Source organism: Gopherus flavomarginatus, chromosome 2 (assembly GCF_025201925.1).
Source record: "Gopherus flavomarginatus isolate rGopFla2 chromosome 2, rGopFla2.mat.asm, whole genome shotgun sequence".
NCBI lineage: Eukaryota > Metazoa > Chordata > Testudines > Testudinidae > Gopherus > Gopherus flavomarginatus.
Genome location: NC_066618.1, coordinates 81,320,030 through 81,444,517, shown reverse-complemented (window position 1 = coordinate 81,444,517; position 124,488 = coordinate 81,320,030). Strand labels below are relative to the sequence as shown.

The 124,488-nt window shown below is 41.8% G+C and overlaps 1 protein-coding gene across 1 annotated transcript; it reads left to right on the top strand.

Annotated features, from left to right (window-relative positions):
- Nucleotides 1-30,311: 30,311 nt before the first annotated feature.
- Nucleotides 30,312-98,145, top strand: MRPL3 (mitochondrial ribosomal protein L3). Its single transcript, XM_050938501.1, has 10 exons — nucleotides 30,312-30,534; nucleotides 40,520-40,698; nucleotides 41,791-41,882; nucleotides 42,162-42,260; nucleotides 46,725-46,824; nucleotides 49,001-49,061; nucleotides 73,346-73,454; nucleotides 75,800-75,877; nucleotides 77,838-77,915; nucleotides 97,544-98,145. The coding sequence occupies exons 1-10, from the start codon at nucleotides 30,437-30,439 to the stop codon at nucleotides 97,691-97,693; spliced, it is 1,044 nt and encodes a 347-aa protein (XP_050794458.1). The 5' UTR covers nucleotides 30,312-30,436; the 3' UTR covers nucleotides 97,694-98,145.
- Nucleotides 98,146-124,488: the final 26,343 nt, after the last annotated feature.

Genomic DNA, 124,488 nt, shown 5'->3' with positions numbered 1-124,488 from the left:
GTGGCTGCAACTAGACTGCTATTTTTAGGTGCTAGCTCAAGCAGAGCTAGCATATGTATGTCTACCCACACTGGAAATTACACCGCCCAGCTGTTGTGTAGACATATCTTAAAGCTTCTGGTTCTGGATGTAGTTGGAGACAGGATACTGGACTAGATGGACTGCTGGTCTGATCCAGTCTAGCAGTTCCTATGATCCTATCTATTGGTATTGTACCTATTTTTTGTTCAACACAGTCAATGTTCATATTCATACATTTTAAAGCTAGAAGGAACCATTATGATCACCTAACTCACCTACTGCACATTTACCATAGCCACCTTGGTATTCCATGTCACAAATGACATAATATAGTGCTGTTTTGCATATCTCAACCTCCACAGGTGTTTGGGAGCTCCAGGTTCAGTTAGTAATGCTTGGTGGGTGGGGCATTGCTCATGATTTCACAGCTTATGGGGTGGTGAGCCTGGGTTGGGGGAATGGGAGGTAGGGGTCACAACTCTCCTCCCTTTCTTCATGTACAGATGGGAAGGGGAATCGTGACCCTTTCTTTTGTGGTAACTTGAGGTCCCAGGATGGAAAGAGGTGGGAACCACTGATCTACACATTTACATGTTTACTCTTTTGGATTTTTCCTGAAGAGACCTATTTTTCAATTGTTAGAAGTGAGTAAGAAAGATGAAGTGCAGTGAATGTCTGAGACAGCTAGAGCCATTGTTGCAGTCCTCTTCTGTGCTGTGCACATTGGTTTGTGCAGTGGAGACAGAAATCAAATAGCATCTCCTTTCTTTATAAGATACTGTCCACCTCAGTGCTCAAGGCTCCAGATTTCAGCTAGCCATTCCTTTTTTCTCATACAAACACAGTGAACCTTGTCTTGAGGGATCAGCAAAAAATGGATTTCCTAGTAAACATATTCTGGCTGAACCAAACTGTAGTGGAGATTTTGTGGTTACCCTGAAGTGGTTACTTACATTAGGTCAGGAGGTCACTTACTGGAGGTGTTTGTGACGGGTTCCCCCCAGGATACCACCTGGAACTGGGGTACTACTGAGCCCTATGACCCAACTGCCTGGGCTCCATCTCTCACTGTGCTGCTGTGACAAGCTGCAGACCTGCTCCCGGTTCTACACTTCCACCAGCATTCGCACAGGTAGGGACACACCCAGCTGCAATTACATGCAGGCTTTCTGATTAGAGGCTGCATGAACCAACAGTAGAAAGTCTAAAGCCAAGGTAACTGTCAGGTCCCCAGGCATGCACTCCCTCTGAAGCATAAACCCAAAATTATAGCATCTTGCGCTGCACAGGGAACTGTACAGCATAAACTCCGAGTTTGCCACCCCCACACACACTCAGTGTGGAGAGGAATATGCAACAGCCTTTGCCCCTTGAGCTATGATTTCACATGCACTTCACTCCAACTCACTAGTTGAGATAAAGCAAAAACAAGTTTATTAACTACAAAAGATAGATTTTAAGTGATTGCAAGTGACAGCAAACAGATCAAAGCAGATTACCTAATAAACAAACTGCAAACTAAGTCTAAGATACTAGAAATATATGATATGATATGAATTAGCGAATTCTCACCCTGGCTGATGATACAAGCAGGCTGCAAATTCTTAAGGGACAAGCTGCACTTGCTTTACAGCTTGGAATCCCCAGGTCTTTCAAACACAGGCTAGAAATCCCTTTAGTCTGGGTCCAGCACTTACACCTGTTCAGTCTTTTTTTCTCAGGTGTTTCCAGGAGTCTTCTTGCATAGGGAATGAAGAACAACAGATGATGTCACTCCCTGCCTTATATACCTTTAGCATATGGTGGGAACTCTTTGTCCCAAACTTAGTTTGTGAAAAAACACTGACATCCCAAGATGGAGTGCAGTATCATGTGACCTAGTCACAAGTCCTTGTAGAGTCATAGCAGCCATTACTTACAGACTGTCTGGAGTGTTCTCAGGAAGGCTCACCAGGTGGTAGATAAGCTTTTCTTAAGGCCTTTTGTTTTCTTTAATGGGTTAATACCCTGAATAGTCCCTTCCCAACCAGCTATCTAGACTAGTGGGCGTCACCTGGGTATAAGTACATTTGAAATACAGATACATACTCAATATTCATAACGTCAGATACAAAAATGATACATGCATACAAATAGGATAACCATATTCAGCAAATCGTAACTTTTCCAATGACACCATCTTGTACAACATGCATCATTATTATACTCTAAGCATATCATAATAATAGCACTATGAAGAATACGTGCTGCAGTGTCACAGTGTTATGTTTAGTTTCCACAGTACATCTCTACCCCAATATAACGCTGTCTTCGGGAGCCAAAAAATCTTACCGCATTACAGGTGAAACCGCATTATATCAAACTTGTTTTGATCCACCGGAGCACTCAGACCCTGGAGCACTGCTTTACTGCGTTATATCCGAATTCGTATTATATCGGGTCGCATTCTATCGGGGTAGAGGTATATGATTACCTGAATACCAGCTTTGAGATATTAGCTGTTGAAACAGATACCATATACTGTAGTGTATAAATTGTCTATCAATTTCACATATATTGGAGACTGTATATGAAAGTTTCATGAGAAAAATCACAGAACCTGCGGAGCTTTCTATTGGTTGAACAGAATAAAATTTTGAGTTCTGAAAAATACATAGCCATCACCAGTAATTGAATGAAAAAGAGTTTGCAGTTCAGGTTTCAAAGAGCAAACTCTTCTGCCTCAGTGTATAGCAAAGGCTTCCTATGTTACATGTAAGTACTTGAAAAAGCACATGGACACTGTTGAAAAATCAGCTAGAAATCCCCATCAGTTCATTGACCTACAGGGATTCCAATATGTAAAATGATCACATAACCAAATATAAGTAATATATGAGCTGATGTGACACAGTGTGCTGAAAGCATAATTAGCCATATGGCAAAAGAGTTTTAATTTGGCTTTGAGGAATAATGTATTACTCAAAAAGGCCCAGTTCAACGGATACTAAAGGCTTTGTGATGAGTAATATCGTTAAATGTACAAATACAGCTCACAAATTAGTATTTCTCACATTTCCTTTAATTCAATTAGAGTTTCAGGGTGACCATTCTGTCTTAAGGTTGGACAGGTCAGAATTCTCTGTAGATTCTTTGAGCAAGCTCTGACAAGTCTCATCCACAGGCCTTAATTCATAAATGTATCATTTTAATGTCTGATGGGTCCTCTATCAGGGACTGTATCCTGTCTTTGTGGGGCAATCGGTGATCTAAAATCTCTTCTTTTTCTGTCTACTCTGATCCCGAGTCCCTAGTTTCTGTCTCAAAATTCTGTCCATTGGTCTGTTCAGAATATTCAAAGATATTTATAATCACAATTGGTTTAATACACACATTAAAATCCACAATTCATAAATCAGGTCATGGGCTAAATTCTCCCAGTTACATGAACGAAACCTCATATTCTAGGGGAAAAGCCATAGTAATACTGTCAATTATTATTACTTTAAGACTGTACTAATTATCTATCATCACAATGTTGTGCCGTGGTAAGCAGCATAATGTAATGTACTTTTAGAAAAAAAGGTTCTACAGGTTCCAAATGGAAACAGTGAAGAAATCATTTTTAAAACCCTTGTGTCATGGTATAATTCCCCACTCTGAACTTTAACGTCCAAAAGATGGGGTACCAGCATGAATTCCTCTAAGCTCAATTACCAGCTTAGTACTTGTAGCGCTGCCACCAACCAGGAATTCCAGTATACTCTGGTCCCCCCAAAACCTTGCCCGGGGACCCCCAAGACCCAGTCCCTCTGGATCTTAACACAAGGAAAGTAAACCCTTTCCCTCACCGTTGCCTCCCCCAGGCTTCCCCTCCCTGGGTTACCCTGGAAGATCACTGTGATTCAAACTCCTTGAATCTTAAAACAGAGAGGAAAATCCACCTTCCCCCCTCCTTCTCTCTCCCCTTCCCAGACTGTCCCTGAGAGAGAAAGTAATCCTAACACAGAGAGAAAATTAACCTTTCTCTCCCCCTTCCCTCCTTTCTCCCCACCAATTCCCTGGTGGATCCAGATCCAGTTCCCTGGGGTCTCACCAGAATGAAAAAACAATCAGGTTCTTAAACAAGAAAAGCTTTTGATTAAAGAAAGAAAAAACAGTAAAAATTATCTTTGTAAACTTAAGATGGAATATGTTACAGGGTCTTTCAGCTATAGACACTGGGAATACCCTCCCAGCCTAAGTATACAAGTACAAATTAAAATCCTTTCAGCAAAATGCAAATTTGAACTCCTTCCAGCTAAATACACATTTGAACTCCTTCCAGCCAAATACACATTTGCAAATAAAGAAAACAACCATAAGGCTAACTCGCTTTATCTACCTAGTACTCACTATTCTGGACATATAAGAGCCTGTATCAGGGAGATTGGAGAGAAACCTGGTTGCACGTCTGGTCCCTCTGAGCCCCCAGAGTGAACAACAACCAAAAACTAACAGCACACACAAAAACTTCCCTCCCTCAAGATTTGAAAGTATTCTGTCCCCTGATTGGTCCTCTGGTCAGGTGACAATCTGGCTCACTGATCTTGTTAATCCTTTACAGGCAAAAGAGATATGAAGTACTTCTGTTCCATTAACTCTTAACTATCTGTTTATGACACCTTGGAAAACATGTTCTTGATTTTTCTTTCCATAGATCAAAAGTTCTCTTGATAATGCAATTGGAGAAGCAAATTGAAAGTGATGACATTATTAGTTAGCCAACTTTCAGTCATAACATAATGGCGAAAAACTTACTGCACCAAATTTTGCTCTCAGTTATACATGTGACTCCCTTGGGGATGACAGAAGAGATGTAAAGGTCTGCATGCATCTGTGTGGTGGACTACTGCAAATGTGCAGAACCCCATTGACTTCAGTGGGCCTGCCCATGCAGACCCATTTATAGAATTGGGTCTTAAACAGAATAGAATTTGACCCACTGAATCTCCCCCCTCATATTATAGCTAAAGGGTTGCTAGTTAATAAAGCTGCCTCTTTGAGTGTATCTCTTCAATTGCACTAACACTGTAAACTTTTATTCTAGAGGGAAAGAAACTAGCTAGTTATCAAAGTTGAGCTTTATTATTTTCCATTTGGAATCTGTAGCACATGCTATCTTAAATAAATTACATCATGGTCCTTACCAGAGCTGAGCAAGTACTAGAAAAAAATAGTTTTTAGGAACATTAGTTGAAATAAAATTGAATATTTACAACCACTTTGCTTTTCACAAACATGTACAGACATGATTTTTTCCCCTTTGCAAGAACATTCATGAAAACAGAACATCCATGACTACTTTTGCTAATGTGTTCACATGAATGTTAGTGTCACAAGTGACTTACTCAATCCCTCCCCTTGTTTATGAAAGTTTCAGTGACCCAATCAAAGAGCAAAAACAATACCCACATGACCAAGGTGACCAGTTACTCGGTGTAAATAGTAAATTGTAGTTAGAGTGTATCCAAAGCAATAGTCACAGTAAGTGGTTCATGAGAGACAAGCTGAATTCTGGTTGCATAAAATATTTGTTGAATAACTTTAACTAGAAAACCACATTTGTAAAAATTAGAGTCTGTTTGCAGATAATTTGCAAACAGTGTAAAGGGCTGTATTAAGTGACTATCTGCTTAGTACTCCTTGTTATGCCATAAGATGTGGGGTGGAAGATAATTAAGATAATCATTAGCTCCATATTATCAAAGTTGAGTGCCTCCTGTGGGGGAAGGGTAGAAATACAATAATGAAGGAAGTCAAAGTCCTGCTGCGTGTGAGGATTAATGCACTGGCATTTCTGACTCCTTTTCTGAATGCTGCTAGAGAGAGAGGCCTGCCCTGCAACTTGCCACCGTTTGGGCCTGCAGCAGCAGCCAGCCAAACACTGACTTTGCACAAGTGCTCGTGGGTGCACGCAACCCCCCGCTCCCCCGGACTGACTCCTTGCCCTCTGCAACAGGCCTCCTAGCTTTGCCTCTTGTTGCCTGCCCCATTTGCCCCTTGTAGCCTTCTGTCCCCCTCCCCCCGCAGCTAACTGTAGATGTGGATAGCAACTTTCTGGGCCTGGATGTCCAGGGGTCTGGGAGTAAATGAGTACCAGCCTCTTCAAGTTTGGGGGAGTTTGGGATCTGGGATTTTGGTTCAGCCTACAACAGAGAGAGAGAGAGTTCAGATCACTTTATCACATACTAGCATGCTGGGATGGGTATGAAAGCCACCAACTGGAGCTAAATTCTATTCTATGTGGTAATTTTACTACCTTATAAATCCTGCCATTTTCAGCCTTCATTCTTTCTAGCCTTGTTGCCGGCACAGAGTGCCCGAGGGTGGCAACGGTTGGGTCCGTTGCCCAGTGTGCTTCGCAACCAATAGAACACACCAGAGTGGAGAAGTAACTAAACTTTATTTGAGCTCAAATAAGACGCCTGGAGCAACACAGGACTCAGATCAAGTGCGTGAAACAAACAGCTTACCTAACTATTTATACTGGAACCAAAACTGATACACATTATAACATGATCTGTCACTCACACTGTTCCCACCCAAGGCTAAGTCTGCCTAGTAACAGTTCAGTTTCCCACCCAAAGGTTAAATCTACCCAGCAACTGAGGGAGTAGAAGTAGCCCCTCCCAACAAGGGCAACCTGAGGTCAAACATGGAGGAGTAAAACTCAAAATGGAGGAGCTAGTACACTATGGCTCAGAACAAGAGGACTTCATCGGCTCTCATGGCCTTCCATTCTCCTGAATTACCTGGGTTATGACAAGTGTGTCCCCAACAATCCCTCCTTTGAGAATACTCAAAAAGCTACTGCTTGAGTCTTCTCATAATATGATGACAGCACTTGGTTTAAATCTGGGTCTGGGGAATGCTGAGGGTGGCCAGCCATCAGCATAAGTGTGACAGAGGTTGTAGAACAAACCTTACCCCATAATAACCTTACAACAGGTAAGTAACAATAGAACAAGTAAACATAACACTACCCCTATTACCAAAAAGCGAATTAATTTTGAACCTATCTCACCAAGGTTAGGTAACCAACTAAAGAGAGTCGAAAAGGGAAGGCACCTGTTCCTGAGTTTTCCACTGGTTAAGGGCTTGTTTAGAGACATATGTACAACATTTATTACAACTGAGAACACATACCCTACCTTGAGAGGCTAGGATATAGTTTAGGGTATATTTAATTTGCAGAGCCCTGAGCCAAAGCTGGTAGAGCTAAGAGCTGTGGCTCCTTTTAATGACAAAGGTTTTATTGGCACATTTAGTAAGGAACACCAAGAGCCTACAGTAGAGTTGCGTTACCTGTTTTGCCCTATAGAAATGGAGGTGGATTATACTCAGTCTATTTTCCTTGCCAATGGACTCTGAGGTGGCTTGCAGATACTTGCACTGCCTGGGCTTGACCTGGTGGGAATTGGGCCATGACACAAAGAGAAGGTACAAGGAATATTAAATAGTAATTTCCATGCCATCTGTGGGGCAGCTACTTACAAACAAATTTACCACAGATACGAAAGAAATTGTCAATTGCCACCATTCCATTACCTTCTTTCTAACTCATGAGAGAATTGTTAGCAGAGACGTACATAAGCCCTTTTCTGTATTCTGACCTAAGGTATTAAAGACAGTGGGGGGATACATAGAACTGGCAGGTGCTCTCATTAGCAAACCAGATGTAATTGGCTGTTGCTTGTTGTTGAAGGTAGGTAAAACCAGAAGGACACCGGGAGGTATTACCTATAGCATAACAAGACTTGTATTCCCTTAATAGCAAATCATCATTGGCAATGATTAGACCAGTTTCAGAGAACTGCTTTTCAGGGCAGCTTTGCTGTATGATAGGGGATTTGAGAGCATATCCAGCAGTTGAGGAGATTAAATTTGCTGGCAAAAGCAATCTCTAAGACCTTATACGTATTAATCATTAAATCAGGAGGATTGGAACCTCAACCAGCATACAGTTGGGCCTTAATTAGGGAAACCATAACTAGGAGCATGAAAAGTTCTCTACCAAAAGAAAATGTTAACAAAGCATACTGAGACTCATAATGTTTCCCTGAGGTGAGGAGTAAGGAACAAAACACTGTACACCCAGGGTCCAAAACCACAATAAACAGAGACTTATATAACCCAACACACTTAAGATAAGTTACCTGTTCCTCTTTTAAACCTCAAAGTCTTTTAAACAGTAACTTCAGTCCAAAGTTCTTGTCGTCTGGGTTTCCAATAGGCTGGACAGTCCATTGACCTGATAATGGAGGTCTCCTTACTGCCTTAAGTTGGGAGTGGTGTATCCAGTTCTTATGTTCCTTGGCCTTGGCTGCTGTGTGGGATACCGGCAGGACTGTTTGCGATCCCTTCCATCGTTCCTGCAGGGGTTCGTCCTTCCAGGTGCAAACGAGGACCGAGTCACCTGGCTGCAAGGAGTGGACAGGGGAATCCAGCGGAAGAGACTGCAAGTCTTTAATGTACCTGTGAAAAGAAAAGAGAAAAGAGAACAGCAGACAACGAGCACATATACTGAGACAACAAATTATTTCCAATATCTATTCCCTTGCCAGTACCAGAGTTCCATTCATAAGCCATGGTAGTCCCGACAAAATTTCAAAAGGCCTGAACCCTAACCTACCCTGGGGAAGAGCACAAAAACAGAGTAGGGAGAGTGGCAATACCTAGGGCCATCCTGTACTTTAGACTTTGACAGAGGAGTTCTCTTTTCTTTACTGGGTGGTGTCTTGGAGAGTAGTATGCATTTCATCTGTTCAGCTGGTGGATTCCTGGCCTGTGTGTCACGAATGCTGGTGTATGTTGTTAGTTTCTTGGACTGTTCAGGACTCATTCCAGAATTTTGACCATAGTTACTCTTAAAGAATCGTTTCTTCCATAGCTTCACTTTCTTCTCCTTTTTAGTCTCTGGCCGTATTCTTAGTTGCATTTCTGGAATGAACTGACCTTTTGACAACCTCTCTTTCCAGCTCTGGGCAGCTGAAGTGAAGAACTCATTATTGAGTGCTGAGGTACTCATCCGCATCAAACCGTCTGCCCCGACTTGCCTATCCACCTCGGGGAGCAGCAGTAGCAGCTGCTGCTGATAGGCTGTGGGTAGGACAAAGAACGCATGCTTGTTGATCAGCGCCAGCAGATCTGTGTTCAGTAAGATGGAGTCAGGTGTTTCCACATCAATTTCAGTGCGTTTTGCCCTCTTTAGCTGCCTTGCATGGAGTCTGTCAGATCTCTGGAATGATTTCTTCCTCAAATCTGGTGGGGAGTTATCAACCTTAACAGAAGGATAGGAGCTGAAGGTAGAGTTCTGAGGACTGGCTGGTTGTCCATCTGACTGCCTTTCTTCTCGAGCAGGCTTCGCAAGTGTGGAGTTACTGGCTGCCTTCACAGTCTTCAATAGGCGATGTGGTTTTGAGGACACAGGCATACTTGTTCTGCGTTGCTGCCCCCGTTACTACTGCTTTGGGGCCCGCTTGAGAGTCTTCTTGCTGTGTTTCTGGGAAGTAAATATAGTTGTACTCCAGGCGGTAAACATCGTGACGTGATGACATCAGAACAAATGGTTACCACTAGTTGCTCCTTCCTTTTGAGGGAACCCTACTATAAAAATGATTGTCCTAAATAGTTAGCAATGTGCTAAAAGCAAAGGTCATCTCTTCTGAGCCAGGAACTATAAGTTTAGAAAGATTGCTGACAGGGTTTGGAGAGCCTGAATTCTAAACTGCAAGAGGTCCTGTTGAGAAACTGCTGTGTGCCCGCTGTGTAACTTCTAGAGAAGCAGCAGCAGCAGAACCAGGTCCATGGTTACCAAGAGCTTTCACTGGCTGTTGAAGAACCAGAGGTGATGGTGCTGCAGGGGGAAGTGGGCTGGGATTTACTTGGATCACCCCAGCATATCCTGCCCTCCTTTGTCCGTTCTTCTGTGCTAGCAGAATGGGGTGTTTCAGGCCTGCAGCCCTCCTTTGGCCGTTCACAACAGTGCTGCTGCCAACGATGTACCACTTACAGCTTGTCTTCAGAAGAGGTTAATTCTTTAAGTCTTTCAAATTTTTTTTCTCAAATCCTTGCTTCTTCCTGCTTCCTTTTTCAGGGCATCCTGCTTAGAGGAGTATTTTCCAGCTCTTTATATGTTTTTGAGGCTTGTTGAATCTCTGTTTCTAGCCTGAAGCATTGCTTGAGGTCTGATCACGAATTTCAGTGTGTCTTTGTCATAACATTTCTTCCCAGATCTGGACCTTAGCGTCCAAAATATGGGTGTTAGCATGAAAAACTCCAAGCTTAGTTACCAGCTTGGACCTGGTAATTGCTGCAACCAGCCAGGAATTATACAGTGCCTAGCTCACTGTGGTCTCCCCAAAACCTTCCCTGGGGGACCCCAAGACTCAGATTCCTTGAGTCTCACAACAAAGGGGAATAAACCATTTCCCTTCCCCCTCCTCCCCTCCAGGTGTTCCCTCCCTGGGTTCCTGGAGAGATATACAGAAGCAAGCTCCGTGAATCTAAACAAAGGGATTCCACCCTCCCTGCTTCAAGTCCTTGAAACACAAGCCCTCTCCCCCCTCACCCAGAGGGTATGCAAAGTCAGGCTTAGTAAATCTAACACAAAGAGATTTTTCCCCCTGACTTCTTCCTCCCACCAATCCCCTGGTGAGCTGCAAACTCAATTCCCTGGAGTCCCCACTAAAGAAAAACTCCAACAGGTCTTAAAAAGAAAGCTTTATATAAAAAGAAAGAAAAAGGACATAAAATGATCTCTGTATTAAGGTGACAATATACAGAGTCAATTGCTTAAAGGAAAAAAAATGAATAAACAGCCTTATCCAAAAAGAATACAATTTAACACATTCCAGCAACTACACACATGTAAATACAAAAGAAAACAATATAAACCTATTGTCTTACTATCCTTGTACTTACAATCTAGAAACAGAAGATTAGAAAGCCAGGAGATAGAAAAATCACTCTCAGAGCCGAGAAAAGAACAGACCAAGAACAAAGGACTCACACCCAAAACTTCCCTCCACCCAGATTTGAAAAAGTCTTGTTTCCTGATTGGTCCTCTGGTCAGGTGTTTCAGGTTACTGTTGTTACCCGTTTACAGGTAAAAGAACATTAACCCTTAGCTATCTGTTTATGACAGTCTTCATTGATATTTCCAGTTTCTTCTTTTCCCTCTGTATTCTAGCAAAATGGTGGCTGGGCTAAGGGAAGGACAGGTCTGCAGAGTATCTTCGGGTTCTCCAGGAGTTTGGCTTAAGGGCAAGAAGTTAGGTCCACAGCAGCTTAACCCTCCTTTTGTCCTCTCTCTTAAAGGAAATCTTTTGAATGGAGTGCAGACCGAAATCATGAAGTCAACAGTATATATGGGTTTAGGACAAGAGAGTTCAGAGTCTTAACCCATTCGTTACCCTTCCATAGGTACAAGATGAGAGTATTCCAAGCTGACGGACATTTCCCTGATACTGTTTGAAGCGTTATTATCCAGGAGTAAAATGCAGGGTGGCACTTTACACTGTACAGTATATTTACAGAGCACTTTCCATTTCTTTCTTAAACAACATCACATTCTTTGTCCTTCTTACAACATACAATATACCTTTATGCCTACTTCCAAAACTGTCTTTCTTATTTTCACACAAAGCAAACAACTTTCCTTTTCCATTCTCTATCACTACTCTTTGCTCTTCACTCAAGCCTTCTGCAACATGCTTAAAACCTTCAGCTCTTATTCACACAGTTCTCCTTTTAGTAGTTTAGGACATACACAAGCAATTTGACTTGCTGCATTGCTTTAGAATTTACTACAAAATCCATCTGTGAATTTGTCCACCTGCACTTTCACTTGGGGTTCCAGAGGTGGAATAGTCTGCTTCCCAATCCTCTACTTTCATCATAGAGATGGGCCTCCCGTTGGGACACTCGTTTTTCCAGTGTCCCTCCTTTTGGCATAAGGCACACCGATCTCGGCCTAGACGCCTTTCTCGTGGGCCAGGACGATTTCGCCCACGGTTTTCCATTCCCCGGCCTCGGCCACAGCTCTGCAGTAGGCTCTCTCTGCCCACTTGCACTGTAGCAAACATCATTTCCACCTGCCTCTTTTTCTTCTCTTTCTCCCTGAGGGCATAAGTATAATCCCAGTGGTCCTTGGGGTTCCATTGGAGATCTGCTAAGGGGACCGCTCCTACGGGGTCTGGAACATTAGCTGGGTTCCCTTCATAGCTCCGCTGTGCCTCCTCCCTTGCCTTGGGAATAACTTGATTCCGCTCAATCTCAGAGATTAAAGTTTTTAAGAGGACCTGACAATTATGAGTCAGGTGTTTAAGATTTGCTAGGCATTCTAAGCTTACAGGATCAGACTGTATTTGGGTAGACACTTGCCTGGTGGTAGCTTGCTGTGCTTCAATTTCTGGCCTAGCAATCGCGGATTCAGTAACAAGGGGAGATAGGCCCGTATCCAAGATGGCTGACCCGTTCTGAATATCCAAGATGGCCACCCTATCCTGACTACGCAACCCCTCACAAGATGGCTGACTATGTGTTACCTCACTAGGTGGCGGAGCTGTGGCTGAACAAGATGGCTGCATGGTGGTGGCTAAAGGGGACACCTGTTCTGACATTACAGCTCTTAGGGGATTTTCAGTCACTACAGAAGCACTGACTGGTGCTCCAGTCACAACCAAATTACAAGTAGACAACAAATCAGACCTACTTCTTAACGACATAAACAATACATACATACATACACTCTTCCCATTTACCAGCACGCTGACAAAACAACAGCAATTGCAGGATCGTGTTGTAATTAAGGGATCCTCCGGGTGGCCACCTCTCCTGTTCCTCGAGTTGATACTGAGCCCAGTCAACTGTACAGAATCTTTTTAATTTATCTTTCGTGATCACATTTGACTTAAAGATCTTCCACCACCTAAGAATGCATTCTAGCGGCGTACGTTGTTCCTGCCACCCCCTGCCATGCCCTTGACCCATTATATGACGCTGTATCATCTAATGGGAATTACAACGACTGGGCATCCCCTGCCTTGGGCAACCACTCCAGATAGCCTAGGACACCAGAAGGTAAATAAGCCAGGAATAAAGCAGACTGGTCTTACCTTGTCCAAGGGGGACCAGACCAAGACCGTTGTACAACCCCGCGATCTGGAAGGACCGGTTCTCTACTGACGTCTACCTTCCATAGGGGAACCGATCTACCCTAACTCCCTCTTACTTCTCCACTATACGATCGCGTTGCACCGTTGTGTCCTCTGCGGTCGGCCTGATGCGTCTCTGCCGAGGCCCCCGGTAAACTCACCGGTGCCGGCTGGGTGTCGGCCGCGACCGCCGTCCGTCGGCCGTCAGAGGAGTCCGGGCAAGGCACAATTTTGCCTCGAGCCCCAGGTTGGGCACCAAAAACTGTTGCCGGCACAGAGTGCCCGAGGGTGGCAATGGTTGGGTCCGTTGCCCAGTGTGCTTCACAACCAATAGAACACACCAGGGTGGAGAAGTAACTAAACTTTATTTGAGCTCAAATAAGATGCCTGGAGCCACACAGGACTCAGATCAAGCGCACGAAACAAACAGCTTACCTAACTATTTATACTGGAACCAAAACTGATACACATTATAACATGATCTGTCACTCACACTGTTCCCACCCAAGGCTAAGTCTGCCTAGTAACAGTTCAGTTTCCCGCCCAAAGGTTAAATCTACCCAGCAACTGAGGGAGTAGAAGTAGCCCCTCCCAACAAGGGCAACCTGAGGTCAAACATGGAGGAGTAAAACTCAAAATGGAGGAGCTAGTACACTATGGCTCAGAACAAGAGGACTTCATCGGCTCCCATGGCCTTCTATTCTCCCGAATTACCTGGGTTATGCCAAGTGCGTCCCCAACAGCCTCAACTGCTTTGCTGCCCTCCTCCACTGCAGCCATGGAACAGCAGTCAAACACAGTGATGTTCTTTGAAGTGGCAGGAGCTTGACAGCAATTTACCCATAGTTGGGGCAAACAGTGGAGGCAAGTGTTGACCCTTTCCCCTGGCATGTTGAACAGGAATGACTGTAGTGTTATATACTTTATGTATATTTGATGTCTTGTTTTTAGGTAGTAATTTCACAAAACAAAGCAAAAATAATGCCATCACCCTGGCATCTCTATCCCAGTTTAAAACTACCAGGGATAGGCAAACTCTCCTTATATCACTGAATGTGATAAACAGTCACTAAGTATGAGGCATAATTGTAGCCATGTTGGTCTCCGGATGTTAGACAGACAGAGTGAGTGAGGTAATACCTTTTATTGGACCAACAGATGTTGGCCTCCATGTACAGAAGGCCAAATTCGCTCCTATTTCAGTCAGTTTGCACCACTCAAATGGCTGAGCTCTGCTCCTAACTGGCCAGCTAACAGTTCCCTTGGTGTGGGGGAGCTCTCAGCCGGTATAAAGCTGGCAGAAGTGGGGCCTATGCCAATTGCCTCCTGCACCTGACTCTGATGTAAAGATTGCATCAGATATTACCTCAGCACCTTGTCTCATTAAGCAGCTCTACAGGTGCATTGCTGCCTATGCAGGAAGATTGGATTTGGAACCTCCTAATCATACTCGTCTGCCCACCAACCCACCAAACTCAGCCACCATCTGCTTGCTTCTGTCTACAGGCTCTTTCTTTGCAAAGGTGTCCCCTGTTTCTATTGAGTTTTATGTGGTGGGCACCTCTAGTTCCCAAATGCATTCTTTGCACTTACTAAAGTAAGGCTTCAGAAGGGAGTGACCTTACTGTGTTCTGTGTTCATAAGGAGCAAGTCCTTATGCTTTTAAGTGGCTTGAAGAGAAGATTCAGCCCCATATTACATACAGATAATTAAATTTGTTCACACATTTGGGCCTGGAAGGAGTTCTAAAGTCAGTTGAAAGGTTCCTAGGATAAGAAAACAGTTGCTTCCATTCACAGTGTTTATTCTCTCCCTTTCCATAGGGGGTGAAATTTGTCACAGCACGAATGGCCTATATGAGGCCCTCTACACCACCAAAGCCCTTCTAAATCCTTAACTCACGGTTTAAATAATCCAGAGGACTTTATGTGAACCATCACCACCGGGGTGGAGTTGCACCCAAGGAGGCTTACTGTAGTTGTGTAGCAGTCTAACCACCTCATTACTTGACTTTAATATGAATTGCTCTTCTGCTGCTTCACTCAGAATCCCTCTTCCCTGCCCACTCTTGTCATCCTGATTTTGTAGAATAGTTTTGAAGGTCCCAAAACCAAATCAATCAACACAACATGACTTCTCTCCTATAAAGGTGCAGAATGAGTCTTCATTTCCTCAGTCCTTAGGTTCTGGAAAATATACATGTCAATGTATTTGAATGGAAACTAATTTCATTAAGTAACATTGTTTGTGTGCCCCCCCCCGCTGCCTCCCCCCCCAAAAAAAAAGTTTAATCATTTCGCTGCTTTGCAGGAAGCCTTCAATTCTGTTCTCATCGAGCATGGACTACACTTCTGACTGGTTACATAGCACCCAATTCATAATCTGATTACACTCTGAGGAGCTGCAGTCATCCAGCCAAAAAGAGATTATGTGTCTTTAGCTTTATAAAAATCTGCAAAAAAGATCTGATGTTGCATCAGCATGTTGGTTGCAAATCAAAAAAAAAAGGGGGGGGAGGGAGTGGGAAACTTTAGTTCTATGGTCAAAAAACCCCCAAAGGAACAGCTCCTGCAAGCACATACTTATGTGACTTATACTAAGATCGGGGTTGTTATTCCCACTTACATAAGCATGCATCACATTTTACAAACCCATGCAATTACACCCCTGATGTCAGAGGAATCGCTTCAGATTCACAGTAACATAAATGAGAGGAAGGATGGTCCCATAGTTAGCGTATTAGCTGGGGTTAGGGTCCCTGCTCCATCACAGGCTTCTAGCCTGACTTTGGGAAAGTCATTTAATCTATCCTCAGCTCCCCATCTGTAAAATGGGGATAACAACACTTTCCTACCTCACAGAGGCATTGGGCAGATAACTACATTAAAGATTGTGATGGCTATTGTAATATATTGGATTTTGGTAATATCCCTTTAAATAATTTGAGAGCCCTCTAGTGGGCTTCCCTGTCTTCTGTGCAGAAAACCTTCTATTGCACCAGAATCCTGCAAGAGCTTCTGTAGTGTATCGATGTAACTAAGGCCTGGTCTACACTACAAGTTTAAATCGAATTTAGCAGCGTTAAACCAATTTAACCCTGCACCCGTCCACACAACGAGACCCTTTATATTGATATAAAGGGCTCTTTAAACCGGTTTCTGTACTCCTCCCTGACGAGAGGAGTAGCGCTGAAATCGGTATTACCATGTTGGATTAGGGTTAGTGTGGCTGCAAATCGATGGTATTGGCCTCTGGGTGGTATCCCACAGTGCACCATTGTGACCGCTCTGGAAAGCAATCTGAACTCAGATGCACTGGCCAGAAAGACAGGAAAAGCCCCGCGAACTTTTGAATTTCATTTCTTGTTTGCCCAGCGTGGAGCTCTGATCAGCATGGGTGGCGATGCAGTCCCAAATCCAAAAAGAGCTCCAGCATGGACTGTACAGGAGATACTGGATCTGATCGCTGTATGGGGAGACAAATCTGTTCTATCAGAGCTCTGTTACAGAAGATGAAATGCCAAAGCATTTGAAAAAAATCTCCAGGCTATGATACAGAGTCCACAGCACAGTGCTGTGTGACAAGCGTAACGAAAAGCCAAACAATCAAATGGATGCTCATGGAGGGAGGGAGGGGGTACCGAGGACTCCAGCTATCCCACAGTCCCCACAGTCTTTGAAAAGTATTTGCATTCTTGGCTGAGCTCCCAATGCCTGTAGGGTCAAACACATTGTCCGGGGTGGTTCAGGGTATATCTTGTCAATTTACACCCCCCCCCCCGTGAAAGAAAAGGGAAAAAAATCATTTCTTGACTTTTTTATATGTCACCGTATGTCTACTGCATGCTGCTGGTAGACGCGGTGCTGCGGCACTGAACAGCAGCATCCTCTCCCCTCCCTTCCCCAGTGGCAGATGGTACAGTGCAGAAGGACTGGTAGCCGTCCTCGTCATCATCCTGTGAGTGGTCCTGGCTGGCCTCAGGTGAGGTCGGCTGGGGGCGCCGGGGTAAAAATAGGAATGACTCCCGGTCATTCCCGGCATATGGTACAGAACGGCTGGTAACCGTCTTCATCATGGCACCTGGGGGCTGAGCTCCATCAGCCCCCAACCCCCTTTCATGTCTAAAGAAAAGATTATGTACTGCCTGGACTATCATAGCAGCGAGATGCTGGGCTCCTCTCCCCCACACTATTTAATGTCCTGCCTGGACTATCATAGCAGCTGGAGGCTGCCTCCCCCTCATTTTATCTCACTAAAAAGTCAGTGTTTCTTATTCCTGCATTCTTTATTACTTCATCACACAAATGGGGGGACACTGCAATGGTAGCCCAGGAGGGTTGGGGGAGGAGGGAAGCAATGGGTGGGGTTGTTGCAGGGGCACCCCCTAGAATGGCATGCAGCTCATCATTTCTGCGGGATCTGACATGGAGTGGCTGTGCTCTCTGGTACACTGGTTCTCTAGTACACTTGCCCCATATTCTAGGCAGGACTGACTCTATTTTTAGATATAACATAAAGGAGGGAACGACCCAGTGAGTCATTCCCATTTTTGTCTTTGCGCCCCGGGCCAACCTCAGCGAAGGCCAACCAAGAGCACCCATGACAGCAGCAGACAGTACAGAATGACTGATAACCGTCATCTCATCACCAATTTACAATGGCATGGCAGACGGTACAGAACGACTGATATAACCATATCTGCTATCTTGCAAAGGCAAATGAATGCCAGTATACCAGAGAGCACAGCTGCTCCATGTCAGCTATGGGGCTCTGTCAGCGGCATCCAGTATACATATGGTGACAGTGACAAAAGGAAAAATGGGCTCCATGGTTGCCATGCTATGGCATCCGCCAGGGCAATCCAGGGAAAAAGGGCACGAAATGATTGTCTGCTGTTGCTTTCACGGAGGAAGGAATGAGTGACGACATTTACCCAGAATCACCTGCGACACTGTTTTTGCACCATCATGCATTGAGATCTCAACCCAGAATTCCAATGGGCGGAGGAAACTGCGGGAACTATGGGATAGCTACAGGATAGCTACCCACACTGCAATGCTCCAGAAATCGACGCTAGCCTCGGTACATGGACGCACACCACTGAATTAATGTGCTTAGTGTGGCCGCGTGCACTCAACTTTATACAATCTGTTTTACAAAACCAGTTTATGTAAAATCGGAATAATCCCATAGTGTAGACATACCATGTTGTTGGTTGGAAGCCATCTGTGTCTGTGTGGTTTCCTCTTATTCTTAATGTTGCATAGAGAGTAAAGCCACAACAACTTTAGAAATACCTAAGACGGATAATAATTGAATTTGATACACTAATATCAATAGGACTGTGAACATTAGAAAAGACTGCTAAAATGACAGAAGGGTTGGGCCCATTAGCATTGTGCTCCAGTATTTATAAGCCAACAGGAAAAAGGAAAAAAGAGATGATTAAATGCTATACATTACAGAAACAGAACAAAACAAGGTTAGCGCAAAACATTGCTATCACAAGATAATCTTCATGGTGTTGAAAGCTGTATGTTAGGGTACGTTAGTGCAGCTCACCTTCAAAACTCAACTGTTGTTTCCAACTCACCGCCCCTTTGGCACAGCCTGTCACTCCTGTGCTTCACCAACAGCCATTATCCAGACACACAGGATGTTTTAAAATTATAAAGCAAGGCAACTCAATGAAAGAAACTCGTTGGTTATGGAAAAAGAAGAAAATATGCTTTCCCCAATTCATTTCTCCTGTGCCCTTGTTGTCTCAGTCCTCATCTTCCCTGTTCACCCCTCCATCTCATGATCTCTTACATGTGTATTTTAGGCACTGACCCTGCAAAGCCTACGGACATGTCAAACAGAAGCTTTCACCAGTTTAGTGCAACCCGTGTAAACAGATCAGTTTAAAACTAGTTAAATCAGTTTAGATTGTCGCTGTGAATCTGATTGGAAAATAAATTTACAGGACCAAGCAAAACTGAGATTATCTAGGTTTATGTCAATTTAAGAGTGGCCCAGGGCTGAAAGTGAGCCGGTACGGGCTGGTACTCCATACCAGTAAAACCAGCACTGGCCCACACCCAGCAGCACTTTAATGTCCCTGCCCCTTTTGCCTCCTGTGTCGGGGGCCCTGCCGGTTGGGTACATATTGGCAGGGCTGCCAACTGGGGAGAGGGAGGGGAAGGGGCAGAAACGTTAACGTGCTGCCGCAGCAGTGCTTTAAAGACAGTCCATTGCTGCCTCTTCCCCATTGGTGGGGTTGCCAATGGGGTTGGGGCCACAGCAACATTAAAGCGCTGCTGCTGCAAAAGACTCTGCAGTGCTTTAACGTCCCTGCCCCTTTTGCCCCCCCCCGGGGGCAAAGGGAGCAGCTGCCCTGGAGCCAGCGATTTAAAAGGGCCCGGGGCTCTGGACACCGCTGCCACTAGCACAGCAGCGGCATCTGGAGCTCTGGGCCCTTAAATCAACACGGGAGCCTCGGGTGGTGTGGGCCAAGGGCTGGCTGGGGGATGCTGACCCCCAGCCCTGCCCCTTATGCCTGAGGCCTTGCCTCTTCCGGGGGCCAGAGCCACCCCCCGTACCAGTAAGTGTCCTCAGTTACTTTCACCCCTGGAGTGGCCACACACAAAATTGCAGCAATTTAATTAAATTGGTTAAAAAATACACCTTTAAACTGGTGCAACTCTTGGTGTACAGACCAGGTCTTAGGTACATCCTTCACTTATGCATTTGTGTGCTCTCATTCAAAGCAATGGGACGAACCATATGCATCAAGTGAAGCACATGCCTAAATCTTTGTAGGATTGGTGCCTTCAGTTTTATGCTCCTTGGGTAGTGCTTGCATGGTGGTTCTTTGGCTGGCTGAAATCTTCGCTTTGGTGTGCAAAATTTATACTTAACAGTGTGTCTTTGCTAGCTCAGCTTTCTTAGTATATAGTGACCTGGAAAATACAGTTTAAAAACTATAATGTCCTAAAATTATACATACTTTTAACAAGTAACCTGTTTCTCCATATACATGAATATTATAGGTGAGCCTCTTAAACCTGTTATCCCTGAAAGCAGAAAGCCCCTGTCCATCAAAATGGAAAAAGAGAATGAATGCACAGCTCAAGCGGAGCAGAAACAGGAACATAAAGACTGCCAATCAATTATGTTGATAGGTTATTTCATTTTTGTTTCAATAAAACATATTAGAAAACAAAAGAGGATGCATAGGTTCAAATTCTGTCCTCTTCTCTTATGCTTAGCTTCCACTGAAATCTTATGGAGAAGTAACCATGCTAACACCACCTCTTATGATTAAGGAGACAAGGCAGGTGAGGTAATAGCTTTTTTTGGACCAACTTCTGGCTACAACAACACTGCAAACCACTTATAATCAAGCATTCAATTCTGACAATACACAAAACCCTGATGTCAACGGCAAAGCTCCCCATTGACTTCACTGGGGCCAGGATTTCACCCTTGTGGGAAGAGGGATATTCTAAAACACTCCACACTGCTCTAATGCTCTCCTATTGAGCTCAGTGCAAACATCATCATTGACTTCAAATTGGAGCAGAGACAGGTTCATACTGAACACATCTGGAAATCTCACTCTTAATTCCAGGCATGAGGTCCCTGATTTGAATAGTGCCATTGTAGTTGGGACTAACCCCAACAGGTAGCACTACTCATGGTAATAGCTGCAGGCTTGGACTCTAAATCCTCCTGCTGTACTGAAGTGTTATCTGCCACTGTGAATAGTGAGGAGAATATTGCTGAAATCAATGAAAGCCTCTGCCATGCAAATGAGACCAGGATTTTGCCCATATGCTGTATTTAAGTGTTAATTACTTGTTTTCAATATTTTTCTGCTTTCTACTGCTAAATTAGCAGAATTTGCTGTGTTTATTTGTTTCCCTGTTATATATATCGCAGCATGCTACATATGTGTCTTTCTGTATTACTGCTTATTGTAACTACACTGTGATTTATATTCTACTGCTCTTATCTCCCATTTTGCCTTTGAAAACAATAAAAAAATCTTTTATTCTTTTTTATTAGCCTCATGAGGGCTGGGAAAAATATTGTGAAACAATCGCTGCAAAGATTTTAGCCTGCCTTTAATAATGAATTCGCTTCTGCCAATTCTCACCCCTTTGGAATTTGTTGTCGGTGAACATTTAAGCAATCAGGTCTTTGACCATCAGTACACCCTAGGCAGCCATAGCAAGTTCAGCTGCCCTGCCCTGCTGGAACCCCCCAGGGGGCAGAATGTAAAACTGCAGGCACTGCCTGCCCGTCCACTCAGGGGTAAGGGGGGGTTGGATATCTCTGGGAACAGCAGCAACTACTAATGCTGCAGGTAAATTGAGCCTTTCCAATTTACTTCCTCCCAGATATAGGAGCTCAGTGCCACATTGCACTTCTGTTATGTACTCGATCAAAGCTCTGCAGCCAGGGTGCATTTCCCTCATTTTTTTTAGCTAGGTATATTTATTAATTGATTTTAACACAGTTATAATCATACACAGAAGGGGAAAATAAATAGTTCAAAACAAGAGATACTATTTCTGCAGCTAATAACATTTCCAACACGAGAGAAATACTAATCATTCTACATACATTCCATGTTACACATAAACTCCTACTGCCCCTGTCCAGCTGTACGAGATAAAGAAGAGATTGGTCCAAGACGCAGTGTTCAGCTCTGGAGCTGAATTCATCCAAAATTCAGAGGTGTTTAGGATTTCGGTTTGGCCCCTTATACATTCAACTGTGAGGTTCATCTCCAAACTACCAAAGAGATCATAGATGTTCAGCTGAGATGTAAGCAGGCCCTTTTCCCAATCTGCTTTAAAAATCCAGTTCACAACTAAGTAATGCCAAAGTCCACCCCTTCCCTGGGTTTTGGCTTTGTTAACCAATAAATCAACAATAAAATAACAACACAGGCTATGTCTACGCTATGGACCTCACAGTGGCACAGCTTTACAGTTACAGCTGTGTCACTGTAAGATCTCCCATGTAGCCGCTCTATGCCGGCAGGAGAGAGCTCTCCCATTGGCATAATTAAACCACCCCCAATGAGCAGCATTAGCTATGTTGGCAGGAGGGCCTCTCCTGTGGACATAGTGCTGTCCACACCAGCACTTTTGTCGATGAACCTTATGTCAGTCAGGGTTGGTTTCTTTCCACATCCCTGACTGACAACATTTTACCAACAAAAGTGCTAGTGTAGACATACCTTAGCTAAAATTTTCCGCTTTGTTTAGTTGCTCCTGGGGTTTCTCCTTTAGAATTACCCAGCCCCATACCTCTAGGAGCAAGAAGGTGTTTAGATGACATGCCCATTTAGTCATTGGTCTCTCTAGTGAAGCTGTCGTTGAGGGAGCCAGTTACCATCAATTGCAGTCATGCTTTCTGTGTAACAGACACTCGTCTATGGAGATCTGGACCAGCAACTCATTTCACAAGAGGAATGTTCCATGAAAGCATACTAAATAGTCAGGCCTGAGATCAGCTCTACAGAAACGTTTGGAAGAATTTGGGCCCTTAGTCCCATGCAACACACTGATGGCAGTGTGAGTTACACGTAGGAAGCAAGAGCTCAATACGCCCCTTAAAACTAGTAATTATTCATTTGCCATTAATTAGTGATCTTGTTGTATTGTTATTGTTATTCTGGCAAGAAGGATAATGCTAATCATATTTCTCCTACCATACTAATACTTCTATTGACCCATATTTAGAATATTGAGCTAATCATCTAAGAGTATCTGAGGCCAGTGTTTTTGATCAAGCAAAATCCCCTGGAAGAGTGATTTAAGTTTTAATTCCTATATTTCTTCCCTTACATTTAACATGTACAATATATATGCCCACATATTTAATAACCTCACTAGATCTCATTCCATATAGTCCTTTTTATCTTTCTTTTTAATTCATCTAGCTTCAGAACCTCTCTTTGTAACCTAAGTTTGTCTTCAGGCCTGAAACATCTCCAGATTAACTAACTGCTTCCAGAGCTTTTGGTAGGACACACATAGATTCTGACTAGCACAGTAATATGTCATCTGAAAAAAAAAGTGAGACATAATTTCAATATTTCCCATCTGACTGTCATGCATTAAAGTACTTTTCCTGAAGGATGAAGCCAATGTTTAGAATAGAAGAACACGAAGGTATTAAGAAAGAGGATCTTGACTGGCCTCTCTGGTCACTTCAGAAGGCTGAGATACATCGTTTTACTAAATATGATAAGATAAAATTAAGATGAAATCTTATCCCTTTACAGGCCAGAGATGCAAAAAGGGTGGAAGAGCAGAGTAGAGCAACACTACCCATGTTTCTGTGTTATCTCTTAGTTCAGGTTAGGATGGCTCAGGTTAGACCAGGGATGGAGTGGGTGTGTGTGTGTGTGAAGGGAGATATACTATTAGGTGCACTATTCTCTGAGAAGCAGCAGCATACATCTGTGATTGCTTTGTACTGCTGAATACACCATGCATGCTAGCCCACTCTGGGGCTTCCCTTCAGTCACTAACCCATCCTCGGGGCAATGATGTGCCGCAGGGCATGGTAGCAGGGTTCCTTGTTGTACTCCTTTAATATTAGAACCCAGTTGTTTAACCCATATCATGTGTGGCAGAGACCCTTTGTGAGTGAACTGTCCCCATCTGCACGAAAGTGGGGATACAACCATCTTCATGGCACCATCCATCTTCTAGCCTCAGAACTGGAATCTCCGTGGTGGAGGAGGGCTCTCTTTGTGGTTGTGGATCCATACAAGGGGACATGGAGAGGAGGATGGAACTGGGGAATGCACATCATCCTCTCCAACAATCCCATGGGGAATATCCCTCCTCCCCCAACAAAGAATTTGGAGTAAACTCATCAAGGAGAACTTCAACACATTTTCCTACCATAACCTGTGGGAGGGGCCAACCTTAGGTGAGAATCTTGCCCTTTTGGGGTTTATTGTGGGGGGAAAGTGGCATCCTACACACCTCAACCCAGGGCAGAATTTGGCCTTAGCCTACAACAGTACAGTTCATACTCTTTGGGGAAAATTCATATATTAAAAAAAAATCCGCAAGTTCTTGCACCTGCCTTGCTAATAAACTTTTTGATTATGAACAAATCCACTGTGTTTCTCACCTTCTATGCTGCTGATTGTTAATTATCTGAATTTCATTCAGCTTGGAGAGCAAAACTAGACTAATCAGGTCACATATTTCTATTCAGTTTTACTTTTACTATGTGCACGAACACAGACTGCTCCCCCCTAGCTGAGACAATGGGTCCCTGAAAAATTTAGGGCTGGTATAACTGATTCCCACATGTCCTTTCCTGCAGCCTGCTTGACCAAGGCCTTTCAAGGGCCAAGAAAAACCCTATTTAGCTACTCCCACTTGCCACTTTTGGCCACACAGACTTTTGAAAATGCTGGCTATGTGACTGGCAAAGGTAATTACACAGTAAATCAGAATCAGAACCACGATTGAAACCAAGACTGCAAAACACATGTCTAATCCACTAGAGCAGAGTGCTTCCCAAGTGACTCGTGTGAGGAGGCATGTGATAGGGTGTTCACTCCACACAGGATTAGAAGGGTTTAAGTTTGCCAGGTAGGCCAATTAACTGCCCGGGCTGCACCTGGAAGAGTAGCCAGGGAGAAGGGAGTTGATTAAGTAGGCTCAGTGGGGCAGGAATAGGTGGGGCCTATAAAACCAGGAGCTGAGAACAGATTAGGCTGCTGGAAAAGGCTATAGGGTGGCAGGTAGCAGTCACTCCACGGGAAGAAGGAGTTGGTACCCCCAGAGAAGGGGTGGGGAAGCAGGAAGAGTAAGAAGCAGTCCAGGGAAGAGGCAATCGGGGCTAAGAGCCCAGAACTGCTGAGCTGAGGGTCCCTGGACTGGAAACCAGAGTAGAGGGTGGGCCCAGGTTCCCCTAGTAGCCACTGGGGAAGTGGCATCATCAGGGCAGCACAGGAGAAGACTGCCTGGGACTGTTTGCCAAGCAAGCCTTTGGGGTACCCCCGGAAGGGGGAATCATGGCTGGTGACCCAGGCAGAGGGCCAAGTCATGAAGAGGATGCTGTGGTTCCTAGAGTGAGGTGGGTCCACAGGCTGAGAAGACAATGGGAGAGGCACCACCTGAAGAGGGCGCACCAACTGGCAGAGCTAATCCCTAGGAAGTCCAGCAGGAGGCGCCACTGTGACAAATGACTAGTTTTAGTAGTTTTGCAGTTTGAACTCCTCTCCTGTGTGTAGCCTAGTGAGAAATGGAAAAGCAATACATTAAGTTTCCATAGCTGTTGTTGATGGACAGTGAGGGAAATTGTGGCTATGTGTCTGATGGCCACGAGGTAGGTCTGGTCAGTGAGTATTGTGCTCTCTCATTGGTTCTATGCAGATTAACAAACATGGAGGCCTTCTGCCCAGAGATCAGTCATGATGATCTCTTTACAAAATATATTTTATCACCAATGATTAAAGGTAAATAAACATCGTAGGCATAGGTGGCAAATTATATGGGCTTGTGGTGCCCTGCTCCACCAATATTTAGGAATGTGGGCCCAGCTCCACCAATGTTTAGGCTTACTGTGCTTTGAGGGGCCCTGTGCTTCAGGGGGATGTGGGGTCCAGGGCGGCCTGGTGGGTTAGCTGAGGACCTGGATATGGCAGCAGCAAGCGACCTGGCCCCAGCCCACCCCGCTCCACCAGCTCCTGCTGTCAGTCGGGGGAGGAGGTGGAAGCTGGAAAGAGGAGGGGGAGCTTGGGGGAAGGAGTAGAATGGGAGCAGGCTAGGGCCAGGTCGCTCACTGCTGCTGGTCCCAGGCTGCCTGCTAACCCCCCAGGCCACCTTGGACCCCATGTGCTCCTGAAGTGCAGGGCCTCCCCAAAGCGCGGGGCCCGGGGCGGTTGTCCTGGTCCATCCTCTGGATGGGATGGCTGTGGGTCCAAGGTGTCTTGGGGAGTTAGTTTCTTCATGAGGTTGATGGATTTCCACTCCATACGGCTAAATGCAGTGCCTTGCATGGTGTCAAGTATCAGAGGGGTAGCCGTGTTAGTCTGGATCTGTAAAAGCAGCAAAGAATCCTGTGGCACCTTATAGACTAACAGATGTTTTGGAGCATGAGCTTTTGTGGGTGAATACCCACTTCCTCAGATGCATGTAGTGGAAATTTCCAGGGGCAGGTATATATATGCAGGCAAGCTAGAGATAATGAGATAGTTCAATCAGGGAGGATTAGGCCCTGTTCTAGCAGTTGAGGTGTGAAAACCAAGGGAGAAACTGGTTTTGTAATTGGCTAGCCATTCACAGTCTTTGTTTAATCCTGAGCTGATGGTGTCAAATTTGCAGATGAACTGAAGCTCAGCAGTTTCTCTTTGAAGTCTGGTCCTGAAGTTTTTTTGCTGCAGGATGGCCACCTTAAGGTCTGCTATAGCGTGGCCAGGGAGGTTGAAGTGTTCTCCTACAGGTTTTTGTATATTGCCATTCCTAATATCTGATTTGTGTCCGTTTATTCTTTTCCGTAGCGACTGTCCAGTTTGGCCGATGTACATAGCAGAGTGGCATTGCTGGCATATGATGGCGTATATTACATTGATGGATGTGCAGGTGAATGAACTGGTGATGGCGTGGCTGATCTGGTTAGGTCCTGTGATGGTGTCGCTGGTTTAGATATGTGGGCAGAGCTGGCATCGAGGTTTTTTGCATGGATTGGTTCCTGAGCTAGAGTTACTATGGTGCCGTGTGCAGTTACTGGTGAGAATATGTTTCAGGTTAGCAGGTTGCCTGTGGGCGAGGACTGGCCTGCCACCCAAGGCCTGTGAAAGTGTGGGATCATTGTCCAGGATGGGTTGTAGATCCCTGATGATGCGTTGGAGAGGTTTTAGCTGGGGACTGTATGTGATGGCCAGTGGAGTCCTGTTTTCACACCTCAACTGCTAGAACATGGCCTCATCCTCCCTGATTGAACTACCTCATTATCTCTAGCTTGCCTGCATATATATACCTGCCCCTGGAAATTTCCACTACATGCATCTGACGAAGTGGGTATTCACCCACGAAAGCTCATGCTCCAAAATGTCTGTTAGTCTATAAGGTGCCACAGGATTCTTTGCTGCTTTTACAGATCCAGACTAACACGGCTACCCCTCTGATACCTTTCTGAAATGTAAATGCATAATTCTCTCTCTTTATGTATATTGTTAAAGAATTTGGTTTATGTAACTGTATTTTAACCACAATTTAACTACAAAATTCCTAGTTTGGTGAAGTATCAGTAAAATGATGGTTCTCAGTAACATTACATGAGCACTATTAATGGAATCAAGATACTTTAAACAGCAATGGGTCCATTGTGGAAATTCATTTTAACCCCTACATTCCGATCTCTTAAATACTTATAAGTACTAAAGGCTCCAATCCTTCAGTCAGATCCACCAGGCATCCATGTGGTTCTGACTGAAAGATTAAGACTTAATCTATTACAAGTCAATGTGTGAGTTGCCCGAGATTTTAAATCCATTCCATTTAATCACAATTGAGAGATGTGCACAAACTCTTTTCCTCTCCCTCCCCATCCATCTCAATGAAATTGGAACAATCTGAACTGCAGGGAAAGTTAGATCCTCACCCAAACTACACACTAGGCCCCTATCTTGTAGGATGAGGGGAGGAAATCTTTGATTTTGAAGATCCCAACTTTTGGGGAAGTTAGATTTGAACTTTGTGCCTCAGCTTCATGTAACTGTGGAATGTACATCTCTTCAGCTGTGCTAATACCAGCCTAACTATAGACCGTAAACAAATACTCTTTGAGGAATACAGGGTAATGTGGTAGATACTCTTCTGTCCTCCTCAGTAATGCAGTTCTCAAATGGAAATAAAGATAAGAGGAAAACTGCTGAAGTATCCAACTGTCTGAGCCCCGTAAGCCCCACACAGCGATCCAGACTTCTAAGGTCCATTCAAGCAATGTCTTTTAGAAAACAATCTACATTTTTACCATGTACAAATGTATCTAAATGAACTGAAAGCCAATACATTTAAAACTGATGAAAGTAATTTGACACAGAATATAATTAATCTATGAAACTCACAAGATATCATTGATTCCAGATGCTTAGCAGGACTCAGGGAAGTATTAGCCCTCTATGTGGTTAGGACATCCACAGTTATATTAGCTAGATGTAATATAAAGAGAGGCTATAAACCATCATGCTCACATCTTAAATTAAACACTAATTGCCTGAAATTAGGAAGAAATGTTCTCATATGAAGAAGTTATTCCATAATTGTCCATTATGGTGATTCCTGCGCTTTCCCTGGGAAGCATCTGATCCGGAACCTTGTCTGAGTCAGAATTTTGGATGAGATGGACGACAGCTTGGACTTATCAATATGTTTGTATCTCTATTTATAAAGCAGGCACGAAGATAGGACTAGTCAAGTTGACCAATGGTAGTGTTTGGAGTTTTGCATATAAGAGAGTATAATTTGAAATGCCTTAGCAATATATCCTTGTGTGAACATGCCCACAAAAAAGAGGAGAAAAGAAAAATGTTTAATTATTATCAATTGGGACCATTAGAACAATGAGGTTCCAAACACTCCACATAACTGATGAGTGTGTGTTTTCCACTTCAGCCACATCCCACTTCACCTTTTAGATCTACAGATGACCAGCGCTATATGTGAGCTTGGTATAATTATTATCTGTGTCTCTAGATTTATTATTCTAAATAGGATTTGGTATTTTGGAAACATTGTAGCATGGGGCTTCAATTTGAGTGTGTGTTCAAGCATCTGAGATCTGTGTAAGACTCTCTTCTCTGCCCTGTGGCAAGAGCTCTTGTTAACAATAAACCAGCTTGATCCACACCGTGTGTGTTAAATTGTTCCAGTTGGAATCCAGATTTGTTTGCTCTCCTTCCAAACCAGTCCTCAACTTATGAGGATGACTTCCCATCCCGCTATTGCCAGGACCATCCTAATGGAAACTGACTGGGCTGTGAAATCGCTCAAAACCTGCCTTCATCATGATGACAGCATGGTGGAGAAAAGCCTGGTTGTAACAAGGTGGAGTTCTGCACCTGTAGCCCATCCTAGCTGAAAAGCTGCCCAGAGGCAGCTGGGTCTGGGGTGAGCCCGGCACTATGGCACTTACTGCCCTGGGGAGCCTCCTAGACTCATGCAAAGACAAAGCCCAACCCCAGCAAGATGAGCTACACTTTGGGCAGACATGGACATACTGTCTGTGTTGTCTGAGGAGAGGTGAAACCAAGATGCTGAGCAAAGAGCTTGGGGCCCAGCCAGGGGTGAAAGTAAGTTAGGCTGCTTACTGGTACGGGCTGGGGGGGGGGCCTCTGGCCCCTGGTAGGGCTGGGGCCTCAGGCAGAAAGGGAGGACTGGGGTGGGGGGTCAGCATCCCCCAACCAACCCTTTCAGGCTGCCTGGCCTGCACTGTCTGGGGCTCCTGTGTTGATTTAAAAGGTGTGGCAGCAGCATCCAGAGCCCTGGGGCTTCTTAAATCACCGGCCCCAGGGCAACTGCTCCCTTTGCCCCCCCCGCCCCCGCCCATCGGAGGCTGGGGGAGGGCAATGGGGCAGGGACACTAAAGCGCTGTAGGGCCCTTTGCCCTTTAACAATGCTGCGACCTCTGCTGACCAGGGGGCGCAGGAACGTTAAAGCGCTGCTGCGGCAAAAGACTGTCCTTAAAGTTCTGCTGCGGCACTGCTTAATGTCCCTGCCCCTTTTGCCTCCCTGTCGGTACAGACCCCATTAAAGCAGCACTGCAATGGGGGCTGGGTATGTGCCAGGTTCTGACTGGCTCACTTTCACTCAGCAATGAACTGTAACCCCCCCCGTGTCCTAGCCAACCTGCTGCCCCTGCAGTGACCAACTCCCACCACCAGGGGAAGCTCTCTGATTCTCCCCCTCTTTCCTGCTGCAGGGACCTTGCAGCTGCTCCCTCCACTCCCCGTTTCTCTATGGCTCTCCCAGAACCCCCCGCTCCGCAGCTGCTCACGCGCTAATGGAACAAGGAGAGGTTCGGTCTCGCCTGCGTCGGCGGGGGGCGGAGACTGGGGCTTGGCAAGGCCCCGCTGCCCCCACGCGGTGCCCTTCGGAATTCTTCCCCTGTAGGGTGTTCGCGGCCGGTGTCCGGAACTTTGTTCGCGGGCGGGCGGGCGGAAGGATTTTCCACACGGACCAGACCAGGCTGTGCCGGGAGCAGGAGTTATGCTGGGCTGGGGGCGGCTGCTGTGCCGGCCGGGGCTGCGCCTGCTGGCGGGAGGTCCGGGAGGCCCAGTGGAGGCGGCGGCCGCTACCGGGAACAGGTGGGTGCCGAGCTGTGGGGAGGGGACGCGACAGAGCCCCGTGGCCTGGGGGGTGTCAGTGCGGCCGCGCGCTGACTGCGGGGCGAGGGATCTGTTACCTGGTTCAGTGCGCACGTGACTGGCGCGTGAAAAGACCCGCCCCCAGCCTGAGCCGGGTGGGGTCACCTGGGCTCGGATACTTCCATTCCGTGCGACCAGACTGCCGCGTTCCCCGGAGGCTGTGGGGATGCGCTTCGCCAGGGCAGGGGGTGTTGGCAGCGCCCTGGGTCTTGGCCCCATCGTCTCTGGATTCCGTTTGTGACTTCCTCGGCTTCTTGAAAGCTCTTCCTCTCAGGGCTGGCCCACAACTTTTTGGCGGGGAGCTGAAATGGCACCCCCCCCCCCAATGTCACCTCGCTTGGGCCAAAAGTTTGAAAGGTCTCAATTCTGCCTTCTTCCTGGCCTACTCCTCTCATGGTACTGCTCTGCTACCTACCCCAATAAAGGAGAACTAACAACTTAACCCTTAACTTTCGAATGCCTGAACAGCAAATGTGTCTTTTCTTGTCTGCATAGTAAGCACTGACATTTTTATCTTTTTTAATAATCAAAGTGGTGATTTCAGTGCCTTCTTGGCTGCAAAGATTTAAACTGCTTTATGCTGAAGGTCCACAGTCTGGGCCAACTCATTCTCTATTGTAGGCCTGCACAACATGCGGCCTGGGGGCCACATCCGGCCCACGTGGGCTCACTGTGCAGCCTGCGGGGGGTGAGTAGGCAAGTGGCAGGTGAGGGAGGGGGACTGAAGAGGTGGGTGGGCAGTGGCGGGGTGAGCTGGGGGAAGTGGGGGGCTGAGGAGGCGAGCAAGGGGTCAGTGGCTGACCTGTTCTACTGATCTGGTCTGGCTTGCATCCGCTCTCCAAGGGTTGCAGCTGTCTGGAGGTGCTGCCTTCCACACCTTCCTCAGTCACACCTCATTCATTCAACAGGGCAATTGATTACAAAGTTGGGAGAAGATCTTATTCTACTTCTAGCAAAAAGATATTTTTCTTTTACCTTAATTATACTACCTTAGGGGCCCACTATAACATATTACCAAGGTTCAGTGTTTCGATGGGGCAGCACTGGGGAAGAAGGGTTTGTTTCCACGGGGCAGGCTTTCAGGGGGACTGGAGGGCGCTGGGGGGTGGTGTTGTATTTGATGGGGGGCTTGGTGGCGCTGGGGTGGGCGTCGGCAGGGCCGGGGGGAGGTTCGGCCCTCAGCTGTTTTTGTGGAGTAATATGGCTCTCACCACTTTACGAGTTGTGCAAGCCTGGACTCTACTGAGATGACTGCAAGGCTGACCAGCCTCTCCTATGTCATTGTGAAGCATAGATGTGTTATAACTTCAGCTTGGAGAAGCTGTGTTCTCCCCTGGCATCCGTTACAGGAAGCGTTAGAAGTATGTGCAGAGCAACAAAAGCATTTGGAAAGAGGGTGGTCATCATATTTGTGCGCATGTATTCCAGAACAGCCTTTGGAGTTGATTCTGCTAAAATGTATCTTGAAAGGGCTTTCAGTTCATCACCTAAATCACTTGCATCAATATTGCACATGTCATCATGTGTCAGCACTGTCTCTAGTGCCCTGCATTGCTGGTGTAGGTCTTCTTCAGGTATAGTGAGGAGTTTGGAAATATCATACAACATCCCAAATGTACTGATGTGTTCCTTGAGCTGCGTAAAACATTCTTCGACTGACTGTATTGCACAATCTAGCATCTAGTTAAAGAATTCAACTTGGAATTGTTGTTTGAGGTCTCTTATGAGATTATCCCGTGCCTCATAATCAAAATGTCTTCTTCGGCGACTCTTGTATTCTTGAATGTGTGAGAAAATAGTTCAGTGTGAAGTTCCTCTGCCAACTCCTGTGCACTCTTCAGAACTTTTTGAAATCCCTCATGTTACCGGTAAGACTGTAGGTATGCCTTTGCTTTGTTTAGTTGTTCCATTGCTCCAGAGATATCAAGGTCAACATCTTGGAGTCTCTTGCTTGCAACATTTATTTCAAACAGTATGTCATGCCACAACACTAAGCCACATGCAAATTTGAAGTGTTATATGTTTCTGGTGATTCCATGTCCCTCTGCCACTATTCTCCCATGAACAGTTCCTGTCATAGCATTATCCTCCATAATGGCAACTATGGCATCATCTATCTTCCCAATTTAGTGTTTGATAGGCTTTATCGCCTCCACTTGACTTTCCCATCATGTGGCACTCGGTGCTTTCAGTGTCAGAGAGGATATTCCCAGCTGTTGCTTCAAAATTTGCCATTGATGACTTGATGCAGAGAAAAATACATAGATGCTTTGAATTACATTAAAAAATTCAGCAGCTTCACTAGAAGCTGATGCTGCATCACTGACCACCAAGTTCAATGAATGAGAACTGCATGGGACAAATAAAGCTCAAGGATTTAACTCTCGGATCAGTGTCTGCGCTCCGCTGTTCTTTCCTCTCATGTTGGCACCATTATTGTAGCCCTGACCTCTTATGTCAGCTATCGCAATTCCCGTCTCTTCCAACTTTTTAAGAAGCACGTTTGTCATACCAGCTCCTGTTGTATCATCAGTGTCAATAAATTCTAGAAAATGCTCTCTGACAGTCACCATTGCAGGGACATTTTCACTAGGTTCTGTTGTTACAAAATGTACAATTAAAGTTATTTGTTCCATATGGCTGATGCAGTCCAGAATAATAGAATAGTCCAGAATATTTTGCTAACTTCAGGTCTGCCACAGTCTTCTGTTTGACTTTTGTTGCCAGTAACTGTATGATCTCATTTTGAACTGTTTTTCCAAGCTAGTGGTGTGTGTACATTTCTTGGGTGGTGACTCCTCTTAGATGCTCCTGGACTACAGCATCAAATTCATCCATCAGTGCCACAATTTTAAGGAAGTTTCCATTGTTTGGCACATACAGCTGATCTGAAGTGCCATGCAGTGCTAGGTTTTGGGTAGCTGGCATTCTCACAATGGCAATGAGCCTTTTCAGAGCACTTTGCCAGTAAAGAGACTGATGCAATATTTTCTTGATGCTTATCATCTATGGTGGCCTTTAACCTTAGTCTCATCTCAAGCTCTTTCCACCTATGGAATGTTCTCTGGTGATTTGCTGCCTTCTCATGGCATGCCAGATTTCTAGCCAGATTTTTCCAGTCCTTTGTTCCTGTAGAACCCAGTATGGCCGGAACATTAGACTGGAAGAGTTTGCAACAAAAACAGTATGCAGCATTCTGGGTTTTTGAGTACATAAGCCATGGCCTTACATTTTGTCACCGTTGGGGATTTCAAGCCAGTAACGTGTTAATGAAAATAGACATTTCCATCCATCTTTGAGGAACATGAAATTTTTCACTTGCTTTGGCCTATGCAGTACAAGGAAGTCCCTCAGGCTGCTGCTCAAGTGGGTCCACAGTCCTGGGTCTTCTAGACTTAAGGAACTAAACTCAGCAGCAGCTGTTTCTTGCGCCTCCACCACACTCCTCTCTGATCTACACTTTTCTTCAGGAATGTGCATGGTTACATCCATTTGAGATGGAGATATGGATGCTGCAGTAGCTGCCAGGTCACCTGCACTCTGACTAACTGGAAGATCAGTCATCTCCTCACCACTCACATCCTCACTGGGGCTGCAAGGCTCACCTGAGAACATTTGTATCTCAGGACAGCTCCTTCCTGCTTAGATAGAAAAGCTTCCTTTGCTTGCTTTCTTCTGAATGCTGCCCCAGAAGGACATTTTCTTCTTTCACTCATAACTGCTGTTCTGTACCAGCTATAATGGCTCTCAACACTCTGTTGGAGGGGACAAATAAGCAGGTTGGTAGCAGGGCCTGAGTGCGGGAAGATATCAGTGTCTTAAGGGCCTAACTGGCTCCTACTACTTCAGTTTGACTGCCTGTTCTCCTGTTCACGGAAGCAGCAGGAAACAGGAAGCTCCCTGAGAAGCTAGTGTTAATCAGTCCAGTCTAGGTGCAAGAGAGGTATATAAGAGGCTCCTCCTTTCTCTCCCTGCAGCTACTGCTGCTTTCTGTCATTCCCTCTCACCTTTTCTCCTGCCTGCCTTGTTATGTCTCTTCTGCCCTCCTTCCTCCAGCACAGCACTCCACCATCTCTGTGCATCTAGAGCAGAGCAAATACATATGCATCAGCAGCAGACACAATTTTCTACGCTCTAGGTCTTAGTGGTGTCCCCCCACAGTCTGGCACCTGAGGTGGCTCCCTCAGTTCACCTCATGGTAAGGCCAGCCCTGCTTCCTCTGCTGCAACCTTCTGTCTCTGTTGTGACTAGGGACCACAGTTGCCAACTTGTGTGTGGTAAATAAGCATCCCGATTTTCACAGTAAGCCAAAAATCAACCTAATTCCATTTCAAAACAAGGCCAAAACAAGCCAATCCCTAAGAACCCCAACACTCAATGTGACTTGATCCCCCCGGCGTGCAGTCTGGGACTGTGGTGGGCCTGCTGTGTACCCTGACACTCTCCCCTGCTTACGCCCTCCCACTCCCCTTGCGCCTGCTTGCCAGGAGCTGATCAAAACCAAGAAGCTAGAAGCCAAACAAACAACAAGCCAAAAACTAGCCAACAAGCAACTCCCAAGCCAATTAAGCCAAAAACAAGCCCAATTTTTGTTTGTATTTTGTTGTTGCAGGTTTGGCATATCTGCTCGTTAGGTCTTTGTACTACTCCCCACCCCCTGTGTGGCTGGGCTTCCTACAAGCTACCACAGTACCAATAGCGAGGAATGGTGTGTGTCCACACACCCCATGGTTAATGCTTGGTCAGAACACATGGCAGATGGTTGGCTTGACTGTAACTGGTTGGACACAATTCTGTTTTGTAGCACGGATGGTATCTTCTAACCACGTCAGTGGAAATGAGTTGTCACAGTCCTTTCTTAAGTCCTCCAGAATGTGTTCCCTCCCGTGCTACTGGGGCCACTCTGGGTATGTCTACACTGCAGTAAAATACTTGTGCTTGGCCCTTGTCAGCTGACTTGGACTCAGGCTGCAGAACTATAAAATTACAAAGTAGGTGTTTGGGTCAGGGTGCATTAGATTTAAATCAAATCAGGAAGACTCGATTTAATCATGGATTTCTACATAAAAGTGCATTCTTGTTGGTTGTTATAACCTCAGTACATGTTCTTCGCAACTCAGAGATAGATGTAGGTTTCATTTTTAGAAGGTACATACTACGTTTTTAAACAGTGATTTATTTTGAAAACTTTTCAGATGAGTTTTACAGCTATATCAGAAAATGAATGATTGTTTGGTTATTTCATTTACCAAAGGTAATTGAAGCAGATTTTATGAAGTCATTTGGAGGTGAACTATCTCCAATTCAACAGGTTAATCATTAATATTTGGAGGATTTTCTTGCCATGCTGTATTAGGAGGAGAACATCACAAGACAGATGTTTAAATTGTTTTATTTAACTAAAACAGCAACTTTATGTGTTCTGTTTTTTTTCTAAAACAGCAAACATAACATTTTAACAAAACAGCATATACATTTTTGAATTTAGTTAAACATTCAAGTTTTTTAAAATCAGGTTTGTTTTTTTTTTTAACTAAAATAATTACATGAAATATTTACAAAAACAAAACAAAAATTAAATGGACTAGGTCAGCCAGGTCAACATGAGAAACTTAAAATATTGACTTGTGCAGCTAACTCAGTTGTCTTCACCTTCATTTTCCTGTTTGCTCATAATCTGGAAAAGAAAATCAAGCTTTCCAACTTTTTCAGGTCCCAAACAATTTCTCAATTTGGAATGAATTAGTTCAAAGGAAGAAAATATTCTTTCGACACCTACAGAAGAAGCTACTGCTGTTAAAAGTGAGATTATCACTTCAAGAGTCTCTGAATCCAAGTGCTTAAATGACTTCCACCACTGGTGTTACTTTCTTTAAAACAACATCAGCAAACGTATATTTCTTGAATGGTTCACCCTTAACTCTGAAGTTTATCATAGTTGGCATTATGGAGGGGTGATTGCTGGATGTCCATGTGATAGCTAAGTCCTCTTCTTCAGCAGTTAAGGTTTGACCCTGGGACTAAGTATTAAGAATACTTGCAAGAAAATGAGCTGGAGATTATGCTTGTCCCATTCATTTTTTAATGCTTGTAATTTAACTCTTTCATTGCATATTTCTCTTTTTAAGATCTCACTCAATTCCTTCCAAATTTCAGCAGCATCAGCAATAAAACAGCTGTTTCCCTGCATTTTGTTCAAGGCTACAGAAATAGGCTTCAGGGTATTCAACATGTGCTCAACATTTCTCTTAAGCCCTATGTTGAGAACTTTGGCTGTGACAGTGCCATCTGTTTTTTCACGATTTTGTTCACAACTGTCAGTTAGGTCAGTTCTTGATATAGTGCTCAAAACAGTCCACTACTGAGTTCCATCGCACGTCTTGTGGGAGAGTTAGCTTGGTTCCTCCTGCTTTTTTCAGAGTAGCTGCTGCAAAGTGGTTGTTAGGGAAGTATTTTGCAATTTCAACAACATTAGCCTTTATTTCTGGAACACTGAAATCTTTGGTTAGGAGGTGCATCAAATGAGCACTGCGACCGTATGTTATTAGCTTGGGACTCTCTTCTAAATAATTTCTTCTCATCTTGAATACATTTGCAGCATTGTCTGTGACCAAGCTGCATACTAGACATTTGAATTTTTTTCAGTTTATCCCTTTTACTGTTACTTCTTGTAAGTAATCTGCTGTGTGTGCATTTTCTGATGTATCAATTGTTTCTGTAAGAAGACATTCCCTTCTGTTTTCACACAAGCACATACAACAGGATCATTATGGACATTGCTCCACCCATCAAGACTCAGGTTAACAATTTTACCCTCTAGACCGAGGTGGCCAACCTGAGCCTAAGAAGGAGCCAGAATTTACCAATGTACATTGCCAAAGAGCCACAGTAATATATCAGCAGCCCCCTATCAGGTCCCCGGTCCCAGCTCCTCCTACCTCTGGCAGTCCTGCTGCCCAGTGCCTCCCCCTCCCTCCCCGCACCTCCCGATCAGCTGTTTTGTGGCATGCAGGAGGCTTGGGGAGCAAGGGCATGGCAGGCGAGGATATGGGAAGGGGTGGAGTGGGGGCATGGCCTGTGGCAGAGTCGGGCTGAGCAATAAGCATCTCCCAGCACCTTGGAAAGTTGGCACCGGTATCTCCAGCCCTGGGGTCAGTGCCTAAACAAGGAGCCGCATATTAACTTGTGAAGAGCCACATGTGGCTCTGGAGCCACAGGTTGGCCACCCTACTCTAGACCTTTTCGCACACTGCTCAATTTCTCTTTCATACACTTTATCCAGCAATTTGCCTGCGACATCTGCTCTGTTGGGTGGACTGTATTCTGGTCTTAATGACTGAACCATGTTAATGAAGTGTGGGTTCTCAATCATATGGAAAGGAGAGTTTGTTGCGTAAACCGGGCAGTTTTTTCATCAATTACTGCTTTTTGTAATTGGCTGGTTCTTACCACAAACTTATCTCTGGTCGTTTTTGGATGATGGAGATTATTTTTTTCTTTGCCACAAGTAATATACTGTGGCTATGTGACATACATGATGTGACTGAAACGCTGTCATTGGCGGATAACTCTGAAACTATAGAAAATGATGATGATCTTAAAGGTGGATAGACCAGAATCCTATATGTTGAGGGTGGATTCTCCTAAACAAAATAAGTCAATGCAGTTATTTAAATATTATTACCATGCTGCTCATTTAGTATTACTCATTGCATTCACTGACACTCAGTGACATTACTTTAAAGGTGAAATTGTAAAAGAAAGATCTGCCTATTTCAGCTATTTATTTTTTATCACAGCTGCATCTAAAATGATAGTACCATAGAGTAACAACTACATTTTTTTGCTCAAACATGAGAATTCAAGAATAGTCCAGAAGAAAGACAAGCAGTCCTTAAGAAAGAAGTATGAAATAAAAAAGTCTGAACATGCAAGATCTTCAGGTTGGTAAACATGTTGCTTTCATCATCTTCAACGCAGCTTCCTCCTGAGAAGGAACACTTCTCATGATGTTGTTTCATTCGGGCAACCAGGCCCTGCATTTCTCTGTTGACTCTACACTGTAATTTTATAGCCTGAGTTAGCTGACTCTGGCCTACTGTGGGTGTTTTATGGCTGTGCAGACGTACTCTTTGTGTGCATTCTCTAAACAGGCTCTCCCATGCTGAGGTAGTATGAGATAATTGCCCTGATTTTCATACTGCAATAACACATAGGAAACAGTCTTCTCAGTTACCATCCACTCAAGGACATCACTGATTTTTAAGAATATCCCTGTTTTGTTTGTAATATGAGGAAGTACTGATGGAGCAACACTCGAATTCCACAGGAGGGCTAAGGAATGCATCAGTTTGGCTTTAAAATAGGATATCAGACCAAGGATATGACGTATCAGTGCTTGGTTTATTTTTGCAGTGCAACTAGAGGAGTATGAGACATAGTTGCTCTTATTGCTGTCTTTATGCCCATGATTATCTGTCTGCATGGCCTCCTCCACCATTGTATGTCATCCAGACATCGCTGTTCCATGAAAATCAGATTCTACTATCAGGGCTTTGGAGCTGTGCTCCAGCTCCAGGCAAAAACCTGCAGCTCCACTGCTCCGGAGCTGCTCCAGGCTCTGCTCCAAAGCCCTATCTACAATTTCATTATTTTTCCCAGCGTTTGGCCTTTATAGGGACCTGAATGAAAGCAAACAGGCTGTGACTTAATGTTGCTAAGATGGAAGCAATGCTTGACATGGGGAAGACTATAAAGAAGTGGGCTGAAGCATTGTCTGGACTAAATATTAAGGGTTTGGGCTTCGTTCTGCATAAACAATTCAGTCTGCAGGTCCATCTGGAGCCATCGCTAATTCTGGATTTTCAAGAAGCCACAATGGTCTATAGTGCCACTTATGCGTGGCTAATCAAGAGGCTATGGTTTCATCCTCACTAGGAAAAATGTATGTTTTTACCATGTTAGCTAGCACATGATAAAATCCTAGTGAACAGAACATAAGGCACTTCTAGTTTTCACATGTTTTGCCAGGTTGTGAGGTAAACACCAGAGGGATGCCTTGATAACATGTTAAAATTAGAACTGCCATGTCTTCACTAGGTTTTTTCCTCGTGCTTGTTACCATGTGTTAGCTAACTCGTGGTAAGGACACACCTTTTTCTTAGTGAAGGTAAAGCTTATGATTGCTTCTCTCTAATACATACTTTGCAATAGTTTTTTAGACTTTGGTTGCCTCCATCTTGGACTGTGGTAATGTCCTCTACATCAGGGCAACCTCTAAGTCTTTGGTACAAAGCACAGTTGCCTGCTTCCTGAGTCTGTGGTATCTTCTATGAGCACGTTGTGATTGTGACTCAGTCTCTGTTCTGAGCTCCTGTTTGCTTCTGGGTGCAAGTAAGGTAAAGTTGATGTCCTTCAGAGCCCCAAATGGTGTGGTACCTGGTTACCCTTGCTTTATTCTCTGTCAAGGCAGTTGAGAGGGGCTGTTATGCTGGTTGAGAGTTCCTGGGGTTAAGAACCTCTCTTGAGGCTGGTAATGAAATCCAGCAGTGGCTTTCTCAGCCTGAAATTTTCCATTTTGGAATTTAATTCTCTTTAGTTATTCACTAGTGCCTGAGATTAGTGAGCTCTAGGGCGGAGAATAAAATACCGATTTATTATTTTAGCATGTGGTTGATTGCTCCTATTGATTCTATTTTTGACTTTTATTTGTGTTTAGTAAATTAAATACAAGATTATCTGAAGGATGAGATCAGGGTGGGACAGTTTGAGCGCCATCACTTGAGCATGATTTGTTGATGATGATGTTTAATTCTTTTGTAATCTTTGTGATGAGATGCGTTAGTAAAAGGCATTATATACATTAATAAGCAACCCCAACCCTCCCCTCCTTTATTTTTATTTTTGTTTTTGTTTTGCTTGGTAGGGGACCCTGGTGCTTTATAGTCAGGCATATTAATAGCGCCACCTGGTGGGATGAACATCTTTCTGAAGAGAACACCCAGTTCCTTAAGCAGTTAACAGCCGAAGAATACAGAGCTCAAACAGCCAGTAAACTGTGTCCACTGAAAGATGAGCCCTGGCCACTGCACTCATGGGAACCAGGTTAGTATATGAACAGATGCAGCTCTGGCTGTAGTCACTTTCTTTATCTCTGCAAGGACCAAAGCACTTCTTTAGTCTTCAAGTTCCTCTCTTATTCCTGAGGATCTTCTCTTTCAGCTTCAACACATTTATCGTCACTTTCCAGCCACAGCCCCCTCAAAACCTGTCTTGCTTCCATACCCTTGGATTATGATTCTCATGAACACATCAGAGGATACCACATAATTAGCTGCTGGTGACTGATGTGAATGACTTCATTCCAAAGTCAGGGACTATGGCTCGGTAGCATTCTTGATCCACAAGGGACTACAGACTCTCCCAGTCACTGCATGGAAGAGGTAGCATACTAGGTAGCATAGCTTGTGTGTTTAAAGTCCCACAGAGTCCACCGGAACCTTCTGACACACAGTCTTAAATGAACGCATTTTCTAGATTTATTTTTTTTTGATGGTTAGTTAATTAGCTTATTGTTGCAGCAATGGTGCTGACCAAGACTTTAGTGGTGCCTCTGGTAAAACCTAGCTTCTGGCATTGCAGATGACAGCTTCATACACTTAGAATGGCTTCTAAGTGACTGATACAATATGTAAATATTATATAACATATTTAGAGATGCTCTTTTTCCCCCACACATTTAAAATATTTATTTCTTAAATATTCCTCTTATGGGTTCTATGTTCCAAGCTAAAGACCTAAGCATCTGAACCCTTAAAGGGGTAGATTGGTTATACAGTGGCTGAGGATAAAATAAAAACTTAAATATTTAGAGAGGGGGGGAAACCAAGTGAAATAGTCATCTGGTTTGCCAAAAATGGAAGTCATGTTTTGTATTTTTCAGAAGTGACTTCTCAACAAGAAATTATATATTGTAATTAATACTGAGCCCATGTAATGCTCTGCACAAACATAAGTAGTACATTAAAGAACCCTGCTATTCCCAACTTGCCCACAAAGTTCAAAACTTGTTCTCTCCTCCCTCAATCCCTCCCATGGGAGGAAAAAGATCTTGTAGCATACCCTGATGAACAACAGACTCTGATTCTGTCAGATATTTAGTCTAAAATTAAGGGCATGGTTTGTTTTGATCTAAAGGTTCCTGCAGAGTTGGCCTTGTTGCAATAAAGTTGGGAATGGTTCCGTTATGGACCAAGAATGGTGAAAGACATGCTGTCACATTACTTCAGGTAAGAGAGATACTGATTTTACTTTTAGGATTTACATAAGAATATTGGCTTTTCCACATGTCTATTCTAGTTGGCTTTCTGGTCAACAGTTAATTGAAAGATGCTTCATTATAAATGATTAAAATGTTCTCTTTGAACTTTGTGTCTTCTATTAGACAAATGAAATCGAGTCGACACTGTGACTTTGCTCACATTGTTTAATATCTATTATTAATTTAAATTAGAATATGAACAGATGTGTCTGTTTGAGACCCTGTTTACTGTGATTTATTTTTTAAGGTGAAAGACTGCCATGTTTTAAAGTACACACCAAAGGAGGAGTGTAATGGAAAAACAGCTACCCTAATTGTTGGAGGGAAAAATTCATCTCCTTTTTATGTAAGTGTACTACTTCCTTTTTTGGTTAGAATTGTTATTTCTATAAGGATCACTAATTATAAATGCTTTTAGACAAAACAGTAATATATTAAAAGGTGTTTAGTCAAAGTTGAGTCGGCAGCCATACATGTTTCAGAGGCTCATCTTTGTCTGTCACTCACCCTTACATGCTCATGTATCATTGGGTGGTGTGGGTGGGGGTGGGGGAGAGACATGAGTACGAGGAAGGCTCCATTCTCACTTCCCTCCCTTCGACCCAACCTTTCCAAAAATCTGGGAAGTGAGGACAACTCCATTAGCATTTTTTCCGCTCTTGGAAATGGTAGAAAGCTGTATTTTTGAAAGCTTCTTTGAAGCATGGTTTTCTATTGGTAATGGAGGGAACTGCAGGAAATGAGAACATGTAGTAGCAGTGGATGGGGGAGCAGGTACTTAGCTCTACAAACTTGCATTGGACCTATTTTGGGATCTTGGCCCACAAATTTAAAAACCACTGGAATAGGGGAATTACTGTGGGCCTCTTTCGATTCTGATAATCCTTTGGATAATCTCATTATATAATTGGTGGATGTATCCTGATTTATTCATTTCTGCTTTAATTTTACCATTGTTTTATTTGCTCATTTGCATATAGTATTCCTGAACAAAGAATTAAACTTTAAACTTAAAAATATGCACAGTTGTGAACATGGCTTATTGATGATGGCGTCACAAACCTCTAATTTGGTTAACAGCTCTAGATGTCTGATGCAAAAGTCCAAGTCAGTCTTCAATGGTTGAAGCAATTTAGCAGTTTTGTCAATCCCAGGGGGAAAGATTGAATCCTGATGAGAAACCTAGTCTTCCTTCAAAAGAGCACATTTTTTTGTGATTCATTGTTTATAAAACAGTATCACACTTCTCTTTGCATTGTTCTTGCGATCATCTCTGTTTGACCCAACAGATACAAAAAGACAGTACATGAGTTATTTGGAGATCTGTTTGTTTGTTTTTTTTCTTGAGGGCTTGTACCTCAGTTTTTCTAGTAGAGGGTCTACCCAAAATCTTAGTTTTATTTAATGCTTGCATGTGCAGATCTCACCAATGTTCACTTTGGTTTCCACATGTCTTGTCTCTCTGGTGCATGTCCACTACTAAAGGAACATTTTTCACTTAGTGGTCCTGGCTGTGTTAGATCAAGACTGACAAAAATCATATGCATCTAGTCATTTTGAAACTGGTGGTGCACCAGGGAAACACAACTAAGGAGGAATGCATGTGTGATAGTCCTGACTGGTCAACAGTGTCTTCTTGCTTGGCTCAGTAACAAAATGCATGGAAAATATAGGATTCATGCAATCACATGTCCAATTTAAACTGCTCTTATTGTTATCTGTATAGCTTTCTTTGATGCACAATGATCTAAAAAGTGGTTTTCAAACTTTTGTACTTGTGACTCCTTTCACACAGCAAGCCTCCGAGTATGACCCCTGTTATAAATTAAAAACACTTTTTAATATACACGTCTACCTCGATATAATGTGACCCGATATAACACGAATTTGGATATAACATGGTAAAGCAGTGCGCCGGGGGAGCGGGGCTGTGCACTCCGATGGATCAAAACAAGTTCGATATAATGCGGTTTCACCTATAATGCGGTAAGATTTTTTGGCTCCTGAGGACAGCGTTATATCGAGGTAGAGGTGTATTTAACACCATTATAAATGCTGGAGGCAAAGCAGGGTTTGGGGTGGAGGCTGACAGCTCGCGACTCCTCCCCCCCAATAATAAACTTGTGACCTCCTGAGGGATTCCGACCCCCAGTTTGAGAACCCCTGATCTAAAATATCAGATTGTTGACTATTGTTTATTAAATTATCTATGTTCCTTCATAGGAAATTGTTGCTTTTTTCTAGATAATTCTATTAATTAGGTTATTTTATTTTTATTTTTTTAATGGATATGGTTGAATAAGTTTATGTAGATCTGGACCTTGCCTGGTAATTTCTGAGGTTGAATCTTGGGTACATTTGTTCCATAAAATTACATAGCTTAAAAGAATTTGACACAGGTTATTTTATTTCTGTACAGTTTACACTTGTTCTGGACTCTGCAAATATAATAATACCTTTTTCTGGTTTACATTGAAACTTGAAGCTCCATCCTCTTTTTATATTTATTGCTTCATTGTTTTCTTCCAAATGTGAGTTCGAAAAGCTAAACTGGAAAACTAGTCCTGTGTTGTGTCAGCATAATTAACTTCTTTCATTAGTTGCCCAGAGAAACATCTGTCCTCTCCAGATTTTGATTGTGACTCACTTTAGTGAATTGTCAGATGAATCCCTTAGTAATTTCACTAACAATGAAAGTTTAATGTATTTCTTTTAAATGTCAAATTATTTTAAAAAATAAATAAATACATTTTTAGGAATATGGGTTCTTTTTAGCTTGACAAATGCCATTGTGTTCCAAATGGATAAACTTTCTAAATTATTTTTTTAATGAACAGTTAGTTGGTCTCCTTTCCAAAATGCATGATACTGTGACTGTTTTATCAATAACTTTTAAAAAACAAACTCACTCTGGTTTTGAGGTCTATTAATCCTTTTGAAGATGTAGTCTGATTGGCAACGGTTCGTACTATATTACTCAGTATGCTTTCAATAGACCTTTTAAAATGGTATTTGCTTGAGAACATATTCAATATCAGTGTTTCCATTTAAAAATCTTTTTTCCCCCCTTTTTGCAAGGAGGCTAAGTGATGTTTTGTGTACATAAAAATACCTACCTTTGTCTTCATCCATTAGAGCACTTGATGAAATTTTGTTTCATTTGCTGAAGTCTGGCAATAGAAAGCTATCTATAGTCAGATGTTTTGGTGAAAAAATGGAAAAAAGCTTTCTTATCCCTTGATGACTTCAGTATGTGGTTGGTTTTTTTTTGTTTTGTTTTTTCCAGTCATTCTAATCCTCCTCACAAGCCCATTTTGAATACATACTGTTAAGCATTCAGTTTTTGGTAAACTAAATTAATGTAATTTTACTTTCCAATCTAAATCAAGACTTGCTTAAAAATATCTGATAAAGGAGATACCTATTTTATTTTTCAATTCTGCAAAGACTGTAGTACAGTCTACATGTAATCAGTCATCAGACCAATAATACAATCAACTTTGGAAAATATATAAATAGATTAATCATGATTTTTAAAAATATTTGGTTTAAAATGTTTTACTATATGAATGCAAGACAGCAAATCATTTTTAAAAAACAGTGAACTGCGGAACTCTATATCAGCATTCCTACTTGAGTGGAGGAGGAACGTTTTCATAAAGATGTTTTGTTTTGGTGGTCTCTAATGAATTAGAAATCAAAGGAATTTTATAAATTGGTTTCTAACCAAGCTCTTTGCTGTTCTTATAAAATGTATTTACATATAGTTATTAATAAAATCATGGGCAATATGCAGATTTTTCAAATGATGCTAAATAGCTTTCAGAGATGTCCAGATCAATTTGTTTGAAAGTTCAGAGAAGTGTTTTTATTGGGAAAAGGATAATTTCAGAGAACTTTTAAAAAGTGACCTCCTCACAGATGGGATTATCCAAGTGTGACACTGCTGTCAGTTGTTTAAATTGCTTTCTAGAAGGTTTCCCTTGAAGAAAAATATCAGCTGAGCCACTGTATACAATTTCAGTTTTCATACACTTGGTTTCCATTTGGTTGGTACTCTTTCAGTGCTGTAATGTTTCTAAATGGCAGCTGCTGATATGTCTGATAAAATAAGGTCTCATTTGTAACCAAAGATTATTTGTCATTGAAATGAATTATTTATATTTAGAATAAAAATAAATACATAAAAACTTTGTTCTTGGGGTCTTCTGCTATTGTGCTATGTGAAGCCCCATTTGCTTCAGTGGAGCTATAGGCTTTTATAAAATTAAGTACTTCAAGAAGTTTCTGCAAGATCAGGGCTTTAGACTATGTCACTGCCCTGAAGGGTTTACAGTCTATAAAACTACATACACCTTGTAGCACTGTAAAAAGGTATCATTAGTACAAATGTGCATTTATAATGACATCTGAAATAAAGATTACACTTTAAATTATGGTTAGTGAAAATGTATTATAAATACAAATTTAAAAAGCAGTAATAAATATTTGTGTGCATGAAAAAAGTGATGACTGGCTTCTCCCTCCTAGCTCTGGAAGTTTTTGCAGATCCCTTGGTGTTAGTGACACAGTCTAAATGTGCAGTGATCATACGATGAGATTTGATAGGTCAAATGGGAGCCAACAATGGAAAATAGGAAGTTCATGAAGAAATTACGCTACAGTAGTTTATTATAAAGTTGAGTCTTTCTTTAAAGTAAAAATTCAATGTGGCATTTGTTTTTTAAGTAGTGTTAACAGTTGTAAACATTTTTCTGAGATTCACTGAATTTACAATTTAATTTCACTTGTTTTTATGGGTTTCTTTCAGAAACCAGAGTCAGCATTGGAAGTTTTCAGGGAAGCAGGAGTACCACCAAAGCAGAAAACTACAATATTTAAGGTGTCAGATAATGCTATAATTAAGCCAGGTAATCTTTTTGAGCTGGGATACATTACATGTATGACTTACTCTTGGTTTAGACTTAATAAACAAGACATTAAGGTAGGTGACCAGATGTCCCGATTTTATAGGGACAGTCCCAATATTTGGGGCTTTTTCTTATATATGCTCCTATTGCACCCCGTCCCAATTTTTCACACTTGCTATCTGGTCAGCTTACATTAAGATGGGATTGATATTTAGGTATGAAAGTGAATTTAAATAAATATTTTTTCCCCTGTATCACTGAGGCCAAATCAAATTTTTGAAAAGGAGGAAAATAGAAAATGGCCTTTGTTTTCTGTGGGTGGAGAAAGAAATTGTCGTCTTTTGCCTTTTCTTCTTTTTGTAGCAAATCAGTTCCATCCCTTGGAAAAGTTGTTTAATGCAAACTGACTAAAATGCAAATGGATGTTAGATATGAATGTGACTACATTTCCCAGAAGGACTTTGGCACTTTTATAAGGACACCATAAATGATGTTTTGCAAGAGGCTGGAAAAGTTACTGTTTAAGAGGTTTCAGTCTTCTCTGTGCTTCCCTGTTGAGACGAATTAGGTGCCTCTTGAAATGCCATTGTTTCAGACTATCTGAGGCAGAAAGGATTCAGCAAAATGGAGCATTGGTTTCCATTGAGAATTTTGTCTTTTAACCAGAAGATTTGGACGTTTAACCTTCATAAAAATTGTTTTATAAATTTTTCAGGATATATTAGTATGTTAATTTGGGTTGTTTATATTACATGCTTTTGCCAATATAATTTTGCTTCAAGCATTTTATTAATTTCTTAATCATTAGTTTTATTAAAACAGGGTCCTAATGGTCTATTTAAAATATTATAACTTCTTTGGTAGTCAATCGAGAGAGTCTACAAACACATCTTAGACTTTATTGCGGCTACCCAGTAGTAGTATCCAGTATGGCATAACGAGAAAGTGCGGTCTGATAATTGAAGCAAAGGCTAAAAGTTGGGAGCATTTAAAGTTCTAAATATGTACTACAAATATTACTGCATCAACCTCCATCTTTCCTCTCTTATCTCAATTGTTTACTGTGGGCTGTCTGTCTCTTTTTCTTGGGGCTAGTACACTTATACACACTTCATTATTTATTTATACTAAATGTCCATATTTTTCTGCTTAGTGATTTAGTAGAGGTTCACATCATCACTATCTGCATTAACTGACAGATCTGACATTGATAGAGTGGAATGATTTAAATTACTTGATTTTTGTTTTTAAATTGATTTACGTCAAGTTGAGGATTTGTAAAACTAATCTGAGAATTTGGTATTGCAAATTTAGATTAAAATTTATAAAGAACTAAATTATCAAAGCTTTTTTTTTAAAATGCCACTATTAGGGTATGTTGTTTTTGAATTTTACAGGACTGCTATGAGCAAAAAAACAAAATATTGAATGCTCTGATGCTGCAAGCAGTTAAGCAGATAAGTAATTTTACTTGCATGAATAGTCCCATTTGCTTTAATAGGACTACTCATGAATTTGATTTTAAGCACATGCATTGTGTCTGCAGAACAAGGGGCTAAAATTATACTTTTGTTAAACTTTTTTCTTAATGTCATATAATCTTTGTCACATCAAAATAAATTGCTTCATTGTTAACACTGAAAATTATTTAGTTGTATAATACATTAAGAGAGTTATTTAGAACTTTTTTGTATACATACAGCCTAAAATTTTCAAAAATAAGAGCAAAAAATCAGGCTCAAAAGGGATCTGAAAATGTAACTGCTATAAACCTAGCACAGGGTATTTGCATGTCCATTTTGTGTTTGAGCTTATTTTATTTTCTCAATAAAGATGTTAAGGACCCTTGATTTGCCTTTTTCAGCATAGATGAGCATCTTAAGTGTGAAACTTTTTAGTTGTAAAAATCTCTCAGTAAAATCTGAAATTGTATTAATAATTGGGAGACTGAAGAAACAAGTACAAAACAACCAATTTAGTAATTTAAGACTATAAAATGGGATGAAAATAAAGAAGTAATTATACATACATTTTAAAAAAATCAATTTTTTTAAAGAATCAGGATTTAAATAAAAATTTCCTTTTTAAAATTATTTTTAACAACTGTGGATGCTAACAGGATAATGGTTCACATTTCAGCACTTAATTGAATGGTATATTTTCCCTCCCTTTTAAGGTACACCTCTGTATGCAGCTCACTTCCGTCCAGGGCAGTTTGTGGATGTCACTGCCAAAACGTAGGTTCCTAACTTTTTTTTAATATATTATATTTACCTTTCAGATCTTTTTCATTTATTTTCCTTTTCTCTTTTGTCCTAATATTAATTTTTGGCAAAGGTAGATTGAAAAAAACACATAAATTGTAGAATAATCTGGGGTTGTGTGGGGGGATGCATTCGTTAATATGGTACAGTGTAATGTGTGTGTCTCTCTGTTAGTATTAAAGATGGTTGGCATTCCAGTGTAAGCTTCTGTCTCGAGTTTGCATCAGGGATAGTTGTGGGTATGAGTTAGGCTGGATTTAAATTGTTTGCAGTGTTTCACAACGCTTGTCACATGCCTTTGTAGAATTTCTAATTCTTACGGTCAACAGCAGTATAAAGTGAGGCCAGAGGATGTTGTTATATGACTAAAGGCTGCTGTTGTCTTCTGAGGAGTAATTTGATAAGGAAAAAGATGTGAATGAAAGTTTATGAATGGGAAACACACTTTAGGTAGGAAATTGTTCTCGGTGAAACCGCGTTATATCGAACTTGCCTTGCCTTCCTGGAGCATTGCTTTACCATATTATATCCGAATTTGTGTGATATCAGGTCACGTTATATTGGGTAGAGGTGTACCAATGTAAATCTTTTATATAGGCTTGTCTACACTATCGTGTGGGGTTGATCTAAGATACGCAGCTTCAGCTATGTGAATAGTGTAGCTGAAGTCAACGTACTTAGATCTATTTACCACACTGTCTTCACTGTGGTAAATTGACAGCTGACGCTCTCCCGTCGACTCCGCTTGTGATTCTGGTGGAGTACTGGAGTCGATGGGGGACCGCTGGATTGATCCCTGCCAACCAATCTGTCAGATAGTGTAGACAAGCCCTACGAGATGACACCATATCTTGTGTCCTGGTTCAGTTGCAGACGTTCTTAATATTCTCCTCCATAGCAATTGTAGGTTAGTAAAATTTGGCATGAATTGTTCTATAGAACCTAAGAGTCCCAAATCCAGGATTTCCAAAAAATATTAAAAGGAACCTTGTACAGAAAAAAACAAACTAAGCTAAATTTACTGTTCTTTACTTCACCTATTTTTTGTTTCAGATAATTACAATCTGTTAGATTTCCCCCTCCCCACCGCCCCCCCCTCAAGTTTCTCACAAACTTCTTGCCAGGCTTCTCTGTATTTAAAAAAAAACCCAAAACTCCAGTATTAAATAACTTCTTTTTGGCAGCGAAGCATTCGTGAGAAACTTCAAGGAGTTGGTGAAGTAAAAAAAAGTGGTGAAAAATGGGATTATAATGGCCATTTTCTAGTTACTGAAATAAACAGGTGAATTGCATTGTTAATCAGAATTGTTTTTTACTGATTTCACCATTCTTAAATAAATTTTATTATTAAGTGTTTTTATTAAATAAATGTAGATGTTGTTTTGTCATACCTAAACATGAAGGAGGGCTATTTTAGTTGGAACAAATGACTATTTTTAATGCTTATTTTTGTTGATTTAGCATTTTTCTTCCATATCGCCATGCTGCTAGAGTGTGTGCCAAAGCATACCATTCAGCACAGGTGCTCTGATATTACCATATTATACGAGGGGCAGGTGGAGTGCTATTTAGGAAGATATTTTATTTGTACTACATTTATTTCCTAGGAATCTCAATTATAGAACGGGAGCCTGTTGTGGTAGGCACTATACAGATATGTAACAAAGACAATAGTTTCTGCCTGAGAGTGCTCACAATTGACGTGACCGATGGGATATAACAATTGGATGAAACAGACACACTGACTGGTGGGCTAGAAGGATGTTTAGGCACATTCCTAGCCAATGTCAGACCTGAATAATTTGTAGCATCAGGGCAGAGAGGTAGGTTTTTGTAGAGGATAACGTGGAGATTTACTGTAATTGATGGGGAGCTTTTCCTGTGCATGTGAAACAGATGAGAGAAAATTCAGAGGTACTGGAGAAAGAAGCCCATAAGCAGGCAATCAAGGCTGCCATCACTAGCAGAGTGAAGATAGTGTTCAGTAACTTAATATATCTGATACAGAGGACGGGGATGAAGAGTCAGGGGCCTCTAATGCAAAGACAAAGAACTTGTGATTTGATTTGGTGAAGGAGGGAGAGCCAGTGGAGGGATACAAAGAGAGAGAGTTAATGTGGTCAGAATGGCAGGTCAGGAAATGACCCCAGCAGCAGCATTTTGAATAGACATGCGGTGTGTGGGAGCAACAGGGCTGCCAGATACCTACAGTATGTGGTTTGTTACCATTTTTTTCCACATCCCACCCTTTCTTCTCTGCTAACAAGCATCGCTATACCTTCCCTTGTAGGGTGGGAGGAATGGTTTCTTCTCACACCACTGTGAATACTAGTTTATGGCTCAAATGGTAGAGGATGCATCCTGCCACCAAAAATCAGTTTTATCCTTTCTGAGACCTGCATAATATCCATTGGTCTAGACAATTGGAATCCCAAATCTCCTTATTTCAATAAAGTGCATTTGTGTCATGATGTACTACCAAGCAGGCCCTCTCTCTACTCTTGTTTCCCCTTTTGTGAACTGGAAATCCCTAACTGCTTCCATAAGAGTGTTGAGAGATTTAATTGGCTAATATTTTGTTCAGTGCTTTGAAAATACAAAGCATTATGGGGCGCCTACATAGGGAAATGGACTGGAATAGCTGTAGCGGAATAAGCTGTAGCTATATTAGAATAACTCCCTGTGTAGAGTTATTCTACTCTGAAATAAGTAACTTCATTTGGGAATAATGCCCGCATGGGGAATTATTCTTGCGTAGCTATACCAGAATATCTTATTCCATTATAGCTATGCCAGTCAGTTTCCCTGTGTAAACACGTCTTTTTTTATTTTTCTTTGTTAGGGAAAAAAACCCAGAAAAGTGTAATGTTCTGGGATGGACCGTGTATATGTGGGGGTAGATACCAGCTTTGGAAACGAAGGTCTTGTATATGTTTTTTAAGAAAAGTTCAATACCTTAGACAATATATGAAGAAAAATCTCTTAGAATGTCCAGTCTTTCAGACCACAGTAGGTGAGGTATCAATCAGAATCAATTTTTTGGTAGAAATAGGAAAGTAAATCCTTGCTTCTGTTATGTTTGTGGGACGTGGCAGCATATTAAAATCAACTTTCTATCTGTCTTGGAAGACTAGTCTTATTAACAAAATGCAGTGCTTTGCTTTGCAAACAAACTATCATTAGTACATTAATTGAACATAGGCGATGATTGTTTTTAGAGCACTTCAAAAAAAAAAAAGCCCCTGAGTGCTTTGCTTTTTTTTTTTTATAAATTAAAAATAATTTCTCAGAAGCTAAAGGGCCATCCTAAATGTCTAGATAGGAAGGTTCCTGGGGCAAGAACTATGTTTGTACATTTTCAGGTACAACAAAGGTGCTATCTAATTGCCATATATACTCGATCATAAGCCGGTTCGTTTATAAGCCGACCCCTCTCCCTCCACCCCTCCCCCATGCATAAGTAAAAATATAACCCGTTCATAAGCCAACCCTATAATTCAGGGGTCAGCTCCTGGGCCATCAGGATAAGCCACTGGTGGTCCAAGATGGTTTGTTTACCTTAAATGTCCGCAGGCATGGAGGTAAACAAAGTGTTCCGGCATGCCAGCTGCTTACCCTGACGGGCTGGGACAGCAACTGGTGGGGAAATTTTTTGCGAGGGAGAAGCTGGGAGTCAGGGGAGTAACCCCTGACCCCACCCCACATGACCCCACCCCTAGCCTGGGACCCCCACACTCTTCCCAGCCCATCCTTTCTTATCTGGGGAGGGCCAGGGAAGGATATCTCTGACCTGGCTGGAGCTGCTCTGGCAGGCTGGGCAGCGTGGCCGCAGCTTGCTCTGGTGGGCCAGGCCGGATGGTGCAGCCGCAGCATGTTCCAGCGGGCTGGGCCGGGTGGCACAGCCACATCATGCTCCGGGGGGTGGGGCCGAGCGGCATGGCTGCAGCCTGCCAGCCCCGGCTGCAGCTGCTTTGGAGGCTGGGGGGAGAGCAGCCTGGCCAGAAGCAGAGAGACGCTGGCCTCGCCTCTTCCCTTCTGCTACTACTGGATGTGCTGCCTCTCCTTGCTCCCTCTGTTTGGGGGAGGGGCTGTGCCCCACCTCTCCCTCTCTATACCCATTTATAAGCCGACTCCCGTCTCTGGTGCTTTCTTATTTCACTAAAAATAATTGGCTTATGAACGAGTATATACGGTAATGTGTTTTATGAAATAGATGTCAGCAGTATTTTTTGAAAAATCAAGATATAGGAAAAGTTTCCTTGTGGAGGCGTGAGCGAGTTAAAGATCATATATAATTTACCAATATATCTTGCTAGAGGCTATTTAGAATTATTTGGAAACTAAATATAGAACTGGTTTCCTGGCCTCTTTCAGTCTGTGTGGCTGATCCACCCCATCTTTTGAGTTACGAGTTGTAATCTAGAATATTTTTTCCCTTCAGTTATTTGCTAGATAATTTTTAAAACTAGATATCTAAATTAATTACTCCTAATGCTGCTTTTGGCAGTCTGTTCCATATAATCTATCTAGAATATTTTTTCCCTTCAGTTATTTGCTAGATAATTTTTAAAACTAGATATCTAAATTAATTACTCCTAATGCTGCTTTTGGCAGTCTGTTCCATATAATCTATCTATGCAGCTCTTAATATAGAAATTACTCTCAAATTCTTAACTGTCGTCATTAACCTTAGGGTTTCTTATCACGTTTTGCTCTCAATGTGAGTCTGTAATCTTTCCACTGCTCCTCTGTATCTGGTGTGTTATAAATTTCTTCATGTACCTCTTTCTACCTCTGCTTTTTTGTGTGTGTTTTGCTAATGTACATTGGCCTCTTTTCTGTAATTCTATGTTTAGCATTAGATTGCCTCATGACCCCTTGGCAAACATTAAATTATCTTTGAATACATTCAGTTTCCCCTTTGCGCTCTTTACTTGCTTCCATTCAGTTTTATCCAACGTTGCTTCCAAAACACTTATGTTCCTATCTTTTTTGTTTCATTCTAAGCTTTTTTTAATGGGTGCAGCTGCCTGAACAGCCATTCATAAGTGCAGTGCTCAGTGAGCGATGGTATAAAAATATCCCAGAAACCTTTGAGCTGTTGGAGGCAAGGAGATTCCTTGAAAAATGCCCACAGTGTTTAGGGCTCCCACTAGCTGTTTAGACAGAATGCATTGAGCTATATAGTAGTAGGTAGCTTTAACTAATAGAAAACTTTAGTTTGCTTAACTAGGTCAGACGTCTGTCAGAACCCAATTACATCAAACCATGGTTCTTTGGGATTTATAACTGTGAAATGGCTAGGCCCACTTCCAATTTTGTGTGGATTAGCCTTAACAATACAACACCACCTGTTAGTGAGCAGAGGCCACTGTCTGTCATGTTGACCAATATTTTCTTGTTGTTTATTTATACTTCCTCATTGAACTGTATCCATCTGTTATAGACTCATAGACTTTAAGATCAGAAGGGACCATTATGATCATCTAGTTTGACCTCCTTCACAACGCAGGCCACAGAATCTCACCCAGTTATCTCTTGTCTTATACTCAGTGTAAACCCTTTTTGCTCTGTGTTTGTACAGCATCTAGCATAATGCGGTCTTGGGCTCCTAGACACTACAGTAATACAAATAATGATAATACTGATCATCGATCGCTGTGAACATTGAAAGAGGTTTGGAGATGCTGGTTACTAATGAGTTGTAATGCTTCCTGGCCCATGCTTTCAGCCTGAGATAGTCCATGGGTTGTGATTGGAAATGCTGCCTGGGAATACAGAAAGTTCTGCTTTATGTAGTTGTCATTAAAAATATGCCTGCAACGAAGGGTTTGGAACAGCAGTGATTCTCTCCTGACTGTGGAAGACCTATTGATTTAAACTCGCTTTCTTGTTCTCTGTCTCCCACAAAATGCTGCTATACACTTCTATAGAAAATACTACTCTTTCAGCATGTAGGTCATAGGGTGTCACTGCTTCGGTTCACTGATATGACAGATTTTTCAAGAACACAAGTATCTGTGTAATGCAGAGGTGGGCAAACTACAGTCCATGGGCCACATCCGGCCCATGTGACCATCCTGCCCAGCCCTTGAGCTCCCGGCCAGGAAGGCTAGCCCCTGGCCCCTCCCCCGCAGACATGCCACCACCTGGGCAGTGCTCTGGGCTGGGGGCTGTGTGCTCCTGCTGAGCAAAGTAGCAGTGTCTCTAGCTTTGGCCTGGCGATGCGGCTGCAAGACATGCTGTCATAAACAGATAGCTAAGGGTTAATGTCTCTTCCACCTGAAGCACCTGACCAGAGGACCAATCAGGAAACCGGATTTTTTCAACTCTGGGTGGAGGGAATTTAGTGTCTGAGTCTTTTGTCTGTCTGCCTGCTTTCTCTGAGCTTTGGAGAAGTAGTTTCTACTTTCTAGTCTTCTGTTTCTAAGTGTAAGGACAAAGAGATCAGATAGTAAGTTATATGGTTTCTTTTCTTTGGTATTTGCATGAATATAAGTGCTGGAGTGCTTTGATTTGTATTCTTTTTGAATAAGGCTGTTTATTCAATATTCTTTTAAGCAATTGACCCTGTATTGTATCATCTTAATACAGAGAGCCCATTTGTATGTATTTTTCTTTCTTTTTATATAAAGCTTTCTTTTAAGACCGGTTGGAGTTTCTCTTTACTTCAGGGAAATTGAGTCTGTACTCACCAGGGAATTGGTGGGAGGAAGAAATCGGGGAGATCTGTGTGTTGGATTTGCTAGCCTGATTTTGCATTCCCTCTGGGGGAATAGGAAAGTACTTTTTGTTTCCAGGACTGGAAACAGAGAGGGGGAGTCACTCTGTGTAGTTTCACAGAGCTTGTGTCTGTGTATTTCTCCAGGAGCACCTGGAGGGGGGAAGGGAAAAAGGATTATTTCCCTTGGTTGTGAGACTCAAGGGATTTGGGTCTTGGGGTCCCCAGGGAAGGTTTTTTCAGAGGGACCAGAGTGCCCCAAAACACTCTAATTTTTTGGGTGGTGGCAGCAAGTACCAGGTCCAAGCTGGTAACTAAGCTTGGAGGTTTTCATGCTAACCCCCATATTTTGGACGCTAAGGTCCAAATCTGGGACTAAGGTTATGATATGGTGTAGCAGTGGTGGGATATAGACAGAATCCAGAAGCCAGTAGGAATATTATATTTTTCTTTTCTCTGCTAAGGGCTTTTTAGCAGAGAGAGAAACAGTTGGTTTTAAAAGGGAACCAGAGAGAATTTTTTTTTCTGCTCTCTCTGGCAGTTTGTGGCTTGCATGTTAAGCAAGAAGCCATTACCAGACTGTTAAGGGTCTTTTGTCATGCAATAGCCCTCCCATTAGGAGGCAAGTTCCAGCACTATATGCATGCAAATAAAGTGGTTTTTCAGGTTTACTTAACATTGAAGATTAGCTAAAGGCACTGTTGCTAGGCAGACTTCAGGAGGCAACAGAACCTGCAGTTCAGAAGATAAACACGGGAGGGCACCCCAACACAAGAAAACAGGAACCATGACTTCTAAGGCAAAAATTGAGGCCGAAGAACAAATCAAAGAAGCTGAACACAGGCGAGAGATGGAAAAACACAAACAGGAACTGGAAATAAAACAAAAAGAGATGGAGATGAAAGAAAAGGAAGAAAGCATGAAACTGGCAGCCTTCCAAAGAGAACAGGCAGCCCAAGAGGCAGCACACAAAAGAAAACTAGAAGAAGAAGAGGTGGCCTACCGAAGGAAACAAGCAGAAGAAGAGTTGGCCCACCGCAGAGAAATGGAAAAGCACCAAAAAGAAATGGAAAAGCACCAAAAAGAAATGGAAAAGCACCAAAAAGAAATGGAAAAAACAACAAAAAGAGAATGAAGAGAAGGAAAAACAGAGAAAACATGAACTGGAGTTGGCAAAAGCTGGGCTGCATGTGCCAGCCAACCCTAACAACCCGGCGCCCATTATTGCTCCACAGCACAGGAAATTTCCCACCTACAAGGCAGGTGATGACACCGAGGCCTTCTTGGAAAATTTTGAAAGAGCCTGTCTTGGGTACAGCATTCCCGAAGACCAGTACATGGTAGAATTGAGGTCACAGCTCAGTGGACCTTTAGCAGAGGTGGCAGCTGAAATGCCTAAGCAGCAAATGAATGACTATAAACTTTTTCAAACCAAGGCCAGATACAGAATGGGGATAACCCCAGATCATGCCCGTCGGCGTTTCAGAACCCAAAAGTGGAAACCAGAGGTGTCATTTCCCAAACACGCCTACTACATTGCAAAAAACTATGAGGCCTGGATAACAGGAAACAACATTCAAACCTTGGAGGAACTGCGCCTCCTCATACAAATGGAGCAGTTCTTGGATGGTGTTCCTGAAGACATCACACGGTACATACAAGATGGAAATCCCAAAGATATCGCTGAGGCGGGGGAAATTGGAGCCAAATGGATGGAACTGGCAGAAAGCAAGAAAGCTACTGTCAAGGGGAACGATTACCCCACGGGGCACACAGACCATAAACCCTACAACCGAGGACAGCCAAAGACCCCACATACCACCCAAGTAAAGCCACAGATACCCTACCCTTCAACCTCACCAGTCTCCAGTAACTCACCTCGGCCCAGTGACCCATCAGATGGAAGATGCTTTAAGTGTAATGAACTGGGACATATCAAGGCCAACTGTCCCAAGAACACCATGCGAGTGCAATTCATTACACCACCATCACACCAAAGATCCCCAGGCCCGGATGCCTCTCAAATACCCTTGGAGCGAAGGGAAAATTTGAGAGTGGGCAGAAAGAAGGTTACTGCGTGGAGAGACATGGGGGCACAAGTGTCAGCTATCCACCAATCCTTCGTTGACCCCAAATTCATCAACCCAAAGGCCAAAGTTACAATTTACCCCTTCATGTCACAAGCTGTAGACTTGCCTACAGCTCAACTGCCTGTCCAGTACAAAGGCTGGTCAGGAATGTGGACTTTTGCAGTCTATGACAATTATCCTATCCCCATGCTACTGGGGGAAGACTTGGCCAACCAGGTGAGGCGGGCCAAGAGAGTGGGAATGGTTGCACGTAGCCAAACCAGGCAAGCTTCCAGACCCATTCCTGTTCCTGAGCCGTCCACAGAGGCCCCGTCTGTGTTACCAGAGACCCAAGCAGAGGTAGTGGACCCGGATTCCATGCCTACCACTGAAGCAGCCACAGTATCTCCAGTCCCAGGCCCGGAACTGGAACAGCAACCAGCACCAGCAAGTGCAACCACATCTTCAAACTCAACGCCAGAGGGCGCCAGCGAGCCAGAACTGGCAGAAGCCAAAGACAGCCATACCCAAAAGGCTCATCCGGAGCCTGAAATACCCTCAGGTGCACCAGCGGAGAGCGGTTCACCAGCAACGGAAACAACCCCATCACCTACATCGCTTCCAGAGGGACCAAGCCCAAGTCCACAGTCTGAGGAAGAACTGGTGACCCCAGCCTCAAGGGAACAGTTCCAGACTGAGCAGGAAGCAGATGACAGCCTTCAGAAAGCTTGGGCGGCGGCACGGAGCACCCCACCGCCTCTCAGCTCTTCTAATCGATCCCGGTTTGTTATAGACCAAGGACTTGTATACAAGGAAATTCTTTCTGGTGGACACCGGGAAGAATGGCAGCCGCAAAAACAGTTGGTGGTTCCAACTAAGTACCGGGGGAAGCTCTTAAGCTTAGCCCATGATCATCCCAGTGGCCATGCTGGGGTGAACAGAACCAAGGACCGGTTGGGGAAGTCCTTCCACTGGGAGGGGATGGGCAAGGACGTTGCCAAGTATGTCCGGTCTTGTGAGGTATGCCAAAGAGTCGGAAAGCCTCAAGACCAGGTCAAGGCCCCTCTCCAACCACTCCCCATAATTGAGGTCCCATTTCAGCGAGTAGCTGTGGATATTCTGGGCCCTTTCCCAAAAAAGACGCCCAGAGGAAAGCAGTACGTACTGACTTTAGTGGACTTTGCTACCCGATGGCCGGAAGCAGTAGCTCTAGGCAACACCCGGGCTAACACTGTGTGCCTGGCCTTAACAGACATCTTTGCCAGGGTAGGTTGGCCCTCCGACATCCTTACAGATTCAGGGTCTAATTTCCTGGCAGGGACCATGGAAAAACTGTGGGAAACTCATGGGGTGAATCACTTGGTTGCCACTCCGTACCACCATCAAACCAATGGCCTGGTGGAAAGGTTCAATGGAACTTTGGGGGCCATGATACGAAAATTCATCAACGAATTCTCCAATAATTGGGACCTAGTGTTGCAGCAGTTGCTGTTTGCCTACAGGGCTGTACCACATCCCAGTTTAGGGTTTTCACCATTTGAACTTGTGTATGGTCACGAGGTTAAGGGGCCATTACAGTTGGTGAAGCAGCAATGGGAGGGGTTTACGCCTTCTCCAGGAACTAACATTCTGGACTTTGTAAGCAACCTACAAAACACCCTCCGACACTCTTTAGCCCTTGCTAGAGAGAACCTAAAGGATGCTCAAGAAGAGCAAAAGGCCTGGTATGACAGACATGCCAGAGAACGTTCCTTCAAGGTAGGAGACCAGGTTATGGTCTTGAAGGCGCAACAGGCCCATAAGATGGAAGCATCATGGGAAGGGCCATTCACGGTCCAAGAGCGCCTGGGAGCTGTAAACTACCTCATAGCATTTCCCAATTCCTCACTAAAGCCTAAAGTGTACCATGTTAATTCTCTCAAGCCTTTCTATTCCAGAGACTTACAGGTTTGTCAGTTTACAATCCAGGGAGATGATGCTGAGTGGCCTGACGGTGTCTACTACGACGGGAAAAAAGACGGTGGCGTGGAAGAGGTGAACCTCTCAACCACCCTGGAACGTCTGCAGCGGCAACAAATCAAGGAGCTGTGCACTAGCTTCGCCCCATTGTTCTCAGCCACCCCAGGACGGACTGAACGGGCATACCACTCCATTGATACAGGTAATGCTCACTCAATCAGAACCCCACCCTACCGGGTGTCTCCTCATGCCCAAGCTGCTATAGAACGGGAGATCCAGAACATGCTACAGATGGGTATAATCCGCCCATCTACCAGTGCATGGGCATCTCCAGTGGTTCTGGTACCCAAACCAGATGGGGAAATACGCTTTTGCGTGGACTACCGCAAGCTAAATGCGGTAACTCGTCCGGACAACTATCCAATGCCACGCACCGATGAGCTATTGGAAAAGTTGGGACGTGCCCAGTTCATCTCTACAATAGACTTAACCAAGGGGTACTGGCAAGTACCGCTAGAGGAACCTGCCAAGGAGAGGTCAGCATTCGTCACCCATGCGGGGGTGTATGAATTCAATGTCCTTCCTTTCGGCCTTCGAAATGCACCCGCCACCTTCCAGAGGCTGGTAGATGGTCTACTAGCTGGACTGGGAGAATTTGCAGTTGCCTACCTCGATGATGTGGCCATTTTTTCAGACTCCTGGCCCGAACACCTACTACACCTGGAAAAGGTCTTTAAGCGCATCAGGCAGGCAGGACTAACTGTTAAGGCCAAAAAGTGTCAAATAGGCCAAAACAGAGTGACTTACCTGGGGCACCAGGTGGGTCGAGGAACCATAAACCCCCTACAGGCCAAGGTGGATGCTATCCAAAAGTGGCCTGTCCCACGGTCCAAGAAGCAGGTCCAATCCTTCTTAGGCTTGGCCGGATACTACAGGCGATTTGTACCACACTACAGCCAAATCGCTGCCCCACTGACCGACCTGACCAAAAAGACCCAGCCAAATGCAGTTAAGTGGACTGATGAGTGTCAAAAGGCCTTTACCCAACTTAAGGCAACGCTCATGTCTGACCCTGTGCTCAGGGCCCCGGATTTTGACAAGCCATTCCTAGTAACCACAGATGCATCTGAGCGTGGTATAGGAGCAGTGCTCATGCAGGAAGCAACAGATCACAACTTCCATCCTGTCGTGTTTCTCAGCAAGAAACTGTCTGAGAGGGAAAGTCACTGGTCAGTCAGTGAAAAGGAATGCTATGCCATTGTGTACGCCCTGGAAAAGCTACGCCCATATGTTTGGGGGCGGCGGTTCCAACTACAAACTGACCATGCTGCACTAAAGTGGCTTCATACTGCCAAGGGGAACAACAAGAAACTTCTTCGTTGGAGTTTAGCTCTCCAAGATTTTGATTTTGAAATTCAACACATCACAGGAGCTTCTAACAAAGTTGCTGATGCACTCTCCCGAGAGAGTTTCCCAGAATTCAGTAGTTAAAAAGTGTTCTTAAAATGTAGAAGTCTGTTAGTTATATACTTAGTGGTATATGTAAAGGTGCATGTGTTGTATTAATCTGTTTATTTTCAAGTTCTTAAGGTTATGATACATGCTGCTCTGAGTGGCATGGTAAGGGGGCCAGGGCTGGGTGGGTTGGATAAGGATCAGAGGATACCGGGGGGCAGTCAGGGAGCAGGGGGAGGTTGGATGGGGTAGAGGTTCTGCAGGGGAGATCGGGACAGGGAACAAGGAACAGGGGGGGTTGGATAGGTGTGGGGTCCCAGGGGGCCTGTCCAGGGGGCGGGGGTGTGGATAGGGGTCAGGAACAGGGAACGGGAGTTGGATAGGCGTGGGGTGATGAGGGGCCTGTCCAGGGGGTGGGGGTTAGGATAGGGGTCAGGGGACAGGGAACAAGGGGGGTTGGATAGGCATGGGGCCCTGGGGGGTCTGCATACGGGTTGTGGGGGTGGGGGGGTGGATAGGGGTTGTGACGGGGAACGAGAGGGGTTGGATAGACGTGGGGTCCTGGTGTACAGTTAGGGGTGGTTAGGGGACAAGAGGCAGGGGGAGTTGGATGGATTGGAGGTTCTGACGGGGGCAGTCCAGGGGCAGGAAGTGGGAGAGGGCTGTTTGGGGAGGTACAGCCTTCCCTACCTGTCCCTTTATACAGTTTTGCAACCCCAATGTGGCCCTTGGGCCAAAACGTTTGCCTGTCCCTGGTGTAAGGGGATGGAATGGCATACTTTCCTTCTCAGTAACATAATGAATGGGGTTGCTGAGTCTACTCTGCTTTTTGGGGAACCAACGTTGACTGTTGAACTATGTAGTTTACTATTATTCCTGTGACTGGGATGGACGTCTGTTCTCTCATGCTCAGCTCCCACCTTCCACATGCACTCTGTATATATTCTTCCATCCCCTTTGTTCTTTATTATGACTTCTTTTCTACACAGTATTTTTCGCTCTTCTTTTATAACTTAAGAAAACCCATAGGTTTTAGATCCTCAGTCCTTCTCGGAGGTTGTTCCTACATTGCCAAAGTTCAAAGAGGAACAAAAGGTAATTTCATACATTTTGAGTATTTTGATAGTTTATGTGAATTGAAAGTGATGAAAAATGACAGTGGTAGTTGTCCTTGGCTATTTTTTCAGCATTTGACTCTCATCCAACTAATGCCATTATAAACCTGAAGCCAATAATTCCTTAGAATTCACTAGCTTTGCCAATAAGTGGTTCATGTAAACTTGTTTTTAAAAACATATTTTTATGTTCACAGAGCTTCATGCACAACACTTTAAAGGGCTCTAGAGTCTTAAATCCAATATTAAAGAAATATTTCCTAAGTATAGTGCAGTTGTGGCAGATACAATGGTATTTTATAGCTGGTGGAAAGCCATTAGCATTCTTACCATAATGCATTCTTCCAGATTACAGCAAAATACGCCATAATTGAAGTACCAAAATTCAAGGTCTCTGAATTAAATGTGTAACCATAGTGCTGCTACTATGTATAATGTTATAGATTTCTTTTAGAGAAAATGGGTTCCTTTCACCTAGATGTTTAAAGAACATTGTGGAATATAATTCTTTAAATTTAATCTCACAAACAGAATGAGTTGTATGCAGTATTACAGTGAATCTAATATACTATCATCGTTGACAAAGTTAAACTAAAAAATAAGCTCTTGTGGGAAGATATTGAAAATTCAGTATGTTAAAATTCCTAGTTTAGTGCACTCTGAGGTTTAACAGTTCTTGATAAACCTTATTTTTCTTTTCCTAAAAAGCTCTTTGTTTTGGAGTTACCCTGAAAAGCATTTATTGCAAGGATGCAATCTTACTTTCCATCTTAGTCAAGAAGAAAAATAATAAAAAGCAATCAAAAAGCTTTGCACTTGGCTCTGCACTATTTCACGGAGATCTGATCCATGAAGTAATATATAGTCTGAACTCATTTGTAACTTTCAAAACTGCTGGAAATGCTCTTAGAAGTTTGCTAGTTACTTCAGTGAATAGAGAATTGTTTTCCTTCAAAAACCTAATTCCAAATTCATCAGGTATATGAGATGAAGTGGTTACATGTTTTAAAAATTAGTTTTACAGAGGTTGGTTTTTAAAGAAAAACAAATTTGCCATTATTCATTTTTTCTCTTAACTTTGACAGCAGAAAGAGTTGTTGCTTTTTGGAGGAAACAGCCAAAAAAGTGAATCTTACATTTCATTAGCTTCTTGCATTTCATTTTAGATAGGGTTAAATGACCAAGACATGTAACATTTAGACATACTTTGCTTCAGAAGGCAAGAAAAACAGAATAACTTGTGATTGTGGGTTTTGTTTTTGTTTTTTTGCTTTCTAATGTTTTGTTTTTCAAAGAATGCTTTTTTGATTTTTAAATCTGATTTAACACTAGACGTTTATATTGCTAAATGAAAGCAGAGGTAGTCCTAATAAAGGCACATTACCATAGAAGGGCATTTTGGCGATGAAAATAGGAGTTGAAGTTGATAGGTGATCTTCCTGTAGTGACACTTTTTGTTACATGTCTTGCTAGTGTGGTAGAGTCAGATGATCGGGTGCTTTTGTATGTGAGTGTTTTCCCTTTTCTTTGTTTGTCTTGGTTGTTTAATGTAGTAAAATGCTCTGTTTTACAAAATCAGTGATTATTGTCAATTGGTAGTCGCTTGCATTTTTTAATGTGATCATATCTGTGTTTAATCCAGCATAAAGTTTATGATATAGTTTAAAAATTCTTTTTCATAATAGACTTCAGTGGAACTGGGAACCAGAATTCAGTAGCACTTATGAAAGTGCCTTGGAAAGAGAACACACGCACTTAGGTGGGGGAAAAACATAACTTCGGTTTTGAGCATCACATTTCAGTTTTGAACCTCTTTTTATGTGCAAGAAAAGTGTAAAGGTTTTATTTAATAACTTCTATGTCCGCCGTAACCTGCAGAATGTTTCTGGCCTGAAGCATGATATTGTTTAATCCCAACATTCTTTGATGCAGACAGTCCAGGAAAGGTGCTCTCTTGTTACCATTTGGACACATGCTGTGCTGTATTATACTTTTCTGCTACTTCCATTTAATGAATATTTGGAAAGGCATGACCATTACACACCAGGGGTTTTGGCACTTACAAAACAAAAACCAGCATTCTTGTATTTTTGAAATAGTTGGTAGCAAAATAAGAGTCTAAACTCACCGGTATATCTTAACACCATGTTTCAGTTTTCTTAAGGTAAGTGTTATTCAAGCCTAAAAATGCATTGTGCATTTCTAAAATATTTTGACTAAACAACTGAGATTTTGTTTCGTTACAACATTAAAATAATGTTTTATCCCCAAAATGACACAGTAAGCATTATTTCAGATCTGTTAGTATGACATATTTGCCACAAGCTAAGTGGTAGTTTTAAATAGGATTCTTTATTTTAAATAAGTCATCTCATTACATACTGACATTTTGTGTAAATTAAAACTGAAAAATGAGGTATTACTTAGTATTATATGGTTGACTTGAACTCCTGCTTTCCCTCAGGTAAGACCAGGAGAACTGTCTTACATACACTCTATTTTAAATTCTACTTACCATTATTTTCATTTCATTTAACCTCCACATTAGTCCTTGTTTTGAACCCCAATGAATGCTGCTTTCTGTCTAGGACTATTTTATGGGATTTGGGTAAGCATGTTTTCAAATAGTAGCTTTTGGTGTTGAAAGGTTATGTTGAAGAAAATAACATGTTGTAGTCAATTCATTCCGCAGAAAAGGAGTGAAGTGATGTATATTGGATTTTATAAAAGGAATGTTCTCTAGCAATTCCAGTTATACTAGAACTGTATGAAATGATAGCGAATACCACGTTCTTCAGAATGGGACTCACTTAATGCTTATATTTTGTGATGGTGATGGGAAATATTTTAGGAAATTATTTATATCCTAGGCATTTTGTCTTTAACATATCAGAATCTCTGTAAAATATTTGGCTATTTTTCACAATAGTTAGTTTACTTTCATATATGTATTTTCTGAATATATCATGTCAGATATGATACATTTAACCTGATTCGTTCAAAGTGGGGTGGATATACTAATTTTGCGTAGCTTATTTATTTATGAAAGTGCAAATTAAAGGCCCAATCTGGCAAACCCTTCCTCAAAATTAAAGGGATTATATCCATGAGTACAAGCTTGCTTTGAGTTTGTATTAAACTACAATTGTATTCAGTTTAAAATTGTGTGCAATGTTTGGAGAGTTTAGGTCTTGTTCAATAGATACAGCAATGGGAAGTCAGGATATAAGACCTTGCAGGAGTTCTTTGAGTCAACCATAAATCAAGTGGTAACTCCAATTACCAATAAAGTAAAATCGTAAAAAAAGGGCAAGTTTGGCCATTACCTTGTTATGTATACCTTAAGAACAGGGTGAGAACGTCAACTGATCACATTCTAGAAGAAAGAGATTTACTGCAGTGTGGTACAGCTCTAATGCTTAAATATTTCAATCATCTGATTCATCTTGCGCACTCTAAGTTCAATTTCAAAATGTGTGTTGAAGAATGGCACATGAAATGGAGCACCTTTTGAGGAAGTGGTAACCCAGCTAATAAACTCACATTGCTCTGGGGATGTATTCCTGTTTCATTAACTGTTATAAAATGTTTCTTTAGGTTTAACCTCAACAGTAATATATATGTGTTCATATATGTTGTTACTAACTGTACAAATTCACTTATGAGGATGGACCATTTCAAAACTAATGTATTTGAAATTAAGACCTTGTCCATTAAATATGTTTTAAAAAGTCAGCAAGTTTGCTGTAAAAACTGATTGTCATTTGATAAATTTCAAAACATTTTAGAGACAGGGAGGCTTAAATTGTATAGAATTCAACTCTGGCATTCAGTAATATTTTGTGTAGGAGTATGACCTAGTAAATTTTATTAAGTTCTTTGCCTTATATTTGACATAAATCATTAGTTGCACTGTATTGTTGAGGATCACATACTCATTCAGATTGGTAATGCACACACATATGTGATTTTGTTCAAAATAAAACTCTAGGTCGGAGCGGGCAAACTTTTTGGCTTGATGGCTGCATGGGGTTTCATAAATTGTATGGAGGGCTGGTTAGGGGAGGAGGTGGTGGCCCAGCCCCCACCTCCTATCTGCCCCCCCCTCCCCTCAGGGCTCCAGCCCCATCCACACACCCCTGCTCCCTGTCCCCTGACTGCCCCCTGGGACTCCTGCCCCCATTCAACCCCAACCACCACCCCGAACTCCCCTGCCCTCTCTCCAACCCCCCCTGCTCCCTGCCCCCTTACTGTGCTGACTGGAGCACTGGTGGCTGGCGGCGCTACAGCCATGCCACCCGGCTGGAGCCAGGCCACGCTGCCGCCACCACAGCACAGAGGACTGGGTCAGGCCAGGGTCTGCAGCTGCACTGCCCCAAGAGCTCACAGTCCTGCCGCCCAGAGCATGGCGCGGGCTGTGGAGCGAGTGAGCTGAGGCTGCAAGGGAGGGGCCGGAGGCGAGCCTCCCAGGCCAGGAGCTTGGGGGCCAGGCATCATGGTCCTATGGGCTGGATGTGTCCTGCGGGCCATAGTTTGCCCACCCCTGCTCTAGGTGTAGGACCCTTCCATTCCCTAGAATATAGTATGTGTAAAACCGGGTAACTAATCTACTTAAAAGTATCAGTAAGAATGTCTCTTAAAAGCCTACTAATTTTCTAATCGCTGTAGTATTTTTTTTTCTTTTCCTTGAGTTACTAGCATGGGACCTGATCTTGAGATACTGAGTACCCTCAGCTCCCATTACTTTCAAATCACTGTGCACCTTGTAAGGTCAGGCCATAGGTTAAAATCCTTCTTAAGTGGCAAAAATAAATATAGAGTTTCATGAAAAACCAATTTTGTGCATAGCAGAGAAGCACACAGTTTCGTATAGACTGCAGTCTCTGTTCAAGAAGGGCTGAGATTAGAATAGTCTCATGTTGCTAGAAAGGATCAAGGTGTATTGGCCTCACAAGCATGGATGTACCTATACAGGTCCTTTGTACTAAGTTTGACTTAAACCAATTGTAATAGTCCCTTAGCTTAAATAATACTAAATCTAAATTGTTCTGTATTTTTAAAACGGAAATGGACAGTTAAACCTGTAATACCAACTTAGCATAAGAAAATGAATGTGACTGGGGAAAAAAATTATTCGTTGCTCTGTGTAATGTTCTTTTTCTGCCGTGTAAATTGACAGAATAAATTAGTGTACATTATAAGTGCTTAAACTTACTTCAAGACGAAAGGCAACTTTTTCTTCTGTATAAAAATTATTACAGGCAATTTGCAAATCAAAATATTATGTCCGGAAAGGCTATAGGGCAAGTTGCTCTTGTAAAGCAATTCAAAGGTCTCCATTCCATTCTTCACAGTGAAAAAATATTTGATGGAAGAGCCATGCATGGTAGACTTCAAAGCACTAAACACATACATTGCCTCCATAGTGAAACTAGAAGAATATCCTATACATTAGCCAGTGTAAAAGAAGGATTTTTCAGACCTCCATGAATAAAGAATATTTTCATATTCCAGTTCAATACACTGGAAATTTAAGATTAATCAGAACACTATTCTTTAGTTTGTCCATATTTCCTGTAAATTCATTAAGGACCCGTCCTGCAAAATTTGAGCATTTGTTCAAAATAATATATATGCAGAGGGAAACAATTGGATTACAACTGAGAGCAGAAGGTAGGGGAGTCCGATATGCTACTGCATTGCATAAATTATTAAAGGTGGGAAATGTTATCCCATGTACAAGCAGCACTTGCTGAAAGCAAGTCTTCTAGTACATACTGGAGTAAACGATTATTCCTGGAGTGCTGCCCCTTAAATATATACTTGGTGAAATTGCTTTTTGATTTTTATTTTTTGAAAGTACAATTTACAGCAGAGTAGATAGTTCGTGTCTAAATGATTGGCTTTCTGGATGAAATATTTGAGGTGATTGTTCAGTTTCATGACACATGGGATTATGCTGCTTGATTAAAGTTGACAGGACCATTTTCTTTGATACTGGTTTCTTCAGATGTTGAATTTTGGTTTTTATTAATGCATTTCTGCTGCTGAAGAATTGTCTCCTAATCTCTCTGTGTGGTCACTGTTCATTTACCATGACTCCAAGTTGCTTTGGGGTTTGGATATTTACTAGGTCCATCTTCCTGCTAGAGATGCCAGAAGTGGCCTACTTAAACACTGCCAATACTAGATAATGAATAGAATTTCTACAGAACATACATGTGAGTCAAGTATTCCCACTTCTGTTTTTTTTTAAGTTACAAATTCACAGATATTCTTCTGACATTGCTACAGACCAAAGATAAACTGAGAGATTCAAGCTAATAAAAATATATATTGAAGTTAGCTTTGCTTGCAGCAGTAAATTAAGATGTAAACTTGCTGTGGTAAACTTTTAAAAATTCTCCAGTATATGATATATGATGTAAGCTTTGTGATTTTCAAGACATTTTCCATGTTTGTGACTAGTTTTATGATTTGTGAAATTATTATACAAATTAATTTGACATCAGTGTGCATCGCTAAACCATTCAATTTGTTTCCAGTGCTCAAATGCCAGCACTTCTATAACACGGCAGTGAACTGAAAGAATATTCTGGATATTGACATGCAGATGAGTAAATCAAGATTCAAATGTTCATCAAACTGAACCACAGTCTCCAGTTGATTGTTGGATTCAAGTGCTTCAGACAGGGCAATCCAAAGGGGAAAAATACAGATGATATTTTAAACTATGAATGTTTGCAGTAATAAGTAGTTTTCTCACTGTCATAAACAGATAGTTACGGGTTAATGTCTCTTTTACCTGTAAAGGGTTAACAAACAGGGAACCAAACACATGACCAGGGGACCAATCAGGAGACAAGATACTTTCAAATCTTGGTGGAGGGAAGCCTTTGTTTGTGTTTTTTGGGTTTTGCTTTGTTCTCTCTGGTCTCTGAGAGTGACCACATGTACCTACAGGCTCTCTAATCTTCTATTCCAATTTTGTAAGTATAAAGGTAGAAAGGCAATATAGTCTTTTTATTTGTTTCCTTTATTTGCAAATGTGTATTTGGCTGGAAGTATTTTAAATTGTATTTCTATTGGAGGAGGCTATTTCTCCAATTTCTTAAGCTGACAGACCCTGTAACTTTTTACCATCTAAATTGCAGAGATAGACCTTTTACTTTTTTTCTTTCTTTTTATTAAAAGTTTTGCTTTTAAGACCTGTCTGATTTTTTTCCTCTTGTTGAGGCTCAAGGGAATTGAGTCTGTACTTAACAGGGAAGGAGAAGGGAGGGGAAGGGTGGAATCCCTTTGTTTTAGATTTACGGAGCGTGAATCTCTCTCTCTCTCCTCCCCCCCACCCCTCCAGGAGACCTAATTTCTCTGTGTTGTGATTCAAGGGGTTTGAATCACAGTAATCTTCCAGGGTAACCCAGGGAGGGGAAGGCTGACAAAGGCAACGGTGAGGAAAGGGGTTTACTTTCCTTGTGTTAAGATCCAGGGAGTCTGGGTCTTGAGGGTCCCCAGGGAAGGTTTTGGGGGGACCAGAGTGTATCAGGCACTCGAATTCCTGATTGGTAGCAGGTAATTAAGCTTAGGGGAATTCATGCTAGTACCCCAACTTCTGGACTCTAAGGTTCAGATTAGGGAAAGATACTATGACACTCACTAGTTTTAATGCTATGATATTTTTATAAGCAAGAAAGTAAGCAGAAGTTCCCCACATCCAAACCATGTGTATAAAAAATACTCATACAAATACAAGACCTGAAAGTTTTTTATCTACATGTTTTCTCTTGGAAGCCTCTGGACAATTGAACTGGTAAGATTATAACTTCACAGGTAACAAATGAGAAAATTGAGCAAACAAGTTGGGAAAGGGAATTTTAATCACTGTTAAATTTTCTTGTCTATATTTTATTATTCACTTTTTTAGGATAGATGTAAATCTTTTACATTAGAAACCATTACAGCAAGAAATGCTCCTTTTTTAGTGTACTGCACAGTGCTGGGCATACAATTGGCTCTAAACAAATAATCCACTCCTGGAAAAAGGTTGCGAGAAAGGATCTCTTTGTGGAAGCTTCAACACTCTGCGTGTTAAACTAAATGATAAGCGGGCTCTTCGGTTCTCTTGTGGTCTTAATCTTCCAGCAAAAACTGGGAGAGTAAGACTTGATTGTCCGGATATTTGTAAAATAAAAAAAATGCTGGAAATATATTAACCCAATGCCTCCATCGCCACATGTACGCAACACTTTCAGGCTTCTTTATACAGCAGAAAGGGCAAGGGAAAATATAGGTTTGTCAAGCTACCTTTTAACTGAGAGCTGCTTGATTTAGAACATTTATTTAAATTAAACTTAGCCATCTTTGAATTTCATTGTCATTTTGTAGCACGGTGTTTGTAGCGGTACCAAAAATGTAATATGTTTATTATAAAGCAAAATCTATGAAATGTGTATAATAATCTATTTCTGATTTGCAAACATTGCTCCCCATATATTTTATAAAATTACAGCAAATTCAGATTGGATGGCTGTTCCTATGTGTGCAGCAACTTAATCTGAACTTTCAGACAAGTTGACAAGTGTAGGTCTGGCATGTAAGCCCTTTGTCTTAATATATGTCACTCTTAGTGCTATATATGAATGTCTTAAAATAACACCAATTTTTACCAATAAATAGTTGTGTGTATAAACTGATCGTGTATCATACAGGTGGCTTATACATCAAATCATTTAACAGGTGACTCAGCCTCATGTTATCTGACAAGATTCATTTCTTCTTTTAACTAAAACTGAATTATAGGCTTTTGGTTTTGTTCTTAAAGTGGGTTCTGGTTTTTTAAATACAGGTTGAACCTCTCTAGTCTGGCACCCTCAGGACCTGACTGGTGCCGAACCAGAGAATTTGCCGAACCATGGGAGGTCAATGAAGAGTGCCAGTGGGTTTCCATAGGTGTGGGAAGTAGAGGTCCAGGGGGTGCTGCAGCACCCTCAGGCTTTGCGCCCTGCATGGTCCCCCTGTGCGGGAGCCCTATTGCCGCCTGCGGTTCTGGCTGCCAACCCCCTGCCTGGGGACCCTAATGCCACCCCAAGTCCCAGCCGCTGGTCCCTCACCTGAGGTCCTAGCCACTGGCCCCAGGTCCTCCCACTTCCTCATGGAGCTTGAACGTCGCAAATCAGCAGTTCATGGCGCTCTGAAAGTGCTGGGAGGGAGGAGGAGGAGTTGGTAAGCGCAGGGCTGCTGGCACACGAGAGGTGCCAGGGGAGGGTGCAGAGGTGGGATCTTGGAGCCGGTGGATGCTCCACACCCACTAATTTTTCCCTGTGGGTGCTCTAGCCCCAGAGCACCCACAGAGTCGGCGCCTATGCTGGACTACGCATGTTGCCAGACCAGGGAGTGCCGGATTAGAGAGGTTCAACCTGAACCTGTAATACCCCTACATCAGCAAGTATTCTTCTTTTAGTTGCCTGAATTAAACTGGAAATTTCCTGTGTGCTTTGACTTCCATCTTTTAATGCTTATTGAAAATGTTTCTACTGAACAAAGTATAACAGCATGACACATACTAGTGTTAGGATTGAGGAAAAGATCTACAGCTACTCTACTGATAATTCCTACCAATAGGGGTACTGCTTCATGTTCTCATGTATTGTTAAATTGAACATAAGAACGGCGATACTGGGCCAGACCAAAGGTCTGTCAAGCCCAGTATCCTGTCCTCTGACAGTGGCCAATGGCAGGTGCCCCAGAGGGAATGAACAGACAGGTTATCATCAAGTGATCCATGCCCTGTGAGAGTAGCTGCTTTGTGTGTGATTGTTAAAATCACTCTTTTTAAGGCCCACTTTGGTGGAGCATGTGCCTAAATTTAGGCCAAGTTATGTTGTCTACTAAAGTTATGTTTCGACAGTGAATTTTTGCAAATCCTTATACCAATAATAAAAAATCTGTTACTGTGTAGATTGTTGCCAAACACTATTGTGAGCTGCTGGATTTTTTTCCCCCTGAAGGCTATGAATAGTGCATGCCTGTACTTGTAATGACTAAATTTAAATGAGCACATCTATTGTTTTTTTTCAAATTAATATGATTGAAATATTATCCTCTTTATGTCTTGCAGACATCCTCAGGTCATATAAATTATCATTGGAATAAATTGAGGAGTAAATATACTTAGTGCATATGATTTTCTTTTCAGAGAACTACCTGTTTAATGCAGAAGTCAAATTTTTAGACAAAACATTTTTATACTTAAGAATAAAGTGAATTATATTCAGACTGTAGCTAAATTGCTCCATCTGGCCATACATTAGATGTTAAATCTACACGACATTCACAGATGTTATCATTAATACAGAATTAAGTCTTAACTCTGGATTCCACAGCATAAGAGGAAAATGTAAAAAGTTGTCAGTGTGTGTTTGTGTAAAGGGGGAAGGCAGCATTCACAGTTCTCTTAAAGGTTGTATTAAGATCCCTTTTTCTTGATAGAACAAAAGGTAGCGTTTACATGTTCAGGCTAAAAAGGTGCAGCCTTCTGGGTGGTAAAATATTTCAGGTTAAACAATTCTTTTACTATTCTTCTAGTTTCCTCATTGGTAAAAAGCATTGATACTTCATTTGAAATCTGACCACATGATCTTTGAGCTCTGTGTAAATGTGGACTTCAAGGTGTGTAAAATTATAATTCATATTAGAGAAGTATGTTGATGCAATTAATCTTTTGCCTAGCTGACTCTCCTCCACTACCTCTTACTCCCAAAAGCAGCACGAGTAATATAATATAATCAATTAAGACTTTAGAATACGTTTTGATTGACGAGCTTTACTTAAGGTGAAAGCTCAGGAGCCTAACAAGACCTCTAGTTACTGTTGCCAGAATCTTTATTTGCTTGGTAATCTATTTGAAAGCAAATTTAATTTGGTTTTGTTTATTTTCAGAATTGGTAAAGGATTTCAAGGAGTCATGAAAAGATGGGGATTTAAAGGCCAGCCGGCCAGCCATGGCCAAACTAAAACACACAGAAGACCTGGGGCAATATCCAACACTGTAAGTAGTTGAACTTCATTTATCTCATTTTAGATACTCTTCACCACCATTCTTTGGAGCAACACTTAGTTGCTTATATCTTGGTGCATGAGGGTTAATATCGTTTTATAATTTTTTTTTAATGTCGCTAATAGATGTTACTAAACATAATGTATTGTAACAAAGTAGGGAGAAATAAAATCCACTCTTAAATCTGTGCTTAGAGGGATCTGAAATCCCTTTATAATTTCATTTATGTAACCATTGTCACAAGCCAAACATTTTGACATTAGATTGGAAGGGTTTTGGCATTTTGCTTTATCTTCCAAAGATCCAGCTGGTATTTTGATGACTGACTTGAAGAGTTTATAGTGGAATTTCATCTAGCTTCTTGACCTTAACTAGCTTGTATAGTTCTTATTTAACAAATCTTTCAAACTATAGCATACAATGCCAAAATAAAGAGTGTGCTATTGATTTTTTTACATGCTTCTTTGAAGTCCATTCCTTAGATAAGTGGTCTCGACGTTACAGTTAGAAGCTTCTAAGTAAAATTACTGTAAAATTTACATTTATCTAGTATAGTAACTTTGGAACGGTGACGTTGGCACACTATCGGGACCAAACTAGGTGTTATATGAAACAGTGTCTTATATGAATGCTGGGGAACCAGAGCTGGGACCAACAAAGCCACTGTATTGAGACCTGTTTACGACATTGTCTTTTTTTTTTTATTTCCTGGAATGATTTAAAAAAAAATGTCCAGAAGAATGGATGAAATGATTAATGACATTTGAGAGTACTTCAGGAACAAAATGACACTATGCTGCACAAGACAGGCCGCATAAGACTATAAGAACAACTAGTACTGATCTCCATTCCAACTGCAAATTGGGCTGCTAAGCTCTACTTCTGGCATTTGTTTTCATATAATGCTGAAAAATTTGATTTTTCTGGCCATATAACACTTTGTTTAGGAGCTGGTACTAATCATTAAAAAACCTGAAGTAACTCTTGTATGGGTATTTTGAATTTCATCTGGGTTTGTGCCATTTGTAATTTCATGAAACAAACAGAACTAGAATAGGAAATTAAATAGTAAAGAGAAAAGATAAGAAGATCAGGGCAAAGTAATGTCCATGATGTTGGATCATATTTGCCTGTCCATATGGATCATTTTTACTGTGGGCTTCATTTCAGTGTAGAGTACAGGAACATCCCCAGCTGATTCTCTGGGCTCATGTCTTTGACACAAGCTAAAGAAAAAGGGAAACACTACAAATGCACATGGGAGGGGAAGGAAGGAGCAGAGAATCCTGATGATGGTATGGAAGCGGAGACAACCCTCATCTTTTGTCACCTAACTGACTTCTGGTTCCTGCTAAGAACTGTACTCCGACATCACTATTGGCATAGGCTATGTAAGGAAGGTGAAAATTACTGTCTTTTTCTGTGCACAGTATACACTGTGCCAAGATGCCCAAATGAACTTTCAAATAAAAAAGGGGGTCCAGCTGGTATGGTTTGTGGTGGCATCATTTTGAAAACATATCTTCCTATTAAAATAAAAAGAAACTAAGGGTGAGAGTCTCTGCTGCACATCTAGAAGACGTAGAACAGAACTCGGACCAGGGCAAAGTGGGCTAAGGGGACTTTCAGCCATTTTTTGCACCCTCCTGATCCTAGGCTGCTGTTGGCTCTTGGGATGGGCCACAAGGTAATTTAGAGTGCCCTGAAAAGCAGTCTAAGTTACAGCAACCTCCCCAAGCTGTGCTGTGCTATAGGTGGCAGTGCTGCATGCAGCAGCCCTCCTCTGGCAGACTGCCTACTCCAGGATGTATCAAGGCGGCCTTGGAAGACAGCTTTATGTCTGCCTCCACAGTGCTTGTGGCAGGGGAATCCTCTTTTTAGAGCGCTTTTAGAGCTCTTTTACTCCCTTTTGACAATTTTACCTAATGTAAGGGGGTAGGAGCAGGAGTGAGGATGTCACCTCAGATCTGTAAACCTCTTTGTCAAGGCTGGAACACCTTGTATTGTTTCTGTATATCTTGACAACGTATTGTATGTTGCCTAGGAAGTCTCAGCTCGTCATGATACAGTGAATCTACACTGTTTCCGATAACACACAAACTTTGCACACCAGTAGGAAGCACTTAGAAATGCTAATCAGTAATGGAGATCTTCTCTTGGTGTCAATTTGTCCAATATGTGAAACAGACTGTGTTAGCAAATGTAGCTTTCTGTGTTTGAATTTGTAATTTCCCTTCCTTACCCCCATGAACTTTGCTAAGAAGCTTTATATACCCCTTTCAGTTTGCAGTGGTACTTTTTGTAACTATGTAATTTTGGGCCCTGTTTTGATACAGAATGCTGGCAAAGTTTTCCGTGGAACAAAAATGCCTGGGAAAATGGGTAATGTCTACAGGACTGCTTTTGGATTAAAGGTGAGTTCTAAATATAGTAGTCTCGTGTGGAGAGAGTTCACTCTATTTCAGTCAGATAATGAGGCTTGACAGCAGCCGTAACGCAATGTTATGCTGACAGGTACTGGTGACTGCTTGGAGCACAAACCTCTTTCAGATTGGGTATGAACGCATCCTTAAATTGCCATAACTGTCAGGATGAGTTAATCAGAATCCCCCCATCTAAGGCTATGGTTGCACTCTTTGTCTGTATGACTTATGTCACTCGGGTGTAAAAAAAACCACCCTGAGCGACATAAGTTAAACCAACAAAAGCACCAGTGTGGAGAGTACTATGTTGGCGGGAGAGCTTCTCCCACCAACATAGCTACCTTTGATCATTGGGAGTGATTTAATTATGTCAACAGGAGATCTTTCTCCCTTCGGCATAGAGCAGCTACAGATCTTAAAGCGGCACAGCTGCATTGGTATAGATGTGCCTCTGTAAGCTGTCTACTGTAGACATGGGCTAAGACGAAAAAGAATATGTGAACCCATCCAGAAGTTTTGCAGTGTAAATTTTTTTTTTGCGGGGAAGGGAGAGGTAAAGGGAGTCAGAACACCCTGAATGGAGAGGCAGAGCAGCTGAAAACACAGCGTCTAACCCTGGAAGAAATGTGGGGAGAGGTGCTGTTGGTGCTGTGAACAAAAGAAGCTGTTTCCTGCTATTTGATTCTTTCTGCATTCAGTGACACAGGATTTTGTACATTCTAAATAAAACTTCATCAAAGAAATACCTCACTATCACGACTTCCTACTCTCACCTGGAACATCCCTGGTGCCGTAATCTTTGACTAGCTGCTTGGGTTGAAAAGGGGAAACACCCCACAATACAATATCACATTTCAGTCAGAACCCAAACTAGGTCAGCATAACTCCACCATGAAAGAGAGAGCCAAAAAGGCCATATATGTGTCCATCCTCATCTTGTAACTTAAAAAGAAGGCACCTGCTCTGCTCCCAAATGTACACGCATCTTAAGGGCTTGGGTTTTTGGAGGTGGGATGGGAGTTGTAGGTGAGGCTTTAGCACATATGGTATATGCCTCACTGTCTTTCTGCGGGGTGGGCAGGAAAAGTACTTTTTGGAAGTCTACCAGCTGATTTCTTAGAGCCTGTGCCAGCTCTAGTTCAGATCCAGGCCAGGTCAGCACTGCAATAAATTGTTGCAATCTGATGGCTGCCCTGTATCAAATGAGGTTATCGTCTCAGTCCAGTTTGTTCACAGCACTAAATGGGAATGAAGACACGCTTACCCATACAGGAGACCTCTTTAGATAGTATAAGAAGCGTTTTAGTGCTGTGATGGGAGGAAGCTTGTGCTGCTGCTATCTGTGCTATGCATGATTGGTGGATAAGTAGAGAACTTATGTTTTCAGGGTGTTCAATTCAGCACTTTAACAAGTACTTAAAAAAATTAGCAGGTGTTTGCAATAACATTTCCATGATACTTGCTTGTCCTGCTAATTTGTCCCACAAGGTTTTGCTATAGCTCTCACTATAATTGGAAGAGATTGAAGTAAAATTGTGATTTCTGGAAGAAGATCTAATCTTCAAGGGCTGATTGAAAGCTCATTGAAGTCAACGGACAGGCTCCTATTGCCTTATGGTTCAAGCCTCAAATGCATTTGAGAGGTGCCATCTCAAAGTTGAGTTTGATTAAAATGTTGGGGCAAATTTAGGGCACCTCTTCTCCCCAGAGTCCCAGCTGCTGCTAACCCATTTGTGATTCATTTTGCCATTGAACGTGGGCATACACAGTATATTATAAAATATATTCGCATAAGCATCCCAATTGCGCAGCTATATTTTACTTCACAATCGCTTAAATTTACCACCTTTTGTCTTATGAGCAACTGTTAACTGGCTATAAATAGTAAATTGAATAAATCCTGAAACCATAATAAAATTCTTAGGTTTCAATTTTTTTTTAAATCCTGCAGGTGTGGAGGATCAACACAAAGCACAACATTATTTATGTAAATGGTTCTGTCCCAGGTCACAAAAATTGTTTGGTAAAGGTACGTTTGTTTCTCAAGTTCTTTCATTTATCAAGTTACTATTCAGAATCTTGACATTATTTTCTGTGATCTACATTTTCTCCTGTTTGAAAGTTGATTTGTAGTGGAAAATACAGTGGTTATTTGTGCTCTTTATTTGTTTAGGATCTGAGCTTGCACCTTTGAATTTAATGGGAGCAAGATTAGGACTGGGATGGGGAATAAACAGTAGGGATATTGATGAGGCCCTTATTCAGATTAGTTTTTGCTTTGTAATGGAAATGCCTATCAATGTTTCGCCTACAGTACATTAACACACCATGAATATGATTCTGTAATAAGTAGCTTAGGTCTAGTGCATTTTGGCTTATCACTATTAAACTGAGCCACTGGATTGGTTAGTGAGCTTTTCAAAGTACCTGTTCTGAGAGCTGTACTGATCATGAATGAACAGAAGTGCAGTTAGCATCAGATTAAGAGCAATCTGTCTCTTGACCATACATGGCAGGAACTGGAATGCTACCTTTTTGTCTTTCTCCAAAGCTGCTTTCTGAAGAACAGTAAAGGTGAAACTGGGCAGCTAGTGTTTCGTGGGATGTTTTTCTTCAGTTAACATGCACAGAATATTGCCATTTTCTGTAGCATTTAAGGTATTGATCTCAAACTCCCATGAGATCTTCTCGGGATTCATAGGTTCCAAGGCTAGACGGGACAATTGTGATCATCTAGTCTGACTTCCCATAATAGTTTGAACATGTGTATTTCAGTTATGCATACAAAATTCTGTAAGCCATAATAGTGAAATAAAAGACAAGGCATGGGCAAGTCAGAAACTAACGGACTTTAAGGACTCTCAAAATTAGACTTCTCTTACTGCCTTTCTTTCTGACATTGCCTGAGCATATTGTAAATATTGTATATTGTAAATAGGTAAAAAGGAAGTTAAGTCAGTTCCTCTGAGTTGGAGTAGGTAACAAGGTAATGAGAGTCTTTGGGTATGTCTATATAGGGGAAAAAAACCCATGGCCTGGGTCAGCTGACTCAGGATCATGGGGCTCAAGCCGCAGGGCTAAAAAATCAGTGTGTAGACATTCTGGTTTTTGCTGGAGCCTGAGCTCTGAGACCCTCCATCCTGAGAGGGTCCTAGAGCTTAGGCTTCAGCCCAAGGCCAAATGTCTATACAGTGATTGATTTATTTATTTATTTATTTATTTATTTTCAACCCCAGAGCCTGAGCTGTCTGAACCCAAATCAGCTCACCCAGGCCAGCTGCAGGTGTTTTATTCCTGTGTAGACATATCTTTTAAGATCAGTGACCATAGAGACAGCAATAACAATTGGACAGATTGCCAGGTGTTAGTTGCGCATTATATACTTACAGTGTGTCAGGACAGAGGAAATTAAATAATCTGCCTCTTGAAAATCTCTGAGTTAATAATTCAGAAAGTTTGAATATTGTGATTAAGAAGTTAATGTTTCTGATATACGTTCTATTATGAGCATTGAGTTTGTGATAAGTACTTCACTGTTTTGTGGAACAGCATTACAGACTATTTTGCTTGCTTTAATAAAACAAAAAAACACCTCACTTTAGAAGGGAAATGTTTCATTTTCTGTGAGGGGAAAAAATATCTTCTCATCACTTTTTTCCTCCTTTGCGAATGCATCAATTTGTCTTTTTTTTTCTGACTTTGGTCACAAAATCATTTCAGAGTTGAGGCAACTTTGAACCCTGCTTTGGGTATGACCTCATTTCCCAGTTTAGGAAATAGAATACGCAAATCAGTCTTCATTTTTGTTAGTGATGGAGGAAAGGGGGATTAAACAGATGTCCAGAAAGATGTGTTAGGCAGAGAAATTAGACTTCTTTGCAAAAGTAATGGGCATGACATGAGTATTTGGGACTGTAACTGTGGGTGATTTATTCATTAATTTAAACAGATGGGGAAAACCTGTCTTTTCTCCAGCTGCATTCAGCTGTTCTTGTCAATCCTGAGACACACAACTGAGGTTGATGTAGTTATGGTTAGTGGGTTTGAGGTTTAATGAAATAAGAGTGGGAGAAGTGGTGATTTAGGCCTGTGGTGCAAATAATTCTTCATTTTAAAACTATATATAACCCTTTTTCCTCTCTGCGCGGTGCTTCCTCTGCAGCATGGGACACAGGTCACTTGCAGGTTTAAACTAGAGTAAATGGTGGATTCTCTAGAACTTGAAGTCTTTAAATCATGATTTGAGGACTTCAGTAACTCAGGCAGAGAATATGAGTCTATTACAGGAGGGGATGGGTGAGGTTCTTTGGCCTGTGATGTGTAGGAGGTCAGATTAAATGATCACAATGGTCCCTTCTGGTCTTAAAGTCTATGTGTGTAAGTGTAATATTGTTGCAGGCCATTATTTTTAAGTCTTAATTTGTCTGACCTTGTATGTAACTGGCAGATGAATATCATGCCATGTCTTTATGCTCCTATTTAATACCACTACATGAGAACTATAAATTGTCTCTTTTGAACTAAAATATATTTTTGCAAAAGATCTTGCATTTAGGTCACATCTTCATGAACGAGACATATATTTAAAATTGGTAGATACATAGATGCCCCCATCACCACAGAATCTGAGCACCTTGTGAGCTCTTGCTCACATTTTTTATTTAAACTAAATGACATTTAAGATTAGACTTGTAATGTACTTAGCACTGCATTTTCTTCTACATTGCTATTAAAAGGGGCCTTGAACCATAAAGAATTGTAAGTGAAAGAGTAATAAATGGTGTTAATCTGACTGAGGTCTAGTTTAGCACGATATTGGGTTGCAAAATAGTTTACAGATCTATTGCTATTAAACAATGGTACAGCTTTTTGAAATGGAATCATGCTACCTGGGTTAATGTTCTAGTTAATTCTACATGAAAAACTGTGGAGTTTTTTGTAGGATCTATTGTACTGGATTATCTATCTCCCTACTCCCCAAAGCGGGGGAGCAGGGAGAGAATGCACGTACTGTACAAAGGCTTTTTTTTGTTTTGTTTTTTTTTTTAAGATATTCATTTGGATAAACTTAGATTCAGCTTTCTCACTGGAGTGAGACCATTAAGTCCTTTCAACACTGAAAGAAGCTATAAAAATACTTTGACCTTTTCCCCCAGGAATCTGTAAACTTTTTCAATTTTCTGTCATTAAAATATTGAGATTAACAATGAAATATGTGAGAAGGGGACATGTACTAAATTGCTCAGTACCGGGGCTGGGCAAATAACTACTTTTTTTTTTTTTTTGCTATCAGTTTTGAGAAATGGAGGGGGAATCTGTTTAGGTGAAACTAAATTTAAAAAGCCTGTCTTGGTGATTTATTTTTTTAAAGGGCTAGAATCACAAAATGCGGGGGAGGTGGTATTACCAGTCTTATAACAGTTAGCCAAGTTAGGGTACGGACCTCACGTGGGAGACCTGGGTTTAAATCCCCATTTCAAAGCAGGGGTTTGAACTCAGGTCTCCTAACTACCATACTATGGGGTATTCTGAGATGTCTGTGTCTCTCTCTCTCTCTCTCTCCTGGTGAAGCAGTTCAACTTTGTATGAAATAGCTGAGTAGTCATTAGGCCAGAGAGACCTAGAAGAAATGACTCTTCAGCCTTGTGGTTAGGGTTCAAATCCCTGCTCCTTGAGCAGGGATTGAAACCCAGATCTCCCATAGCCTGGGTGAGTGCTTTAATGGTTGTGCTAAAAATTATAAAATGGGTAGGTAGTGCCATCACCACCTCTTCCTGCCATTTTGTGAATCTGTTCTAGCCCCCCTCCCTACCCCCCACCTCCCCAAAAAAATTCTGGCCGAAACTATTGCGTGATTTAGTGTCAAATTTGCAAAGAGTTTCAGGTTGACCGAACTGCATGTTAGGTGAATATAAATTGTTTTTTTCAAATAATTTTGCCCATCTCTACTCAGTACCTCACAACAGGTAGCTCCCAAGAAGGATTCAGCCCTTATTTGAGTCAAGTAGGTGCTTCTAACTTTCTGAATTATAACACTTTTGATTAGTTATCATAGCAAAGAATGAGAATTACAGGCCTGCAAATTTTAATTGTCAGAAAGGCTTGTTACAATCTCAGGCCACGTCCAGACTAGGAATTAAAATCGATTTTAGATACGCAACTTCAGCTACGTGAATAACGTAGCTGAAGTCGAATTTCTAAAATCGAGGTACTCACCAGTCTGGACGGCGCGGCATCGATGTCCGCGGCTCTCCGCGTCGATTCCGGAACTCCGTTCGGATTGATGGAGTTCCGGAATCGATGTAAGCGCGCTCGGGGATCGATACACCGCGTCCAGACTAGACGCGATATATCGATCCCCGAGCAATCGATTTTAACCCGCCGATGCCGCGGGTTAGTCTGAACGAGGGCTCAGATACTGCAGAGCAAGGCTATTCTCACTAGGAGAGCTCACACAACCATACATCTGTCAGACTAAAGACAGATTTCCTGTAAATTGTAGTGTTTGGCCTTGCTGCTTTTTTTGACCCCCTCTACAGTAGTAAGCCTCTAGAGCTTAGTTACTAAATGAGGTCTGTGGGTGAGATTTTCAAAAGTACCCATTTGATTTAGGAGCACATGTCGCCTTGACTTTCTAAGAGGGTGAGTTCATAAATCACTCCAGGCACTTCTGAAAATTTCACCTGATATTCCACTCTTGAGCTTGGTGCAGATCTCCTACTCTATAGTTCTTAAATTGAGAGAGATTAAATAGCTTTAATGTTTTTCCTTAGAGGAGCGTTAGTGGTATTTGGGCTACAGACTGATTGTCTTTTTTTTCTCTTGGCATTTTACTACAGACTCTGCTGTAGTATATTAATTGGCTTTCAATTTTTAAAAAACTTACAAGACCCTGTTTTCACATAGTGATTAACTATGCCACAGTATATTAGCAGACTATTAGCATTAGCAGACTATTTCTGAGGCAGTTGAAGGCTCATAGGCTGTCAAGATACTGGAGGTGTGCACCAAATGCACAACATAGCAGTGGATTACTGCTATGTTAGAATGGGTTAAATAGTATAGTTGTTTGATATTGAAAACTATTTTAAAATTCATAATTTTAAGAAACACAGTCCTGTCACCCCAAAAGGCTGTTTTCTTCTTTTCCTTAGTCCAGTACTTGCTAAGAGAGATTCTACTAGAAGAAAATAGTCTAGATGGTCACTGGCCTTGAAAGGTAATGTATGAGCCTGGCGGTTGAAGGGGGAATTATATTTTGCAAGCTCTTCTGAAAAGATGCCTTCAAAAAAATTGATACATGGCTGAAAATGATTGTATTGAAATAATTCTGAAGGCAATTGACACAGTATGGTCATCCGAAAGAATGCTTATGATAATTGTTACTCTTCAAGCCATGGAGTGTTGGACTCCAACGTGCAGATCAGATCTGGCGTGCTTGATGGATTAATCTGGGCCTGTGACAGATTCAGATTATCCAGCAAGAGTTCAATCAAGAACATTCAGCTTTTTGTAAATAAAAAAAAAGGCAAATTATTATATTTTGTGGAAAAAAACATGTATTAGACAGTCATCAACATCCCTTGGATAGTTATTTTGATAGTATAACCCTTATTGCTGTGCACACAATTCCAGAGAACTTTTATTAGATCAAAATAGTACATATTGAGGCCATTCACACAGCCTATATAAACTAACAAGGTTTCAGCTCTGGTTTCATAGAGGAAACTGCTTTCGCCTGGGGTGCCATTGTCTTGTCTTGTTTTAATAACAACAGGGTATCTTCAATAAATATCTGGTGGCAGTAAAAATGGAGTAAGGTTGGTTCTTCCTTAATCCTTGTTTTATGAGGTCACTGAGGCTCAGAATATTGTATTCTATTTTCTGCCAGCCTACAGCTTTCATAGACTTTAAGGTCAGATTTCACTTGAAGTAGATCCTACAGATTCATTGTCTGAGCAGCGGTTTTAAGTTGCTTAAAGAAAAATCACCTACCATATGAAGGTGCATTTTAAAAAAAATAACCAAGCTTGTTTGTCCTTTTGCAATATTAACTTTTGAATCACATTTTATTTACATCAGATTAAGTCTTATTAAAACCCAGCACAGTTAGACTTGCAAACAAAGGGCTACAGCAGGGAACAATTCACTATTCTCTTTGAAAAAAGGGGATTGTAAGCGCAACATGCTGCTTTTCAAGATTGGGTCTTTTCCCTTGTCTCTTTCTTTCTTTACTGAGCTGTAACATGCAGTTAGATTATACAATATTCCCACTTGCCTCCTTTTTTCCTTTAAAAGCAGCCCTGCCATTGAAAGTAGACGAAAAAGATGTTTAAAAAGTCCTTGAGACAGCACTGCTTCTCTAGTCAGCAAAACTGTGAACAGGAAGCTTAAAACTGCTGAGCCAAACCATACTAGCACACCTAGTAAAACAAATGCATGGAAATCTATAAGTGAACAAGATAACAAATTTTCAATTGTGATGGCAGTCTCTTGCCATGCCACTTAAGTGGATAGGTATTTGTTGCATTACCTGTTTCAGTTGATGACGACAAATTCAGTCAGTGGAATACTGAATTAAATTTCTAATATAGTCCCTGGTTTAATTAGAAAGGGGCTTTCTTTTTATACTTACACTTAGTGCACCATGGATGACACCTACTGATGTGCGTTGGAAGCTTGCACAAAGATCAAAGGCAGAATGTCTCCTTTACAGTTAGTAATGTTACTGGGCCTTATTCTGGGAAAGTATGATGCAAGGTACTTTTAGGCCTGCTTTGATATGTCTCCTTTTTTTTGGCAATTTACATGTAGAAGTATTCAAGCTTTGCGTACGGACTGGGTTAATCATGTGCAAATTACATGCAACTGCACACTTGTGTTTGAAAATATGCCAAGTCTTAGAGGAGTAACCTTAACTTCCTCCAGGTTTCAGATGTCTGCAATTATACATTTTGGAACAGGCAAATAAGTACATGATGCACTTGCAATCATTTGAAATCATTAGACTTCCGGGTCAACACTTGATTGAGAAGAATAGGGCCACTTCATTTCAAAACTGTTTCAGACTAACACCATTACAACCATAAATGCTACAAACTTAGTATTTTTAAACGCTTGTTTTTGGCAATAAATAGCTGATTACTTTGACATTAAAGCATACTTTAGTTGGTACAGTATACAGTTATTACAAATAATATAAAAATCACCTGCACAAACACATTCAGCAATTGGGAGGGGGGGAATATCAAGTTAATGAGTGAAGGAATAGGGCAGACCCTCTGATAAAATAGGGAACGAACTTCGGTTAAATTAGCAATAAACAAGTACAGTAGAGTGCTGTGCCTGAGAATTAAGCCCTTCATGCCAAATGAAGAGAGGCTGCCAAACACACTGAGTCTGCCACATAGCCCTGAAGTTTGTCTGTGGCCACTCAGTAGATGAGAACTCCTAAGTCTGCTGATTCTACCTTAGGAAGAATTTTCCAAGAACAGCATAGTGTGGCATACTACAGATACCTAATCAAAACTACTTCCTTAGATATTATCTAGTGTTTGAGTCCCCATGCTCATTCTAAGGTTTATCGTAGTCATAAATCCAACTCATTGCTTCAGACACCACCTTTACCCCCATCTGAAAAAGCATCCTAAGGACAGGATAGAATAAACCTCTTTTTTTGAAATCTCTATTTGTTAACCTCATTCGATGGAATACCTCTTGCATGGATTTTCTCTCCTTTTCTCTCTCTCTTTCAGCTAACCTCTCTACACTTTCTTCCTCCTTGTTTGGAGCCCACACCTCCTGCCTTCCTTCCAGGATTCTTTGTCTACATTTACACATACTTTTTCTCTATACTCCAGATTTAGAGTAGTTTGGACTTATGGCCGGGGTAGCTGCCCTGGGGCGCCACCTTTCATAGGTTACTTTGGATTCCAGTACAAGCTGCCTGTAACAATCTTATTGAATGAGACTAAAGCACTTGGTGGCTGGGAACCCCTCTTCATCGGAGCTCAGAGTAGGCAGGGACATAATAGCAACATTCTTTTCTTAAGAAAAGAGGAAAGGGATAGTGCACTGGGGCCTCTATCCATTGCTTGTCAGCCACTAAACCACCGTGTAGTGCACCTTGCGGCTATACTGTGTGTGTGTGTGTGTGTGTGTTTGTGAATCCGTGTATCCACAGTGGGACCAGAATCAGACTAATCACATGAATTTTTCAGACCTTGTTTTCAGGAGTGAAAGAGCAAAGTCTCAGAACTGAATGATGGCGAACCCCTGGTTTAATCAGAAAGGGGCTTGCCTTTTTTACTTTACACTGAACCATGCAGGTAAATAACATTGACAAAGTAATTTTCCAATCAGCTAGAAAAGCTTGCTTTGTCACTTAGAAAGAGATCCTTGTTTAGATCTAAGAAAAAAAAAAACTTCTTTGAGCAAGAACACACAAACTTTTCTGATACAAATGAGTTTGAACACTTACAAACTGGGATTTTGTGATTACTGAAGCAACCTACTTCAGGTAATACCCATGTCCTTCTATTCCTCTTACTGAGATAGAGGGACTGGGACTACTGGCTGTTCCACAGATGTAATTGCGAAGAAAAGAGGCAGAATCTCTTCTGTTAAGAGCTCACAATTCTGGAGTTATCTCCTTTGCCCTATACACAAGTTAATCTGTTCTATCCTTCAAGAGAAAGCACAGGACTCTTTCCTTTTTAATTGGGTTTTGTAATACCTGAGGGGGTATTACAATTTAGGAGGTGTTTTTTATCCTTTGTTGAGGCACACAGTTGCCTTTGGACTTACTGTACTGATATATATCATACATAGTGAAAGCATGGATTCTTGCAAGCGCTAAGCAAACCTACTCACACATTATAAGTTTAAGAAGGAGGAATCCATCTACCTTTTTGCTGTTAAAAATGGTAAACTCTAACTGTGTAATACCATTGTTAGAGGGTAGATAAAGTTAATAGAAACTTCAGTAGATATCCCAGACAGAAAACTACATTGATTGAGTTAAAGTGGAGAGTACATATGTCATAAACAGATAGCTAAGGGTTAATGTCTCTTTCACCTGGAAAGAAGTAATCTGAAACACCTGACCAGAGGACCAATCAGGAAACAAGACTTTTTCAAATCTGGGTGGAGGGAAGTTTGTGTGTGAGTCCTTTGTTCTTGGTCTTGCGCCTATCTCCCTCTCGGCTATGGGAAGGATTTCTCTATTTCCTGCTTTCTAATCTTCTGTTTCCCAGTTGTAAGTACAAAAAGATAGGTTTGTTTTTTTGTAGTTACATGTGTATAGTTGCTGGAGTGTTTTGAATTGTATTCTTTTTGAATAAGGCTGTTTATTCATATTCCTTTTAAGCAATTGACCCTGTATTTGTCACCTTAATACCGAGAGACCATTTTTATGTATTTTTCTTTCTTTTTACATAAAGCTTTCTTTTTAAGACCTGTTGGAGTTTTTCTTTAGTGAGGAACTCCAGGGAATTGAGTCTGTGCTCACCAGGGAATTGGTGGGAGGAAGAAGTCAGGGGGAAATCTATGTGTGTTAGATTTACTAGCCTGACTTTGCATTCCCTCTGGGTGAGGGGGGAAGAGAGATTAGCTCTCGGTACTTCTGTTTTCCAAGGCTGGAAATGGGGAGGGTGGAATCCCTCTGTTTAGATTCACGGAGTTTGCTTATGTTTATCTCTCCAGGAACCCAGGAACGGAATACCTGGAAGGGAGAAGGGAAGGGAAATGGTTTATTCCCCTTTGTTGTGAAACTCAAGGAATTTGGGTCTTGGGGTCCCCAGGGAAGGTTTTTGGGGGGACCAGAGTGCCCCAAAACACTCTAATTTTTTGGGTGGTGGCAGCTTTACCAGGTCCAAGCTGGTAACTAAGCTTGGAGGTTTTCATGCTTACCCCCATATTTTGGACGCTAAGGTCCAAATCTGGGACTAGGTTATGATAACATATCAGTAATTTAAGTGTAAAAGGTGTTACAGGGATGTTGTAATTATCTCCAAACCCAAGCACTGAAAATCCAGAAGTAAGGTTACCTGTAAAACAAATCCCAATATGTTAAGATAAGAAATGCACCTGAACAACCTCAGCTCTGCCTGTATTGATGCCATGCAGAGTTAAGGTTGTTCAGGTGCCTTAATGGGCATTTCTCCCTATATTTTTTACCCGTGAGGGGGTGTGGGACTCAGGCATTCAATGTTCTCTGCTTCCTTCTCAATGTCTCGTGGCACTGTCGGGGCACTTCCAGTAGTTTTGCTTCAGTACACAGTAGAGCTAAGGTAGCCATGCCTTGGGGAGCCTTTCAAGCCATGTTGCCTAAGCGAGCATGCAGCCACAGAATCTTTTAAAGAGCAATAGCTGTTGGAGCAGTTAATCTACAAAGAACTCTTGATATGTGTCCAGTCTCCCTTGTACCACTGAGTCATTACAATCAGTAGAATTATTGTATGTACGGATGCTAAATTTCGAAAAGCGCCCAGTTTTTAATGATTTCATTCAAGCTAATTAACAGATTTATTTGTAAATCCTCAGAAAATTCATTCTGTGTTCAAAGAGTAAGTGCTGCAAGTTTTAGGCAGGATGTGTGCTGAACTTTTAGTACAACTAAGAAGTTGAATTTCTGTTTTAAATGCGAAATGGAACTGATCCTTAACTATGGAGTTGTTATAAAAGGCCTCTGATTTTTTTTAATAAATGCAAATCAGGCTGTTAAATTAACTATTCTTCCCAAGTTCTTGGGCATGAAAAACTCTGTGCAAGCTCCATTCAGTTTGTGGTGGTCCAAATCTTGCTCCTGTTGAAGTCAGCCAGTGTTTTGCCATAGTCTTTGTAGTCCTTTGTATCTGCCATGTCCTGAAGCATGAGACTTCTATTTCAATTGAAGGAAAATTATGGCACATCTGTAATTTTCCTCAAAGGAAATTTACAGAAGTAAGGATACAATTCTTCAACTTAAATGTTAGGTCTAGTCTTTTAAGATGCTATAGGGCTAGAAGAGGTACCGTAGTTCAGTATGCGTTCTGTAGCCACAACTTTCTAGCCTTTTCACATCAGAAAAGTTAGGACAGAAGCAAAAATATTACAGACTTACTTTGTACACTTAAACAAGTTTTCTGCTTCACAAACAATCTGCACTTTGCTGCTGTAGTTGCTAACACTGACATAGCCTGCAGCCCTATTAAACTGTGAATGTGAGTATGACTTAATCAGTTCCTAAATGGGCATCAGACTTGATGCTTAAGTATTTTATGCTGATGGAGTTCTGAAATTGAATTTCATTTCTGTTTATGCTGCCAGTTATGCTCGACAGTACATGAATAATGTATATGCACAGTTTATTAAGTATCTGCAAAGCCAATTACCTTTCTGTTTTATAGACTTAATGACAAAATCATGACCAAACCAGTTTTAACTTTCTGCATGTAAAAAAACCTTTCATGCCTGTTTAAACTATTTTATTCACTCTTCTGTAAAAAATTACAAACAGATGTAAAAAGGGAATATAATACTGTAGTTAAACAGAACAAGATACATATACTATGCATAATACCACTACTAAATTAAGTTATACTATCTAAGTATTACTGGATACTCCAATGCTAACAGGATATTAGTGTTTGGTAATGTTACCTTCTGTAGATCAGTACGTAAATCTCAGGTAGAGAACATAGTGGATCAAAGCTTCAGACCTTTTTCTGTCCCTAGGATGGTCAATAAAATTCAGTTTTTGGAGAACAGTACCTTATCTACAAGGAGTGCTTTAATATATATAAAAGTATTACAGTACCAATTCTAACAAAATATAAACTAGATACCTGTCTGCTCAAGATGCTGAATGTAGCTCTAGTGGTACAGTGTATGCTCCTTTGCAGTCTCCACAACTTGACATCCTTAAATCAATGTGAGTGTCTTTAAGAAAATATGCTATAGCTGACCACCAAGATACGGGCTTGATGCATGTATAACTGGGTGAAATTCTATGGTCTAGTATATATTGTACAGGAGGTCAGGCTAGGTCGTCATAATGGCTTTTTCTGGCTTTATAATCCATAAAGATAATGACTCTTAAAGGTTCATTAGGGGAGCATCAAGGAAACGGTTAGGCAAAAATCCTCTAAGCTTCTCCATACAGGCAGAGCTTGCACCCACACAGCACACTGTATGGGATCAGGCCTAAGCATGTAAACTAAAACAAACTGTAAGGCTTGTCTGATTCTTAACCTGTCCATATCTGATTGGGCTGGCCCCCTTTCCTTCTAGAAGAATTAGTTTTTAGTGGCCTCAAGTCCCAATTTATATGTGTATTACACACACAAACAGCCCTCCTCCCTCTCCCCTACATTAAAAGGACATTCAGGTTGCAAAGTCAGCACTCAAAAGTTAGCAAGTGCCAGAATTAAGGTTGCCTGTGCAACCTCAGTTCAGTCCCTTTGTGTGTATTTATTATGATACAGTCTTCAGTTACATGATTGTATACTATCTTCCATCCCTCACTGGCCCTAGTGTCTCTCCCTATAATCAGATTGATGCCTCTGTTGCTATTAATACATATAAAAAATAAAATAATTAAGTGCTTGATCCTGCAACCCTCTGAGCTTTGCATGCTACTGAGTTCATAGAGTCCTGAGGGAGTGTGCCGAGCTCCCTGTGGAAGTGATGTGCAATCTATAGGCTGCCCAATCAGCGGGGTGCCTTCTGCAGAGAAGCACATGGCCTCAGGATGCTGCAGGGACAGAGATTCATGCTGTGGTCATCTCAACCACTGTCTTTCTCCCTGAATACTTATATCTCCCTAGATGCATCAGTCTCTGCTCTGAAACATACTATTATTGCTGAGTTCTTACATTGCTGCTTCAGAGAACACTGAAGAACAAAAAAGCTGTATAGATGGGTCTTCTTTCTTGCCATTTTTGCGAAGTCAGGATAGCCTCAGGCTGTTCTTGTCCCTTTGTATCTGGGTCATGTGCACTTCTCTAGCACTTATACCTGAATCACAGTATTGTGTAACTGCTGTAGTATGCAACAAATTCTTCTGTTTTGTTTTGGTCCATGACTTACTGCAGTAACACAGTATTTAAAGTCTTCAATGTGCTGTCGTTATAAACATAAAAGAAACAGTTCAATAGCCATCTTAAAGAGAGAGAACCATTACATTGCCTTTTAACAACTAAGCACATCTGTAAAGTGAAAATTTTAAATTCTTTCCTTGCAACAGCAGCCACCAAACAATCTTCTAAAGACAGAAGGAAACAAGACCTTTTTTTCAGTTTGGCATTTGTGCACCTGTGTTTGCCATGACATCAACAGCAAAACTTGTGCAGTCAACCCACAACTGTTGAAAGAGCTGAATGTAAAATGCAGAAAGAAAACACAAAAGGTGTACTAGCTTTGGTTACGGTAGCAAATCAAAAGAAAACAGTTGTTGCATCAAATGTGGCTCATGTTCTTGGAACCTGTGAAACCTCCAAAGAGAGTGTTCTAAAGAAAAATTGTATGGCTCCATTCTACTGAAAAGGACAAAGGTCTCTTTGAAATATGCAGCAATACACAAGAACCCACCTGAATGCACGAAAGAAACTATCTGCAAAATGCCACTTAGAATTAATGTGTAGAATATAATGTTAAGGCCAAACAGGGCTATTGGACATACACAAGTGAACTGACATTGGCCAGAGATTCGAGAAGTTTATAAATATCGCCAGTTAAGAACAGATACTTTATTCCTAAATCGTAGGATAAAAGGGTGGTTTAAAACTTTTTAATGGAAAATAAAACTGAATATTCATGTGCAGCAACAAATGGTTCATCAGCTTCTAAGTTCCTGTTACTGACAGGGAATTCAAAACAGTCCATAATGGGTAAGCACATTATGTAATTTCATAATGAGAGCGATCCAGAATTGCCAAAAATGTACAGACAAACACTTAACCAACTAACTAAGCTATCGATGGAATGAACTAAAAGGCCATCAAGTAAAAACTTGGTTTCTGACCCAAAGTGCATACTCCTAAATGATAAGGCAAATAAAGGTCACAAATGGACAAGAAGTTAGGCCAGCAGAAGAGAAGGACAGGGGAGGTGCTAATAGGATTGCACAGTTACTCAGTAACTCATTTTCTCTTTTACAGTGAAGATCGCACTAAACGTTACTGTTCAAGTTACCTTGTTCTTGTGAGCTAGAACCGTTGTAGTCATGATGTTCTGATTTTATCCTCAATCCACATAAAGGAACTGTTTGACATAAGACATAAAATTCAAATAATTGTCCACTCACACAGCAACTGTCGTTGTAGCTACGTGATGGAGATTGTGCATGACTGGAGAACAGTGTTAATAAGTATATAGCAGAAGAGAAATATGGCATCCTGGAGCAATAGATTGTGCAAAAACATATGTATCCATTATAACCAGCACATAATTTCAAGCCCACCTAAAATACTCTCAAGGATTTGAGAGCCACTTTGACATGTGAAACCAGTTCCTCCTCTAACTCTTCAGCAAGCAAAATTGTGTTTTAAGCCTGGAAACTCATTTCATTTAGGAAGCTATTTGAGACATCCCAGCTGAAATTCCAACCTGCAGTTTCTGTCATAGGAAGCCAGGATGTTAAATCTAAGACTTAGTCTACACTATAACGTTTTGCCATCATACTTAAGTAAGCTTGGAGTGGGTGGAAAGGTGGGTGGGAGAAATCACACCCACTTTCTCCCCCTCCCTCCACCCCCAGCAGACTTAGCTGTGCCAGGAAAAAAAGCAGTCTAAATGCAACTGTGCTGAGAGAGCAGTGCTTCTATCAACATAGGTAATGTAGTTCATGGAGATGATGTTGCTATGCCATCAAAATCCTCCTATCTGCTAATGCTGCACCTATACTAGGGGACCCTGCTGGTATAGCTATACCAGCAAATCATTTGCCATGTAGACAGGCCTTTAGCTATGGTGTGGTCCCAAAATGTATATCTGTGAGGGTGGATTGATTTAAGTAATTTAAATCCTAATTTAAATTAGCAAATAGGAAGTCTTGATTTAAATTATCTATTCTAATCTTGACTTTGCATTTGTACTTTTTAGTTTTTTTCCTAAAGTAAATTGGTTGGTACCATTTGGCATTACTTTTTGCTAATCAGGAGGATAAGCTACTATATTCATACACATTTAAGCAGGTATATAGCTTCATATGCATTCAGATTCTTAATTTTTACATTTTTCATTTTAGAAAATGGCAAAAGATGTATTTCTTCTTTACTAGATTATTAACTTTTTTTTTACACTTGTGATTTGTGTCAAGCTGCATTTGGACATTAGAATTGGATTAAATGCACAAAACATCATTTTAAAATTGTTTTAGTAACTAAAACTACCTTAAAATGTGCTGGTTACATAATTTTTTTTATCAGAACATGTTTTTCATTTAAAGCTAGTTTACTAAACAAAGGAAATATTTGTAGTTGGTTAATTTAATTTTCTGATCATCTTGTCCTTCAAAATGTTAGAACTAGTAGATCTCATTCTTTCACACCTAGTTTTACCTCATAGATTAGAAGTAGAAAATAGGTTTCCCTGCTTTTTCACCTTTCACTTGGTTTCTCAACTTTGAGTGAACTTGTAATTGAATTGAACTAGCTGAATAAACTAAAATGAAGAAAATATTCTCTCTGCACTTGCAGAAGAAGCTACTGCGGTTCAAAGCTGCTTTAGCACTTCAGAAATTCTGGTTCCAGATGATTAACTAGTGAATTCCATAAGTTTAGTGCAGTGACTTTCTTAAAATATTGGCAGCAGATCTGAACTGCTTGGATATTATTTTTTTTATTTATTATACTTTTAAAACTCTGTTTTTATCCACCCCGATATCTCTGCAGGACTCTCTGGGGAGGCTAAAGTACTATCAAGTATTCTGAGTAAAGTTATGTCTTCCTATCGGAACTGAATTGTCAGCTGGTATCGGATTGTTCAGGCCTGGATTTTGTTTGTTCTGTTCAATTTCTGTCATAAATAACTGGTTCCATTGTATGTGTTTTCCAGTCAAGTGAGACCAGTCTCTCAATTACTAAACTTACTGCATGATCTGTTATAAAAGTGGGTAATAGAAAAACAAGCTTCCTGTTTCTGCTGGGCATATTTATCTCTGTTGTAATATATTTCTTCTGAATACAGTTAAATTCAGTAGATGAAGGGGATTATTACAGCTTTCAGAAAACTCCATATGTAGTAATATAGAAATGGTGAGGTTAGTTTTAAATGAGATTTCATTGCCCTTCAGTGGATAGTTCCTTTTTCTGCAGAGATACCAGGGCTTTATCATCTGCCTCATACAAGCTATAGACATGAGGAAAATATTTTTCTACTGATAAATCTACCTACTTATTTTCTTCAAAGATTGGATTTGCACGGCTAGATTTAAAAAATTTCACACGTAGAAAGGTCAGTATAAAAAGTACTTTCTCTGTAGGAACAGATTTCTTGAAAATGTACGGTTCCTTAAAGTTATATGTTCTACAAACCTGGGTCTGGCTTCTGCAAAGACTTATGTATGTGCTTTACTTCACACACTTCAAGTAGCTCCATTGAAGACAATGGGACTGCTTGCAGTGCATAAAGTTATATGTAAGCCTTAGCGGTATCATGGCCCAGATTGCAGATATTGTCACAAGATGTCATAAATAATCTGATTTATGTCTCATCTGAGAAAGAGTGTGTAATTTTTTTAAGAGTTCTGACTATAAGTGACACTTGAGTTAGAGGATATCCTCTTGTTAGGAACTTCCAGAATGTTGTTGTATTAGATCCATTTCATAAATGAATTCTTGTTGCTCTGAAATCTAAAGAGCATTTTTTTTTAACTGTACATATTCAAAAAAGCTACTCCGCACTGGTTAGGCCTCAGCTGGAGAATTGTGTCCAGTTCTGGGCACCACATTTCAGGAAAGATGCAGACAAACTGGAGAAAATCCTGAGAAGAGGAACAAAACGGTCTAGATTAATGGTCTAGAAAACATGACCACTGAGAGAAGATTGAAAAAATTGTGTTTGTTTAGTCAGGAGATGAGATGACTGAGAGGGGACATAAGTTTTCAAGTATATAAAATATTGTTAGAAGGAAGAAAAAAATGGTCCTCCTTAACCTCTGAGGATAAGACAAGAAGCAGCGGGCTTAAATTACAGCAAGGCCATCTTAGACTGGACATTATGAAGAACTTCCTAGCTGTCAGGGTGGGTTGGCTAGGGAAGATTGTGCAATCTCCATCACTTTTTTAAGAGCAGATTAGAAAAACACTTGATGGTCTAGAGCGGCAGTTCTTAATCAGGAGTCCACGAGTGCTTCAGGAGGGCCACTGAGCCTTGCTGATGCTGGGAACCCCCGTGTCTCCTACAGGCTTAAGCTGGTGGCCCCGCCTTCCCAAAGCCAGGAGTGGCACAGGGCTGAAGCTGGCGCCCCCGCCGAAGCCAGGAGCTCAAGTGCCACCCCCTCACCCCACACACACACACACAACACACACTCAACTGGAGCCGTGTGGAACTGGATCCCTGGTGCTTCCCATGGGCAGAATCCCTGAGCCCATGGGCAGAGTTGGGGGTGGGGCACAAAGATGTTGCCCCATCAAACTGCAATGCAATACCCAGAGTGGGGCAGTCCAGGGACAACTCTACACTCCTTCCCCCACCACCTCCTCTTCCCTAGGCCTCCTCAGGCCCAGCCCTCTGGCCAGGATGTAGGTGGGAAGCCAGAGCCAGGCAGTGCAGAGCAGCTGCTCCTTTGGCTGGTAGTGCCATGGAGCAGGCAGCCGTGCCATTCCCCCATCATCTGCTGGTGCCTGAAGTTGCAGCTGCTCCTCTGCTCCCAGCCCCCTTTGACTGCTCATGCAGCCAATAATAGCCACCCAGGTGGGGGAACCCGGCTCTGGGGCCAGCAGAGCCCTTGTGGAGCAGCCACCACAGAGGGAGTCCTTCTGGCACACAGCCCCTTGCTGTCCTCCCTGCTCCCTGAGCTGCCCCTCTGCCCGCAGACAGCCCACCCACAACCCCTGCCTGCACCCTGAGCTACCCCCCTGCCCGCACACAGCCTGCCCACAATCCCTGCCTGCACCTTGAGCTTCCTGCCTGCCTGTACCCTGACCTAGCACCCCTCCCCATGCACTCCCTGGCTACCCCCTGCCTGCACCCTAAGCTACCTCACTGCCCACACATAGCCCCTAGCTACCTCCCTGCCTGTACCCTGAGTGGTTTTCAAACTCTTTTAGCTGAATCCCCGCTTTATTATATTTTTTGGTTGCATCCCCCCACAGCCCAAACAAGTGGGTGACCTTTTAAGTTAGCCAGGGGGTTGAGGTAGCGCTCCCTGGACCCCGCTGTGCGCAAGTGTCTTCCTAGTTTGCTCAGAGAAGTATTGTGAATTCGTGCATAATGATCAGATTTGCACATGCAAATGGGCAGTTGTGTTTAGCTGGTCATTTGCATATGAGCATGGAATTCATATGAGTTGCCAAAATTGTGAGAGAGAGTGTGAGTGGGTGGCGTGGGGGATATAAGGTAACAAAATATTTCTTAGGTACTGAAGAGCAACAGTCAAAAAGACATAGCTTCTTGTGTTCTTTTGAGTGTATAGGTATTTACCATAAATTCTTATGTGAAATAGCAGCTCTGTTTGTACTTTCTTTGTTGTTAAGCTACTGTATTTTAAATACAACATATATTAAGATTTTTCTAAGTCAGGAAGAATTGTTGGTGATAGCTTTTAATTAAGTTTCAATATCTTCTTACAGCAAGCATTTTGTGTATCCAATATAAAAATCTAAATGATATTACGATTTTATCAGCTTTTGGTAAATACTGTTTCAGACTAGTATTTTGGTTATACAAAAGTTAATGAGGAATGCAAACTGGTGATCCATATTACAAGAATTTTTGGAATTGGGTTTGACTTTCTATTATTTGTATAAAGAAATATGTTTAGATAAGTAGAAATATGTTAAACTCCATGTCTAGCACTTGAGTTTCTGAAATTGTAAGTACAGTCGTACTTCACTTCTAGGGACACAACCAACTTAAAATCTAGTCAGTTTAAAAAAAAAATGAATTAAGTAGTTTCATCCCTCTCTCATCTTTCTGTACTTTTACAATTGCATCTTCCCGTATTTAAAAAAAAAAAAAAGTTTTTTTCTCTGTTGCTGAGTCAAAAAATTCACAGGTGCAATGGGGAAATTTTCTAACTGAAGGAAAAACACATGAAAATCCCTGTACACAAAATGCTACCAGGTTCAGAACTGAACGGACATAGTTCTCTACTCTTTGTTAGATTAATCTTAGATTTTACTTACATTAATAGTAGTTAAAAATATGCAGACGGTCGACTTAATTTAATTTAAACTCTGATTTCTTAGTGGTTGACTTTGATTCATCCCATAGCACAGTACAAAGGTTGAATTATAAGTTTTTAAAGTTAATGGCTCAAGCACAAAATATTAGATTCATGAGCTGATACTGTCATTAATTTAACTAATGTCCAGACATGGAATTCTTTAAAAAAATAAATGTAACTTGAATGCTGTTTTCCTCGTGCATAGAAAAAGAGTGATTTCCTAGGGTTTAAATATATTACTGTCTGTGAATCATCTGTTTGATTTATTAAACCTTTTTTCATTCTAGGTCAGAGATACAAATTTACCTACTTACCGAGACTGCAATAAAAATGCTCCATTCCCCACATTTTTTGCTGATGGAGAAGAAAAGCTGCCAGAAGACTTGTATGATCAGGAAGTTTTCCAGTTCACTGATCCCTCAGTCACATATGTTTAGTGTTATTGACATCTTTAAGAACGTTCAGCTTTCACATTATTTCTGTGAACTTTCCAATGCTGAACAATTACAAACCCAGAAACTGCACTCTAGTTGAATGACCTGAACTCGTCAAACATTGTGGTTTTTCAGGTAGCAAGCTTTACCACAATCTGTTCCAAAACCGTATTAAAACAGTGAGTGGTGGTAAGTTGGTGTGTCTGAGGGAAGGGTTTCAAAGTAATGGGTATATTGCTGACTTTTTACATTACAAAATTGCTTCTTGTAACTTTTTCCCTCTCACAGACTGCTAAGATTTCTTTAAATCCATTGTCTTGGAATTGCTTGCATCAGTTATGTGATTGATGAAGTTGAGACTATTAACAGAACAAAATGTATAGTTGTTTTTTCCCCTAAGGGATATGTACTGATTAACTTTGACTGAATAGAAAATAAAAGGTTTATTAAATATCCCATTTTGCCATCTGGGAACATAAATGGAGTGTCTAGGACTTTACGAAGAATGAACTTGACAATGTTGGGTAGAACGGGGCAGGAGAGGGGGGAAGAATTCTAGTTCTCTCTTTTCCAGGCGGAACACCATAGGCAATTGCCCCACAGTGCCTCTGGGGCTATAATCTTTTCTACCTTTCATTTCCCTTTCCTCATCAAAGCTCCTTTCCTCTTTATTTTAGTGCTCTGAGTTTAGAGCAACAATTACACAATATACATTTCTTAGAGGACAGAATGAGACTAGCAATGTCTGTCTGGTAAGAGTTGTGACAGTGCTCGCTGGCTAGAAAGGTTAGACACAGGGACTATAATAGCTGCCTGTTTGTCCCCTTCATTGGATCCTTGTTCTGATAACTTTATGAAAATGTCCCTTGCATAAGGTATCTAGAGAAATATGTCCTCTTCTGTTGTCTTCATAGCTGAGATTTTATATTGTTATGGAAGAGCTTTGGGCCTGCCCTAGTCGTCATCATCATTTAACAAAAATGAGCCAAGTGTGAAGAGTTTATTGTACAATTAATTTCTCCCTATCACTCCTATTCCTACCAAGGCATTCTTTTATAATGGTCAAAGTGCAAGTATTCTCCGTTTGGCTTTCTCCACCTTCCATAAGTTATTTACTGTTTAAAGGCCTGATCCTTTAAACTATTACTTTACGTGCATGAACATTTCCTTTGAAGTCCATAGAACTAATCGCAAGCATAAAATTAAATATGTGCCTATCTGTTTGCTGAATTGGCATCTAATTGCCTACCACGTGCTTTGCACAGTACAAGATTTGCATTCACATGTAATGTTGAGGAGGGAGGGCATCCCTAGGCAAAGTCCCGTTTTATGTCTACACTTCATGTAATGGTTGTCCGGAAATCTATCCATTAATTTTGTGCAGCTTCACTACAAACGTTGATGTACTTTAAAATGTATTTTATATTTTACTAAATGATTTACCGAAATCTTGAGAACAAGTATGTATGCCCATCCCAGAGGTGAGGTCCCATCCCATTTAAAAGCAATATTCATGTAGTTATCTCAGTTTATCCCTGAAGTTTACTGAAGGTATTTTGAATTTGTTATACTGTATTCAAGAGATTAGAACATCTTTTATACACATTAGATATTCACAGGGGACATAGTAATTTGGGAGGGGTAATTGTTGATATATTTAGTGCACTAAATACAGAACTGTGAACTGGTAATGTCTATGTTGTTGCCACATAGCTTGGTTTAATCTCAACAAGTATCTCTTATTATAAGTAAATAGGGATACTGCATAACACTTTCCCTTTACCCCTTCAAAAATAAAATCAAGCCAGTCACCAATGCTCATATATCATAAACCAAAGGTCAGCAACCTTTGGCACGCGGCTTGACAGGGTAAGCACCACTCCAAGCCAATGGGGCGGCGGGAAGCGGCAGTCAGCACATCCTTCAGCCTGTGCCGCTTCCCACAGACCCCATTGGCCTGGGACGGCGAACCATGGCCAGTGGGAGCCGCGATCGGCTGAACCTGCAGATGCAGCAGGTAAACAAACCGGCGCGGCCTGCCAGGGTGCTTACCTTGGGGAGCCACATGCCAAAGGTTGCCGACCTCTGTCATAAACCTTAGAAGTACATTGCTAAGAAGTTAGCACTAGCCCTTTCCATTATACATCATGTATTCCAACTGGTTTTTTTTTTTTTGAGGGTTTGGCTACACTTGCAGCCGTACAGCGCTACCGCGGCAGTGCTTTTGAAGTGTGAGTGTGGTGGCAGCACCAGCGTTGGGAGAGAGCTCTCCCAGTGCTGCACATACTCCACCTCCTCATGGGGATTAGCTTGCAGTGCTGGGGCACTCTTTACACTGGGACTTTGCAGCGCTGTGTTTTTTCACACCCCTGAGCGAGAAAGTTGCAGCACTGTAAAGCGCCAGTGTAGCCAAGGCCTAAGTGTCCATAAGAAAGTGGAATGTCGTAATCTAATGCACTGAATGGTCCTACTAATATGTTTAATTTAGCCTCCTGCTGGCAACAATACTGTTTCCTGAGGATAAACCCTTCAGTGTTTGACATGATGAACCTCAAGTTATAATAACATTTTAATTTTATTTGTATTGCTCTCTGAATATAATGTAAATTGAATGACTCTTCTCTTACAGCTACTCCTTTGTGTCTCTTTTTGCAACTGTATTTGCACTGGTTAATACTGCATAGCTGCACATATAGAGTGGAAATAAAGAAACCAATCAAATCAAATGTAGCTTAACATTAATTAACTCTTCATAGTAAAGTAAAATAAAAGTGTAAAATGATATGTAAGTGGAGTGGGGGATCTGATGTCTCTATCTACATTTCATAAAGACTAGATTCATAGATTAGAAGGTCAGAAGGGACCAGTGTGATCAACTAATTTGACCTCCTGTATAATGCAGGCCGTAGGGATTTCCCTGAATTAAAAGTTCTAGAAGTACAAGTTTTTATAAGAGGGGTTCACAGTAGGGGGGAAATACATCTAATCTCTTCAAGAGAGTGAGTTGGTTTCAAAGTTAGCAAGTTTAGTTAAGGCAATCAGTGTGAGGAACAAGGAGGACAGAGGCAATTGTGGACTGAAAGTCAGCCTATGGTGTGGGTACCCCTGCTGTGAAACATTTGAAAAGTAAGAAAATGGGGAAATCCACTCCCCAGAAATGGTTTAACTGGGCCAATTAAGTACAAGAAAAAGGATACAATGGACTTTGCATATGACATGGTGCTGAGATCCACATATAGGACATCTGGGGAAACAGTTCTGTGAACAGCGTCTCAGTATTACAGCAGCTCGGGGATATCAAAGGAATGTGAAAGGTGCAAGTGACCACAGAAGGGCCATGAAGAAGGGCCATGAGGCCCCTGGGACAAAGCAACAAGAAGGTGCTTGTGAGCTAGTCTGAGAAAATGACGGGCTGGGAGGAGAATACTCTGTGATAAAATAAAAAGTGGTGCCATTTATCACTGAACCATTTCAGTGTACCTAGTTGGCTTAACTTTTCAGAGTGCAAGACAAGCTATGTCATACAAAACCACTTCTTTTGTTTGAATGATTTTCTTTCTGTTCTTAATAAATCTTGTCTTGGACTGTTCTGGAAAATATTCAGAGAAATCCCCCCCTCCCTTGGGTTCTCCCCTAAAAGGATATGGGCCACGGGTTCCTAGCCCATAAGCTGAGTCAAGTATGGAAATGTTTTCTGATAGATGCTGTGAGAGGCACTGAAGATTTGAGAATCAAGTCAAAGCAGGTACAGGTAAAAAGGTTTTTGTTCTTTTTTTTTTAAAGAAGAAAAAACTAGATCAATAGAAAGTGTGATGGTGACATCTGTGCAGTTAATAATTTGACCAAGAACATAGTAATTTTCATACCTGATCTGACCTGCCATGTTTCATCTAGTGCAGTATCCGGTCTCTGACAGTGGCTAACAACAGCTGCTTCAAGGTTTAAAAACAGAAACAAAAAAAACCCCAACCTTTCAGTAGATAGTTATGGGATATGCTTCATGCAAAGAAAATTTTTTCCAAACCCAAAGTAGTTAGATTGGTTTATATCCCAAAGCATAAAAGTTTATATCCCTTCCAAAGTTCATAGGTTTATTTGGATTTTTTTTAATATTTACTTTTCTAACACTGGATATTCTTGTTAATTTATCTTGTCCTGTGCTTGAGTCCTGAATAGGCTCCTGGCCTCAGTGATGTCTTGTGCAACTAAGTTCCACAGATTAATTGTTCGTTGTTTGAAAAAATCTTTTATTTGCCACTTTTTTCATTTTCTTGGAACGTCCCCTGGTTTTTGCATTTTGAGGGCAAATAGACGTTCAAAATCTACAGCCTCTGTAGAATTCATTATTATATAAGTGGATGATAGGCCACTCTTCCATATACCATAGGAAATGAGATTTTAGTTTGAGAACCCACTAAACTGTTGCATTTGTAAGGGAGGAGCTTCTTCCTGATCTTGTGTGCAAAGACATAATAGAATGATGACTTAATGTTGTCATAATTAATACAATACCTACCTATTAATTCCATATCATCTCAAATCTTCCGTATTAGAAATTGGGTTTGTATAAAGAAAAGGAATAAGTCCGCGAAACTATATGGAGAATTAAGAGTATTTAAAGCATTTAAGATGCAGACCCCTTGAGGGTGAAAGGGTCAGTTTGAAGAGGTTTTGTTGATCGGTTGAAACCACAAAAGTTTGTGGTGATGATGTTTGTTTTTAAATAATAAATATGATTAATGACCAATGATGTCAAAGGTGCTAGTAAAGACCAGGATAAATAAATAGGGTGGAATTATCAAAAGGGTCTAAGCAAGCTAAGCATCTAACTCGTAGGGTGGGATTTTCAAAAGCACCTAAGTTTATAAATGGAAAAGTCAAGGTGAAAGGAGTGTTTTCAAGAATAACCCAACCAAAAGGTACCATACTCTAGCTAAGCAACCTGATACCAACAATAGCAAGTAAAATATAGTATACGTAGCCGGCTAATTAAAATGAATTAACTAATGTGTTTTATGCCAGAGAGATCCTATTATGGATGAAGAGAAGTAAGGGGTTCCTATAATCTCTTCTCCCAGGTTACCTGGGAGAATATTGACAGGTTTCAGAGTAGCAGCCATGTTAGTCTCTATCCGCAAAAAGAACAGGAGTATTTGTGGCACCTTAGAGACTAACAAATTTATTTGAGCATAAGCTTTCGTGGGCTACAGCTCACTTCATCAGATGCATATATCTGCTGGATGTGAGTTTTAATATAATTTAACAAGAAATACAGGATTGTAAAAGGAATGACCTCTTTATCTGTGACTACTGTCTTCATGAATTAATACAGATGCTTAAAAAAATTAACAGCTCATAAATGAATAGGTGTCAAGAGGTATAGAAGGCAGTTTCCTATAAAATCCAATTCTAGATCTAAAAATGTTGCTATCACCAAAAACTTACCAGTTCACCAATTTATGAGTTGAACAAACAAAAGTGCCTGTTCTGTTTTCCTCCAGAAGTGCAGAAGTATGTTTAAATTGCTGTGATTTGTGACAAGCTGGTTTTGCTTTCTTTTGGGGGGAGGGAATCAAACACTTCCCTGGCTCATGCTTATGATACATACAATAGGGAAGATCAAAATACAGCAGCCTAAGGGTGCACCGCATCTTGCAGGGGTGAGGAGAAAGCAGCAGAGGGTTAGTCTGTGTGTTGAGGAAGGATGGAACCTAGGAATCCTAATTGTTTCTATGCTCTAAAGCAGGGGTTCTCAAAGTTTTGTACTGGTGACCCCTTTTCACACAGCAAGCCTCTGAGTGCAACCCCCCCATAAATTAAAAACACTTTTTTATATATTTAAGTGGAGGCAAAGCGGGGTTTGGGATGGAGGCGGACAGCTCATGACCTCCCATGTGATAACCTCGTGCCCCCTGAGGGGTCCCGATCCCCAGTTTGAAAGCCCCTGCTCTAAAGACACTTTCTTTCCTGCTCCCCATCTGTACACTAACCGGGATGATAACTCAGGCATGCTGTCTACAATCCTTCCTTACAGTGCATGAAACAACGCAGGAGTCCTAGGTGTCATTCCCCTTGTTGTAAGTGCTTGACCACTCTCCCTCCCACAGAGCAAGGCAAGAAATCCCGATTGCCTCCATCTCTCTATGGACCAACATCGCCCTCCAACCCTCTGCAGCTTCTCTGCACTTATTTTCAAAAGAGGTATCTCTGACTTGCTTAGCTGTTGCAGAATGAAGAGAGGATTTGCCTCGTGCTGCATCGCTCCCTGTGCAACTGTGATAATCTCAGGGGAGGCAGAACGTTTTATCCACCTTGCTGTATACTCAGTTGACATGTAAGTGGCATGTTGATATTTAAATAATGGATTCTTCTCCCGGGGGGAGTAGGTGTTAAGGAGTTGCTTTACAACTGTAATAGAAAGGTCTAACTTGCACAGTAACACAATCCAAAATAAGCTTGAAAGACCTCAACGTTCCCACTGCAATGGTTCAGCAAAAGACAGTTGCTGCAGGTGTTAGTTGGGCACAGCGTTCCTTCCTCCTTTCAACACTGTGGGCTTGTGTACATGGGAACGTTAAATTGGATCAAATTGAGTTAATCCCATTTGAAAACACTTGTGTACAAGTGACATATCACATAGCTGTGCATTAACTCATTTATCAGGAACTCTGGGGTCCTCTTGCAAAGCGGAGGTGGTTTGTTTTGAGTTGTATTAGTTTGATCTTTTGTTCGTGTGCACAGAGTAGCTGCTCACCAATTTCTGCATGCCTCCAGTGGCTATATCACAGTGCTTTGCCGATCAAACTGCTAAAGCAAACCTGGAACGTAGGTGTAGCCACTGCATCCCCCCTTAGCAACATAAAAGCAGATACATTATACTGAAATCCAAATGCACCCAGCACCCTCCATAGATGCAGAATTCTTACCATCTCTGAGCTTCCCCCAAAGAATGGGAAGAGTTTCAGGGAAGTAAAGTACATACACATACATACTTAACTCATAGGGCTTTTGTTTTGTTTTAATCTGGAATATGAACAATAAGTGACTAGGGTTTTATCCCCCTTCTCCCACAGCCCCAGCACCCGCAACAGCCATATCATCAAGGACAGGGCCTCTATTTACTGTTGATAGGCTGATCAACCTGAGGGTAAGGGTTGCGGGGCCAAAGGAAGACTCCGGAGGACATGTTTACAGAACTCATGGGTGAGTCACGGAGGAAAGTCAGGCTGGCTGACAGGTGACGGCTGTACCTGATGACTCAGAGAGAGAGAGAGAAAAAGGTAGCTGTCCCAGATGATCATAGCAATGGCCAACGATAGTGTCTCAGTAGCCAGGAAAACTGGCTGTGGTTAAGGACAGCATCAAGCTGGCAAAGGAAAACATGGAAAAAGACCTGGGAGATGTAGAGGCAACTCGTGGACATTATGCTGAGTGGAATGCCCTGCAAAAGAAACCCAGGCTAGGCCAATAGACCTTGCAGTCCCATAATTTGGGATCCAGCCATGTCCTTCATCCCCTGGACAGTGCTGGCTACTGGGACCAGTAGGAACTCCTAACCACCACCTCCCTGCAGTAGTACCCCCAGTAGTTCCCATTCTCCTCCCACATCCAAGCTTGGCACTAAGAATATTTGCCTCTGGGAGTCCACCTGTTCTGAGCCCGGCAATGCCCCTGAGATTTTTGATCTGCGGCACTTGGCCCCAAAACCTGTGAGGACAAGAAGAGCTAGAGGCAAGATTTATATTCACCTGTAACGTTAGCCCCTTCCCAAAATTGTTGTATTTGAAATATGTTACTGTTGTATTTTCAGTTCTGTGTGCACTGTTGCATTCGTTAAAGGTTTGTGCATAGTTTATACTGTAGATTGATTAATTTAATGTATTTCCAAATTCAGAGAGATGATTTTTCCACTGGTTTCATTCAAACTTTTTTTTATTGTTTCATAAAAGAAACTGTTCACATTGCAGCGAATATAGAAAATCCTTGAAACAAAAAAAAGAATGAATGAGTTTGCAAAAGCACATAGGGCATGCTAAACTTCAGCCACCCCCACCCAGCCTCCACTGGCTAACATGTTCAGCCATGGGACTTAACATACAAATAATAGACATCCCTTACAGCTTTCCTGCAGCTGTTTGTGTTCTCTATGCAATGCCTTGCTGGCTGCTCAAGCCTCTAAACAGGTCTCTGCACTTCAGCCTCCCACTCATCCTGGTCCATGCTGGTCAACAGCAAGCCAAAAATGGCACAAGCCAGCCCAGAAAAGAAAACATGGGACAGAGACATGGGAATTTTTTAATTTAATTTAAACTCACCGGGTTTGCCACAATTCTCTGCAAAACCAATCCCAGGATGCATGCTGCTCAGAGTTGAAGCAAAGGACCAGGGGCTACCCCCAGAAAATGCTACATGCTCATTTTGCAGCAAACTACCGCTGTGCGTTCACATTAATTGAAAATGGAAGAGGCACTCTTTGTGCATGCTGTTGGTGTGACTCATGTACTGTGATTTACCTGAAGTACATACAAAAGCTTTGGCTTAACCCCCCCTCATGTTAGACACACCCTATGGTAGTCCGGGATTGTGAGTTCTGAATGCTGGTGCAGCTTTTAAATTAGTATGTAGTTGAATTTGCTCCTTGCTTAAAAATATTTGAGTGCGTGTGTCCCAAGACCCGCTATGTTTGTGCAGCTTTCAAATGTGCTCATCTTGTCTCCCACCTTGAGCCGCTCAGAATTGACTGTTCTCTGATTAGCTGTGATTGATATGAATTTGCCTCTGATGATGGGTACCGCTAAGGGAAAAGCCAAGACACCGGAGCAAAATGGGGGGAAAGACTAGACCCATGTTGGGCAGCTCTCAGTCCCCATCGGCCTCGCAGCCTCCAGCTCAAGTTGAGCAGAGTAGCCTGGCCCACTCTGAGCCAGCCTCCCTGGACGCCAGTGGCCACATTTGGGTGCCCTCCATGCCAGAGGCCCTGCAGGCGGCTCGAGACGTTATGTCACTGCCTAAACCAGTAGCACCGCTGTTGGCGGCTCCCCAGTCCAGAGGTAAGACACCCCTCAGACTTCCACAATCACTGCCTGGACGGTACCACTCACGGTCGAGGGAAGGTTCCCAATGCTGTTCCATGCTCAGTGAGCATCCTTGTGCAGTCCGCGCCAGTCCCCATCAACCCCCACCAGATTGTCTGGCCGGGTACCGACTGGCAGGGGTTCCAGGCACCGCTCCACCTCGAGGGAACATAGACCTTGTGAGGGGAGTGTGCCCAGTCCAGACCTGGACAGATGGCACAAGAGGTCATTGTCTCCGAGAAGCTACTGTAACCCCTTGCGGTACGGGCATCGATGCCATTCCTGTTCTTCGTCTCACTTGTCTTCACCACGGCACCGCTCCCGCAGCCCTAGGTGTTGATTGCTGGCACCTCGCTGTCGCGAATCTGCCTGTCAGAGCCAATTGCGAAGCAGCCGCTACTGGCGGTACTCCCGCTCCTCCACGTCGGGATCATGGTCTTGCTTTGGCACCGCTCTGACAGCACTACTCATCCCAGTCCCGGGATAGCGGTCTATTGTATGCTAGCCTGACCTCCCTTGAAAGTCGTCAATCAATGGGCCAGGCTAGTCAGGCTGGACTGCCCGCTCCGCCGGTGCCACAGCAGGTGCAGTGTCACGAGGCTCCTTGGCCAGTGCCATGGTACCAATGAGGTCTGTGGGCCCCGACGCAGCCCCCGGTGGTGGCTTGCTCAGTGGCTGGAGCCTCGGAAAGACCGTTAGCCTCCCTTTCGCAGCTTCACAGAAAGGAGTCGGTGGGGCGTTCATCCCCAGTCCCGTGCTCAGAATGGGACCAAGTGGTGGAACCTGTGGCACTGGTGGGGATGCAGAGTAGCGCACTCCCATAGTAATCCTCCCCAAGTGAGGTGATCACAGCCCCTACTCCGCCTGTCCCGCAGGAGGACATGAAAGCCCACCAAGAGCTGTTGAAAATGGTGGCATCGAGCCTCAACCTACAGAGTGAAGAGGTAGAGGAACCCTCAGACTCCCTCTTCAGTGTCCTCTCAGCTTAGGCACCAGGCAGGGTGGCTCTCCCACTCCATGAATCAGTGGCAAAAATCTCGAATGCCTTGTGGCAAACCCCAGCTTCCATGCCCCCCATCTCTAAGAGGGCAGAACAGAAGTATTTTGTGCTCGCCAATGGGCATGAATAGCTGTATACCCACCCTGCCCCCAACTCTCTAGTTGTCGAGTTGGTCAACCATAGGGATTTGCAAGGTCAACCGCTCCTATTCCTAAAAATAAGGACTTGAGGAGACTAGATCTATTCGGTAGAAAGGTTTATTTGTCCTCGAGTTTCCAACTGAGGGTGGCGAATCACCAAGCCCTGCTGGGTAAATATGATTTCAGTTTGTGGGGCTCCCTTCCCAACTTTGCAGTCTCCCTCCAGGAGTGGGATAAGAAAGAGTTCAAGGCTCTGGTTGCGGAGGGCACAGCTGCCGCCAGGGCAGCCCTTTAGGGGCCTTGGATGCCACAGATATGGCTGCAAGGTCCATGGCTTCCACAGTGTCCATGAGGAAAGCATCAAGGTTCCTGCTGTCTGGATTGTTTAGCGAGGCACAGAGCTCCTTACAGGACCTTCCTTTCGATGGCAAGGCCCTGTTTGTGGAACAAACAGACGTGAAGTTACACGGTCTGAACGACTCCCACACAACATTAAAAACCCTTGGCCTCAGTTTAAACCACAGCAGGCTTCTAGTCAGGCCACCCTCTCCAGATATGAGCTCCCTTATAAAAAGTCAAGGGATTAAAAAAAGCACCTGCAAATGCAATCCCAGCCTGCGCCCCAGCCTGGGCCCTCTAAGCACCAGTTTTGGTGGGATGCCCGGGGGTGACTTACCAGTTCATACCAGGGATCCATCCGCAATAAAGCTTCCCTTCTCCAACTGGTTGTGGGCTTTTCTCCCAGAGTGGTCACGGCTGAGCTTGGACTGAGGGTCCTCAACAGCGTCTCCCGGGGCTACACCCTCCAGTTTAGTTCTCCTCGACCCACCCACCCTCCATCCCCGTCCCTCTTCAGGGACCCCTCTCACAAGAGCCTACTCGAGCAGGAGGTGAGGTGGCTCCTTGGCTTAGGAACGGTGGAGGTGGTGCCAGCAGAGTTCAGACGCTCAGCAGGACAGGGTAAGGGAGACCAGGCTAGTGGAACAGGTAGGCTCAGTGGTACCCCAGTACATAAGGTGGCACCCCGGAATGCGGGGCAACATGCCACATTCTTCATTTCTGGCAACTTGTAAATCAAGACTGGATGGTTTTCTAAAAGATCTTCTCTAGTTCAAACAGGAATCAATTAGGGAAATCTTATGGCTGTGTTATACAGGGCGTCAAACCAGATGATCATAATGGTCCCTTCTGGCCTTGGAATCTATGAATCTATATTGTTCTTAAGCAGTTCTGGGTGGAGTTAGCTCATTTGACTGTCCTGCACATCTCATCACAAGGCTTCATCCTGCTGACAGAGTTAGAGGATGTGTGCCTGCCGCAGCTAAAGTAAATAGAAACAGGCAGGAGAGTGCTCATCACATCAGTCCTTAAGGAGGCGGAGCCAATGCTGAAGAAGATAGAGAGCCATGCTCCTTCTGCTTTTACTTTAAAGCTTGTGTAGCTGCATATGCTAATTGCGATAGAAAACTAATAGTACATGAGACTTATTTGTCTCCTTTTTTATATTAGTTTCTCCATTTCAGTATGAAACCGAGTCCCAAACATGCTCCATAGCATGATGGCTATCGTGGCCCATCTCAGGAGCCAGTAGATTCCAGTCATTCATTACCTGGACCATTGGCTGGGACAGGACAGCTCTTGTTCAGGTGACTCATCTGCTTTTGAAATGCATGGTACAAGTAAACAATATGATTTATTTGAATGGAGGTAGTGCCTAGACATCTCAATTAAGCATCCAGGCCCTGTTTTTCTAGGCCCCATAATGTCAGGAGTTCCATCTTGGTCATGACTTGGGATTGAAGTAGGGACCTCAAGAGCTGAGAACATACTAAAGGACTAAGTCCTGTAGCTGGGAGCTGTTACAGACGCACATTCACTGTGGATTAGACACCGAGGGGGATGGGTAACACTTACTGAATGGTTTGTTATACATACACCTATAATGAAAAAGCCAGTCCCTGCCCAAAAGAGATTAACCATCTAAATGTTCTCCCTCTCCCAAGATGACTTAGAGCTGATGCTGCCTTGTTTATCTCAAAGTGCTGATGAGGAAAAACATATTGGAGACTAGAGCATGCATATAGTTGCTCTGACCTAGCTGGGAGCTTCAACGTTTATTTATTTAGCCTGTTTTCCCATCTGGCTTCAGAAGACTTGCACTGTTTCATGTCATTAATTTCCCTACCTTCCTCGTCTTCTGATTAATGAAGAGCCTTGCACAAGAGAAGGACAGGCTGAATTAATCTTGAGGAGTGAAATCCTTTGCAAGTGTAATGATATGAAATTATTAAACCCAGCTGCCAGCCTGTATTGGGAAAAGGCCAAAGATTTTTTGCTGAGGTATTTTTAGACATTACCAGAGGTGCAGTGCAAAACTGCAAAGAAGAGGTGCTGGATATTTGTTCCTTGTGCTTTGAGGCTGGGGTGGTGGCTCCCTTTGTCCTTAGTCAGCCCCAGGGATTGTTTTTTCCTCTGTATTTGATGAGTATCTAGCACATTTTGCAGTGTTGCCAAGCTCAAAAGACATGACAGACCCACCTGAAAAATCATGAATGGTTTAAAATATATCTGCTTTGTCATCTGACTTTGAAAAACTTGGCAGGAAAACTCATTACCCACCCCCTGTCCTGCCTCACCTTGAGTATGTTGGTCAAAATCCCAAAACCCTAAAACTGCAGAATATGGCCCTTCATTGTCTTCACTGATAATAGAGATGCTTCCCAGTTCCCTTCGTCTGGCAGTTCCACAAGCATTGCACTGGACATTTCTCCCCAGCTCCATTCCTTGCTCCCCTCTCTAGGCTCAGCTGCCCATTTCCTGTGCTGCTCTCTAACTAATATTGTCCTGTGCCTTTCCCGAGAATTTCTGAGTGTGACAGCAGCTAATAATAATGATGGGAAATCGCAGAAGCTCACAAAAGATTGAGACTTGGTGCCTCTGATTTGGGGCAGGGCTGTAATATAAATAGAAGTTAGGTCCTGCTCCTGCAAAGAGATGTGAGCATAACATTACTCATGTGAACCATCCCAGGGAAGTCATTGAGCAAGTGCTTGTAGAATCAGAGCCTGAGATTAGGGCTATCAAGCCATTAAAAAAATAAATCGTGATTAATCGTGCTGTTAATAATAGAATACTGTTTATTTAAATATTTTGGCTGTTTTCTACATTTTCAAATACATTTATTTCAATTACAACACAGAGTACAAAGTGTACAGTGCTCACTTCATATTTATTTTTATTGCAAATTTTTGCACTGTAAAAAAACAAAAGAAATAGTATTTTTCAGTTCACCTAATACAAGTATGGTAGTGCAATCTCTTAATCATGAAAGTTGAATTTACAAATGTAGAATTATGTACAAAAAAACTGCATTAAAAATATAACAAAGTAAAGCTTTAGAGCCTACAAGTCTAATCAGTCCTACTTCTTGTTCAGCCAGTCACTCAGACTAACAAGTTTGTTTACATTTTCAGAAGATAATGCTCCCTGTGTCTTGTTTACAATGTCACCTGAAAGTGAGAACAGGTGACTGCATGGCACTGTTGTAACCAGCGTCGCAAGATATTTACTTGCCGGATGCACTAAAGAGTCATATGTCTTTTTATGCTTCAACCACCATTCCAGAGGACATGCGTCTGTGCAGATGATGGGTTCTGCTCGATAATGATACAAAGCAATGCAGGCCGACCGTGTTCATTTTCATCATCTGAGTCAGATGCCACCGGCAGAAGGTTGATTTTCTTTTTTGGTGGTTTGCGTTTTGTAGTTTCTGCATTAGAGTGTTGCTCTTTTAAGACTTCTGAAAGCATGCTCTACACCTCATCCCTCTCAGATTTTGGAAGGCACTTCAGATTCTTAAATCTTGGGTCAAGTGCTGTAGCTATCTTTAGAAATTTCATACTGGTGTTTTTTTTGCATTTTGTCAAATTTGCAGTGAAAGTGTTCTTAAAACAAACATGTTGGGTCATCATCCAAGATGGCTATAACATGAAATATATGGCAGGATGTGGGTAAAAGACAGCAGGAGACATACAATTCTCCCCCAAGGAGTTCAGTCACAAATTTAATTAATGCATTATTTTTTTAACAAGCATCATCAGAATGGAAGCATGTCCTCTGGAAGGATGGCCAAAGCATGAAAAGGCATATAAATCTTTAGTGCATCTAGCACATAAATATCTTGCGACCCCAGCTACAACATTGCCATGCGAACACCCGTTCTCACTTTCAGTGCATTGTAATTAGGAAGTGGGCAGCATTATCTCCCATAAATGTAAACAAACTTGTTTGTCTTAGCGATTGACTAAATAAGCAGTAGGACTGAGTGACTTGTAGACTGTAAAGTTTTACCTTTTTTTTTTTTGAGTACAGTTATGTAACCAAAAAAACCTACATTTGTAAATTGCACTTTCATGATAAAGAGATTGGACTACAGTACTGATATGAGGTGAATTGAAAAATACTATTTCTTTTGTTTACAAACATATGCACCATAAAAATGATAATCAAAAATAATACAAAGTGAGCACTGTACGGTTTTATTCTGTGTTGTAATTGAAATCTATTATATTTGAAAATGTAGAAAAACATCCAAAATATGTAATACATTTTCATTGGTATTCTACTGTATAAAAGTGTGATTAATCACGATTAATTTTTTAAATCGTGATTGATTATTTTGAGTTAATCATGTGAGTTAACTGCAATTAATTGACAGCCCTATCTTAGATTATAAAGTCTCTGGGAAAAAGGCTGTGTTTTCCTCTACACTTGTGTAGAGCCCACCACAATAAGACCCCATCCTGATTAAATGTAAATAGTACAGACAACAATAACCTGTGCCAAATTTGTCTGATTTTTTTCCTTTCTTTTTTGAAGAGCTTTAGGACTCCGGCAATTTATTTTAAAAATATGGTCTTAAAACAGAATGAGCCAGCATAAAAGAGGTAAAACAGTGAATGAGTAGGAGGTGTCAGGTGTACATGATGTGGTAAAATGGCAGCAGGAGGAAGTCAGGTATCCTGCCAACACTTGTTAGCACAAATTTGATTATTGGCAATAAAAAGGGGTATATTTCCTTTGAACTGATACTTAAATTGGTGCTGCAGCAGTTCTCTAATACTATTTAGAAGTAATAGACATTTTATCAATTCCTTTTGATATTCCCATTTGGCCTCATGCCATTCAGTGTGTGTTGCTGGCATGTAAATAATTATGTAGCAAAGTGAAAGGTTGTTGTATAGTTTATAGCCATAATTTTACCTGCCTTGATAATATTATACTCTGGAGAGGAGTGGCCTCTGGCTTTTCTTTTAACTGTGCTCATTTTCTTCCTACTATATTTAAAAACTTAGTTCTTATGTCTGTTGAGACCAACATAATTCTACATATGATTAAATAGCACAAATAAAATGCAACAAAATTAAAGTAGAAAATGTATATGAAAATACCTATACTGAATGATGCTCTTGTTTCATAAGGATCAAGTGACAAAATTGGATAGGATTTTGCCTTTGTAAAATCTGTTGATTTTAAAAGAGAGTTGCACAGCTGAGACCCCGTAATGCACACCTGCCACCGTCTACTCATGTACTGTTTTACCACTATTATGATGGCTTCTTCTGTTTTAAGACCATATTTTTTAAATCAATTGCCATAGCTTTTCAGATAAGAAAGAAAAAAAACAGACGAACAAAATAGGTCCAGGTTGTTGTTATCTGTACTATTTACATTTAATCAGGCTGGGGCCTCATTGTGCTAGGTTCCGAAATGTAATCCTCTGAATCAAGCCTTGGAGGAAGGAAGCTTCTGTAGACCTAGTGTAGACCACAGTGTAAGCCACTGGCCAGATTGACCCATATGAGCCAGCTGCTTAACATTATTGGCAAAGCAAAGCAGCAGTAAACTTGATTATAAGTAACCATTTAGACTGAGTTTCCGCTGCCTTTTGTCGCCAGCATCGGGCTGAGCATGTCAATGAATATCTTCCCCATGCTCGTCTCTCTGTCACCATGGCTTGCACAATTTCCATATGAAACAAACTTTGCTGTTTTTAAAATAAGCTAGTGGGACAGTCACTTTAAAGAAGAGCAACAGATTTAATCATGAACAGGGGAGCTATTTCCTACCCGGATAAGCGAAACTGGGGACTATGACTATTGCTGTGGGCTATTCATTTTTAAATAGAGTGGTTGCTATATGCACAGCTTTCTGTCATGTCTCCCCCTATATTGGAATATTTCCCTGATCTATGGTATCCTATGTACCCTCCCAGACTTCCTTGAAATCTAACTGTTTCATGAAGCAATCACAATTCAACTCTGGGTGGTGTTATCTGTACTGTGTATCAGTTAATGACTTGAGTCTATGTACAAAGATACAGTTTGTCGATTGCATGTGCTTAGTATCTCTGTCTTGTAGTAAATTGTCCTGCAGCTGCAGCACTGTGTAAATTCTGGTACTGTTGTTTATTTGTATACCACTTCACATGGCACTTTACAGCTGTAAAATTATTCTCCCTGTTTTGAAAGACTTGCATTGATTTGTAGCAAGCATGCAGTACCTGATGTAACAATTTAAATCAATTACAAATATACTTTGTGCTATAAATAAAATACATCAATAAGACAACTGCAATATTTAATTTGTAGAGCCCTGTTATGTCTCTAGTGGAGATGAGGAATACAAACCAAAAACCAGGCAATGTGTTCATTGTTCACTCTAGAATTTACCATAGGAAAATACAATGTCAGAAAGCAAAGTGGGCATGTTAAATCCCAACGACCCATTAAGTCCCCAAATTACTACAGCTGGCTAAGCCCCATAGTGAAAAGGCATCTGAAAGGGGTGCATTTGGTGCTAAGTATAATGGATGAGGACAATCATGTAAATCCCAGGAGACAGTCTGTTCCACTTACCCATGTGTTCCAGAAATCAAATCCAAAGGCTGTGTTAGCAGCAGCAGAGTTGCTTATAATCATCTCTCTTGTGTTTCAAAATCTCAGTTTGAGCAAACCCTCTCAAATAAACTAGAATTCCTTTTAGCAGTAAACACACACATGAGAAAGTATGGTCCAGTGGTCATGGTGCTAACCTGAGTCTCAGGAAATTTTCCTGATTTACCACAGACTTCCTGTGGGCACATTACTTAGTTGCTTTTTGCCTCAGTTTCCCACCTATAAAATGGGCTAATAGTACTTCCCTACCTCATTAAAGTTCTGTGAGGATAAATACCTTAAAGATTATGAGACATTCAGATTCTATGCTGTTGGAGCCACATAAGTAGCTATAGCTAGACAATCCAAAACCCAAATTAGTAAAAAGACTCCCATTATCTTCAATGCACTTCAGATTAGGCCCTGAAGTACTAACTGTTAAAGAAGAAACTAACTATTCCTATCATTGCATAGAAATTTAACATTCATTAGGCTAATTCTGTCTACACCTCAGCAGAGAGACAAAATAGCTGTAACTGACGGTCTATTAATGCAGGCAGTCTAGAAATCAGAAGTCAAAAACTATTGAGACAGAACTATATATGAATTGATACGTAGGTTTTTTTTTGAAAGGAAAGTGGAGTTTACAGCTCTGTAATTCAAATAGTGACAAGTGCAGGGTTTGTGAAGATCCGATTTCAAATAATACCACGGAATCTGAGTTTGGTAACATAAGAGCTAATAATTCTGTGGGTTTGTGTTTCTGCCACTTCCTGCTACAGGATGGATTGCCACCTGCTTGCATGTGTTTGATATTCTAAATCCAAGCAGTTTCTAGCTGAACGCACGTGGGCCATAATAGGTTTCTGTTTCCTGATTTGCATTAGCATGCAGTGACTATTAGAATTAGGATATCTGGGTGTATACGCCCCAGTATGATTTCAAAAATCACATTGTGTGAATAATTTAATAGTTGGACTAAAATTAGTGTGTATGTTCCTGCCAGCAATCTCCAGTGCTAGCATGTTAATTAATGGAACCTGAAAGAGGCACAAGACAGACAATTAAAGTGAATGCAATTTCCAGCGTGAATGCAGAAATGGTTTGAAGTGTTGCCCCACTCTAATCCAATAGCCTGGAGAGCCACCCTTCTCTGCTGTGGCATTTATTTCAGTATAGAAAGATTTCAGTGTGTAAAGTCCTCTGGCAAAAAATTATACATTGAAGTAGAATTTTGGACATGTGTGTAACAGACTTTCTGTTAACCTGATTTCCTATCATTCAGGTTGCACTATCTAATGTTCTTCATACTTCTATCACACTCTCATGAGCAGCTGAATAAAGTTCATCTCTCTGTCCCTCCTGTTCCTCCACCTCATCCTTTCTAGTGGGAGATTCAGAGAAGAGGGGGCAGTGTAATTTTTTTTTTTAAGTCTTTTCAGAATTTTTTTTTATTGCAGGTGCTCGCAGCAATCACCTTGAAGAAGGTCCCACTGTGGCATGCTGCTTTATTGAAGAACAATGTGATTCATCTCTCCTAGGCAAGATACAGACACTGAATAGAACTAGGGCTTTTTGTATGTGGCATCCAGTAAAGCAGCATTCCATGGATTTTACCACCGTGATAACCATCTGATATATTCTGCAAAATAAGTGGCATCTCCTTTGTCATACAACATCTGCTGCTTCTCAGTGCAGGAGAAAAAAATCACAGCATGAATTATGGTTTTGGTTAGTCAGTCTGTTAGTGGGATGGAATGCATCTGCCAAGAATTGTGCAAAATGTGCATGGGAGACATTATAAGAATGAGAATCACACATAGTGGCTGTGGATTGACAATGTTATTCCTTTCTCTTGTGTACTGCAACTTTAAATCTCCAGGAGGTCGACCTTTGTTTACAGGAAATATCGTAGACATTTTGTTCTCAGAGTTACTAGAGCTTGTAGACAAAAACACTATGGTCTCTATGGAGACTTTAATTTTGATTTTTCTTGGTTGTCCTTAGACTAAAATATGTCACTGAGATTGAAAGTTTAGGGTTGCTTCTTGTTTATGGAGAAACATAACAATGACACACAACAGATTTGATTTCTCCCCACCTATACCCCATTGTGTCACACCAAGACAACATAACAATTCTTTCCCTGTATATCACTTTAGGAAAGAGAACAGAATTTTCTATAACATTGCTGTTTGATTTCTAAAATATTAATCTTTCTGATATTTTACCCCTCAAGAAAAGATGCACTGAAATGATCCTGTGCTGTTCTCAATAGGTCTTGATTACATAAGATAATGGTTCTGAGCCAAAAGGCTATCAGCATGGAGAGGTCATCAGACACAGAATTTTTAGCCTTTTATGTCAGGATATGCTACTATTGTACTGCACCGCATCTGAAACCTGGCTATTAGATGAAGAGGCAAAAGTTGTTGCCCCAGTCATGCACACAAAATGAAAGCGATTTCAGGAAATCTGTCTTTCTTCATAGTATTGAAATACAGAGCAGTCTTTTGTTATGCATTGTGAATGTGTTTAGTACATTGGCTAGCACCTATTCAGGAAAATGTCTGGCAATCCTCCCATGCTTTTAATGATGAAGAAGTTATATGCTCATGTACAATTATGATGTGGCTGATGAAAGATCAATTTATCAGCCCATCAGTTAGTAAATGAGTGACAGGAACAACATTTTAACTTTGCCTACTCAGTGTGTGCATATCTGCCCTCCGGAGCTGGAAGTTTGCAGTTTGTTTATTCCTGATTGGGAGGTTGCGTGACAAGCTTTCAAGCATCTCCTGTTTACAGTTCAGTGAAATTGTTCCAGTAGGCAAAGCTGTCTGTTCCCTTCACTCTTTTAAAAAACCAAACAACAAATCAAATTCTGAAACTTTATCTTAGGCATGTAAGTGAAAAGCACTGGCCTTCTCCCTTATTACTCATTCCTCAATCTATCATACTTTATTGATGTCCAAAATGTTTGCATTGATCTGAACAAGAAACATGCTCCTGTCTGAAATGTTGCCATGTATCAGAGATGTAATCAGGTGCTGTCATCAAGTCCATGGAAGCTAATGCTTTAACTAGTAGTTCCCGCATAGTGAGACTTGTGCACTAGTAAAAAATAATTGCTTATTTAGAAGCATAGTGAGGTTTTAATAAAAGCACCATGAAGTTATTAAACATCAGTGTTAAAATAACTGATATATCAAAAATGTATAATAGCTAATTTATTAATCCTAATACAGGAAGAAACTAATAAAATAAGATTATATGTGAGTATATTGCTGTTAATTTACAATGCATTTCACGATCACAGGCGCCGATACTCCAAACACTTACACAGGTGTTTGGCTTTAAGCACATGACTAGTCCACTGGCTGTGATGTGATGTAAGTGTTTGCAGTAGCTGAGCCAAATATACAACACATCCCCCATACCAAAGATGTTAAAAAACAAAATGAGACAAGACACAGTACAATAGGAAGGTGTGAGGCTTGTTAACAATGTGAAGGATGGCATGCGTGCTTGAAGAAGTGGCTTGGAAGTGAGTGCCCGGCAGTTGAGGATGGGGCAGACTGTTCCAGGCATGGACCATGGCCTGGTCAAAAACGTGATGGCAAGACAGTGAGATAGAAACAAAGGAGGAGCTAAAGTGATGGGATAGAGCTGACCCCACATAACAGGAGGGTAAGTAGATGGATGTTGGAGCAGAAATGTAGAGAGTTTCATAGGTGAGGATGGGTACAATGCAGCTACATTCTTGTCATGTACTATTTAATTACCCTTCAGGGGAACCAAAGCAGCGAACCAAAGCTACTGGATCCAGGTGACTGGGAACACAGACAAGGAAAAGGAAATGCTATGAATATTGGCATTTCCCTCAAGGTTCTACAACTAAATGTCAAGGCCCTATTGGACACAAAGCTCTCTGGTCCTGAAAACATCGCCTGACATCACAGTGCTGATGTCATCTGCCTTCAAGTAATCCACGTTAATTCCCTTATTGCCAGGTGGTTCATAATCTCTGGTTTTGAACTCATAAACTACAGTTTGCATGAAAAATATGGCTGAGACACTCATGTAACTTAGCCGGTGTGGAGAATCTAGCATCTACATGTGACGACTGTGACATCATACGGATCAGTCAATTTAAAGTGGTAAATTTCTACAAGCCCTCGAATCAACTACAATCACTCCCACATCCTGCCATCGATGATGGAAAATCCAATAACCACCATACCACCTGGGGCTATAAAGAATCTGATCAAAGTGGGATAGACCTTGCAAACTGGGCCTCTCTCAAGGAACTACCTTGACCCTAGCCAACCAGCAACTTTTCACACTGAATATTAGAAACAGGGCTACCTTCCCTGTCTCAGTTGGGTCACTTCTGCTGGAGGCCACCCTCTGCCAGCCATCTGCAAGGTCCTTGGAAATTTCCCCCAAAGTCAGCAACACCCCATCCTCCTCCAAATAGGGGTTATCATGCCTATCACAACCTCTAGCCCAAGGCTACATTGGAACTACAGAAAAGCAGACTGGGACAATTACACTAAGCTCATTGACCAATATACTGTATGCATCCCAAGTAACATCTGAATAGATCAAGCATATTCAAGATTTACCAAAGCAATCTTTAAGGCCTCCTCCAAGTCCATCCTGTGTGGCTGGCAAAAAAACCCTATATACCATGTCTGGACAAAGAATGTGCAAAGCTCCTTAAATAGCACAAAAATCCAGTCAGTCAGAAATAGCTAATCATCTCCTCAATCTAGTCCAAAGAACATAATGGAAAAAAGCAATATCAGAAATGCACATGTCAAGATCTAGCAGAAGAGCGTGGACAATCATCAGGAATTCTGGTGCAACACAAAGGCCACCAGACACATGGCAATAGAAGGCCTCTCCAAACAATAGCACCACATACTCCATCAACATTGCTAAAGAAGACAAAACTAAAATTTTCCTGGTGTCAATCACAGAAGAGCGAGGTCAATACAAACAATTTCCACAACTTGTCCAAGATGAAAATTTCCAATCATTCTCTAATGAAGAAATAGAAAAGTCACTGAAAACCAGGAAAGCCTGAGGCTTTGACACTGCCTCACCAAAACTACTAAAACATCTTGCGGAAAAAAGCCAACAACAGTTGCCTAGCTTCATGTCCCACATCATACAGGAGATCATGATTAACAAGATATGATGGAAAACTAAGGTGATAGCTTTACCAAACTTAGATAAAGACCGCTCTTTAGCAGCCAGCAATCACGCAGTATCACTCTTGAGTTGTAGCTACAAATTCCTGGAGCAGATGATCCTACTGAAAATTATGCCCATGACAGAACAATTAATGAGTGATAATCAGGCAGGCTTCCAACCAGATTGAAGCACCTGTGGCCAAGTGTTAGCACTTACTACATACATTCAGGATAGATTTCAAAAGAAGAAGAAAACTGGAGCTCTTTTTTGATCTTACAGCTCTGCCTATCTGGCACATGTTGGTCTGCTGTATAAGATTCAAGGGTTCTGCCTAGATGGGTTGTCATGGCAACTGAGCTGATATTCTGAGAAAACATTTTCCATTGACTCTAGGCCACAAAACTAGCATTTGGAGACTGCGGAAGAATGGGCTCTCTCAGGGTTTGGTGCTGCACCAACTTTATTTAATGTATTCTACTGAATGTCATCTCCAAGGGGGTTCATGTACACCAATGGTATCCACTTGACTTCAAGGGACTATGACTTCCAAAAGATTGAAGAAAACTTGAACAGTGATCTGGCTGCCTTTGGTGACTAGTGCAAACAATGGAGACAGAAACCAGGTACGTCAAAGATTGTGTCAACATGCTTCCACTTCCACTACACTCAGAGTCAATTTCAGCTTAACGTCTTTTTGAATGATCAGCAAATGATTCAAAGCCAGTGTATCTAGGGGGTTGCCGGAGATGGCACACTCCCATACAAATACCATCTCACTAAAAGAGCTCAAAAGAACAAGAGCAGAAACTGTCTCCTGAACTAAGTAGTAGGGGTTACCTGGGGAACCAATGTGCAAACGCTGAGTATTTTGGGGTTTGCTCTCTGCTACTCAGCTGGCAAATATTATGCTTCAGTTTGGTTCAACTCTGCCCACACTAAACTAGTAGATGCACAGTTGAATCATACCATGAGAATTATCAGAGGCACACTGAAGCCAACAAAATGTGTGTGGTTTACGGTGCCGGACAATATGTCTCCACCTAATACCCAGTGTTGGAATGCACCCAACAAACTGATCACCAAGGTACAGCAAGGTACTTGCTGCTTTTCAGGGATATATGGGATGTACCCTGCCATGAATTGCATAGCAGAAATCCTATCCAGACAGTGCTGCGCACTTTCTATCCAGTTGATAACATCATCAGCTCACTATGGCCAACAGAATGGGAGACAGCCTCTGCCACTACCAAGAACTCCTACATCAGCATTAGGCCGGAAGACTGGCTACCTGGTGTTGGGCTTCCACACTGCCTCTAGAGCCAGCTGAACAGCTTCAGGTGTGGCGTGGTTCATTGCATCATGACCAACCATGCCTGGGGCATCCAGGACAGCCCATCATGCCTCTGTGATGGTGTGGAGGATGCTGGATGGTTGTTTTTTTCATGTTTGGCTCCCTGGAGGTCTTCTCAAGATGAACACTGCTGATTCAGAGGAAATGATTGACTCAAAATCATATAGATGAGGGTTTTTTAAACTTTGCCTTGCTTGTCTTGCCCACACACAATAACTATCAATCTCTCTTTTTCTCTCTCAGGTTAGGATGAGGAGACTGAATCTGGTAGGAAGTAACCAGTGAAAGGATTTAAGGAAGGGGTTTGATGTGCCTGACAAAGAGAGGAAGGTGGCTTTGGGACACAGGGAACAATGCAAGAGCCGGTAAGGCCAGAGACAAGCTTTGGAGAGGAATCAAGGATTGTAGCAGTAAGGACAATGATGAAAGGGCAGATGTGTGTTATATTAAAGCAAGCAAACTGATAGAATTTAATGGAAAATTTAGATATGAGGGGAAGAGGATTGAGAAGAAGGGTCAGAAATTATAGCCAGAAAGTCTAGTCAAGTTTGCCATGCAGATAGGAAAGGAGATAGAGGAAAGATGAGACATAATTCCATATTAAATACCATGGTATTAGCAACATGTTTGCGGAGTATTAACTATGCAGCACTATAATAAATGAACTTATAGTCACTGCCTGGTCCATATATGTGAGAGGCAGCATGGGATAGTGGATTGAGCATAGGGCTGGGAGCCAGGAATTCCCAAATGCTGTCTGTTTTACCCATCTGTAAACTGGGAATAATACTGATGGAAATAAATACAGTATGAACTGGTGGACTATATTTACCTCCACAGGGGCATTATGATGATGAATTTGTTAGTACCTATATAGCATTAATAATATAAAGTGCTGTACAAGTGCTGAACATTATTATCCAGTCACCAGCTTGGTAATTACAACAGTTGGGTGTTTCAAATAATTAGTTTCTGCTGCAATATCAGTATTTTTAATTGTAGGCAGATGAGTTAGAGTCATAGATTTTAAGGTCAGAAGGGACCATCATGATCGTCTAGTCTGACCTCCTGCACAATGCAGGCCACAGAATCTCACCCACTCCTGTAATAAATCCTAACCTATGTCTGAGCTATTGAAGTCCTCAAATCATGGTTTAAAGACTTCAAGGTGCAGAGAATCCTCCAGCAAGTGACCCATACCCCACGCTGCAGAGGAAGGCGAAAAACGCCCAGGGCCTCTGCCAATCTGCCCTGGAGGAAAATTCCTTCCTGACCCCCAAAATGGTGATCAGCTAAACCCTGAACATGTGGGCAAGACTCACCAGCCAGACACCCAGGAAAGAATTCTCTGTAGTAACTCAGATCCCATCCCATCACAGGCCATTGGGCATATTTACCGCTAATAGTCAAAGATTGATTAATTGCCAAAATTAGGCTATCCCATCATACCATCCCCTTCATAAACTTATCACATTTAGTCTTGAAGCCAGATATGTCTTTTGCCCCCGCTGCTCCCCTTGGAAGGCTGTTCTAGAACTTCACTCCTCTGATGGTTAGAAACCTTCATCTAATTTCAAGTCTAAACTTCCTGATGGCCAGTTTATGTCCGTTTGTTCTTGTGTCCACATTGGTACTGAGCTTAAATAGTTCCTCTCCCTCCCTGGTATTTATCGCTCTGATATATTTATAGAGAGCAATCGTATCTCCCCTCAGCCTTCTTTTGGTTAGGCTAAACAAGCCAAGCTCTTTGAGTCTCCTTTCATAAGACAGGTTTTCCATTCATAAGAGTTGATTTTAATTGTGGGGTGGATAAATAGTACTTGTTTATGGCGATCTAGAGCCAGCACTCTGTCCATGGAAGTTATACATTTTAGTCAGAGGATGATTGAACTTTCCCATGCTCTTTTGTCAGTAATCATAGTCCTGACCTGGAAAGATCACCTGAGAACGAGGTTTAGATCAATAGCACACATGGTACCTTAGACAAGGAAACAAATGAAATATCTAAAGTATGTTTGCGGTGGAGACGAGAATAGAAAACAAACCTATTCAATAAATAATCATAAGATGAATCACAGCATGATGTTTGCTGCTTGTATTTTCAATTACCAGAGTTAAATGGACCAGTTAATTGCATGTACATTTATTGATATTTAATTCTGAAGGTACTAAAATGAGATGAAGGATGGTCCAATGGTTACAGTGCTGTCCTGAGACACAGGATACCCAGAGCCAATTCTCTGCTCTACTGCAGACTTCCTGTGTGAACTTGGACAAGTCGCTTAGCCTCTCTGTGCACCGGTGCCCATGTGTAAAATGCTATAGAGTAGAGTACCTACGCCAGTGGTGTTGTGAGGATAAATGCATTAAGCCTGCGAGGCGCTCAGATACCAGAGTAATGAGTTTTCATTTTTTATATTATGATGTTTAAAGTTTCAACTTTCAGCCATTTCTGAGAACACGGTTATAGCAAAACTAAATCATTTTGGCAATGCTGTTAGCCACTTTTCTAACCTTTTTAAAAAAAGTTCTAACCCCTTTACAGCCTGAGGTAGGAACTTGAGTGCACACATGGAAGGCCCTTCTGAAAGCTACTCTGCAGAGAACAACCCATGGTTAGTACGTCAACCCTCCGTCCATTCTCATTTGTCTCCATTGGTCTGTCTTTGGCAGTGACTCCTAATCATTTAACACTATACCAAATGATGTCTGTATAAGATTAGGGGAATAGTCTGTAATACTTTGGACTAGATGCTGGAGAGAGAATCATAGAATTGTTGGACTGGAAGGGACCTCGAGGGGTCTTCTAGTCCAGTCTCCTGCACTTGTGGCAGGACTGAGTATTATCTAGACCATCCCTGACAGGTGTTTGTCCAATCTGTGCTTAAAAATCTCCAGTGATGGAGATTCCACAACCTCCCTAGGCAATTTATTCCAGTGCTTAACCACTCAGGCAGTTAGGAAGCTTTTCCTAGTGTCCAACCTAAACTCCCTTGCTGCAATTTAAGCCCATTCCTTCTTGTCCTAGCCTCAGAGGTTAAGGAGAACAATTTTTCTCCCTTCTCTGTAACAATCTTTTATGTACTTGAAAACTGT

Bases quoted from the DNA above. Each gene is read 5' to 3' on its own strand.
- MRPL3 (XM_050938501.1), top strand. From the start codon at position 30,437: ATGCTGGGCTGGGGGCGGCTGCTGTGCCGGCCGGGGCTGCGCCTGCTG. The intron at 73,455-75,799 runs GTAAGTAGTTGA...GTTTTGATACAG, and splicing joins CTGGGGCAATATCCAACACT to AATGCTGGCAAAGTTTTCCG. The intron at 75,878-77,837 runs GTGAGTTCTAAA...TAAATCCTGCAG, and splicing joins GGACTGCTTTTGGATTAAAG to GTGTGGAGGATCAACACAAA.